This window comes from Leucopleurus acutus (genome assembly GCF_964270905.1).
Source record: "Leucopleurus acutus genome assembly, chromosome: 3".
Lineage (NCBI taxonomy): Eukaryota > Metazoa > Chordata > Mammalia > Artiodactyla > Delphinidae > Leucopleurus > Leucopleurus acutus.
Window position 1 is genome coordinate 142,261,216 of NC_139145.1, and position 123,750 is coordinate 142,384,965.

The following is a 123,750-nucleotide window of genomic DNA, read 5'->3' on the forward strand; positions in this document are numbered from 1 at the left end:
CAGGCATGGGGTCAACCAGATGTTCCAAGGAGCTCTGGGACTCCACCTGTAGAGTCATCCCTCACTCACAGCTAGACCTCGTTCCCAGAGAGAAGCCTGGTGAGCCACTGGCCAGCAAGGTAGTCTTTCTCCAAATTGCTTGAGATCAGACAGCTAGGATGGTGCTGACACTAATTTGAAGTGACTTTAATCATTTATATAAAGAGGCACCCCATTAAAAAAATGTCCCTGGGCCTCACACACCTCAGAGACGGCATTGATTATATTACAAGTTTTTTAAAAAATAGGATCATCTACTACATCTTATTTTATATATTGCTGTTTTTCACTAAATATATCATGAAACTATTTCCATGTCATAATATGTTATTCTGCCACACAATTTTCTTTTTTAAATTTAATTTTAATTATTTTTTTATACAGCAGGTTCTTATTAGCAATCCATTTCATACATATTAGTGTATATAAGTCATTCCCAATCTCCAAATTCATCACACCACCACCCCCAACACTGCTTTCCCCCCTTGGTGTCCATATGTTTGTTCTCCACATCTGTGTCTCAATTTCTGCCCTGCAAACCGGTTCATCTGTACCATTTTTCTAGGTTCCACATATATGCGTTAATATACGACATTTGTTTTTCTCTTTCTGGCTTACTTCACTCTGTATGACAGTCTCTAGATTCATCCACATCTCTACAAATGACACAATTTCGTTCCTTTTTATGGCTGAGTAATATTCCATTGTATATATGTACCACTTGTCTTTACTGATTCATCTGTCAATGGGCATTTAGGTTGCTTCCATGACCTGGCTCTTGTAAATAGTGCTGCAATGAACATTGGGGTGCATGTGTCTTTTTGAATTATGGTTTTCTCCGGGTATATGCCCAGTAATGTGATTGCTGGGTCATATGGTAATTGTTTTTAGTTTTTTAAGGAACCTCCATACTGTTCTCCATAGTGGCTGTATCAATTTACATTCCCACCAACAATGCAAGAGGGTTCCCTTTTCTCCACACCCTCTCCAGCATTTCTTGTTTGTAGATTTTCTGATGATGGAGTGAGGTGTGAGGTGACACCTCATTGTACTTTTGATTTGCATTTCTCTACTAATTAGTGATGCTGAGCAGCTTTTCATGTGCTTATTGGTCATCTGTATGTCTTCTTTGGAGAAATGTCTATTTAGATCTTCTGCCCATTTTTGGATTGGGTTATTTGTTGTTTGAATATTGAGCTGCATGAGCTCTTTATATATTTTAGAGATTAATCCTTTGTCCATTGATTCGATGGCAAATATTTTCTCCCATTCTGAGGGTTGTCTTTTCATCTTGTTTGTAGTTTGCTTTGCAAAAGCTTTTAAGTTTCATTACGTCCCATTTGCTTATTTTTGTTTTTATTTCCATTACTCTAGGAGGTGGATCAAAACAGATCGTGCTGTGATTTATGTCAAAGAGTGCTCTGCCTATGTTTTCCTCTAAGAGTTTTATACTGTCTGGTCTTACATATAGGTCTCTAATCCATTTAGTGTTTATTTTTGTGTATGGTGTTACAGAGTGTTCTAATTTCATTCTTTTACATGTAGCTCTCCAGTTTTCCCAGCACAATTTATTGAAGAGGTTGTCTTTTCTCCATTGTATATCCTTTCCTTTTTTTCATAGATTAGTTGACCATAGGTGAGTGGGTTTACCTCTGGGCTTTCTATCCTGTTCCATTGATCTATATTTCTGTTTTTGTGCCAGTAGCATATTAGCTTGGTTACTTTAGCTTTGTAGTATAGTCTGAAGTCAGGGAGTCTGATTCCTCCAGCTCCATTTGTTTCCCTCAAGACTGCTTTGGTTATTCGGGGTCTTTTTTGTCTCCATACAAATTTTAAGATTTTTTGTTCTAGTTCTGTAAAAAATGCCATTGGTAATTTGATAGGGATTGCACTGAATGTGTAGATTGCTTTGGGTAGTATAGTCATTTTCATAATATTGATTATTCCAATCCAAGAACATGGTATATCTCTCCATCTGTTTGTATCATCTTTAATTTCTTTCATCAGTGTCTTATAGTTTTCTGCATACAGGTGTTTTGTCTCCCTAGGTAGGTTTATTCCTAGGTATTTTATTCTTTTTGTTGCAATGGTAAATTGGAGTGTTTCCTTAATTTCTCTTTCAGATTTTTCATCATTAGTGTATAGGAATGCAGGAGATTTCTGTGCATTAATTTTGTATCCCGCTACTTTTCCAAATTCATTGATTAGCTCTAGTAGTTTTCTGGTAGCATCTTTATGATTCTCTATGTATAGTATCATGTCATCGGCAAACAGTGACAGTTTTATGTCTTTTTTCCAATTTGGATTCATTATATTTCTTTTTATTCTCTGATTGCCATGGATAGGACTTCCAAAACTATGTTGAATAATAGTGGCAACAGAGGACATCCTTGTCTTGTTCCTGATTTCAGATGAAATGCTTTCAGTTTTTCACCATTGAGAATAACGTTTGTTGTGGGTTTTTTGTATATAGCCTTTAATATGTTGAGGTAGGTTCCCTCTATGCCCACTTTCGGGAGAGTTTTATCATAAATGGGTGTTGAATTTTGTCAAAAGCATTTCCTGCATCTATTGAGATGATCATATGGTTTTTATTCTTCAATTTGTTAATATGGTGTATCACACTGATTGATTTGCATATATTGAAGAATCCTTACACCCCCGGGATAAATCCCACTTGATCATGGTGTATGATCCTTTTAATGTGTTGTTGTATTCTGTTTGCTAGTATTTTGTTGAGGATTTTTGCATCTATATTCATCAGTGATATTGGTCTGTAATTTTCTTTTTTTCTAGTATCCTTGTCTGGTTCTGGTATCAGGGTGATGGTGGCCTCATAGAATGAGTTTGGGAGTGTTCCTTCCTCTGCAACTTTTTGAAAGAGTTTGAGAAGGATGGGTGTTACCTCTTCTCTAAATGTTTGATAGAATTCACCTGTGAAGCCATCTGGGCCTGGACTTTTGTTTGTTGGAAGATTTTTAATCACAGTTTCAACTTCAGTGCTTGTGATTGGTCTGTTCATATTTTTTATTTCTTCCTGGTTACGTCTTTGAAAGTATACCTTTCTAAGAATTTGTCCATTTCTGCCAGGTTGTCCATTTTATTGGCATGGAGTTGCTTATAGTAGTCTCTTAGGATGCTTTGTATTTCTGTGGTGTCTGTTGTAACTCTCCTTTGTCATTTCTAATTTTACTGATTTGAGTCCTCTCCCTCTTTATCTTGATGAGTCTGGCTAATGGTTTATCAATTTTGTTTATCTTCTCAAAGAACCAGCTTTTAGTTTTATTGATCTTTGCTATTGTTTTCTTTGTTTCTATTTCATTTATTTCTGCTCTGGTCTATATGATTTCTTTCCTTCTGCTAACTTTGGGTTTTGTTTGTTCTTCCTTCCCCTGTTCCTTTAGGTGTAAGGTTAGATTTTTTATTTGAGATTTTTCTTGTTTCTTGAGGTAGGCTTGTATAGCTATAAACTTCCCTCTTAGAACTGCTTTTGCTGCATCCCATAGGTTTTGTATCATCGTGTTTTCATTGTCATTTGCCTCTACGTAGTTTTTGATTTCCTCTTTGATTTCTTCAGTGATCTCTTGTTTATTAGGTAACTTAGTGTTTAGCCTCCATGTGTTTGTCTTTTTTACATTTTTTCCCCTGAAATTAATTTCTAATCTCATAGCGTCGTGGTCAGAAAAGGTGCCTGATAAAACTCTTAAAGGAAAACATATGAAGAACACTCTTTGACATAAATCAAAGCAAGATCTTTTTTAATCCACCTCCTAGAGTGATGGAAATAGAAACAAAAATAAACAAATGGGACCTAATGAAACTTAAAAGCTTTTGCACAGCAAAGGAAACCATAAACAAGACAAAAGGACAACCCTCAGAATGGGAGAAAATATTTGCAAACGAATCAACGGACAAAGGATTAGTCTCCAAAATACATAAACAGCTCATGCAGCTCAATATTAAAAAAACAAACAACCCAATCAAAAAATGGGCAGAAGACCTAAATAGACAGTTCTCCAAAGAAGACATACAGATGGTCAAGAAGCACATGAAAAGCTGCTCAACATCACTAATTATTAGAGAAATGCAAATCAAAACTACAAAGAGGTATCACCTCACACCAGTTAGAATGGGCTTCATCAGAAAATCTACAAACAACAAATGCTGGAGAGGGTGTGGAGAAAAGGGAACCCTCTTGCACTGTTGGTGGGAATGTAAATTGATACATCCACTATGGAGAACAGTATGGAGGTTCCTTAAAAAACTAAAAATAGAATGACCATATGACCCTGCAATCTCACTACTGGGCATATACCCAGAGAAAACCATAATTCAAAAAGACACATGCACCCCAATGTTCATTGCAGCACTGTTTACAATAGCCCTGTCATGGAAACAACCTAAATGCCCATCGACAGATGAATGGATAAAGAAGATGTGGTACATATATACAATGGAATATTACACAGCCATAAAAAGGAAAGAAACTGGGTCATTTGTTGAGACATGGATGGATCTAGAGATTGTCATACAGAGTGAAGTAAGTCAGAACAAGAAAAACAAATATCGTATATTAACGCATATATGTGGAACCTAGAAAAATGGTACAGATGAACCAGTTTGCAGGGCAGAAATTGAGACTCAGATGTAGAGAACAAACGTATGGACACAAGGGCGGAAAGCAGCGGGGGGGTGGGGATGTGATGTGATGAGTTGGGTGATTGGGATTGACATGTATACACTGATGTGTATAAAATTGATGACTAATAAGAACCTACTATATAAAAAAAAAATAGGGCTTCCCTGGTGGCACAGTGGTTGAGAGTCAGCCTGCCGATGCAGGGGACACGGGTTCGTGCCCCGGTCCAGGAAGATCCCACATGCCGCGGAGCGGCTGGGCCCGTGAGCCATGGCCGCTGAGCCTGCGCGTCCGGAGCCTGTGCTCCGCAATGGGAGAGGCCCCAACAGTGAGAGGCCCACATACCACAAAAAAAAAAAAAAAAAAAAGATAAAACCTATTTATTAGGTTTATAGACATGTGTGCAATTAAAAAAAAAAAAACTACTGTTACCTTCAGAAAAAAAAATAAAAGAACATAAAAAGTTTGAATACTTACCAATACTGGTCAAGTTAGCAGAATGTCTTGGGGTAATCATACTAAAACATGAACATTTCTTAATGAGAGATTTAAGTCATTTAAAATATCCTTTGGGGCTTCCCTGGTGGCACATTGGTTGAGAGTCCGCCTGCCGATGCAGGGGACACGGGTTCGTGCCCCGGTCCGGGAAGATCCCACATTCCGTGGAGCAGCTAGGCCCGTGAGCCATGGCCGCTGAGCCTGCACGTCCGGAGCCTGTACTCTGCAACGGGAGAGGCCACAACAGTGAGAGGCCCGTGTACCGCAAAATAAATAAATGTATAAATAAATAAAATATCCTTTGATCCTACACACAGTTAGAAAACTGAAAGCTTTTTTCCCCCTAAAGATATGGTCTGCCTGTGCCAGCCTTCTTAGCTGGTGAGCAAAAGTCAGTGTCACAGAGATTTCTGTTCCTGTAGCACTACAGAACAGAGTCAATGTACAAACCACAGCATTTATAAAGAGAGGAAACTAAAAATGTATTCTATACCCAACCCACTCATGGCAAATTGGGATATTACTAATTTGGGGTTGAATTGAATGTCACCTTGATTAAATTATGTTCTTGATTACATTTTGTACTACTTTGTTACTCTTTTCCTTCTCTATCAAAAATGAAATGATAAAAAGTTTAAAATGGAACTCCAAAGTAACATGAAGTTCACTTTGCAAAACTTAGAACACAGAAGCCTCCCCAAGGAGCCTACTTTTATAGCTATGAAATGTTTTATCTAAATTTCAAAAATATCCAGGATCAACCAACAGGAGGGGAAAATGTATTCAGTAAACATCCATTTAGTATCCAATACGCCAAAGTCACTGTACATAGTAAGGTGAGAGGTGTGACGATAAAGGAGCTTTGTACCCTCGAATTGTTCAGTTTGGGGAGTTAATTTTCACAGCTTTTCAAATGATTACATGAATAACTTTAATATAAGACAGTATGTGACAAGAGCGGTAAGAGAGGTGAATACCTTCTGGCCAGGAAGGGTTTCATAAGGATGGAAACATGAATTAGTGGAGGTGACAGGAAGGGCCTTTTCATGCTAATAATCTGAAAATCATCTTGCTAAGAGTATTTAAGCTATAACCATACTACAAGAGTGGTGACCATGGCCTTTCCACAAGCCTGGGGAACTGACATCCTCTCTAGAGGTAGAACAGTCTCCTGTTCTTCACCAAACCCTATAGTTTCCAACAACAAACAAGACTCTCCCCAACTAGAATTTCTCTAGCTGGTTGGCAAAGGTGTAAAAGGGAAATTCACGCCTGTTCATGAACTATTTCCTACTGAGGACAGGAAGCTTATATGCTTAATGATCATCTCCCCATTCCCTTTCCCTATTTTCTCCCATCAGTTGAGACACGTGGGAAAGAACTGACACCTGCCCCAAAGAGACTAGAGCCTGATTCTCAGGCTGACTCAGATATTTTGGCAACATAAATTATCACAGATCCACCAAATACATTTATTTTTGAATACTTATACCTGCACCCTCAAATTCAGAATTGAAATCAACTGATGAAGCAGAATTAATTGAGCACCTTGTTAACAACTGAATGGGATAAACAGATGGAGAAACCACAGTTACTGCTCTCTAACAAAGCACTTATAACTGTCTTGGGAGAAAGACATATGAAAAGCTAACTAACAAGAAAGTATAAAAACATCAGAGGTAGTGCTGACAAATTTACACCATTAAAGTTTATTTAAAGGAAACATCAGTCGGGGTATGTGCCTATAAAATGCTTCATGAAAGAGGTGAGGCTTGTAGACATCAGACATGTGGAGAACTGGAAAGAGCACATCAGTCCGGCAAAGGAAGGGGCTAGTGTGGGCAAAGGACACAACCTGGAACACCTTCGGGGTCTTGCTTGGGAAAGAGAGAGGGAGTCACTCTACCTGGGACAGAGAAAGCAGAAAAGATAATGTTGTGAAGGAATGTTGAGACCATCTGTGGAGGACCTTGAACTTTGACTAAAACATGTGTATGTATAAATGAGCCTATATCCATTTACTTAAAACTGGTTTAATATGCTTGGCTTTGGTAAATTTACCCCTAAATGATCATTTTAAAACTCTTTCATGAACACAAGATTTATACGAATTATGAAGTGTTGGGGTGGTTTTGAAACCAGGCCTTATAAAAGTATCACCGAATTTAACTGCTTATTAAAAATCCAGATCCCTAGTCATAACCCAGGAATATTCTAGAAAGAAATTTAAAATGTGACACAGAGTTATGTTAAAGGAGTTCAGGCTTGCGAGTCATTCATGATTTAAAATATGCCTCTACCACTTACTAATTGTGGGACCATAGGCATATCACTTAACCTCTCTGAGCTGAGTTTCTTCATCTGTAGAATTAGTATAATGCCATATAGTTCATATGTTTATCGTGAGAATTAAATGAAATAAATCACACAAAGCACTTGGCCTAGTGTGTGGTTTCATGGTGCAGGCTCAATAAATGATACCTTATATAACTGTTCCCAGGTGGTGCCAATGAGAAAAGAACATGAAGGACAGACTGAAGACATTGTGTAAATGGATTGATTGGATGTGGGCAGTGAGTGAGAGGGAGGTGTCAGAGGTAGCCCAGCTCTCGCACCTTACTGACTTACCAGTGCCCTCTCCTCTCTTATACCCAGATCACTCCATTCAGCCACAGTTGGGTCATTGCCTTTGTTCCAGCATTCTCGCTCATTGCCACCAAAGTGCTCACTGCTCTGGGGACAAGTTAGGTAAAATCAAACCTTAAAGCACTGTGGTGAGTCACACTGTCTCTCTCATTGCAGCTGCCACCTCCAAGTGTGTCTGCCTATTGCCCTCCCAGTGCTTCAAGAGTGGAGACCGGCTCTTCTGCGTCAAAATGGGATCATCAATGAGCCAGAGAACAGTGAACATCTGTGAAGTAGGAGCTGTCAGGTGTGCCAACAGGAAAGTGGAAATACTGCATCCTGGGAGGTGTCATACCTAACACAGTTACTGATAAACAGATTTACTGCCCCAAAATAATCCCTACAAAAGGACACTCCTGAACCAACAGCAGACTGTCATACCCAGGAGTTACCAACATAAATCCTTTTGTGTTCATTTCACATTATTGTTCTCCCTGCCTCCCGTGTCTTCTCCCCTGTCCAGTTCCCATCCATGATGCTCTGTAGCATACCCCTAGGTAATAACGTCCACATCAATCTAATAAATTCTTCTGTTCATGTTGCACTAAAATGATGGGACTTCTGAGGACCTTATGAAGCCTGTGGTATTAAGCATCCTGACAAGTAGAAATCAGAACAAAAACTGTAATTTTCTTCAATGAATCAATAAGCATAGAAATCTACAACAACTTGTATAACACATTCTTGAAACCCAACCTTCATGCATTCACTCAACAAATAATTGTGAATGTCTACAATGTTCCCAGTACTGTTTAAGGTGCTGGGGAATCAGCAGTGACAAAAACATACAAAAGCCCTTGCCTTCATAAAGCTCACATTCGTGTGGAGGAAGACATACAGAACATAAAATAAGCAAATAAAATATATGGTATGTTTGATGGTGATAATTGCTATGGAGAAGATAATGCAAGGAAAGGTGAGTCCCATCCTTAATCCTCGTCTTACACGAGGAAATATTCTATAGTTAATAAGCATCACAGTAAGGATGATTGGACTCAAGTGGAAGTTGCCTTGCTTGAAGTAGTTAATAAACTTCTGGAGTTTTCTCCTTAGGAGACTCTCTTTGCCTCAGCTAAAGTGCATCAGAAAGCTTTTAAGCTAAAGTGTGTGATGGATGGAAAATCATAAGAGAACTTCAAAGGAATAATTTTTAAGGTAAGGCATATCTTTCGTATTAGGCCATACCAAGTAGACACCCACTTCTTAGAGTATCATTTTGAATTGGGGAAGAGAAACATCTTTGGAACAGCAGTTCTCAAACACGAGTGCACAGTGGAATCGCTTGGAGCATTTGCTAATATAGATGCCTGCGACCTAGCCCCAGTTTCTGGTTCAATAGTTCTGGGGTGGGGCCTGAGAATCTGTATTTCTAACAACTTTCCATGTGGGACTGCTCATGATGATCAGGGGTGTCGCATTGTGAGAACACTTAGCCTAGAAATGGAGTCATCAAACAGCTAATACAACTACTGAAATAATGATCTCAAAACTTCAGCCAGCCAATCTCCAAGCAGGTGAGTGGAAGCAGATTCCCTTCCTCTAAAACTCACTGGGATGCCCAGCTAATGGAAGGGGTCTATGAGTCACAGCCACCTGGCAGCACCCTCTTTAGACCTTATACATTAAATCTCACTCCTCCGTCTCATTAATCATAAGATCTTGGCAAAAATATAAAACATCTTGGAATATCAAAGGCTAAGTATGAGGAAGGGAAAAACCAAGAAAGAGAAAACACATTTTCCTGGTGTAACGGCAATTGAGTGGGAATTGATCTTTGCCCAGGAGTCAGTGACGCATCTTTTCCCCAGTCATGCCACCCTACACCCCTCTCACTACAAAAATGGTGCAGGCCACTCTTGTAAGCTTCGCGCCTTCAGCACTCCCAAGACGCCAAAGTGAGGGCAAAGTTTAGGCATGAAATATTCCCACATTCAAAGGAGAACCACCAACAACTGAGTCAAGACACTTTGCTCAGGACTGACGATTCTCACACCAGCTCCACACCTTTCCGGGCTGTACAGCAAGACTAGGGGTGGGAGGGGAGCCATAGGGAGCTGCAGGCGCAGGAAGGCAGTGCTCATAGTAAGAGTCCTGTTATCTCCCTCAAGTCCTTTTCTTCTCCTTGCCGAGGAGGAGGATGCTGTAAGTATCCACTGAAGCCAGGCAACCAAAGCCTTGAAAGAATCATTTGTTAGGGCACCGACATCCAGGATATACAGTGCTGCCCTCGACGGCTGGAGGCTGTGGAATCAGAGCTGCCACTGGTGAGCAGGTTGCTGGAGGAGTTTCTGGGAGGCATGGATTCACACCGGGAGAGTTCTCTCTTACAGGAGCACAAGACCACTTCCTGCCTAGGGCATGCTGAAGGCAGGATGATGACAGAGTGGTCTGCACTGTTTCCATAGTGACAAGGGAGTGCTGTGGCATGACTGGGAAAAAGATGGATGCAGCCCTTTCTCCGTCTCAGTCCCAGGGCGTAAGGAAAGAATGGAGAACTTTGGTGGTTCCCATGGCTCCCTAGGAAGGAGCAGAGAGAAGAGGAAAAGCAGGCGCTCTGAGGCCACCCTGCATCTTGGACATGAACCTACGGGAAGCATCAAATGGAGACTTAGCTGTCTCTCTCACAGGAAGTTCTGGGGGACAGTGTTGGTAGGAGAAAAGCAAACACCACCCCAGGGAAACACAGGGGCCACCAATAACACAGGACCAGATTCATTGAGAACAAGACCAAAGGGGACACCCCATCACTGACTCCTGCCGTCTCTCTGAGTCCACTTCCTTCCAACACCAGATCCAGCAGATGCAGGGGACAAGGTGTCCTAGAATGAGACATGCCTCTCCATCACTTCTATGAGGGGTAGGAAATTTGCGAGAACAATCCTCATCAAGACCCCAAGTCCTCTGACCCAGAAGCCCAGCTGACACTGGAGGTGGGGAAAGAGATGAGATGTAAATTGGATATAAGATTAGAGGCTTAAACTGGACTGACTTTTTAAAATAGTGACTGACCAGCAATCCATGTGATCTGTCTCAGACGTAATTGAGGCAAGAGAAGATAGGGATTTGGCAGAACCTAGAGAAAACCATGACTATTATTAGCTTGCTGGGGCTACCCTAACAAAGTACCACAACCTGTGTGGCTTAAAATAACAGAAACATATTGTCTCACAGTTCTGGAGGCCAGAAATCTGAAATCAATCTGTCCACCAGGCCGCGTTCCTTCTGAAGACTAGGAGAGGATTCTTCCCTGCCCCTTCTGGCTTTTGGTGTTTGCCGGAAATCCTTGCCATTCCTTGGTTTGTAGATGCATCACTCCAGTCTTTGCCTCCATTACCTCATGGCCACCTTCACTGCCTTCCTTCTGTGCATGTCTGTCTGCCCAAATGTGCATCATCTTATGAGGAGAGCAGCCTTGTTGGATTAGCGTCCACTCTAATGACCTCATCGTAATTAGATTACATCTGCAAAGACCCTATTTCTAAATAGGTTTACATTCGCAGGTTCCAGGGGTTTGGACTTCAACTTCTCTTTTACTGCAGACACAATTCAACTCACAGCACTGTGACTGGGAAAAAAATGTTTCCTGTTTATACCCCATAATATAATCGAAGGTTTATACCAGCTATTGCATTCACATTGTTTGATTAAAATCAGTCAAGCTTGCTTGTTTGCTTTAAAGTATTTTATTCTTTAACTTGTAGCAATCTTCCCTTTTAATGGTCATTGGTTGGTCTTTTTTACCACTTTAGTTACATTTGTTTCAAAGGATTTTTTTAGTGCAGGAAATCATTAAAGTTTGCATTAGGCTAATTTGCATACCATTTACCCGTTGAATTTTTCACACTTTGACATTAATATTTTTTAACGTTTTTATTGGAGTATAATTGCTTTACAACCTTGTGTTAGTTTTGTATAACAAAGTGAATCAGCTATATGACATTAATATTAATATAGCAATTTAGTACAGTAAGTGTTAAGAGCTAGTGATAAAATTGTCATCATGAAGCAGAGCGCAAAACTGAAACATATTAAATACCTGGAATTTGGACCTAGAATCTCCTGCACTGTCCTAGAATATTAAACAAATTCTAGATCAAAGGTAAAACCTTCATCCTCTTAGGCTATTAGAGATGAATGCTAAGCTTTGGTGCCTGTAGCTTAAATAACTGGAAACCAACTCAGGTCTTTTTTTTAACATGGATTTTAATTTTTGTTGATTCTGCAAGATACTGACAAAATAAATGAGACCCCAGTTTAAAGAACTTTATAAATAGATGCGCTATATATCTCAGATGTCCTAGAAGCACAGAGTTCTAAGACTGTGCTTTTTTCCAGTCTTCTGGTGGGGTGATATTCAAGTTTAAATGATGATTTCCTCTTTTTGGCGGTCTTCAGTAAAGCTCACTAAATTTTAGACTAAATTGTTACTCTTTCAACAAAAGCCTGCAACTCCCACAACCAACATTCCTTAGAGTTAAAGACTGAGATCTTCTGTTGTTTCCAGAAGAGCACCCACAAGCTAAACAGAACCCACATCCCTTCCTAAATTCTGAGTAACAAGAATCTGACATATCATGATGGCTCTGGTTGGTGTTGGGAACCAAATACCCTGAGGCTTGCTTAACTGGATTCTGAATGACTGGCTGTCTCCAAGGTCACCTTCATTCTTTTGGGATATATTTTGTGTGGAATCAATGAGGCATCCAGTTTTTAACCAAATAAATGGCCTGCAAAATTATACTTGTATCCATTTTATTTTATGAGCATGAGACAGGCCACTGCTACACTATTTGTCTTCTTAATAAGTTCTAGCTACACAGCTTCAGCCCCATGTGTCAAATATCAGTTAGCAGAGGTACGTGTCACCAGTCAAGGGACTCCAAAGGACGGACGGTACATTGAAAATCATGCTCACAAAGATTTATATAGAAGATGTTCATCACATTATTTATAATAGCAAAAAAATGACAGAGCCTAAACGTCCAATAATAAATTATGCCCCCTTTATATGATGGAACAGTATGAGACCACTGACAAGCATGTTTTAAAAAAGATTTTAAAGGACATAATAAAGTGAAAAGTCAGGCTGCAATACTATATATACTGAGAGTTGTGTAAACTGTGTGTATACACATGCCTTTAAAAACAATGATTGGGAGAATGAATCTCTGGAATTTGGAGTTATTTTTATTGTCTTATTTATGTTTTTCTGCATTTGCTAGATTTTCTACAGTCAGCATGCATTTTTTTAAAAATCTTTTTTGTTTTTATTCCAGTCATGAAGGTAACACAAGCTTATTGCAAAAACTTTAGAAAATACAGTACAAAATTTATTCTTTAATAAGTTATTTTCATTTTGATTTGTTCTCGCGCTCACACATTTGTTATTATTTGTTGTTGTTTGTTGTTAAATATATTATTCAGCATGCATTTTTTAATATAATCAGTCAAGAAAATCATTCTTAAATCTTCTCTTCTACTTAGGTAGAAAAAACACATAGCTAATTCTGCTTGTTTAGAAAATTGATAGCAAATAGGCCTTGGAGTTCAAGCCAGCTCAACTGGTCTGGATTGGCATGCGTAAAGCAGGTAGTAGCTTTCAGCCAGACATGTGAACCTCACACGGATGCATTCATTCATTCAAAGCATTGTCTGAATACCTGCTAAGTCACAGGGTTAGACCTATAATTGTGCAAAGATTTTGGACGTACTTACAGTACACTGGGAAGATTTTAAAGATATAATTAAATCAGTATTATACAAAATAGAAAGCTATTTAAAAATTACAGGTACAAATAACATCTTTAGGGAATTAAAAGAAAACTGGACAGTTAATAAAATAAAATCAAGCCTAAATTCTCAAAGTTTTGTTACAGTTGGAGACACTGAGTAGCTGTTTGAACTTGGACAAACATCTGAGACTGTTTCCTCATATGAAAACCAGACGATACCAGCCAACTCACTCTATTTGTGCTGAGGATTGGCTAGAGTGTACTATATATTTGTATATATATATACACACACACACACACACACACACACACACACACACACACATACATACACACAGCAACTACTAAAGAGCCTAGAATGAAATGTGCATTCAACTATTCAAATACTATTATTATTATTACTATTATTATTTAACACCAATGGAGAAGAGTGGCTGGACTTCTCCCTTTATTTCCTGTCACATGAGACACTTCCCCTATTGCCATTCTTGCCATTGAAGCTTGATTTATTAAAGAGTCCATGGACTGACTTAGATTGTTCAGGGGCGAGAAATGGCTGGAGTATTCAGACTAAATATTCAGACTAAGTTTTCAGACTAAGTTGATTAAATGTACTTGTTCACTGTGCTTGCACAGGCATGACCACAATTATCAAAATCAGCAATAAAGGTTTTAAGTTCTCTTTAGAATGAATCACCCTTTATACCAAATAAATGGAGATGGCCCAAAATTTACAATCAAAAACCTAACAATCTATGATATCAAGCAATGTGGACAGAAGACCCATGATTAGAAAGTGAAGAGGAAATTAGACTGGGCAGCTGGAAATACACTCCAAGGATTACTTGCTTGATACCACCCTTCCAGTATGCAGTGATACACAGATTTGAAAAAGGCTACATTTTTACCTAACATGAGGGAAAAGCCATACCGCAGTTCAAGTCATGAGATGAGATTTTCTGTCCTTGCTGAAGCTGTATTTGTAGTCATACCAGGGTATAGAGCACCACCCTAACTGAAGCACTTCCATTTTGGTTATAACAACTGAGGACTAATTGTTCCTTAGGGCATGTCTCCCCTCCCGTTGAAAGACAGTGATACACACTGGTACATTGTTGCAGTTGTCAAAAATACTGCTCACCAGTGTTGCTGGCTCTCCATCTCCCAGGGACTTGGCAGGAATGTACTTCTTGGCCCCCATGGGTTAGGGTGTCATGTAATTGGTTCTGACAAATAAAATGACTAGAAGTACATGTGTAGCTTCTGGACAAAACGTGTAATTGCTGGCGTGAAGTTTCCCCCAATCCCCCTTTTCCCTGTGGCACATTTGAAATGCTGGCTCCCCCATCAACCTGAGTCCCTGAGTCAGTAACATGAGCAGAGTCCTCTATACTCCATTCAACTTCTATGGGTATATGGCATGAACAAAATATAAACGTTTCTGAGATTGGGGTTGGGGGGGTATATTTGTTACACTGTTATCTAGCCTACTTGTCTGATATTAACTGTAACAGATGACATGATGACCTGGGAAGGTGATCTCTTTCACTAGTGCAAATTGCATCCCAGGACTCTCGGTTTTCCTATGGGCATTACTGAGTAAATAGGAATTGTACTGCTGTGAACATGGCCTATAATCACTAGTATGCTTGGGACAAAAATACAGAACAAATTAAAATTAGGAAAAGGGAGTGATTATACTTAGTTCTTAAATACATTCTTTTTTTTTTTTTTTTTTTTTTTGCGGTACGCGGGCCTCTCACTGTTGTGGCCTCTCCCGTTGCAGAGCACAGGCTCCAGACGCACAGGCTCAGCGGCCATGGCTCACGGGCCCAGCCGCTCTGCGGCATATGGGATCCTCCCGGACCGGGACACAAACCCGTGTACCCTAGCATCAACAGGCGGACTCTCAACCACTGCGCCACCAGGGAAGCCCCTTAAATACATTCTTAATTGCATCCATCATTTTATAGAGAAATTGATTAGTGGAAAATTAAAATTGAAAGAAAATAAATCCTTACATAGAGAGTTTACCTGCTAAGACTATAAAGAAACATAAATGCAAAAATGGTGAACACACTTTTAACAAACTACTTAGTATACTTGGGAAATTTTTTAGACTTAGAAACACTTATTATTTTAAAAAGCATTTCAAAGTTAATTATATCTACTTCATCTTTCTTGATTACCAAATCATTACTATTATGTTTTATGTCAATTGCTTATCAAAACTACATTCTAAAGAACTTCAGGCATTTGCTAATGATGCAGATATACAAAAATGGATTTTTCATTCTAATTTCTAATGCTTGGATATAACAAAATCTAACTAGTATACTGTAGCACAGGGGTCCCCAACTGGTCCGCAGCCTGTTAGGAACCGGGCCGCACAGCAGGAGGTGAGCGGCAGGCAAGGGAGCATAGGTAGCTTCATCTGCCGCTCCCCATGGCTCCCCATCGCTCACATTACCACCTGAACCATTCCCTGCCTGCCAACCCCGTGGAAAAACTGTCTTCCATGAAACCAGTTCCTGGTGTCAAAAAGGTTGGGGACCGCTGCTGTAGCAGGTAGTATTTATTGCCCCTCCTCCCACATTTTTTCAGCTCCCAGCCAATGGCCAGTATTTCAGGAGAGGCTGGTGCCAGTCCCAACACCAGACCCAAGAAGTTAACCACAATTGGTTTAAGTCAGTTAATGGGGGTTCCATTTCCCTTCCACAGGTGGTTTGGACATGGGCAAGTGATGCAAATCTGATGAATGAGCGGTGAGGAGAATCTTCTGGAGGGCTTCTTAGAAGGAGTTTCTCACTCTCCAAGAGTTCACAGGAAAAGATGGTCTCTTCTGAATGTTGCCATGTCTGAATGTGATGCTGGAAACTACTGCAGCCATCTCGCCACCATGAGAAGGTTTCCATTTGTGGTCTAGGCCAACCTATGGAAGGGGCTCCAATAGAGGTTTTTGTGGTCTCTTAGACCAAAACTTTTGTGGACCCTTGTGAGATCACTGAGCCACTGAATTACCCAACTCTGAAGCATCCATGCTGCTGGTCTTCCTCTTATAAAATAATACAATTTCTCTATAGCTTAAGCTATTTTTGAGTTGGCTGTTCTACTACTTGTAGCCAAAGGTATCCTGATTCAGAAATTAGGTTTGTTGTACCTTCATGATGCTGATAGATTGATCATACGTTTTTCTTTTAAATGACTATAACTTGTTTTTAATAAATGGAGAATTCTCTCTCTTGGTTGATGATACTTAACCTGCATCTAACCAAAAGAAGATGAACCTTCAGAAATGGGAACTCATAAGGCAACAATTTAAGTGTATAATAAATTTCTTCATTATTTCTTAGAAAACCAAAGTCGCCTCTAAAGCTTCCCAGCCAACCAGTAATTAACTGTAGGCCTGTTGAGCACTCAGTGACATGTTTAATTCTCTGAGGTGAAAGGGAGACCTAAAGCTTACTAAGCCACTACTGGGTGCCAGAATCATCACGTAAGTGTTTTATTAGGCCTCACAGCCACCCTAAGACATAGGTATTTAGAGATGACGAGACTAAAGATCAGAGGCCAGAGCTACTTACCAAAAGTCTATACCTCCTAAAAAGCAGAGACAGACTCCAAACTTGGCCAGTCTAACTCAAGAACCAGGGGCCAACGGTACTGTATCAGTGCTAAATGTATTGATTTTATAATTATACTGTGGTTATTGTAGTGGTTATAGAGATTGCTGCAAATCTTCGACACTCTTCCATTAAGATATGGGTTCTACAATTGTCCATCAGTAGATGAGTGGATGAACAAACTGTAGTATATACTACATACAACGGAATATTATTCAGCTTTTTTTTTTTTTTTTTTTTTTTTTTTGCGGTACGCGGGCCTCTCACTGTTGTGGCCTCTCCCATTGCGGAGCACAGGCTCCGGACGCGCAGGCTCAGCGGCCATGGCTCACGGGCCCAGCCGCTCCACGGCATGTGGGATCTTCCTGGACCGGGGCATGAACCCGTGTCCCCTGCATCGGCAGGCGGACTCTCAACCACTGCACCACCAGGGAAGCCCTTATTCAGCTTTTAAAAGGAAAGAAATTCTGACTATATGTTACAATTTGGATTAACCTTGAAGACATTATGCTAAGTGAAATAAAACAAACATTGTATGATTCTGCTTCTATGAGTTTCTTCAAATAGTCAAATTCATTGAGACAGAAAGTAAAATAGTGGTTGCCAAGGGCTGGGAAGAGGAAGGAATAAGGAGTTATTTGTTTTACAGGTACATAGTTTGAGATGGGAAGATGGAAAATTTCTGGAGATGGATGGTGGTGACAGTTGCACAAAAATGTGAATGTATTTAATGCCACTAAACCATACACTTAAAAATAGTTAAAATGGTAAACTGTATGTTTTGCATATCTTACTCCAAAAATTAATAAATAAGCATAAATTAAAAAGATGTGGGTTCTAATCTCCCTACGCTTGAATTTTGGCAGACTTCTGACGACTTTCATTAAGGAAGTAGAGCAAAAGTGACTTTATGTGACTCTGAGGCTGTCCAAAAAAGGCCTTGACGCTTTCACATTGTTCACAGAAACACTCATTCTTAGTGCCCCAAACTGCCATAGCAGACGCCCAACAGCACTGAGGCAACCCAAGTAAGGAAACCCAGTGAGGAAACCAAGACACAAAGAGGCCACATGTAGGGGTCCTGGTCAGCAGTCACAACTTAACCCAGATGTTGAGATAACCAGTCCAGACACCAGACATGTGAATGAAGAAAGTTCTAGGTAGTTCCAGATTCCAGTGTTTAAGACATCTCCAGAGGTTTGAGTCTTCCCCCTTGAGGCTCCAGACAGCATAAAGCAGAGGCAAGCCATCTCCACTGTTCTCACTCCAAATTCCTGACCCACGGAATCCATAAGCAATACAAAATAGCTGTTGTTTTACACCATTAAGTTGGAACTGGTTTGTCACATAGCAGTAGATAACTAGAATAATTATGCACGAGAATGTCTCTGTCTCAGGAAATATACATTGAAGTACATAAGAATAAAGGATATGATGTCCACGTCTTACTTTCAAATGGTTCAGGGATGCGAAATATATATATGAATATAGAATATATATATTCTCTCATATATATATTAAAGAATTATAAAAGTGGCAAAATGTTAACAATTGGTGAATCTGGTTGGTGAAATGTGTATCGAGTTCTTAGTGTTATTCCTGAGATGTTCTGTAAGTTTGAAACTGTTTAAAAATAAATGTAAAAAGAGAGAAGCCATGGGCTTCCCACCACTACACGTATGAGACATCATACCTTATAAAATCATAGTAAAAACCCAAAGCAATATCTAATTTTTTGTTGTCACATGATACAAACCACTTCATTCCATTTCTGCACATCAATCTCAGTCTGGAAGGGAGATATTCAGAAGTAAAACAGAGCTTCTTTTTCACCTCAGAGTAAGAGACAACCACGTAAGCAGAACACAGCATTGTGGTCTGATCTGGAACATAGGACGTATTTTAACATGTACCCATTTTCTATCCAAAATATGGCTTTGTAAAACTGTAACATGCAATTATGGTGTGCTCTCCAAAATGTTTGTCTGAATAAGTGTTTAAAAGATAATAGGCACCTAAGAAACTGAGTAGGGTCTCCCACTCTCCAAAGGAGACTTGGGTGCTCTTGTAAAGCCAAAAACCTAGGTGAGAGCAGATTAAAAAAGCAAACAAAAAGAGCTGGATTCTATTTAACTATAAACAAGAATCAGTTAGTACTCTTTGCCTGGCTGATGGCAGCTAATCATTCCACACTGAGCATTAGCGATCACAGCCCTGATTGCTCACAAGCCTCTCATTATGGGGCCTGAGTAGACAGAGGGAAAGAGCAGAGCTCTGGGGTTGAATTTCACTTTGTGGACGCTGTCTTCTTCACCCGATCAATATGCCCATTTTACTCAAGACCAGAGATCTCATTTTTCAGATTGTTGTGACTTTCTGCTCTTCCGTCTAAACAATGGCTGTAGTCTTTGGAGGACTTTACTGCTTGCCTCCCTTCCCAAAGAGAGTGGCTGGGCAGGAGCAAAGAAGGAGGATTGGGTCCAAGCCCAGTATCTTCTGTCTGTTAATGCAAGGGTACCAGAATCAATGACCATAAGACATGTTTTCGTGGAGCTATGGGCAACTGAACTGAGAGTAACTCAGGAGTGTGGCTTCTGGGTCACTGGAAGCCATCCCCTTAGCACCACAGGATTGGCCAATAACACTAAGAAAGTCTCAATTGTGCCTTTGTTTTCACCGGGTGCTGCCTCTATAACAAATTAGCATAAACTTGGTGGCTTAAAATAACATACATTTATTATTTTATGGTCTGGGAGTCAGAAGACCAAAATGGATCTCAGCTAAGAGCAAGTCTGCATTCCTTCTTGTGGCTCTAGGGGCAAATCCCTTTCCTTGTCATTTACAGCTTCTAGAGATCATCTGCCTTCCTTGGCATGTGGTTCCCTTCCACCATCTTTAAACCCAGAAATCTCATCACTCCAACCTCTGCTTCTGTCATCACATTCTCCTCCTTATCTCTCTTTTCTCTTCTCACTTTCTCTTATCAGAACCCTTGTAATTACATTAGTCCCACCCAGATAATCCAGGATCATCTCCCTATTTCAAGATACTTAACCTAATCACATCTGCAAAGTCCCTTTGTACATGTAAGGTAACACAGTCAGAGGTTCTGGAGATCGGGACAGACAGCTTTGGGGAGTCATAGTTCTGTCTGCCACATCTGGTATACCCCACATGTCATTAGCCATAACAGATCAGAATTCTCCATGAACTTGGAAGTTTTTTTTTTTTTTAATTAAAAAAATCATTTTACAAAGCAGAAGACCAACATCATTCCTGCAAATAGTAAGGATATCCTGCCCTCTTTGCTCCTGACCCCATAACAAGGGACCACAGTTGCTAGAACCTTCCAAAATACTTGGATTTGAATATTATCAAGACTGTCTCCCTATCTCATATTTAAGTTTCTATAAGCATTCTGCTTTATTCTCTATCTCCACAGATGAGCTCTATCCCATAGTAGAAAACATGATAGCCAGATTTTAAGGAAATAATGAGTAGATAAAACTTGGCTCTCTGAGCCAAGAAAGACTCCAAGAAAGACTCTCATTAATCCTGCTTCAGGGAACTTCCCTGGTAGCACAGTGGTTAAGACTCCACCCTCCCAATGCAGGGGGCCCAGGTTCGATTACTGGTCAGGGAACTAAATCCCACAACTAAGGTGCCTGCCTGCCGTAACTAAGACCTGGCAAACCAAATAATAAATAAATAAATAAATCCTGCTTCAGTAAGATGGCTACCTCTAGACCAATCAACTGTGATCAAAGAGCAAGGTCATGTAGAGCAAAGCAGCTCTGGCACTAGCACTCTGGAAGAGAGAGAGAGAGAGAGGTGGGGGGGTAGGGGCGCAATCCCCTTGAGATTGGATACCATAACTAATACAGCAGTGCAATGTCACAACAAGCTTCGAAAACGATACCTCCCTCAGAAAGTGGAGACACTGTTACCACAATAAGAAATCTCCTAGCAGTGGTTCCCCAACCTGGTAATCATCAAAATCATTTGGAGAGCTTTTTAAAAATATTGACTCCCAGGACTTCCCTGGTGGCGCAATGGTTAAGAATCTGCCCGCCAATGCAGGGGCCACCAGTTCGATCCCTGGTCCGGGAAGATCCCACATGCCATGGAGCAACTAAGCCCATGCACCACAACTACTGAGTCTGTGCTCTAGAGCCTGCAAGCCACAACTACTGAGCCCACGTGCCACAACTACTGAAGTCCACGTGCCTAGAGCCCGTGCTCTGCAACAAGAGAAGCCACCGCAATGAGAAGCCCGTGCACTGCAACAAAGAGTAGTCCCCGCTCACCACAACTAGAGAAAGCCCACACACAGCAATGAAGACCCAACCCAACCAACAATAAATAAATTAATTAAAAAATATATATATTGACTCCCAAGTCCCACCCCCATCTACTAAAATAGAATCTCCAGAACTTAAATAAAAGCACACATTCAATTAAAAGCCCAATCAGGAAAACTCTTTCAGATCTGGGCTGAGGCAGGCAATTTATAACAGGAATCATATTACCTACCTGTTCTGAGTCCTTGGACGCTGGTGCTAATCCAAACTCTATCCCTCACCCACTTTCTTACACCCACTTTAAAGCCTCCACATCTTTCCCAGGATTGTACCAGTGCAATAAGATCACTTGGCTACCTGAACCTTTCTCTGAAAGTTTGTTCCTTTACAGATTGTGCTCAAGTCCTACACCTTGGCTGGACGCACTGGCTGACTCTAGCTTTAAGCTCAGGAATCATAGAAATCCACACCCACTGGTTAAGGGAACTATTTCATTCCTACCCATTATCTCTAGAATGTTTACTGCTCTAAAATAGCAAGGAATGGAGGAAAAATGAGGTGAGAAAAATGGAGGAGAGTAAAATGAAAGTACTATGACAGACTGTGATGAAAGAGAAAAGAATGTGTCATGTAGGCAATTTAGGCACAAAAACAGAGATACAGACCAACGGAACAGGACAGAAAGCCCTGAGATAAACCCATGCATATATGGTCACCTTATCTTTGGTAGAGGCAAGAATATACAATGGAGAAAAGACAGCCTCTTCAATAAGTGGTGCTGGGAAAACTGGACAGCTACATGTAAAAGAATGAAGTTAGAACACTCCCTAACACCATACACAAAAATAAACTCAAAATGGATTAAAGACCTAAATGTAAGGCCAGACACTATAAAACTCTTAGAGAAAAACATAGGCAGAACACTCTATGACATAAATCACAGCAAGATCCTTTTTGACCCACCTCCTAGAGAAATGGAAATAAAAACAAAAATAAACAAATGGGACCTAATGAAACTTAAAAGCTTTTGCACAGCAAAGGAAACCATAAGTAAGATGAAAAGACGACCATCAGAATCGGAGAAAATATTTGCAAATGAAGAAACTGATGAAGGATTATCTCCAAAATATATAAGCAGCTCATGTAGCTCAATATCAAAAAAACAAACAGGGTTTCCCTGGTGGCGCAGTGGTTGAGAGTTCGCCTGCCGATGCAGGGGACACAGGTTTGTGCCCCGGTCCGGGAAGATCCCACATGCCACGGAGCGGCTAGGCCCGTGAGCCATGGCCGCTGAGCCTGCGTGTCCAGAGCCTGTGCTCCGCAACGGGAGAGGCCGCAACAGTGAGAGGCCCGCATACCGCAAAAAAAACCCCAAACAAACAAACAAGCCAATCCAAAAGTGGGCAGAAGGCCTAAACAGACATTTCTCCAAAGAAGATATACAGATTGTCAACAAACACATGAAAGAATGTTCAACAACACTAACCATTAGAGAAATGCAAATCAAAACTACAATGAGGTATCACCTCAAACCAGTCAGAATGGCCATAATCAAAAAATCTACAAACAATAAATGCTGGAGAGGGTGTGGAGAAAAGGGAACCCTCTTGCACTGTTGGTGGGAATGTAAATTGATACAGCCACTATGGAGAACAGTATGGAGGTTCCTTAAAAAACTAAAAATAGAGCTACCATATGATCCTGCAATCCCACTACTGGGCATATACACTCAGAAAACCATAATTCAAAGAGTCATGTACCACAATGTTCATTGCAGCTCTATTTACCAATAGCCAGGACATGGAAGCAACCTAATTGTCCATCGACAGATGAATGGATAAAGAAGATGTGGCACATATATACAATGGAAGAAACAAAATTGAGTTATTTGTAGTGAGGTGGATGGACCTAGAGTCTGTCAATGCAGAGTGAAGTAAGTCAGAAAGAGAAAAACAAATACCATATGCTAACACATATATATGGGATCTTAAAAAAAAAAAAAACTGGTTCTGAAGAAGCTAGGGGCAGGACAGGAATAAAGACACAGATGTAGAGAATGGACTTGAGGGCACGGGGAGGGGGAAGGGTAAGCTGGGATGAAGTGAGAGAGTGGCATAGACATATATACACTACCAAATGTAAAATAAATAATGGGAAGAAGCCACATAGCACAGGGAGATCATCCTGGTGTTTTGTGACCACCTAGAGGGGTGGGATAGGGAGGGTGGGAGGGAGATGCAAGGGGGAAGGGATATAGGGATACGTGTATAGTATAGCTGATTCACTTTGTTATAAAGCAGAAACTAACACACCATTGTAAAGCAATTATACTCCAATAAAGATGTTAAATAAGAAAAAAGAGCAGCCACAAAAAAGGCATTGCTAACTTCCACACTATCAATAATAATAAAGACTAGTAACCAAGTGTGAAGACAGTTGTTTGTCTTTTAAAAATATATTATGGCAAGAAAAATCATAAGTATAATGTAAGTTCTCAAATTAAATAAAATGTTGATTCACGCTGCTACTAAAAAAAAAAAATTAATGGTTTTACAGTTAATGGAGATTTAGAATCAAGGAAATACTTTGATCCCCCAGGCCATTCATTCCTCAGCAACAGGAGTTTTAGAAGGCTTAAGGCCTCTTCCTGGCCTCCCACTTGGATAGTAAAATTTAGTTTTCCTTAGATCCATTTTGGGAAGTCCTTGCGAAATCGCCAGTTTCTCTCTCTCCCTCCCCTGCTCTTTTGCTCTCTCCAGCCTGTAAAAACCTTTTTGAAAGTCAGGTGTGCTTGTCAGCGTCACTCTAGCTTCTGGCTTTGTAAAAAGATGAAATGTTCCTTTTTTTCACTATTCCCTGGAACTGTCTCAATGGTTTAGGAATATTTAAAACTTAAGATATGAAAAAAATGTACCTTTGAAAACTTTTTTTTTCAGTGTCTCCTATGCTTACTGAGCTATTTAAACATTTCACTTCTTTCTGCATCATCTTTTTACAACTATGTAGTCGTAGAATTATTTCCTTTTTATCTAAATTTTAAAAGTTATTAACATAGAAGTATGTAGAATATTTGTATAATTCTTTTCTGTTCCTCTGTATATATAATGCTCCTGTTGTATTCCTAATTTTGTTTGCTGAGTTTCACCTTTTTTTCTTAATTAGACCAGTTAATGGATTATCTATTCTTTCTCATTTTTTAGGAAAACACAATTTTTTTCTGCATTTTCATTTACTAATGTCTTTCTATACTTATGAATGAATTTCTTCTGCTTTCCTTTGGTTTATATTTCTTATTATTTGTTTCTTGAGTTGACTGCTGGATTCATTTATTTCATTTTTTCTTGTCTAGTAAATGGCTGGTAATCTGGAGGAAAAAAAAAAAAAGGTAGGCAATTTCTCCTCTAACTCAAAAGTTGGTGCCAAGATCACCTGTACTGAAATCATCTCAAGTAGTGCTACTTAAAATGCTTGTCTGTGAATTATTTATTGTGGTCTCCAAGAAGATAATGAGCTAGCACCAAAATGTAAATCAACAAACTGCTTCCTTTATCCACAAAGTCTTGCTTAAAAAAAATAAAATAAAAAAGTAGGCTAAACTAAGCAGTGTAATTAGTAATAAAGTTCACATGCATTCTGTCGTAGACTCCTTGTCCCATGAAAACCAGCAAAAATCGGTTCTCAGAAGGCACTTCAAGTATACTTGACTTAGGGTACTTGTTTAAATAATAACAGCAACAACAACAATAATAATATACTGAATGTTTACTATATGTTTCAGTGTTATATATATTGTAAGTTTTATGAGTTGTCTACTAAAATTGATTGCACTATATATGAGGAAAGGAGCTATACTAAAATTCTTCGTAGTAAACCTCAAAATAACTGGCACAGAGTTACTGATACAGCAAGTGATCAAAATATACTTAATTGAATAAAGTAAAAGCATAAGAGAAATAAAGAAAATGTTGGACTAGAAATATAAATTTAGAAGTTATCTACCAGTGACACAAAAAGACCATATAAGTAAATAATTTCCCGAAGAGAATAAAGCCCAATTTTCTTTTTTGAATTATTCATCAACTAATTCTTTTTAGTATTTATTCACTCAATTGAGAGCTTACTAGAGCATTATTAGGGACAAACATGACTCTTACGCATGGAGCATAAATTATTATGGAAAAAACAGAAAATAAATGATTAAGTACTAATAAGTAAGTTATTACAAACTGCGATGAGATCCAAAGAACTGGAAGAAGCCAGACAGCACGTGAAGTCTGAGGGCAAGTGGAGCAGACAATGAGAACAGCCCAGGTAAAGACCCTGAGACGAGAAAGGCATTGGGGCCTTTCCAAGAAGTGAGGCTAATTTAACTTTTGCTTTCAAGTAGGTTGGAGGCCAATATGCTGTTGAAAACAAAAGAAAAGCCAGACAAATTTTAAATTATATATTAAGGCGTAAGAAAGCTATAGAAGCAACAAGGACCAAATGGGATAACATTTCAGAGAAGGAACTTTCAAGAGGTGAGCTGAGGCTTTGCTTCTGTCCCTGGGGACACATGCTGATCCTGACATTGGCTACATGCCAAAACTCAGGGCGAGGACAGGCAGGGGGCCAATGCTGGGAGACAGAGAAACCAGTGGGATCTTTTGGTTGTGCAGGATGGAGTGATAAAACTGGAGAAGTGAACGGCCTCAGGCACGTGGCCACTTTCTCCCTCAAAACACTGACATTGCAAAGATACAGAACAGGAGGCTAAAACATTAAACTGAGACCTTAGAAAAGCAGAGGGATTTCTTGCAGTCTCCTAGTGCTTAGGAGCAAAAGACCTGGGAGGAAAAGAACAAGTAAGAGTCAGGAGCCCTTGAGGGAATGATGAGATGACCCTGGCAATATCTTACCACATTTTACATGAGGGCATGTACCAATACGGAAACATCAGCACTTCTAGAAACTGAAAATCCAGGCTGGCTCCTGGCAGTGTCACAGGTGGGGTATGGAAAAGCCAGCAGAACTTCCAGCAGTCCTGTAGGCTAGGAGAGTGACAAAAATGGACATTTACGGGCTTCAGCACAGAGTAAGTCTCTCCCTCAAGACATCTGTCAATTCCGAAGCTTCATGGGGTAGGAGGCTAAAGAGCTAAGCCCAAAACCTCTCAAAATAGCCTCAAATTAGATTGCAGTGATGGCTGCACAACTCTGTAAATATACTGAATTCCACTGTACACTTAATGTGGGTGAATTTTATAGCTCAAAAAAGCTATTAAATAAAAAACTCTCAAAATCAGAGTAGAAGTTCCACACCATATCTCTCCACTGAGAAGATGCAGTTCCAAAAGACACTCATTAAGAAGCCCCAGAAGACCAAGTCCTAAGAACAGGGGTGACCTGGGATAAACTGTAATCCAACCTCAACCAAGCTCAGTCAATGAGTAGACTAAGGTCATCAGTGCTGCCCTCTATTTCCCTAGCAAAGAAAAGAGGGAAAGTTCCTTGATGAGTTATAGCATTAACTGGAGCCTCTACATTTTTTAAAATATATATATACTGGGCTTCCCTGGTGGCGCAGTGGTTGGGAGTCCACCTGCCAATGCAAGGAACACGGGTTCGTGCCCCAGTCCGGGAGGATCCCACATGCCGTGGAGCGGCTGGGCCCGTGAGCCATGGCCACTGAGCCTGCGTGTCCGGAGCCTGTGCTCCACGAGAGGCCACAACAGTGAGAGGCCCGCGTACTGCCAAAATAAAATATATATATATATATATGTATGTATATATATATATATACTGTCTAATATTTAACTAAAAATTACTAGACAGGATCGTATAATGGTTATGAAACCAATAACCAAGAGAAAAAAGTAGACAATAAATACAGACTGTCATGTGACCCAGATATTGAAGTTAGGACATAGGACATTTAAATAAGTATGATCATTATGTTCAACAAAATACTTTTAAAATAGAGAAATAAGGCCAATGTGGCTGGACCATACAAGAGAATGAAATATAAGATTGAAGATACAAGCAGGGGCTGATCATTCAGGGTCTTTTAGGCCATGGTAGAAAGTCTTAATTTCATTCTAAGTCATAGTTTTAAGTAAGAAAGGAAAACAACCCAATTTGCATTTAAAAAAGAAGAATCAAGGTAATCATCTAAAAAGCTATAGCTCTAACCCAGCTAAGAGATGATGGTAGCTTCGACTGGGATTGCTGTAGAAGATCTGGAGAGAAGGAGCGAGATTCAAGATATATTTTGGAGGTAGAAGCTACAGGACTTGCTCATGGTTTGAATGTAATGGATCAAAGAAAGAAAGATAGCAAAGATCTCTCAGGTTTCTGACTTGAGCAAGATGGAGTAGAATGATAGTAGAATAGGTTAGGGAGCAGAGGGACGTTCCATAGAAGTTGGGAGGCTTTCCTAAGATTACCAACTAGTTAGTAGCAAAACAAGGACTAGAATCCAAGTCTCTTGATTCTTACTCCAGTACTTTCTACCATAGTGAACTTACTTTCCTCTAGGAATTCTTTTCAGTACTATGATGTCTGTCTGTTTTACATAGACAGTGAAGAGTGTGTTTAGAAGTCTAGTGTCCAAGAGTAGTCAAATATTAATTTTGAAGCTTTAAACATGGGTGGAAAATACCAGTGCTTTCAGAGCCAGGACATAAGATGGGTAAAGATTGGGTTTTGTGCTAATAGAGAATGGGGGAGGGCTCTTTTGATGAACCTGCAGCATATACACCACCTACAGCCATTCAAATTCAAATTTTAAAATATTTTTAATTACTCTCATGCCAATGAAAACATATTTATATGCAGTTTACCAACCCCCGCTAATTAGATGCAAATATTTTTGGTAACACCTTATTTTGCCTTTGAACATGAGCAAAAGATAGGACAGTTCCGTTCAAGGACTTTACTCTTGTCTAGCCACTTATTGGAAATGACAACGTGTTTCTAATTGCATGAATATTTATATGTAAAATAGAAGTCTAAGGTTTATTCCATAAACAAACAAAGAACTAAAAGAAGGCCATGCCTAAACCAGTGATGATAATGTATTGTGATCCAGCGACCATGATTAATCCAACCTTTTACAACCAAAATCCAAAAATCAGTTAACTGGATTATCTTGCCTGATGCACTTATTGTTCTCCTGAGATATGATACCGGGAACCCTCAACCTCATCACTTAGGAACAGACAACAGAAAGAGGAAGAAAAGCATGATTACAAAATGGAAGCTGCCAGTGATGTACTAACATACGGGTATTCAATAAGAAAGCAATGGGAAAAAATTGTGACATAAAAAACCCTAGTTTGCACCTATTTCATGAAATTGTTTAATGCCTCAAGAAAATGTTTAATTTTTGTATGTTTCAACTGGGAAGACATTCAGCTTAAATGTTTCTAGCCAGTTTTATAATTTCTAAACTCATTCATATAGAACCAAATTTGGCAGGATATCAGTGTAGTGTGTTTTTCACAAAATTCCTGAATGTCTTTTATATGTTTAATTTTTGAAAATGTATTTAATGAAAGGACAAAAATTCAATTCATTATATAATCCACAAAGCAAAATAATTAAATAAAAATGAAACATCTTGAAAGCATATGACCCACAGGATTGTCATTATCAAGTTAATATTTTAGAATTTTTATTATCACTTTTGCATCTGTTTTTTCATAACATTTTATCTTTTGGGGGGGAGCTCTCAATATATCTGTTGTGACTTGATGAATTTATTTCCTTCCACTCATTAATAAAAGTGAGCAATTTGATTGATCTATTTCTTCTGCTGTTTTGTTATAAACAGTAACTTTAGTGTGATTATATAAACATGACTGTTTCCCTTCATCTGCTTCCAAAAATATATGAATGAACATCAAAAGTATTGTTGTGCATGTAGAAAATCAAAAGCTGTCTTGCCGACAGTTTGTATGAAAATAATCTAAGAATTTTAGGTGATGACAATCTTAATGGGAGCCTACACAGCACTAATTACTAGTATTATTTCTGTTACTATTACTACCACTGATAATAACAGCAATACTTTACTCTAGTCAAGGTAGTATATAAGATTTTCCATTAAATAAACAACTTTAAAATAAACACATAACAATGATAAATAAAATATTTGCATATGTTTTAAAAGTTGTATTTGTGCTTAAAATGATATTAACCAGGTATTCATGAACCAGAAAGAGAATTACACTGGGTTAGGACCCCAGACCTACTAAACTTGAGGATGGAACCAAACCAAACATCTACATCAATTTCTGGCTGATTAGAAATTATAATGTCACATACATTTTAGACAACCAGGGTTAGTTTTGTGGCATGAATTCAAAGACCAGCAGAGGCTTCTTGTCTCAACAAAGTCTTTTTTTTTTTTTTTTTTTAAAGCCCATCCTATCTGGAGAGAGTAGTAGCATTTGAGACCCCAAACTTGGGTCAAGCTAGCCTGTTGGCTTACAAAATGGGTCTTTGATATTCTCCCAGCATAGTGGATCCATGTTACCAAAGTAAGGTCTGGTTCCACAATGAGGATCCAGCATACTGGGTAAAGCCAACTGGAAAATATTAATATAGAGATATGTGTGAGGCAAGGAAGAAAGAAAACACGTACAAGTGCACACACACATACACATACATCCTATACAAGTTAAACTTGCAAGTAAAAATGTCAAAGCACATAAGAATAATAAACCTCATAAAGCTCAACAAAACAAGAAATTACTCTAAAATAATAGCAAATATTAAAACATTCTTCTAAGGACTTTAAAATCTCCATAAAGAGGAGGGGAGTGGGGAGAGGAGAATAAATAATAAAGTCAACAACAATAGCAGCTAAAATGAATTGAGTACCTCTGCCACAATTCTCAAGTGGACTGATTCATTTACTATAACAAATCAATGAGGAAAATAAAGGAAAAAATACAATTTTTACCTGGACCCCATTCTTCCACTAAAAGTAATGCTTAACTTCTCAACTTCTTGACTTTGGAATCAGCAAACACCTCAAGGAAAACAAAAATGTTGCCAAATACTGAACACTCCTTTGTGAACTTTCTCCCCTGAATCTCACTCTCACCTCTATAAGACAAAATCAATCATCATGAAACAATGACCAGAAGACAGGAATCAAGATTTAGTAGAGCAAGAGGAAAACAAATCACAAAAATGAAAAATACAATCACTGAAATAAGAAAAGACAGAATAAGGATCTAACTGACGGGATAACTGGGGAATTGGAGGATAACAGTCAAGAATTTTCCTGGAATGAAATGTAGAGCATAAATAAAGATAAAAACTTAGAAGATGTGAGAGAAGGAGAATAGATGAGAAGCTCCAACATATACCTGACCATTTTTCCAAAATTAAAGACTAGAGAATATGGCTAATAATTTTCCTGAATTAAAGGAAGACAGAAATTATCAGAAAGAAAACTCTTGGTGCACAACAGAACAAATCATAACAGGCCTACGCCTATGAGTTTGATTATAATAAGAGTGACATTTCTATAGCACTGCACACTGCACTGTCTCACATAGGAGTTCTGCTTCTAGCAATGGCAATGAGGACAGCTGGGAAATCTGGATAATTTGTTAACAAGATTTATATGAAAGCATCAGAGAGCTACCAAGGGGATGAGGATCTGTGGTATCAAGATCCATGCAAAGAGCAGAGGCACAGAAGCCAGCGCCTCCCGTTAAGATAACTGCCAACTCTGAAAATGGCAGCTGAGGGGTTGAGAAGCTGAGCAAAACTTTAGAGCAATTTGTGATGTTACTGCAACTGAGTTCAGGGATCACAAAAAAAGAGAGCACTGCTAAATATGCCAGGCTTTTGATTGAGCCTGTGAAGAGCTACACCCTAAGAACAATGCTGAATTAGACCACATGTAGTTCCTCATGGTCCAACTGCTAAAAACTAAAGACAGAAAAAATCTTTAATGTCATTATGAAAGAAAAAAAGACCCTCAAAGTAGTAACAATTAACCTTACGGCTTAATTCTAAACAGAAATAATGGAAGTCAAAGACAAGAGAATTGTGAAAGGACAGTAAGAAAACATCTATTAATATAGAATTCTATATACAAAAAATACCTTTTGAAAATAAAATGATGTAATTATATTTTCTAAGAAACAAACTGAGAGAATTCATCATTAGCAGACTACACTAAAAGAAATAACAAAAGCTGTTCTTTAGATAGAAGGAAAATGATTGAGGTGGAAAAGCTAATATGTGGGTAAGTGAATATAGACTACATAACATGTGTGAGGATTGAATAAAACATGAAGAAAAATAAAGAGAAAATATATGAAAACAACACTACATAATTGGAGAAAAGGGTAAATAAGGTTAAAATGTTCTAAGGTCCTTGTACTGTCTAGAAAGTGGTAAAAGTATTAATTTATAATATAATTTAATAACTTGAAGATGCAGGTTGTAATCTCTAAACCCATATTTACTAAATAATAGTAAAAACATATATAACTAACAAGGTAATAAGTGGTATCATGATTAAAACTACAATTTTAAAAAAGTCAAAAGGAGCAAAAGGAATTAAGAATAGTTAAGACAAGGAGAAAGATAATAACACGATAAATTTAAAAGTATATCAGTAATTACATTAAATTTTAAACAACTATATTGTGTCAGTTTGAGTCTTCCTGGAAGCAGGCACCAAGATGGAATGAGAGGTACAAAGATTCATTGACAAAAATAAAAGAGGAGAGGAAACAGTATGCAGAGAGAATCTCAGATCACAATGCAGATCTGACACCTGTGAAAATAGTAGGGGGAAGGAAGGATTGCAGAGGAAGCTCCTCAGACTGCAGTGCAGCCCGGCGAGAGTCTCAGCCAGGCTGACGTGGAGCCCACAGCAAAGATTGTCCGTTATATGGACAGAAAGTCTTGGCTCCTTTACCCTTGCCATGCTTACTCATTGCTGGGAGCCGCCCAAGTAAGGATGACTTTGGGCTGAAGGCAGGGAATTGGATCTACCCAAAGTAGTTGGAGGCTGTCAGCTAATTACACTCCTTGTGGCAGCTTCTCTTTTAAAGACAGATCCGACAACATACCTCTCAGATGCCACAGTCCCCCATCCGTCCTGTGCAGATCCACTTCCACACTTATTCAAAGACCACCTTCTCGTGGGCCTTTCGTCCTGAGGTAAACACAGAAGAAGACGAACTACAGCCCCTGTCATTACTTTTGATCTGGGGGTGACAACTGGCACTCATTGTCTCTCTGCTCTGCTTTGCATTTTCAATTCCCCTCACCCTCAGCCATCACCTGCAGGTTTTAGTGCTATGTAGTACTATTACCCAAAGCCTCATTCTGGAAAGGTCTGAGACCCTGGTAATCATCACCTTTCCTGTTCAGGATTGCTGCTTTTGTCAATTCACAATTACAGTTGGGTAAGGGAGTAACAAAATGGACCCAGTTGGATCACTTGGATTCTATACATATTCTTTCCTGCCCCCACTGTGTATAAGCAGCCCTACCTACTGAATCCCAGTTGTATCATTTTGATCCCTACAGTCTCGATCCTGGATGTATCATTCCCATCTTATGATGGACTGCTTCTGGGTCTCTCTGGCTTTAGATTTGACAGAACCTAGATCATAACAGCAAATAAGGGATGGTCACCCGGTACCCATGGTCAAGTGTTCTACCAGGACTCATTAACACTCCAGGAGCTGTTTCTCAAAAAGTATAATTCTCCACCACACGTGACTTTGTCTTTCTCTAGAACACCAGAGTCCTGGATTGTAATTCTTCCAGTGGGGCTTGTCATAAACTCCATAATGAATCGTTTTTACCTTAGACTCTTCAATACCATAGTGTTGACTAGATCATATGGCCCAATGGACAAAGGTGTTTGTGTCAAGGCTGTCAGCCTTCCATGTTACTGTATGTGAGCTAGAGCACAATTCCTAGGTACTGAATGTGCGCCTCCAGAGCCTGAAAATGACCATCAGGTAGTGTCCAGCAACTTGTCTTTTACTTTGGATATTCTGACACATCTCTGACTACATCCTCTAAAAACTTCACTGAAGTGTCAAGTCCCTGAATCTCTATAAGATTTATCTCTCAACCTCTGAAGTACCAAGGCTTCAAGCATGCTAGTTACCTCTTGCTCATCTTGCTCAATCAGCGTGGCATCATCAGTGTGGTGTTCTGTGGGATATTCAGATGATACAGGTGGTCCAGATCTCTTTGCAGGATGTTGTGACAGAAGATGAGAGAATTACATAGCCCTGAGGCAAAACTTTAAATGAATTGTCTACATGGATGCAAATTGTTTCTATTCCATAGAAAATGGAAAAGAACACATTCACCCAATAAAAGGCCACATAGTATGTACCTGAGACTTTATTATTCTGGTCTACAAATGATGTCATGTCTGGCATGGCAGATGCAATTGGGACTACTACAAGGATAAGACTGCAGCAGTCTATACTCACCAGCATCCATCAGATTTCTTCAGGGGCTGGACTGGTTAATTAGAGGGATAGGTTAGGTACAACCACCCATGCATCTTTTAGATCTTTATGTCCAACATGAATATCCATCCCCGCTTCCAGGATTTTATATTTAACATCTTGTTCAAGGTTTAACACAATTCAGAGTCTTAAACTTGTCCTTCCCCATCGTAGTAGCTGTCAACCCACAGGCCAAAATCTCAATGTGAGGATTACTCTAACTGCCAAGTGTGTCGATTCCAATCAGTGACAAGGAATGGACCTGTTGTAAGGCAGGCTTTGGCCAGGACTCCATTTATGACTTAGCTCCCGCGTGTCTCCACTCTAACAAGAAAGATTCAATGATGCTTTGAGTCTCTGTATCAACTCAGACCCTGTGTCCTACGGTCCTCAAAATATTTGACATCCCTATTTTCACAGTGTATAGTGACCTGAATAAATGGCTGTAAGTCCTTTGGAGAAGGACTAGAGGTACTTTTATAGCATGCATTTGCCATGGCTTTGTAAGTTCCTTCCTTCTGACCTGACCACCCCTTGATTCATCGAGTTCCAGATCTGAAAATGGGCTCATCAAGGAAAAGTTGGCTGAGCAAGGGATCATGACATTTTATTGGGCAACTGTCCCCACCCTCTTGCTCCTCTATTGTTTTTTAGTTTTTTATGTGCATCTCAAACTTCTTTAAACATAGGATTACTTCATGAAAGAATAAAGCAAACTCAAAACCCACTGATAAAACCTGAAGTAAATAAAGAAGGGAGGATTTTTGTTTTCTCTTGAGACAACAGATTACAGGTCAAAAAAAGTTCATGCTCCAGAAGATTCAGAGAAAGAAGAGAGGTGAGGACACATATCAGCTTTTACTTGCTGCATGAGAAGCCATTCCAAAACTTAGTGACTTCAAACAATAATCACTTGTATTTTTCCCACAAAGATATAGTTTGGCTTGATGGTTTCTACATTGGTCTTGCCTGGGCTCACACATGTGGCTACATTCATCATGTGAGCATATTCCACATGGATCAAATTTCCCCTCCTTCGCTAGAAGTACTCCTCTGTTCTTGCCTTCTTCTGATAGTAGAATGAAGCAGCACCCTCACTGGCTGCCCCTCTTGGGCAGATGGTCTTAATGAGTGGAGTGTCCTCTGGGTCCACCTATGCAACGCAGTCTTCTGGTGGATCTGCTGACCTCACGTAATACATCTCCTCCAGCAGGCATAACTCCCTCAGCCTTTTTGCTTCCTCTACAGTCTGCCTCAGCAACTCAAGCATTTCAGTTTCACTCAGCGTGAGCTACTGCTTTCTCCAGGCTTTTAATAACCAATCCAGCAGTTAACTTGCCCCCATTTTCTGGGGTCCTTAGCAGGGTGTTAAATCCCATGTTTGAGAAAGTGCTCCTGAAACACTGAATTCTTGCTTATGTTGTCTTACATTCCAACACCTAGTTCAAAAACCCTAAGGGATAACACTTTAAAACCTTTAAAAATATATCAGCTACAAAATAAAGTACTTACAACTGAAATGGTTTGACACCTGTGAATTTTTTTAAAACACTCAATAGAAAAGTAAAGGAAATAAAATGCGTGTGTGGAAAGTGATAGATGAAATTAGAATACCAAAATGTTGATAAGTACTGAAGCTGGTTGATAGACTTATGAAGGCCTATGTGTGGTCCTTATTACATGTTTTCTTTTTTTTGTGAGTATGTTTGAAATTTTCCAAAATAAAAAGATAAACAGCAACAAGGAATTTGAGAGCTTCAGATTTTTTATTTTCCTATGGAGTTTCAAGGTGAAAACATTTTTGGATTTTTTTATAGAAGGCAGGAAGGAAGGTTTAAATATAATGGAAGTGGGCAACATGAGAGAGAAGGAGAAAGCCAAGGAAGAGAAGGGGAGAAGGAAGAGACAGAGAGGGAGGAAGGGAAATCTGACATATAATAGGGGATGGAGATCCAAAACTTAAATGTAACTTAAACACTGCCCATTGGACATTCCTTTTTCACAGAGCTGCGGTCTCTGGGAATTATATGCCTTGAGAAGATGCTGTGTGTAAGGGCTCTTCTCAGTCTCATAGGTGACCACACGGCCTTTGGAAGATGAGAAACTGGTGTTCTGAAATCTCCAAGAGCCTCAGGCATGCTACCTTGAGGTACTATGTCTATGTTTAACGTGTGAAATAACTCGCTTTGCATAAGGGATTCTAATTTGGAGTCAGTGTTGAGAACCACTGGATTAAAGGATAAAGGTGTAGGCACTGCCCTTCACTGGGAGGCTACGTTGAATTATGATTAGGAGCATTATTTTGGAGTCAGACAGGCTTGTGTTTGGATTTAATCCTGCTATTCTTAGCAAGTCAGGTAACTTCTCTGGGCCTCATTTTTCTTGGTTGTCAGGTATAAATAGCGATACCTACTTCATAAAGTTGTGAGCAGTGAATATAATATGATGTGCTATTGTTTGAAAAACATCTAACTCTACTTCCTAGTTAAGTGTTCAATGAAGGGTAGCATTGTTACTTTACAAAACGTTCGTGAAGCCAGAAAAGCCTTCAAATTTCCAGAGGAAAAAGTCTCTAATTATGAAATAGCATTACAGATGAGTAGGGGAGATTTGGGTTGTTTTTTTTTTTTTAAATAAATCTATTTATTTATTAATTTTTGGCTGAGTTGGGTCTTCATTGCTGCACGCGGGTTTTCTCTAGTTGTGGCGAGCGGGGGTTACTCCTCGATGCTGTGCAAGGGCTTCTCATTGCAGTGGCTTCTCTTGTTGTGGATCATGAGCTCTAGGTTCGTGGGCTTCAGTATTTGTGGCTCACAGGCTCTACAGCGCAGGCTCAGTAGCTGTGGCGCACCGGCTTAGTTGCTCCGTGGCATCTGGGATCTTCTCAGACCAGGGCTCAAATCCACTGGCAGGCAGATTCTTAACCACTGCGCCAGCAGGGAAGTCCTTTGAGGGGTTTTCATAGGAACCCTCAAATTACACAGGCGGCGGCATTAATCCCCATGGTTCTAAGTCTGACATCCTCCTCTTTCCACACATGCCTATATAAGGTTACAGAAAGGGGCATTTCAAAAATGTATGAGAGGGACTTCCCTGGTGGTGCAGTGGTTAAGAATCCGCCTGTCAATGCTGGGGACATGGGTTCAAGCCCTAGTCCGGGAAGATCCCACATGCCTTGGGGCAACTATGCCTTGGGGCAACTAAGCCCTGTGCACTCTAGAGCCCGCGAGCCAAAACTACTGAGCCCGCATGCCACAACTACTGAAGCCTGCGCGCCTAGAGCCCATGCTCCGCAACAAGAGAAGCCACCGTAATAAGAAGCCCGTGCACCGCAACGAAGAGTAGCCCCTGCTCGCCGCAACTAGAGAAAGCCTGCATGCAGCAACGAAGACCCAACGCAGCCAAAAATAAATATTTTTTTTAAAAAAATGTATGAGAAAATGCAAATCAAGAGCACAATGATAAACAAATGTACCTCATATTGTTAGGAAAAATTACTCTGACAATACTGAATGTGAAAGAATAGCTATATCATTGGGATTGTTTATCTACTGCTGATGCGGTATAATTGTGACACTTGGGAAAATACATTGGTATTATATTGGGTAGCTGAGCAGCCATATACCTTACTATCTAGCAATTCCACTCCTAGGGTTGTAACCAGGAGAAATTCCTGCACGTTTTACCTAAAGACATGAAAAAAGTTCATATCATTTCTAGGTTGTAATTAAAAACAACAACAACAAAAAACCTGGAAATAGCCAGGGTGCTAAAAAAAAAATTGTAAAAGATTTAGAAAATATGGGCAAAAATAAAGAAAAATCATAATTACATTGTCTTCAGTATTTTTCCTATGTATAAATACAATTTAATGGGATAATACTACATATAGTTTTAGGTCCTGTCCTTCTGAGTTCACATATGAGTTGATATTAAGCTGGAATGCACAGTACAAACATTTCAGTTACTAAAATATTGAAATATTTCCATAGTGGTTGGAAATAGTTGCTACCCCGAGGCTTCCATATGCCCCTCTTGAATTTGGTATGGCTCCACCCGAGAACTTACTCAGACTCCCTCACATTTCAGAAACTAGAGGAATGTGTCTGACACTGCCAGAGGGTTCCAGAACTCTACTGCAGCACAAATACATTAGTACTTGTGCTGTACCAGTAGCATTTGTGCCATACTATACTTCTACCATGCCATGTAGGATTTTAAAATTTAAAAAATGTTTATAATGTCCATGCTGTGGTCATGCCATAATTTATTCAATTTTTCCCTTATTTTTTAACAATTTTTAAATATTTTTATTTTGTAAATATTACCGTGATAAACATCTTTGTTTCATTGCTTCTTTGGGAGATTGTGACTAGGTCACACAAGGATGAACAATGCTGAAGCCCTTGGTATATGCTTTCTAACCTTGGTGATGCTATTTAAATATGGCACTGGGTTGACTTGAAAAGAAACTTATATAACAAAGGAACCTCAAAGGCTAAAAGATCCTGAAAATGTGAGACTCCCGAATGAGGGTTTTCCTGACATAGATACAGCACTTTAACCTTTAAAAAGAACTTTCTCATTATATATTGTTTCATCTCATACTCAAAACAATTCTGTAGAAGATATTACCATTGGTAATGTGTTCCAAACGTATCAGTTAATAATCTATATAGCTGAGATTAAAACAGGCCTTGTGAATGAATGCATGTGCACTCTCCTTATTCCACAGCTTTCAACTTGATATAATATTGTATATATATGTGGATCAATACTAACCCTTTTTAAATGAATGTTGCCGAAGTTTTACTCTCATACTTGTGCTTAAGTTTGATATTACCGAAAAAAAGCCACTAAGAACAAGTTCTGACTTTAACCAGATAAATGGCCTTACCATCCTTAAAGTCAGGTGACTTTTCTTCCATACACATAAATAATTTCCAAGTGCTGATGAGTTTAGACAAAATGTCATGGATAATTTTCACCTCTAATATAATAAAAGTGATTGTATTACTCCTGCTCAGCACTGGAATAAAAATTGTAGTGCTCCAGGAAAGGAAAGTATGATAACAGATCTAACAATTCTAGTAGAGAGGATGTATGTCCCCAGAGTTATTTTTTCACTTTGAGCAGAACTTTCATTTGGGCTCATCCTTCTATTCTGCCTCAACTGTACAAACTGGCATCCTTTCATAGCCAAAGCCCGTTTTCCTAGCACTGAAAATATTCCTGCTAGAAACTAATATATTTTTTTGTTTGTTTCTTTGATGGGAATTTGATACGGCCCGTGACAATTCTGCCATGACAACAAATTTGATTCCATCCTGTTCTGTTATGTCAGTTTGGTTGCAAGCATACCACCTCACGCACTCCCAGCATGCAGCATCTCTCTGTTATTTCAGTCTGCTGCAGGATCAGAGAACACTGTGGTGTGTCTGTAATTCATGTTTATTTTTAGAGTTACATGGCTTTCATTAGAAATCACAAATCTATCTTAACCCAGTTTAGACTTGTGTTCTGACAAAAAAATGTTCTTTGTCAGGAGAGTTTTCAGTGAGCAGGCTTTGAAAAATAATTGAAGGAATTATTCTTGGGGAGATACGATGATGGTAGAATATGTTCATCTGCATCCCTCTTATAAGATTATAAGAGTCCTTCTAGGTAGTTAATTCATGCCACCGAACAATATCAGGTGAGGGTTTCATTAAAGATAGAGATTATAAAATGAATCTGATAAATAAACCACAGTTCCATAAAGCAAGATGAAGAGATATTTGAAAGAAAGCATGTTTGAAGAGGGAGGAACTAGCACTTATTCAGTGCCTACCAGGTTCCAAGCACTTTCTACAGCATAAGTAGATATTGTTACCATCCCCATTTTAAAGTTAACAAAACTGAGCAAATAAAGAGCAGAGCCAATGTGTGAATCCAAGTCTGTTTAAATTCCAAAACCATTTATTTTTTCAGCCTTGAGAACTGTAGTGTACCTGTTGAATGAGAGTGTGATCTATCTCTTAGTGATAGATTGCCTTAATGCTCCCAAATTTTCACCGCTTCCTGTACAACCACCCTTTGCCATGTAGCTCCCAGTTTTTTACTACTTCCTGCATATACACCCTCTGCCAGGTAACTTTATCGGGGCCTCTCACTATAGATGGAGAGTAAACTCTACATTTCGTCTGGTCTCAGCCATGTGACTTGCTTTGGCCCATGGGATATTACTAGACATAATGCAAGCAGGCACTTTAAAGCATTTGCAAGATTGGGTGTGCCTTCTTGTACCTCTGCTAGAACCATGAGAAAGACTCACTGGTCCAGAGGGAGGATGAGAAAAACATGAAACAAATCCACCCAGCCTGGATCAGCTGAACCCAGCAAACTGCAGACACATGAGTAAATGTAGCCAAGACAAGCAGAACCATCCAGTCATACTCTGCCTAACTCAGCCACCCTCAGCCAACCTACAGACCTGTGAAATAAATCCCATTGTTTTAAACCACTGAGCTTTGGGGTGATTTGTTACACAGCAGTTTTGTGGCAATAGCTGACTAATCTACCCCCCAAACCTGTCCCAACATAGCACAGGAATTGGGTTGTATTTTTCTTTTTAATCCTGCAGGTTGCAAAACCTACAAAAGAGTGAATGTTGCTTCTATGCACAATGAAGGAAAATCCTTCAGTCAAACAATTATTCCTAGAAATATTCCCTAAGAGTTCTTAAAATATTAAAATGTTAGCCACACTACACAGTTAAGCAATTATGAAATAATAAGTATCAAGATCAGCAGTCGTTTGACTTCACAGAATATAATCAACATTCCAGGGATAAGGGTGATGTGTTTCTAAGAGACACTGGCCAGCTATGACTCTGAAAGCAGGGGTTATGTAAAAATTTCAACCTATGAGAATCACACTTTAAATACAATAACTGTAGGGAAAGTTTAACTAGTTTTTATCTTTTATTCCTACAGTTTCATAGAGTCTCTCTTCCTCCAAAGAACTTACTTAATGTAAGTAAGAGAAAAATGACTTTATGTAAGAGAAAAACGACTTTTGTAAGAGAAAAATGACTTTATGTAAGAGAACAATGACTATGTGAAGATAAACAGATTAGTTATATTTTCTCTTTTTGCTTATTATTGCCCCTTATACTAACACCCAGGGCATGCTTTTATTTTGCATATTCTTTAGTGTCTGAAGGCCACTTATTAGGATAAGACTTTTTACCCATGATTTGAGACTCAACTCCAATTTTTGCTCTTTAATAAAGAGTTCCATAGATTGTTCTCTTTCTAGCCTAATGACTTGCCAACTAGCCAAAAATAATCTCTGTCCCAGAGTTCTCCCCTGGAAATTTATTTGCACTTTTTTTAGTAGTTTTTTGATACTTTCCAGTTGGACTTTGAGGTATTTTTGTGCATTTTGACCCATCTGCAATACAACAGGTCATAAATTGAATTGCCTCCAAACACCAGAAGGGTAATGATGAGTAAAGAGAGTTGACAAATGGCAATTCTGGGTGGTGGAGTTCCTGGCTATCTGAAAGAGCACATCTCTTCTGAAGGGTGGAAGCTATACTCGGGTCCACTTAATTTTTGCCAATAGGGAAATATAGGCTCAGAAGAAAAATCTATCAAATTTAAGATTTGAGAATCCAGATTTTTCTATAAATTTGTCCACTTTTATGTGAAAATCACCGACTTTAAATGTTGTGGTAGAGATTTCATTATGGTTCTGAATTACACACCCACTGCCTTGTGGTGTAGTGTAATTCCTATCCCCACTGAGGAAGGGCTTGGCCATGTGGCTTGCTCCAATTAGTGATCATTGTATTCCATGTCTAACCAGAGCTGTAAACATGCCACTGTAGCCCCTGATCTTAAAATGAAAGACACATGGAAGAAACCCCTGACCTGCCACCTAAAGCAGAACCACCCCAGCTGACCTGCAGACTCAGGAGCAGGAAACATAGATGTTTGTGGTTGCACGTCCATGAGATTTCCAGGTTGTATTCTACCCAACATTATTGTACCTGAAATATCACTGAAACATTTGGCCATAAATTTAAAGAAGACAAAAAGCTTCTCCTTTAATACTCAAGCTCCAATCCTAGCTCTCTTTGTGTATCTTTTGTTTTGAGGGAAACACTAAGGGATTTCCGAAGAATATGCCACTCAGAAATGTAGCTTATTAGCTTCCTGGCATCACAGTTATGACTTTTAGGCCTGCTCTATTAATATACCAATTAATCTTTACACCAGGCTAGCTCTCTACCAAAAAAGCTGTGTAGTCCATATGAATAGAAAATAGCTCAGGGATGTGTCTGTCCCAAGCCATACTCTCTGCTTCTTTCATGGAAGTCTTGTTTAGCTGCCAAAATGATAATAGACCTCATCAAGAGCATCCCAACAGTCAGTGCTCAGCAGAAATCGAACAGGAGGATGCTGGGAAATTACCACTGCTGTGCCAAGATGCTGGGTGTAAATTAAAAGAAGCAGGTTTTTCCTGAAGGAGAGTAAGGTCCAAAATAAAGTAGCACTTCTGGATTATACATGAGCCAGGATATTTTAGTGAACTATGGTTTCTATTTTTAGGGTTTCCATTCTGAACCCTAATTTTTTTCTTACTTTCTTATTAATACTATTAATATCTTATGGCTATTGCTCTTACAAAACCTCACTCAGTCCCCTGCCTCCTGGGCTAATTGCTCCCTTTCTACACTGCTGCCTCCTCCATGACACCCATAAATATCAATTAAGTCCATCTTGTTTAATGTATCATTTAAAGCTTGTGTTTCCTTATTTATTTTCATTTTGGATGATCTGTCCATTGGTGAAAGTGGGATGTTAAAGTCCCCTACTATTATTGTGCTACTGTCAATTTCCCCTTTTATGGCTGTTAGCATTTGCCTTATATATTGAGGTGCTCCTCTGCTGGGTGCATTAATATTTACAATTGTTATATCTTCTTCTTGGATTGATCCCTTGATCATTATGTAGTGTCCTTCTTTGTCTTTTGCAATAGTCTTTATTTTAAAGTCTATTTTTTTCTGATATGAGAATTGCTACTCCACATTTTTTTCTTTTTTTTTTAAGCAGAGGTCTTCTTAGAAGCCCAAATGATTTAAATTTATTTATTTATTTATTTATGGCTGTGTTGGGTCTTCATTTCTGTGCGAGGGCTTTCTCTAGTTGTGGCAAGCGGGGCCCACTCTTCATCACGGTGTGCGGGCCTCTCACTATCGCGGCCTCTGTTGTTGCAGAGCACAGGCTCCAGACGTGCAGGCTCAGTAATTGTGGCTCACGGGCCCAGCTGCTCCACGGCATGTGGGATCTTCCCAGACCAGGGCTCGAACCCGTGTCCCCTCCATTAGCAGGTAGATTCTCAACAACTGCGCCACCAGTGAAGCCCTCCACCTTTCTTCTGATTTCCATTTGCATGGAATATCTTTTTCCATCCCCTCACTTTCAATCTGTATGTGTCTCTAGGTCTGACGTGGGTCTCTTGTAGACAGCAAATATATGGGTCTTGTTTTTGTGTCCATTCAGCCAGTCTATGTCTTTTGGTGGGAACATTTAATCCATTTACATTTAAGGTAATTATCAATATCTATGTTCCTATTACCATTTTCTCAATTGTTTTATGTTTGTTATTGTACGTCTTCCCTTCTCTTATGTTTCCTGCCTAGAGAAATTCCTTTAGCATTTGTTGTAGAGCTGGTTTGGTGATGCTGAATTCTCTTAACTCTTGTTTCTCTGTAAAGTTTTTAATTTCTCCATCGAATCTGAATGAGATCCTTTCTGGGTAATCTTCTTTGTAGGTTTTTTCCTTCCATCACTTTAAATATGTCCTGCCACTCCCTCCTGGCTTGCAAAGTTTCTGCTGAAAGGTCAGTTGTTAACCTTATGGGGATTCCCTTGTATGTTATCTGTTGCTTTTCCCTGGCTGCTTTTAATATTTTTTCTTTGTACTTACTTTTTGATAGTTTGATTAATGTGTGTCTTGGCATGTTTCTCCTTGAATTTATCCTGTATGGGACTCTCTGTGCTTCCTAGACTTGATTGACTATTTCCTTACCCATATTAGGGAAGTTTTCAACTATAATCTCTTCAAATATTTTCTCAGTCCCCTTTTTTTCTCTTCTTCTTCTGGGACCCCTATAATTCAGATGTTGGTGCGTTTAATGTTGTCCCAGAGGTCTCTCAGATTCTCCTCAGTTCTATTCATTCTTTTCTTTATTCTGCTCTGTGGTAGTTATTTCCACTATTTTATCTTCCAGGTCATTTATCTGTTCTTCTGTCTCAGTTATTCTGCTATTGATTTCTTCTAGAGAATTTTAATTTCACTTATTGTGTTGCTCATCATTGTTTGTTTTCTCTTTAGTTCTTCTAGGTCTTTGTTATATGTTTCTTGTATTTTCTCCATTCTATATCCAAAATTTTGGATCATCTCTACTATCATTACTCTGAATTCTTTTTCAGGTAGACTGCCTATTTCCTCTTCATTTGTTTGGTCTGGTGGGTTTTTACCTTGCTCCTTCAACTGCTGCATATTTCTCTGTCTTCTCATTTTGCTTAACTTACTGTGTTTGGGGTCTCCTCTTCACAGGCTGCAGGTTCATAGTTCCCGTTGTTTTTGGTGTCTGCTCCTAGTGGGTAAGATTGGTTCAGTGGATTGTGTAGGCTTCCTTTTGGAGGGGACTGGTTCCTGTTTTCCTGTAGATGAGGCTGGATCTTGTCTTTCTCGTGCACAGAACTATGTCTGGTGATGTGTTTTGGGGTGTCTGTGAACTTATTATGATTTTAGGCAGCCTCTCTGCTAATGGGTGGGATTGTGTTCCTGTCTTGCTAGTTGTTTGGCATGGGGGTCCAGCACCGTAGCTTGCTGGTCATTGAATGGAGTTGGGTCTTAGCATTAAGACGAGATCTCTGGGAGAGCTTTCACCATTTTATAGTACATGGGGCTGTGTGGTCTCTGGTGGACCAATGTCCCAAACTCCACTCTCCCACCTCAGAGGCTCAGGCCTGACACCTGGCTGGAGCACCAAGACCCTGTCAGCCATACAGCTCAGAAGAAAGGGGAGAAAGAAAGAAAGAAAGAAAGAAAGAAAGAAAGAAAGAAAGAGAGAGAGAGAGGGAGGGAGGGAGGGAGAGAGGGGGGGGGAGAGAGAGAGAGAGAGAGAGAGAGAGAGAGAAAGAAAGAAAAAAATAAAGTTATTAAAATGGAAAAAATTATAAAATTTTTAAAAAGTAATTAAAAAAAGAAAGAGAGAAAGAAAGAAGAGAGCAACCAAACCAAAAAACAAATCCACCAATGATAACAGGCACTAAAAACTATACTAAAAAAAAAAAAAGGACAGGAGCCTAGGACGAATGGCAAAAGCAAAGCTATACACACAAAATCACACAAAGAAGCATACACATACACACTCACAAAAAGAGAAAAAGGAAAAATATATATAAAAAGGAAGAGAGCAACCAAATCAATAAACAAATCTACCAATGATAATAAGCTCTAAATTCTAAACTCAGATAAACATAAAACCAGAAACAAATTAGATGCAGAAAGCAAACCCCAAGTCTACAGTTGCTCCCAAAGTCCGCCACCTCAGTTTTGGGATGATTCGTTGTCTAGTCATGTATTCCAGAGATGCAGGGTACATCAAGTCGATTGCAGAGATTTAATCCTCTGCTCCTGAGACTGCTGGGAGAAATTTCCCTTTCTCTTCTTTGTTTGCACAGCTCCTGGGGTTCAGCTTTAGATTTTGCCCCGCCTCTGTGTGTAGCTCGCCTGAGGGTGTCTGTTCTTCATTGAGATGGGACAGGGTTAAAGTAGCAGCTGATTGGGGGCTCTGGCTCACTCAGGCCGGGGGGAGGGAGAGGTATGGCATGCAGGGCAAGCCGGCGGCAGAGTCCAGCGTGACGTTGCAATAGCCTGAGGCACGTGATGTTTTCTCCTAGGGAAGTTGTCCCTGGATTATGGGACACGGGCAGTGGCAGGCTGCAAAGGTTCTCGGGAGGGGAGGTGTGGATAGTGACCTTTGCTTGCACACAGGCTTCTTGGTGGCTGCAGCAGCAGCCTTAGCATCTCATGCAGTCTCTGGGGTCTGCACTGATAGCCGCAGCTTGCATTCGTCTCTGGAGTTCGTTTAGGCAGTGCTCTGAATCCCCTCTCCTTGCACACCCCAAAACAATGGTCTCTTGCCTCTTAGGCATTTCCAGACTTTTTCCCAGACTCCCTCCCGGCTAGCTGTGGTGCACTAGCCCCCTTCAAGCTGTGTTCACGCAGCCAACCCCAGTCCTCTCCCTGGGATCTGACCTCCAAAGCTGGAGCCTCAGCTCCCAGCCCCCACCTGCACCAGCGGATGAGCATACAAGCCTCTCTCTGAGGGAATCTGTTTTGCCCTGTGCATCCCTGTTGCTGTGCTCTCTTCCGTGGCTCCGAAGCTTCCCCCCTCCACCACCTGCAGTTTCCGCCCACGAAGGGGATTCCTAGTGTGTGGAAACTCCTCCTCCTTCAAAGCTCCCTCCCAGAGGTGCAGGTCCCATCTATATTCTTTTGTCTCTGTTTTTCCTTTTTTCTTTTACCCTACCCAGGTACTTGGGAAGTTTCTTGCCTTTTGGGAAGTCTGAGATCTTCTGCCAGCATTCAATAGGTGTTCTGTAGGAGTTGTTCCACATGTAGATGTAGTTTTGATGTATTTGTTTGGAGGAAGGTGATCTCCACATCTTACTCCCCCGCCATCTTGAAGGCGCCCAGTCAACAAAATTTTTAAACACTCAATCAATCCATTTTCCAACTCACGTTGAGCACCTGCTGGTTTCACTAAAGAAATTAAGGAAGGGAATTTTTCCTGAAGTCAGGAGATGTGAGCAAGTTGCCATGTCAGTGGAAGCCTTGGCCTCCTCAACAGTAAAATGTAGTTAAAAATAGATGCCCTTCTTTACCTTGTGGGGCTTTGATGAGATGAGGTATGTGTAAGCATTGGAAAGATGACAACGTACACTATATAAGCCAAAGACATGAGAAGCAAGGTATCCCCTGAACACACTGGGCATGGGATGTTTTAAAGACTCTGAAAGTCTTGCTGTCTTCATGACTTTACTCCTGCCTCAAATCTCAGAATAATCCAGCTTATCATGATACCTGAAATTTGCACACTTGTCATTTTCAGGGGTCTCAAGAAGTCCCCCTGAAAATACACAGAGCTACCCTGTATCGGTAACATCTGAACCTCGAGGGCAGATGCAGAGAGAAATTTATTGGATTCTTCCATTCTGATCTTGCCAAGTGGAAGGCATACCTTAGAGAATGGGATATGACATAAGTAAATTTGGACTGAATTCAAGCTTGAACTACTTATGTGCTTGGGTAGGACACAAGGAGGATAGACATTAGAATCGGTCCCAAAAGGAAAATGTGAAGGCAGTACTATAGAGAAACTTCCTCTACTTAACCACTTGACTCAATTCTAGATCATAAAGACCAAGTTTGCCTTTGAAATTTAATTATCTTTCTTTCCAAGTCCCTTTCATTATATCCTCTGTCAGCCTTGGTTTCCTCATTCGTGAAATAAGAATAGTAATGCCCACTTTATAGTTCTGTTGCAGGATTAGACATTAAAATAATTAAATACACCAAGATATTGTATCTAGCATCTAGTATGTGCTCAATAAACCTACTTTCCTCCCCTTGTACGCTCTGTGAAATTTTACTGTCTGATGTTTTGATTAGGGGTGCAGAAAGAAGAATGAGCATAAAGGGGAAAAGAAAAAGTGAAAATGAGAACTAGGCTCATAGAGAATCACTTTGATAGATATGGACAGTCATAAATAAATGTACAATCTTTATAAAACAAAACAAAAGCATTAGGAGTGCCTTAAAGAGCATAGTTTTATTTCAACTGAGCAATTAACAAAAACTCTCACAACCATATAGTCAAGAGAGAAAACTATGTAATGGATACATACAGGGAGAAAAATTCATAGAATTATTGAGAATCAATCCTCAAATAGGTGGTTCATCAATGTCAATAAAGACAGAATAATCTAGGGTCCAGCCTCAAATTTCAATTCCTGCGTGATTTTCCTTGCTCCATCTGTCCCATTTCTAGAAAGTGACTCTCCAAATTATCCCTATAGGCAGTCCAGAACCAGACCCCTTTCCCAAGCCAATCTTGACAGCAGAACATACACCAGCTTCTTGTTGTAACCTCACGTGGCAGAAAGAGGACTAGAGACCTCTCTGGGGTCTCTTTTATAAGGGACCTTATACCATTTATGAGGGCTCCACCCTCATGACCTAATTACCTCCCAAAGGCTCCACTACCTAATACTACCACATTGGGGGTTAGAATTTCAACATATGAATTTTTTTAATTTATTTTACTGAAGTATAGTTGATTTACAATGTTGTGTTAATTTCTGCTGTACAGCAAAGTGATTCAGATATATATATATATTCTTTTTCATATTCTTTTCCATTATGGTTTACCACAAGATATTGAATATAGTTCCCTGTGCTATATAGTAAGACCTTGTTGTTTATCCATTCTATATATAATAGTTTGCATCTTAATCCTAAACTCCCAATCCATCTTCCTCCCATCCCCCTCCCGCTTGGCAACCACAAGTCTGTTTTCTATTTCTGCTTTGTAAATAAGTTCATTTGTGTCATATTCTAGATTCCACATATAAGTGATATCATACAGTATTTTTCTTTCCCTCCTGACTTATTTCACTTAGTAAGATAATCTCTAGGTCCATCCTCAACATATGAATTTTGAAGGAACACAAATATTCAGTCCATAACACTGACACTCTTATCCCTCAAGGTCTTCTTCCAATTAGAACCAGATCTCAAGAACTAGGAGTAAATTTTGGGCACCAGGGCAGCAGTCCTCAAAATGCAGTGCTAGACCCACTCCCTTCCCCATGCAGTGCATCTGTAAACCTATATGACCCTGTTTTCCATTAATTATTATTCTGCTCTCTTCCTTCTGGTAGCTGAGTTTTGTCCATTGGGTTGGGGTTGTTGAGGCCTTCAGGGTCCTGCTGTGCTCCTCTCTGGGACAGTCCCTGGTCCTCACAAACTCAATTCTCCTTCCTGCTGACAAGTATGTCTCTCCTCGTGTCATATGTAGCTATGATTTGTTCTATATTTGTACGTCACCTGAAATCCCAGGATCCAGAAGTCGGCTCACCTACCTGGGTAAGTGTAAGCTTATTTTCTTAGTTCTCTAAAAATATTTATCCTTCATCTCAACAAATATGTCTCTGGTCCCTTAATATTCTCTCCCTAGTGGCTGGCCAGTGTTATCAATTCCTAAATATTCCTGTGGGGGAGATACCCAATTTATAGGCTCTAAAATATTTTTAAATGTTTATTTTAATTTAGTCATTCAACAAATATTTATTGAGCACTTATTATACGCCTAGCACTATTTTAGAAACTAGAAACAGAGAAATGAATAAGCAAGTAGAATTCCTTGCCCTCATTTAAGGTAGATATATTTAATTTAATTTTTTTCCAAAAACTAGGAGGTATATTCAGTAAGTTAGGAGACAAAATGATCAAAGTAAATTATAATGATAAACCAAAATAAATAAGACTATATTTAACAAAGTAATAAATTTGGGGATTGGCTTTTAAAACTCCTTTGCACAAATGTAAGTTGGGGGAGATCTGGTATGCTGGCAGTTCAAGTGAAAAAGCTTCTGTGAGTTAATTACAGCATAGAAACCCAATGTAATGGAGCTGCTAACAACTACCAAAAAACAAAACAAAAAATCCTTAAATTTTATGCTGAAGTAAGAGAAATTCAATGTCCACATCAATATGAAATATTGTTATCAGTTACAGACAGTAAAGAGGGGCTTTTAAACACTAGAAAGTATTCAGAAGAAAATGAGAAGGATGGTAAGAAAGGTGGAAACCATGTTATTGGAAGAACTATTTAAGAGAACATTTAGAGAATTTCCTAGAAAACAGAAAATCTGTGAGGTGTAGAATGGTTCTGCAAACCTTTCCAAATATTTGATGTACTATCATATGGAAGCAAGAACAGAATTTTCCTACTACAAAGGACAGATCTGCAGCAAACATAGGCTTTCCAAAACCAAAGAAATGGACTCATCAGATGGGCTTTCTAATGATTTGGAGTTGTGTCAAAATGGTATAGTCTAGCTGTGTGGAAGCAGTAAAGTTCCTGTCCCTGGACGTTTCCCAGCAGAGGCCAAGTTGCCACCTGATAAGAACTGAAAGAGTGAGGAGAGTAGGAGTCCTGCAGTAGACGTAGGTGAGCCTGTACAACCACCTAACATCCCTTCCAATTATAAGGTTCTCTCATACATACATGCTATTCCACCATATGCCAAAGGAAGGAGAGATATTCCCAGACAATAGCAAAATACGCAGCGAAGCCTGATGATCCTCCTGCAGTGGAGAAAGCTAAATCTAACAACAATGCAGTCAGCACAAATTGAGGCAAAATGGCCCTTGTGAGAATTTCTAGTTCAGTGGCTTAAATAAAACTGTCTAAATTTAGATGTGCATATGGTACTCATTTAATAAATCTTATAAGTGACATTTCTTGACAAGCAAGGGAAATATTTAAGTTCCAACTTCAGAGCTACAAATATGTCTAAATACTGTAACTTGTGAATGAGATACTTTGCCAATTTTTAATGCAAATAAGGTATATACATACACACACAGACACAGACACAAACATGTAGACATACACACATGCTTTTAAAAGTATGCCTTCTTATGCTGTATAGTTTATCTTTATAAAGCAAATGTTTATAGTTTAAATTGTACAGTTTACAGTTGCTGTCTTTAAGCTTATTTTCTCTTCTTTTCCTTAGTATTGTCTTTTCTACTGCACTAATGTTTTGTAAATTGGGAAAAACAATTATCCTGATATAGCCCACATGTTGTTAAGTTACAGTAGGCAGTAGCAGATTTTGATTCATGTTGGCCTTAAAATCATATGCAATATTGTTATATATAAAAATATATTTTTTTATCATTCAGATAACCAAAACATATTTGTCATATATATCTGTTTTCCACCCAGGTTCCTGGCTCAGGGCTTCTAAAACCCTTGGAATTTCCTAAGTATTAAGAGTGATAAAGAAGTTTTTGTTATGTTAATAAGGTGACTTTTGGAAAGCATCCACGGATGGGACTAGTTGCCAATAGAGCCAGCTTAAGATCGGAACTTTCAGGCCATGACCTCTGCAGATGGGAGAGGGGTTGGAGATTGAATTCAATCACCATTGGTCAACAATTTAATCAACGAAGCGCAAGCAATAAAGCCTCCATAAAAACCCAAGAGGGCAGGGTTCAGTAAGTTTCCGGGTGGGTGAACACTGGGAGATGTGGGCAGAATGATGCACTTGGGGAGGGCATGGAAGTTCCGTGCCCTTTCCCCATACCTTGCCCTATGCATCTCTTTCATATGGCTGTTCCTGAGTTATAGCTTTTTGTAATAAACTGGTGATCCAGTAATAAAATGTTTCACTAAGTTTCCGTGAGCTGCTCTAGTAAATTAGCGGAACCCGAGGAGGGGTTCATGGGAACCTCCAATCTATAGCTCGTAGGTCAGAAGCACAGGTGATAACCTGGGCTTGTGACTGGCATGTAAAGTGCGGAGTGGGGTGTGGGGCAGTCTTTTGGGACTGAACCCTTTACCTGTGGAATCTGATGCTATCTTTGGGTAGCTATTGTTAGAGGTGGATTGAACTCTTGAACAGAGAATCCAGCCAAAGGGGAAAACTTCATAATTCATGGGACTCAGTACTTAGAAAGGCATCACCTCAGTAATGGGGCCAAATTAGACATACATTAAGGTTGCCTGGTCCCCACACCTTATAAAACTTAAAAGCAAGCTCAGAAAGGATCAAATTGTTTCCAAGTGACTTAGCTGTGTCACAGGACAAAGTTCAAAAATATTCAACACTTGACAAGAAAAAGTTAATAATGCCCATCATCTAATGGGAAAAAAAACACATTCAAAGAAACGGGAAAATATGACCGATAAGAGAAATAAAAATAATCAATAAAGAGAAACAGACTTAGAAATCACATAGTTTAGGTTGTAAAATGATCTGTGTATTTGCTTTTGTTGAATTAATATCCTATCAGGAAGCAGTGAGGATTTAAGGAATATTATTTGACAAAATATAATATAAATGAGAAATGCTTAAGAAGTAACTACTATTGAGTAACAATTAGATTGATTATATCATGAGTGTGATTATTTCATAAAGAGTCCTGGAAAAACACATTTTCTTAAAATCAGAAACCATACTCTTAAAACTTCAATAAGCATAATGCTGCTGGAATAATGTGGCCTGATTAGTCTATTTTCTGTTTACGTTATAAATTCAACAAGAACAAGAAAAACACAAACAAAATAACAATAACTTAATGAAAACTTGATGCCATGCCTTCCCTTGCATTACCCATTTAATCTTCTCACTTAACCATTTTATAGAAGATAAAAGTGAACCTTGGGTAGATCAAGTAACTTTATTGCTAAACATCTCCCATATTTATTAATGAATATATCTACTTTTCTATTTTAGTCAGCACAAAATGCTGTCATGGGCTCCAGTTTCCTCTACTTGAACTGTGTGTTCATCTCTGTGCACTACAGAAGCAGAGGAAGAATTACATACATCAACACAAGGACCAGCCATGAAAGTTAGGTTTGTTTCTCAATCCTGGATCCAGAGTATGGTCTTGTGATTTGCCTTCTTTCCAGCAAAAATTCCTACTCATATTTGAGTGTGACTTGTAACCAGAAATTTTATTATTTGAAATTTTACCTAACAGTTTACTATCACTTGATTAAAATGTTTTGAACAGTTTTATTTAATAAGTTGTTTTTAAAAAATTAATTGAACAACTGTAGAATTTTTTTTTTTTTTTTAGCGGTACGCGGGCCTCTCACTGTTGTGGCCTCTCCTGTTGCAGAGCACAGGCTCCGGACGCACAGGCTCAGCGGCCATGGCTCACGGGCCTAGTCACTCCGAGGCATGTGGGATCCTCCCGCACTGGGGCACGAACCCGCATCCCCTGCATCGGCAGGCGGACTCTCAACCACTGCGCCACCAGGGAAGCCCAACTGTAGAATTTTAAAAGTTTCTTAGTCTAATGTGAAGATATCCACATTTTTGAGAGAGTATCATTGACATATATACGCTACCAAATTAAAATGGATGGCTAGTGGGAAGCTGCTGCATAGCACAGGGATATCAGCTCGATGCTTTGTGATGACCTATAGGGGTGGGATAGGGAGGGTGGGAGGGAGGCTCAAGAGGGAGGGGATATGGGGATATATGTATACGTATAGCTGATTCACTTTGTTGTACAGCAGAAGCTAATACAACATTGTAAAGCAATTATACTCCAATAGAGATATAAAAAAAAAGATATCCACATTTTTACAGCATACCTAGAAGCCACTGAAACCATCAAAATCATGAATTAGAAATGTTTTTAATCTTATAAAAATAATAAAATTACTTATTACAAAAAACAACAGAAACGTGATTGTTTCTTCAAAAACAAAAGAGTTTTCTTTCTAAATATAAGATAATCACCCATAGGCAATGGAATTGTCTCTTTTTTATAGTATTTTTAATTTATTTTCTCTGAAGTAAAAAATAATCATTACAAAAATTAATAAAGCAAAACTTAGAAATATTTGTTGGAGATATAAGAGCACAATGAATGAAACAGCTGAAAAGAATATTGTATTTCTAGAACTATTTTTCTACTCCTTAAAAATATACTGATGATTGTTTCTTCTAAGATTTGTATACTTATGCAGTTACAGGACCCAAGTAATTCATTCTGAAATGCTGTGGCAATGAAAGAATCTTACTTTGAATTATCTAGAAACCATTAAAGGTGAACTTGTCAGCCAAAAAGATGATGTTTCATTTCTCACTAATGCAACCTGAGGGTCCAAGAGGTCACTGAGACAGTTAAGACCTAGTCCTTCTAAAATCTCTGACTAGGGTTGAATAAGCTTCAGAAAGCAGAAAACCAACTCTCATGATGCCAGGCCACCAGGCATGGTGTTCAGAGGTACAAAGGTCTCCTGTCTCTTCTCTCACTACTCCAAATTACAAAGTCAGGCTATGTTCTTCTCCTGACACCTGTTAGTAATGAAGCTAGAAATGCCTAATATGAGAGGCTTTGGGGAAACAATTTGCTAGAAAATTACTTACTCATCTGCAGAGGCTTGAATTATTTATCACTTGAGAGTGAAACCACTTTATAAATCCATCAGCAAGTTCCCTTGTCAAGACTAAATTCTTAAGCTTCTTCTGAATTCCTGAGGGATGACTTTAAAACCATAGCCTCAATTTTAAAATGCAGCATGCTTAATAATATACAGGAGAGTAACTGCTGTTTATACATGTTTCAGATTAGCAATTCATAGCTCATGTCTCTTGAGGATTATTAATCAAGGATCATTAACTGAGGCTCAAGTCATTTTATGAGGCTTTGTGAAAGTACATTCATGTGTCTTCCTTTGCTGTCCACAGTGCTGACTGCTTTGTATTCAATCCCTAGATGCTCCTCCAACTTCCTCTCCCTACATCACTGGCTGCTGCTATCAGTTCAAGGAAGAAGGAAGTCTCCATGCTGGGTTTATGTGGGGAAGAGTATCAGAAATTCCCTATCCACAAAAGGGCACAGTCCATACAATTCATTTATAAGTTTGTTGTTTAGGGATTAAAAACAACAGTATACCTGGTTTTGGTATCACTGAGAAAGTGAAAACAAAGTTGCTTCATGCAGGGAATGATTTTTATGTTAACCTGATCATTTCATCTTTGCAACTGAAAACTCAAACTCCGTCCAGAGAGACTGATTTTTCCCAGAGTAATACAACTAGTTTGTAGCAGAATTTAGACACAATCCAAGTTTCTGAACTCCAAATCTCATACTGTTTCTTCATTTTATTTGTTTCCTATATGAATTCTGCTCTGAAGAAAAAAAAGTATTTTGAATATATATTTTATCATAGTATCATGGCTGAACACTGTACATTTGCTTTGAATAGCAGTCTAAATTTTGGTAAATAAATAGAAAAAAATAGAAAAAAATCAAAATGTTATTATTTATGTTCACTATTCATATTGATGAAGAAATAGGTTAATTAGAGGTTAATAGGTTAATTAGAGGGTCTGCTGTCTTCTACTTAGAGAAAGAAGATTAGTTTCTCTGTATGTTGTCCAGAGGCCTCATCTCTACTTTCAAAGACCATCTCAAGCACTACCCTTGTGCTCTGTGGACAGAATTCACAATTCGTTATGCTCTTTGTTTATGCCTTAGCATAATTATCACTACTCTGGATCATTTCTCAGTTAGTTGTGTCAGTGGACTGGCTTCTCCCCATAGATTGCAAATTCCTTGAGGTTAGGACGTGACCTCTCATGATGGTACATCCATGCACCTCCATCACGGGGCTTCTTGCCCAACAAGTAGTCAGTAAATGTGTGTTGAATTGAACCACACTTAACTATACTGGACATCATTCTTTTGTTGTGATTGTTTACTACAAGAAGAAAAAGCAAAGAAAGAGGAAGAGAAACAGGAAGAGAGGAAGAGAGACCAGAGAGGAGGAGAGAAGCAAAGAGAAGACAGGAGAGAGAGGAGAGGGAGGAGGGAGGGAGGAAGGAAAGAGGAAGGGAAAATAAAAAGAGGAAAATGGGAGCCCACTTACAACAGAGACATATTTAATCTACTTCCGTATGAAACTGCCATCTCATATTTACTGCCTGTTTATGTACTAGAGTACGAGGAAGTAGGCTTATATCATGAAACAAACCCAAAAAATCAGAGCCTAATTTCATTCTTAATACCTTTTATAAAATCCAGCACTTCTTCTAAAGAATAAAAAGATTCATGCTAAGGTTTAAGTGAATTGTACTCTATGATGAAACCATTAAAACCGCTAAAATTTAAAATTTTATTTTCACAAAATTTAAATTTCTATATTTTGATAATATTTTCATATATCTATTCTCCCATAGTTTTATATTTTTCCTTTACTGCCTTATTAATATTCTTGTCCGATAACACTGCATTTGGGAACATAGTACTCCTAGGGTTGGGTAGTATCGTTTGACAAGTCACACTGAAAGCAAGTGGTTACACTATACCCAGGGAGACACCTCAGTTCTTTAGCAAGTTGAATATCAACTCCCCTGCAATCATATATCTAGAAACAATACTTCATTAGTTAGCACCTGCCATCCTATTAGCTTTGAGAATTAGGGTTTAGCACGCTTCTAGGGCTTCAGAGAAATCAAACCCATATTGTACTAGCTTAGCATAAAGAGTAGGAAATAATGGGAAAATGACTTTTAAAAAATCTATCTGCAATATTACCTTATGAAAAGAGAGGTTGATGGGTAAATTGCTTTATCTGAAAGAATATTTAGCAAAAAAGATGTTTTGATTGCCCTGATGAATAAATTACAAAGTCAGTATAAATCAATCATCTCCTAGCTTCCCAAATCTCTATGAAATTGAGAAAATCTTTATGTACAGACACTCGAAAAAATCATTTGTCACAATTCACGAAAAGAGTAAGAAATTGATTGTAACAATCACCTAAATGGCTGGCTTTCTTAGTATTGATTCTGTACATTGTTCTTTAGGATTCTAAGGGTACATCATTTCCAACATTTTTATTTCCCTATAAGACATTAAGAGATTCGGGTTGCCTCTCATCACCTCGTTACCTCTCTGACCCACTAATTCGTGGTCTATTCTCCAGTGGGTGACTGAGTCACGGTTCTGGAGATGAGCAGCTGCTGTTCTTGCCCAAACACAATGAACACCCTTCAAGTAAGTGTTAAATTCTCAATTATCCACTAGTGGGTGACTGCACAAGGATCCTGGCCAGTGCCTCTCAGACTTTAGTGAACCTAAGGTTCACTAGGGGTACTCATTAAAAATACAAATTCCAAACCCCGCTGTAATTTACCAGGTGTGAGGTATCCCTGGGAATGGATATTTTAAATACGGACACCAGATTAAATAAGGACAACTGTTACAAGACACTTGTGGGCCACACTCTGAGAAACAGTGATGCTGACTTGGGAAGCTGAAAATGTTTTTAACCACCAGCCTATTGAAGACCTCTGTAATAGATCCAGAGCAAAGTATCTATGAAAAGGAAGATGAGTCCAAAGGTTTAGTTGGAAGCAGTTAAACTTTGAATCGGAAATATCCTTAATGAAGGGAAGATGACAGCTGGAGAAGAAGCAGCAGCTGAGAACAGTCATGAGCCCCTCTCCTTGGCACCTTTCACACCCAGACCTATAGATTGCTGGTACCCAGTTCCTACTCTCTCTGACATCTGCCACCTTAACATACAATCTGGACATACATTGGAAATTGTATATAGATTTAGGATTGGGGTGGGGGGGAGTTGAGAACAGATTGAAGTACTAGTAAAGCTGAAAGCATTATAGCCAAGAGGTCTAGATAAAGAATGATTTGAAAACAAGAAGAGAGAATGGAGTCAGAGAAAAAAGCCTGAGCCTGGAGTGAGGGCAGCATCCAGATCAAATCAGTGATAGGGGACATAGCGAGGGAGGCTGAGAAAGCGAGGGAGGCTGAGAAGGCGGGGGAAGCTGAGAAGGTGGGGGAGGCTGAGAAGGCGAGGGGGGCTGAGAAGGCGGGGGAGGCTGAGAAGGCGAGGGAGGCTGAGAAGGCGAGGGAGGCTGAGAAGGCGAGGGAGGCTGAGAAGGTCTTGCTTTGCTGCTGTCAGTTGGAGGTTCCATTCAACTGCCCCTGACGGGCATTCCGGTCCACTGAGCATGCCCAGTTTGTGGACTGACTTTCACCAAGTAGAACAATCAACAAGATCACCATAAAGGCTTGACCAACACCAGCCCAGTAAAGTGACCACTGAAAGCCATTCCCAAATCTGTGATCAATGGACCCAGGCTTAGGGAGAAGAACTCCTTTGGTCTACCAAAATTGTTTGAGTTTCAGTCTCTAATTTCTCCCTTCTCAGATACTCTGGTCTCCACCAAAGGGACACTATTCAGTGAGATGAAGCCATTTTGTTGGTCAGCAGGAGCTCAGAAGCAAGAAAATGTCCTAGTGGTAGAATACAGCATCATCTTTCTCAGCAGCAGCCCATCACTGGAAGCTTCCAGATCATTGTGCCAATCAAGTGGTGGAGGGACTTTCATTTAAAGACCCTTATGTGAACCTTATGTGAGAAACTTGCCAACCTGCTTCTTTGATTTGTTAGCCTTATTATTTCTGATACTTAGGTGGTGTCTCTTAGAGAGCCTGAAACAGCCAAGACATGGCCAAGGACACAGAGGAATCTGCAGGTGAGCATCGTCGGATCCTGAGGAATTAGGTGTTTTGTGTCTGTGTGAAGATACGCATATGTGAGGTGAGGAATGGTGTACATCGTTGAGGGAGATCTGTACACCTTAAAAGGTTTTATGAAAAGCTATGCTAAAGCAAGACTGTTTCTCTCTACTCTCCCTTTATTCCAAAATAATAAAATCACATGGATTGTAAAGGACCAATGATGATTATGTCCTACCTTCTTTAAAAATGTATAGTCTACTCGAGGAGAAAGTGGGGCTACAACACAAAGAAAGGCAGTTTCTTATTTAATCTTCAATACTGGCAGAGTCCTTTGGAAATATTCTGCTTTGCCAAAAAAGACTGTTCTAAAGGGTTATGTTGTTTGATTTGGAGGCTTGTGGAAAATCACTACATCAAGAAATATCTCTTCTACCAAGTTGCCATGTGGTGTGAAATTGCTCAATTCCCTGGACTCAAATATGTGTGTTCAGTTTTCCAACAAGCTTTATTCAAATAATTCCTGGAAGGTACAAGTCAAAAATATTTAGATCATTATCAGAAAAGAACAAGGTTGCATGAGCATGGTACCAGAAGAGGGACCTGAGAGGGCCAGAAGGGAAGTCAGAGAGAAAGAGAATGTGAGTAAATAAGTTGGGGGGTGGGGGCAATGAGGAAGGAGGTGGAAAATAACAAGCTCTATTACACTCTTGCCCTCCCCTACTCAAGTCAGGTGTAAGGAATTCAGTTCATGGAATCTGAGAGCTGAGCCTGTCTCAAGAGGATATATAGGGTGATGCCTACATGACTGGAGAGATAAACAGGGATCTAGCATCTTTTATCTTCCCCTCCACATTTAATCCAGGTTTTGAAACATACTAAGCATCTTCTATTTTCAAGTATGTCAATTATAAGAAATATGAATAAGACACAGTTTCTGCCATCAAAGAGGTGGCAGTCAAGAGGAAGAGAAGAGTAGGAGAAAGGGAGAAGGGGAGAGAGGAAAGAAGGAGAGAGAAGGAAAGAAGAGAGGAGAGAGAGAGAAGGAGAAAGAGAGAAGGACAGAATGAGAAGGAGAGAGAGGTAACCATAGCATAGTAATTCACAGGAGGGCATTTTAGCATGTTCTTAATTCTTCTTTTCCTGCCCATTTTAGAGATTTTTGGAGAGATTAACCTCACTCTCGGCATGCTGAACAAGGAAGATAATATTAGCAAGGTAAGGAAAATAGAGAAAAGTCTCTTCCCCATTCACTTTTTCTAATCCAGTTAATGCAACATTTCATCTACATCGTTCTTTGTTTCAACTTCCCCTTTTCTCTCCCGCTTCTTAAGTGGCATTCAGTTTTTCAGAAAATGCAGTTTTAATGGAAGTCATTGTAATATTTAAACAATGATATTTGGCATTTGAGGATTCAGAGTATCCAACTGTAGAAGCTAGCAAAAGAATGCCCCCTTACGTAACCTTACACAGATAGATGTGGAAAAAGGGAAATGTCAGACTTACAACCATGTGGATTAGAGCCTCCTCCTGTAGAATTTGAGGGTTAGCAGACATTTGGTCCTGTCCAAAATATGTCAAGGACTTTTTGGTGTGGACCAAATGTCTTATGAACGTTTTGGACAGGACCAAATGTCCTGTAAGGAATTTGAGGGCTCCTATGAAAATCCCCAAATATCTCCCCCTACTCATCTATAATGCTGTTTCACAATTAGAGATTTATTTCTCTGAATTTGAAGGCTTTTCTGGCTTCAGCAACCTTTTGTAAAATAACAACAGTTACTGTTCATTGAACACTTACCTAAGGCTGGAGAGAGCTAGATGCTTCCTAAACAATAGTGCATTGTATTATGTTCACTCCTCACAACATTATGATGTAGGTATTGTTATTTCCATTTGACAACTAAGAAAAGTGAGGCCCAGAGAGGTTACAAGCCTAAGAACAGCAGGATTAAATCCAAACACAAGCCTGTCTGACTCCAAAATAATGCTCCTAATCATTATTCAACATAGCTTCCCAGTGAAGGGCAATGCCTACACCTTTATCCCTTAATCCAGTGGTTCTCAACCCTGACTCCATATTAGAATCCCTTATGCAAAGCGAGTTATTTCACATGTTAAACATAGGCATAGTACCTCAAGGTAGCATGCCTGAGGCTCTTGGAGATTTCAGGACACCAGTCTCTCATCTTCCAAAGGCCATGTGGCCACCTAAGAGACTGAGAAGAGCCCTCACACACCAGCACCTGCCAAGCCATATAATTGCCAGAGGCTGCAGCTCTGTGGAAAAGGATTTACAACTTCTTCTCCACAAAGGCATGAACAAAGGAAGGGCCTATAAGTCCCCTTTAGGAACAAGTTTCATAACTTAGCAGCCTCTTTGGGAATCGCATTGCATTCCTTAATGCCATAGTCACTCCCTGGTAGTAAGAGCAACAATTGGGTTTTCCATTGCCCTGAGTGCCCTACAACAGTGAATTTCAAGAGACGTTAGTATGTTGGGTAGCCCACCCCTACCTTCAGTTAGATTTTGCCATAGAAATGTAGTCAAATTAAAATAGGTTTTAGAATGAACTTTGCTTTACCTATAAGCCTTTGATTCCTAAAGATAAATATTATGTTAAGGAAGTCCCACTTAGGATATATAAAATCCATTGTGTAGTAGAGATATGTTGCTTAGTTTAACGGTGTTATTCATTTGGATTTTATCTGACTCCTTTAGTTTTGCAACTCAAATTTCTGTGTGTAACCTTGTATGTTCACAGGAAGACATTTATGGTCATCTCACTTCCGTTATTCAGAATACTGACATCTTGGACGATGCAACTGTCCAAAGGCTGATTTATTACGCTTCTAAGGACATGAGAGACGACAATGTAAGTTTGATCCTTGATGATGAGTCAGTGTCAGGACCAGCAACAGGTCTTTACCTAACCCAACTGCACCCATGCAGACACCCATAAACTTTTCTACGTCACTGCCAGGACCACAGGTCACTTTTACTAGTTCTTCATGGTAACCTGGATACAGTTACAGCACATCTTATTTACCCCAACACAGATGAGGAAACCAAGGTAGAGTTAAGAAAGTCTTTAGGAGTAATATTCCATCCACTTGTAGATGAAGAAGTTGGTGCTTAGAGAGATTGTTTGCAAAGTAATACAGCTATCTATTGACAGAACAAATAACTAGAACCAAAGTTTCTTGGCTCCCGTATGAATTCTTATCTCTTCTCATGCCTACTTGTCTATATCTACTAGACATTGTATCTGAAAAATTATTTGTAGAAATAATATGAGTCTTAAAATAATGTTATTTCCTTCCAGAAAGAATTTTTACTTGTTTACCTGCCAAGGGCACAATCTATGATTAACTTCAGGGCTTGAGATTTTTCCAGGCAACTTCTGTGACTCAACGTTGTACTACAATCTACGGAGAGCCTATTTAACCTTTCATATCAGTGCAGCCCTTTGAGGTCTTAGCCAAAAAGATAAGAGGTGAGATGACCAGGATCTCACCATTGGTTGGCTACAAAGCAGCCTCAAAAGCAGGGCTTATCTCTCTGGATTTCCAGTCTTGTCCAGCTCTCAATTGAGTAATTCATTCCACCTTATATTGTGATCTCTTTGATGTTTCTATGAGTATATTTTTTAATATCTTGCCCAGCACTTTTTATTTTCCTGAGCAGGAAAGTTGATCAAATTGACCTTGTTCACTATTACCAAAAGCAGAAGTCCCTCCAAATGTCTCCAACACCAAGGATAATTAGATCAGGACAATACTAAAACCCAAATCTCTAGCTAGCTTTGGGTTTTTCTAGCCCAAATCCTAGCCCATTTTTTGTTCTCCATTCCCTTCAGTAATTCATATCACTTCAACATAAAACGTAAATCTTATGTTCACGGTACCTGATTAATTAACAAGAAAACATGTATTAAACCAAGTTTACAAGAATCCTATTAAAACCTGGCTTTAAGGTGCTTTTGAATTACCTCTGCTTTCCCAGCTACTGACACCCACCCTAGAGTCTTACACGCTGGGTTTGTAACAGCCTGTTCTCCCTCTATTGAAAAGGCAAGGAACTTATAAATATTATGTAAACTATCAATATTTCCCCTCTGCTGACTCGTTCCGCTCTTCCTAGCTGTTACTGTTATTTTCCTTTTCTTCCTCAGATCCTCAGAGAAATAAGAATGCTAACTGGGGAGGTGTTGGTGTCTCTCGCTGCACATGATTTCAACTCTGTGATGTATGAGGTACAAAGTACCTTCAGGATCCTGGAGCTACCAAATGAATTCGTGGTGCTTGCCCTGGCTGAACTGGCAACGAGCTACGGTACGGAGGGAATAGTGTCCACATTTTCCCTGGGAAACAATCATTCTAATTGTGTAAACCCAAATGGGACGAACATAAATAAAATAATTATTCAAGTAAGTAATTGCTACTAAGCAACAGGTACAGATGGCCGTATAGCCAGTACCTTATCTTAAGGTACTCTAACTACAGATTGATTCTCTAACTACAGCCTGGCATTACAGTGGGGGAGGGATAGAGAACAACTTCCCGCTGCACCTCATCTGCCTCCCCTATGAAGCCTTGAAATGCTTATCGATTCCTCACTGCAGTGTCCCAAAGCATTCCCTTCATGATGATGACCCTGCTCACCATGCAAACCATGCTCAGGCTGGCCGAGGAGGAAAGGATGAAGGGAGCCTTCTGTATCGGTGGGTATCCCCGTGGTTTCCTCTTTGTTAAGACCGGACTATGAATAGAGCAAATGTCTTATTTTTCCCTTTACTTCAGTCTTGTCCTTTCTAGTAATAGTAGCTACCATTTACTGAGGGCCTACCACATGGAAGGCCTTCTTCAGGAGTTATCTCTGTCAATCCTCACAGCAGTTCTGCAAAGTACTATTAGCCCATTTTACAGATGAGAAACTGAGGGTCATGGAGGTTAAGCGATTTTCTCAGGGTGGTGACAGTCAGTGAGATGGAGAGATGGCATCCAGGTCTACATGACCACCCAGTCCATATTCTTCCCACTGTCTTACACCAGGTCCATTTATACTAGCCTCCTTCTTCAATTGGATCACACTTTTCAAAAACGATTATGAGAGCTTATGAGCTCTTAGCCATAGGCTAAATTCTGGCATCTCTTTGTAATGCAATATTGTGAAAGTCATAAGTAAACAATCTAAGCAAAATACAAGCAATTATACAATCAAGGAAAATGGGTAAACAAGCTATGGTCACAAATCCCTCTACCCCAAAACTGAAACACATCTACGTTAACCAACAATCTACAGAGAAAAACATGCCCTTGAGTTCCTGGAAAAAGCATTTTCAGCACAGTGAGAGACTTCTTGGATGAGTCTGAAGACCAGGACTCTTTTCTCCGATCAGTCACTGAGCCATCAGGTGATTCTGCCCTTCTCTCAACCTAAATTTCACCTCTAAAAACAACAAATGAAGTGATTGCTAAGACCCCTTCCACCTCTGACATCCCCAGCACTACTCTTTTATAATGTTTTAAAGCCTATACTGTTAGGAATATCTTCTTTATCTATCAACCAAGTCTTTTCTATTCTATTTTACCCATTTCCTCATGCCTGTCCTCAAGAAAGGTAATATTTGTATCTGATAAATATTGAGAATTTACCATGTGCCTGGGTACTGCCTTGGGTATTTTAAGATTATTATTTCATTTAACCCTCATAGCGACCCCATTAGGTGGCTAACATTTTCTGTTCATTTTACAGATGAGAAATTGAGGCTTAGAAAGGTTAAACAGCTTGCCTGCAATCACACAGCTGGTACGTGGCAGAGACACGTACAGTTAGACTCAAGGACTCAAACTACTATACTAGATTAGCCCACTTTTCAATATTTTTTATTTTCCCTACTTACTATCACAGCAAACATTGTGTCCCAGCAAAAAAATATTGGTGCCACTAAGTGCATTTCTACCTCCGATATTAATACCAAGAAGGTAAAAGAAAATAAAATCAGAAATCATCGTGGCAATGAATAAGGGAATTCTCATCTGTGTGTTATAAATTTATCTAAGTGCGCTTTAGTCTTAAAGCAACTTTGCCCGACTGCCAGTAAAGAAAAGGTATAAAATTTAATAGCCATCCATTTAGCTATGTGTTCAATCAATCAGCAAATAAACAGACATTGTGCTTGTTGTTGCAGATACCATCAACGAACCAGGCACCATCCCTTCTCATTATAGGGCAGTGCAAGACACACACACACACACACACACACACACACACACACGCAAAATGGATTTGACAAAATGTAACATGAGATTATCAGAGAGAGTTTGGAGGGGATAGGAATAAACCAAAACTGACCAGCTCTAAAGCTAAGATACTTGGGATCTTTTCCATAGAGTTATTTGTAGATGAGGTATTCTTGAGAGAGTAAACTACAGTTTTTTTTACTATCTAATGAAAGGGATAGCATGAGGGGCTGAAGGAAAAAATATTATTTAATGCATTTGATGCAAATATATGTGATATAGATGATATTTGTGCAGGCCCAAGATTTTTTAATTTTATTAAAGTAAAACATACATGGAGAAAAACATAAAAATCAAAAATATACAGGTTGATGAATTGTCACGAAGTAGCTCATCCATTTGACCAAAACTCAGGAAAAAATTTGGACATTACTAACTCCCTAGAAGTCCCCATCTTTTCTCCCAGTCATCACCTCTCCACCCTTTCCAAGGGTAACCACAATCCTGAATTCTAACACCGTAGATTAGCTTTGCCTATTTGTGAGATTCATACATGTTTTGTGTACCTGTAGTCCATTTTCATTTCTGTACACTATTACATGTCTATACTACAATTTTTCCATTCTACCTCTTGGTAGAATGGAAATTCTACCAAATATTTGGATCATTTTTTTTTTTGTTTGAGGCTATTACAAAAATAATTGAATAGGAACATTCTTGTACAAGATTTTTAGTGCCCATATGTATGCATATCAAGTGCCCATATATATACCTTGGAGTGGAATTTCTGGGTCATAGACAAAGCATATTCAACTTTGGTTGATAATGCCAAACAGTTTTCCAAAGTGTTTATAATCAATTCACACTCTCACCAGCAGAATGTAAAAATATCAGCTGCCCCTTAGTCCTGTCAACACTTGACATTGACTATCTGAAATTTTAGCAATTCCAGATGGTATGTTGTAGTATTTCATTATGGTTTTAATTTACAGTTCACTAAAGTGGCTTGAACACTTTTTATATATTTACTTGGTGCAGTCAAAAGATTTTATGGAAACTATTACACATTTGCTAATCATCAGTACATTTTTCTCAAATTACATTATGGTCCTACCTACCTTGATATTTTTCTCAGTCTGTGGTTGTTTTTTAAATGCAGCCCTTGAGAAGTTCAGCAGAGCCATTTACAAGTATGTCAACCACTGGAGAGACTTCCCCTACCCCAGATTGGATGCCAGTCGCCTCTCTGACAAAATCTTCATGCTGTTCCGGTATATCATGGACAAGTGGGCCACCACGACCTTGCCCACACAAGTGAGTGGGGTTCAGCATGCCTCCAGCTAGCTCTCCTGGCATACTGGTTGAACTTCCTCTTCTCTTTTTGACACGATAATTCATCTTAGTTCTCTTGGAAAGCTGTGGGTTGTATCTTATCATGTTTGTAAAATCTTTTGTTTTTCCCGTTTCAAATCACTATTTACTCATTATTTCAACTAATATTTATTGAGTCCCCATGACATGCCAGACATCATTCCCATACTGGGGATACAGCAGAGATTAAACAGACCCAAATCCCCACTCTCATGGAACGGACATGCCAAAGTGTGCAGAGAACAATAACTAACTAAAATGAGCAAAATATATGGAATTTTAGCTATATCATAACCCATATTTGGGCTGTCACTGATTAGGGAAAACACCAGTCCAGAGAAATTTCCTGTGTCTGTGAATATCACAATGCATTAAAATGATATCTAAAGAAGGAGCGTGTCTGCTTCAAAATACTGTAATGACTTATAAAGAATAGATTACAAAGTGCATTCACATATATAATCCCACCCTTATTTTGTTTGATTGCTATGATTTTTTTTTTTTTTTTTTGCGGTACACGGGCCTCTCACCGTTGTGGCCTCTCCCGTCGCGGAGCACAGGCTCTGGACGTGCAGGTCCAGCAGCCATGGCTCACGGGGGGCCCAGCCTCTCTGCGGCATGTGGGATCTTCCCAGACCAGGGCACGAACCCGTGTCCCCTGCATCGGCAGGCAGACTCTCAACCACGGCGCCACCAGGGAAGCTCCAGCTATGGTTTTTTAAAGTAGGTGAAATTATATTCTATTTCAATCTCTTTATTGCTATATTATAAAAGATTTAACACTTAGCTACCTTCTCTAGTTCAGTTTCTTTTCTATATTTTGAGCTTTTAAAGCATTCATTTTTTAACATGCTGGGATAGTTAAATCATTAGCAAACATGAAGTTTTTAAAATATTCTGAGGAAGTCTCTTCTTCAAGCCACTTGAAAAACAAAATTCAATGCAAATTTGCTGACTACTTTCCTAGCCTCCCACAGGAAGTCAGGCAAGTAACAAGAAGGTGCTCAAAGTAATAAGGGAGCACAGGGAGAGAAGCACTTAACCCCTGGCGAGCACTGGAAAGGCCATGGCATTGGAACTGAGCTTGCAACCCATGAAGTCATCACTACAGGAGACATGCAGTCCCTAAAGAGGGGATAAAACCCACTGGAGCATAGGTTAGGGATGGGATAACGTGATACTTGAGTGAGTCCAGTGGGAGAAGGGGAAGTGTGGAGAGGAAAGGGGATATAAAGAGGCAGAAATAAAAGAAACTCAGAAGGTGGTCTTGGCCACATAATAAAGAATGCTACACAGTACTTTTTATTTAAGAAATAAGAAACCTTGGGGGACTTCCCTGGTGGTCCAGTGATTAAGACTTCACTTTCCAATGCAGGGGTGCGAGTTCGATCCCTGGTCGGGGAGCTAAGATCCCACATGCCTTGCGGCCAAAAAACCAAAACATAAAACAGAAGTAATATTGTAACAAATTCCATAAAGACTTTAAAAATGATCCACATCAAAAAAATCTTTAAAAAACCAAAAGAAAAGAAACCTCAGAAAGGCTTAAGCAAGAAGAATGAGATCTTAGAAACTAAGAAAGGAGTGATTTTCAAGAAGCAGAGACAGATCTACAGAGGACATTGCTATGGTGCTCAAGAAAGAAAAATCTTGAAACGTGTCTACTGCATGGAAATGTGGTAGAAGAATTCTTCCAGCTGACACACAGTGTTGAATGAAATAAATGGTTATTGTTATTAGCCACTAAGTTTTGACATGGTTTGCTGTATAGCAAAATTTAGCTAATAGGAAAAAAAGCATTTATTAGGTAGAAAAAGCAGAATATAGAACTATAGATTAAATGGTATCAATTTTTAAGAAATTAAAATACATAAGAAAAAGATAGGAAAGAATAGGTCAAATAAAGAAATAACTTATTAAAAATACACCAGACAGTGCTTATCTATGAGTACTGTGGGTACTGTGTTTTCTGCTTCCTCCTAATTTTTGTGATTTCTACATTTTTTTAAATAAATTTATTTATTTTATTTATTTATTTATTTTCGGCTGCGTTGGGTCTTCACTGCCACGCGCGGGCTGGTTGCGACGAGTGGGGGCTTCTCCTGTTGCGGTGCGCGGGCTTCTCATTGCGGTGGCTTCTCTTGTTGCAGAGCACGGGCTCTAGGCACGTGGGCTCAGCAGTTGTGGCTCGCGGGCTCTAGAGCACAGGCTCAGTAGTTGTGGCGCACAGGCTTAGTTGCTCCGCAGCATGTGGGATCTTCCCGGTCCAGGGATCAAACCCGTGTCCCCTGCATTGACAGGCGGATTCTTAACCACTGTGCTACCAGGGAAGCCCATGATTTCTACATTTTATCATCAATATATTGCATTTATATTTTGTACTGGTTCATTTTTCATGTCGTGTGGAAGCCAGATGACAGTGGATTGAGAAATAAAGGGGAGGTGGGGAGTGGAGGTAAAAACGGTAGACCACTCCTTCCAAAAGCTTTGCTCTGCGAGAAAGGAAAGAGAAACAGAATTGGATGAGGATAACAGTGGGGCTAAAATGATATGGAATCAAAGAATTTTTTTAATATAAGGGAAATTTTAAATTCGTTAATATAGTAGAAGAAAGTGACCATTAGAGAGAGGTTAAAGAAACAGAAGAGCGGGACAAATATTGAAATGAGCATCAATATAGATAGAGATGTAGATACAAATATAACTCTCCTTCATACAATGATCTTAACCTAAACATTGTTGAAGAAACCTTGCTCGGTGGAAAGCAGTGAGGAAAGTTTTTTGGGGGGTATCTAAAGCTTCTGGTATACTGAGAAATGTACAAAAAGCATAGTGAAGCATGAGAAACGGTATTTGTTTGCTGCCTCTGCAGATTTGGGCCATCATTAAGGCTCATGGCCCCACAGTGAGCCTGCTGCTGCATCGGGAAGACCTCTGTGAATACGCCCTGGGCCAGGTCCCTTGGCTCCTGAAGCAGTATAAAGACAAAGAGATTGATTTCCACGTCACTCAGGTGACAGCCACACCCTAAAGAAACCGATTCTGATAGCTGACCAGCAATCATCCTGGAGGATGTTAATGTTCAAGGGGGGATCAAGGAACTCAAACACGTGTTTGGGCAGCCGAACTTAAATACCTCTTGGGAAATATGAGGTAGAGAAGCGGTCGGTGGCATAGCTGGATGGTGGAAACTCCAGAAAGAATTTCTGTTCAAGCTGCTGGGGAACTAAACAAGGTAGAGGAGCAGAATCACTAAAGACAACTGGTAACCACAGAAAGGTGATGGGTTTGTTCTCCTCACAAAAGGTAGTGAGTAATGATTTGCTTTCCACATCCTGTGCTGTTGCTCCGTAGGCAGCCTCCAGCTAACCTTAGAGAGCTTCCATTCCAGAGTCTAAGACAGATATTGACCGCGGCAGTCCTTTATGACGTTAGCCTTCCAAAGGCCTTGAGGAAGACCATCTTTATCAATTTACTCCACCAGGTAAGAAGACCATGTTGTCAGATCTGATTGTTTCATTTTCAACAGCTTTCTCTTTTTAACAGCTACCACCTGAGTTTTTTCTTCTCATTCAGGTGTGCAGAGTTCTAGATCCTCCAGTAAAGGAAAATGAAATCGAAGCTTCAGACTGTTTCCTCATTCTAGGTAGGACCCAGCATCCAGAGGGTTTTTAATTAAAATGTCTCCAAGTGATGATGACGACAAGGATGAAGTGCGTGCAAACTGTCACATCTGTTACTTTCACACCTACACACAAAATGTTTCTTCAACTCAAAGTATTCTGTGCCTTTCCCTATTTTCCCTGCTCCCAAGAAGAGTGCAGCTGGTAGGGTGACCAGTCATCCTGATCTGCCCGGGACTAAAGGACTTCCAGGAAAACAGAACTTTCAGTTCTAAAACCAGAAAAGTCTCAGACATATTTTGGATATTAACTCCTTATTGGATATAAGGTTGGCAAATATTTTTGCCCATTCCGTATGTTTTCTTTTCATTTTGTTGGTGGTTTCCTTGTCTGAGAAGAAACCTTTTGGTGTGATGTAATCCCACTTGTTTATTTTTGCTTTTGTTGCCTCTGCTTTGGGTATCAAATTCAAAAAAATTCATTGCCAAGACCAATGTCAAAGAGCTTCTTCCTATGTTTTGTTCTAGGAGTTTTACAGTTTCAGGTCTTATGTTCAAGTCTTAAATCCATTTTGCTTTAATTTGCATGTTTGGTGTAAGGTAGGAATTCGATTTCATTCTTTGGCAAGCGGCTGTCCAGTTTTCCCAGCACCATTTATTGAAGAGACTATTCTTTCCCCACTGTTTATTCTTGGCTCCTTTATTGAAAACTAATTGACTATATATGCATGGGTTTATTTCCAGGCAAACCTGTAAGAGTTGGCAACCCTAAGGCTAGGAATGCTTTTTTCTTGGCATTTGAGATTATTTGAAACTCTATCAAACCCCAGTCATCTTTTTTCCTCCTTGTCACTTCTTAGTATCTATCCCTTGTCTCTCTCTCCCTCCTTCACTCTCTCCCTTTTGTTCTTGCTTTCACGTCACAATCCCACCCATCACCTGGTTAGAATACCGGACACAGGTTGTCGAGGAAGCACCAAGTTCCCAGGGTCAGGATACCAAACTATACTCTAATATAGTCCCTCAGGGCAAGAGACAAGAGCAATCCTAGACCTCCCACACCTGCACCCTCCCAAAATATGTCATTTCCTCTACTTCACTGCATACCTTTCTAGTATGGTCTAGTTCTCTCCTAACTGATCACCTCTGTTTCTATAGTTTCCACTTCTCTATGCCCCAGCCTAATTAAGTTCTTCACTTTATCTCTAACATTTCCAACCCAAACCTCTCTACTCCATCCAGGTCTTTCTTCACTCTTCCCTGCTTCCTTCTTACCCTTGCAAGTCTCCAGCTGCACAGCTGGTGAAGCATCACTTTGATCTCTGCCTCCATGTTCACAAGGCTTCCCTCTGTGGCTCTGTCTGTATCTTCTATCCATTTATTATAAAGACACCAGTCATATTGATTTAAGACAACCTCACCTTAACTTGATTTCATCTACAAAGAACCTAATTTCCAAATAAGGTTACATTCAAAGGTATGAACAGAAGTGGGTCTAGCTCTCTTAGTGACCAAACTGTTTAATTAATTCTGTGATACTAAAGAAGTATGGACATCATAAAATCTGGTTACCAACCAAAGAGTGACTTTGACAATCCTCATGGAATGATCCTCTTCCCATTCACAAGTATTTTACCTAAGGTGAAAATGAGTTCTTATGACTCCAGTATTTCTTAAACCCACAGCCCATTCCAGCCCTGCAGACCTGATAGAATTTTTTGATGAACAAATGAGAAGTAATAATGAAGCCACTCGAATGGGAATCTTCACTTTGTTAAGATCGGCTATCAGTGCTGAAGGTAAGCAGTAAAGATGACAGCAGACTTGTTTATTTTGTACCAAAAAGCAAACTGAAACTTGTGCATTGTCTCTAATTCTATCCCATGTCTTTGGGAAATTTATAGAGCATCATATTCAGGTGAAGCTTGGTTTTCTTAGTTGTCTACAACCTACTACTTCTAAACAGGCATTTCTAGTTACCTCTCTTCTTTCATGATATTTACGGATGCACCCACTAAATGAGTAGAATATTTGAGAATTGAATCTAGAATTTAAAAGAGCTAGTAAACTGGTTAAGTAGCCTGATAAACAGGGAGGGGGTGGGAAGAATGTACAATATTCTAAAAATTAGTACATTTAGAAAAGAGGAGAATTTAATAAATTTTCATATTTCATTAATTCCAAAAGGCACATATTTTCACAGTATCAGAATGCATCTTATAATTGATAGCATCTTTAATTATCATCAGCCACTAGAGTTTTTCACTTGGCACAATATGAGATAATGATGCCTCATAAAATTATATCTTGGATTCAATAAAATATGACAATTCATTTTTCCACAGCATTGTAATAGTTTTTTTAACACCTTTATTACAGTATAATTGCTTTACAATGGTGTGTTAGTTTCCACTTTATAACAAAGTGAATCATTATAATAGTTTTTTAAAATTCAGTTTACCCTGGGATTTACTGAAGACTTGGCAGAAGAAACATGAAGTTGTCTACGAAATTTAAAGCCAATCCATTAGGCATGATGTATTGAATCCACTTAAGAATCTAACATTTTAAACAAGGTGAAACAAAATGTAACAGAGAACAAAAAAAAGCAATAAACATGTGTAAAGAGTTGGAAAAGGAGAATGTAGGAGGGAACTGAATAACATAAAATGTTAAGGACCAGAGACTTTGCAACTATGTACCATAACTCTAATGGGTTTTCATCAATTCTAGAACATACTGTGGTCCTTCTGAAGCAGGTCTCTCAATTTCTCCCTCTATCTTTCAGAGTCCAAGTTGAGGGATCACATCACTTGAATAGAAAAAAACAGTCAAAGTCGTCATGGGCGACCTCAGTATTAAAGTAAGAGAATTAATGGGGACTTTTATTTGGATAATGATAGTTTTAGGAGTAAATGAAATGGTTTTGACTGTTTAAGAATCTGCTTATGAGATTGCTTTATAAAGAATTCAGTTATCAATTCTACTTTTAAAAGAACTCCATCTTTCCCCAAAAGATAAACTCTATCGAAGTAAAGTTCTAAAGCACATTCAGTTCAAGGGCTTCTCAGTAGAAAAAAAAAGATTTTTGCCCAGAGCATCACTCTGCCATGCTCTTCAAAAAGTTTTAAATTTAATTAGTTGAAAACTTAATTGTTAATTATAAAGATAATACTGCTTCCTCCAAAAAATAATAACTCCTGAACCCTGTTCTGAGCAGAGACATCCTATTTTCCAATCAGGGAGCACCTAGAGCAAGTCTTGCACACAATAGATTTGTCATTATTTCCTGATTATTTGATTAAAGTACTCCACGTTGGAAAAGACATAGAACTTAAATGGGAACAATTTTTAAAATTAGCAGTTGTAGTATTATTTGTATGAAAACCATATTTTGTTTGGATCAAAGCCCTACACAGAAGCCAATGAAGAGGAAAAAATTCCCCTAAGAGGCTTTGGTCACCAATAACTATGGTTAAAATAACCAAAGCTATGCAATAAATAACAATGGAGTGATTATATATAAAAACCTGACCCAGTAACTGACCAAGCCAATCAAAGAATTGCTAGGATTTAGGGTAGAATAAAAGAGCACAGAAACTTTAAGGAAAGCCAGTTAATCAGGCAAAAATAAAGAGAAAATATACCTCTTTCGCCTTAATTAGGGAGATTACTGAGTCCCTGTATGCTAATTGTTAATCGCCACCTTGTGGCCCTTCCTCCCTGTGCAAAATTATTTTCTTCCCACCCTCCATTAAAAGACCCATTCACTAAGGAATTAGATCTGAGATTTCTATCCTCCAGGGAAGCAATCCAATAAATTAATTGAAGCCAAATTATTAAAAACCTGTGACACAGGTTCATAATTCTTTATTCGAATCCGTAGAGCCAGACTTATTTCAGAATTCACAACTTTCCAGATTTCAGAAAAACATTACTGTGACAGTAGCCCACAATCAAACCTATTAATATTTTTTCAAGAACATGTATGCATATCACACTACATAAAAGAGGTAGGGCTTCCCTGGTGGTGGCAGTGGTTGAGAGTCCGCCTGCCGATGCAGGGGACAGGGATCCGGGAAGATCCCACATGCCGCGGAGCGGCTGGGCCCGTGAGCCATGGCCGCTGAGCCTGCGCGTCTGGAGCCTGTGCTTCTCAACAGGAGAGGCCACAACAGTGAGAGGCCCGCGCACCGCAAAAAAAAAAGAAAGACTAGGCTTGGGACTTCCCTGGTGGCACAGTGGTTGAGAATCTGCCTGCCAATGCAGGGGACACGGGTTCGAGCCCTGGTCTGGGAAGATCCCACATGCCTCAGAGCAACTAAGCCCATGCGCCACAACTACTGAGCCTGCGCTCTAGAACCCATGCTCCGCAACAAGAGAAGCCATTGCAGTGAGAAGCCTGCGCACCACAACGAAGACCCAACACAGCCAAAAAATAAATAAGTAAAAAAATAAAATTGCTTTTTTAAAAAAAGAAAAGGATTAGGCTTAGGCTTGGTGATTAAATACAGATGCCAAGACAAAGGGAGGAGTCCAAGTGGACACCTAAGTTTCCATTAGGTGATCAGCAGATCAGCACCTGGGGACTTCCCTGGTGATCCAGTGGTTAGGACTTGGCGCTTTCACTGCGGGGGCCCTGTGTTCAATTCCTGGTAAAGGAACTAAGATTCCGCAAGCCATGTGGTATGGCCAAAAATAAATTAATTAATTAATTGAAAAAGAAGAAGGAGAAGATCAGCACCTGGAGCACAGCCAGCAGCAGCAGCGCAGTCGCCATCCACTCCCCGTCATTCTCACTCTGGACAGTTCCACTCAAGTCTTGGAGTTTGGAGAAATATTTGGGGGCATTTTTGGTTGTCATATTGACAAGGGGTTTAACGGCACTTGGTGAGTGGAGCCCAGCCCTCCCTGCAGTGACCCACAATGACGACTTGTCCTGTCCCAAATTCCAGCAGCAACCTCACGGAGAAACACTGACCAACACTCACTGCAAGTGGCACCTGAAAGTGAATGTGCTGTGCAGAGACTGTGTTTCATGATTTCATTTTGATTTGGCCTAAAGAGTAAAATAATCACACGTGAGAGAAAGTTTTCTAAATTAGAGGGAAACACACGGAGAGGGCCAAAGAGGAATAATGAAAAAGAATAAGCAATCCTTGCATCTTGCCTTATGTTTTCCACAGATGCTATGGCCAAGAATCCTGACTCTTGTGGTACCTGCAGAATATACGGGAATGCTGAAATACCTGTTTAATATCATCAGAATTCTGTTTATGGCAGAGGAGAGGAAGAAGAATAATGCCAAGGAGTCAACAGCACTTGTCATCTCTATAGGAGCTGGTGTGTACATTCAAAAACAAAGCAAAGCATTTCTCTTATGAGAGACTAGTTTCCGGAAAGGCTACAGGGCTTTGCTTGTAAACCCAAGCCCCATCTGATTTTTTCTAGGCCCCATAGCAGTAATGAAAATTGCTTTCTCTTTCTAGTGAAACTTCCTTCACCACAACAGCTACTGGCCAGACTTCTGGTGAGTGAGTTATGAAAAACCAACGTGGTATGAATTTAAACCAATATAGACAATTCAGCTCCAAATAAATGATAATAAAAATTACATAGATATTCCAAAACAAAAGAAACACTAAAATGGCATAATAAATGTTCTGCTATACTAATGACTCTGATGAAGATTTATTATTCGCAAGATTATCTTCTCACTCTGAAATGTTTGTTAAACTTCATTTATGATTTTTTAAATAAACATAGACTGGATCTGATCCATAAGAACCATTCAAACAAACTCCACATCTGTTGTTTAGATCTCTCTCTCTCTCTTTTTGGCCACATATGTGCTTGAGCACTACTTCCACATGCCCTTATTTAATTAATAGATATATCTAAGTGTTGGTATGTTTCATTTATTTTTGGTTGATGGTTTCCATATATTTTTACACCTTTATCCTCAGAAGAAAATTGGGCAGATGGATTGTCTAAGTATTAGCTTTGATCTAGAAGAAGTAAGAACAGACTGTGATGGTTTGTTGAAAGATTATCTAATGAAGGATTCAAGAGAATCCAGAACAGTGATAAAAAGGAAAAGGTAGGTGAGCCTTCTAAGTATCCCTGAGTTAAGTAACAATTTTTCTTCCTTCCTCCAGGTAATATCTATGCTCGCCAGTTTAGGGAAATTACATGGGGTCGGTGCAATAGGACTTTTGAAGATATTGCCTGAGATAATTTACCCAAATTTGGTAGAGCTATGGAAAACATGCATACCTGAGCTCCTGCAGCCTCTGGAAGGTACAAAGGAGTGGGATCAGGTCTTTATCCAAGGAGGCAAGAACACAAGGAAATGAGGCCCCACTTCTATGTCTTAAGCCATTAATGTTCACATTAGGCAATAAAAACAATGAACTTGACATGCAAGGTAGACAGCTCTATTTTGTCCTGGACTCCTTATGTTCTATTTCTCTACCAAATACTTATATTGATATTTTAAGAGGACCAGGTGTGTTACATATTTAGCAGGAACTTTTACTTTTGCTCTGGTCTTTTTTTTTGTATTTAGAGAAGTTCTCTTTTGGTATTGTTCTAAAAAGTTATTATTCATCCATGCTAGAATATTAAGATATGGTAATTCAGTAGTTACTGTTGAAATTGGCAAAAAGCCTGGATTTTTATCATGGATTGAAGACCCTCTGTCCAGCTGACTAGCAATTTAGGATTGCCAACATAGTAAATTTAATCTGAAATAACCATCCTGCATAGGGAGAAAGCTTGAAATGGAACAGTAGCAGTCAGTGCTGACCTGGATACTGGGCTGGGGTTTGTTTTTTTTGGCACTTATTGCATCAATTTCTATTTCTAGGAAAGAACACTAGTATCGTGCTGTGGGAGACCATGCTGCTTCAGGTAAAGCTGGCTCCTAGACTAACTGTTGATGATGGGGTGATGAAATCACCGAAAGTTACCCATCTTTACGAAAAAGAATTAGATTCCAAAGGACAGGAAACAACATATCCTTTCCTTGAGAAAATCACTAGACTGTTAGACATGATCACATAAGAATTTTATGCTCTTTAAATCACAATTTGAACAATAATCTTTAGTCTTCAATTTGATTCAGAATTTAAGACAGTTTTGAAGATATCACTTACTAATATTTTTCTTACTAATATTTTTTTCCATCTTTCTTAAATCTTCTCTAATTTTCAGTTTTTTTCCTCTCCTTGCAATTGCATTATTTCACCATTCATAAAAAGAAACAGAGATTAACATAATTTCCACTTCTTTGCTCCTGAATACAACTCCATTTCCTCCTCTATCTGCTTCTCACTATCTTTTTCCTGATGTCTAAACACCAAAAGGCCATGTTGTACCCCTTCTCCAGAAAAGAATCTTTCTCTCATCCATAACTTTTTGGACCTTGACAACCAAACAGTGCCACAGACAATGTCAAATCCCCAAAAGAGTAAATTGCAGACAGGAGTTGGCCATTGGCTTTACAGAGAGCATTTTGATTTCAGGAGCCCTCAGGAGATCAAGGAACCCATGGGCAGGGAGCTTTTAATCCAGCAGAGTTTTGGTTCATAAGCCACCTATATAGGAATTAACTATGGCTTATTTTTTTTAATTGAAGTATAGTTGAGTTACAATGTTATGTTAATTACTGCTGCACAGCAAAGTGATTCAGTTATACATATATATACATTCTTTTTCTTAACATTCTTTTCTGTTACAGTTTATCATAGGATATTGAATATAGTTCCCTGTGCTGTACAGTAGGGTCTCGTTGTTCATCCATTCTGTATATAAAAGCTTCCATCTGCTCACCCCGACCTCCCACTCCATCCCTCCCCCAAGCGCCACCTGCTTGGCAACAGCCAGTCTGTCCTCTATGTCTGTGATTCTGTTTCTGTTTCATAGATAGGTTCACTTGTGTCCTACTTTAGATTCCATACATAAGTGATATCATACGATATTTGTCTTTCTCTTTCTGACTTACTTCACTTAGTATGATCATCTCTAGTTGCATCCATGTTGCTGCAAATGGCATTATTTTGTTCCTTTTTATGGCTGAGTAATATTCCATTGTATATATGTACCGCGTCTTCTTTATCCATTCCTCTGTCGATGGACGTTTAGGTCGCTTCCATGACCTCCCTATTGTAAATGGTGCTGCTATGAACATAGGGGTGCATGTATTTTTTTGAATTATAGTTTTGTCTGGATATATGCCCAGGAGTGGGATTGCTGGATCATATAGTAACTCTATTTTTTGTTTTCTGAGGAACCTCCATACTGTTTTCCATAGGGGCTGCACCAACTTACATTCCCACCAACAGTGTAGGAAGGGTCCCTTTTCTCCACACACTCTCTGGCATTTGTTATTTGTAGACCTTTGAATGATGGCCATTCTGACCAGCGTGAGGTGGTACCTCATTGTAGTTTGTTTCTGTTTTTTTGTGGGGTTTTTCTGTATTTATTACTATTTATTATAGAATAGGTAACTCTTTTACTTAGAGAAAGCTCAGGGTATTTTTAATGGATTTTAAATTTATATTTAAAAAAATACCTGTCAAATGTTTTTGAAGAATTTGATTATAAAGTTTACTAGATTTTTAAAATATTTTAATTTTATTGGATTACAGCTGATTTACAATGTTGTGTTAGTTTCAGGTGTACAGCAAAGTGATTCAATTATATGTATACATATATTCATTCTTTTTTTAGATTCTTTTCTCATATAGGTTATCACAGAATATTGCTGCTATACAGTAGGTCCGTGTTGGTCATCTATCTTAAATATAGTAGTGTGCGTGCGTTCATCCCAAGCTCCTGATTTATCCCTCCCCCTCCCCCCCAAATCCTTTGGTAACCATAAGTTTGTTTTTGATATCTTTAAGTCTGCTTCTGTTTTGTAAATAAGTTCATTTGTACCTTTTTTTAAATTAGATTCCACATATGAGTGATATCGTATGATATTTGTCTTTCTCTGTCTGACTTACTTCACTTAGTTTGATCATCTTTAGGTCCATCCATGTTGCTGCCAATGGCATTATTTCATTCTTTTGTATGGCTGAGTAATATTCCGTTGTATATATGGATATGTACCACATCTTCTTTATCCATTTCTCTGTTGATGGGCATTTAGAGTTGATTTGTATTTCTCTAATAATTAGCAGTGTTGAGCACCTTTTTATGTGAACTATGGCTTCTTTAAAATGTCAGATTTCAGTGACCTCTCCACAGCACCCCACCCCCAACACCCCCCTTCCAGAATCAGAATCTCTAGGTGGGGTACCTGCAAGCTCACAGGTCTTAATGATACCCACAGTGAATCTTATCCCATATGAGGTTTGAAAGCAACGGCTCTATGCTTCCTGGTCCTTAACTCTGGGATCCACCTCTCCTCCTATATTCTGGCTTCTTTTATCTTCCCCTCCCTCTCTCAAAATTTTCTTCTTATTTTCCCCTGGTACCATTTTTTTTTCTTTTCTTTTCTTTTTTAATTTTTTTTATTTTTAGCTGCATTGGGTCTTTGTTGCTGTGCGCGGGCTTTCTCTCGTTGCGGCAGGCGGGGGCTACTCTTTGTTGTGGTGCGCAGGCTTCTCATTGCAGTGGCTTCTCTTGTTACAGAGTACCGGCTCTAGGCGCACGGGTTTCAGTAATTGTGGCACGTGGCCTCAGTAGTTGTGGCCCACAGGCTCTAGAGCACAGGCTCAGTAGTCATGGCGCACGAGCTTAGTTGCTCCGCAGCATGTGGGATCTTCCCTGACCAGGGCTTGAACCCGTGTCCCCTGCATTGGCAGGCAGATTCTTAACCACTGAGCCACCAGGGAAGCCCCCCTGCTACCATTTTAAAATAACTGTTCTTACTAGGAAGGAAGGTTCTTTCTTGAGAAGCCTTGAGAACAGTTCTTTTCCTTCCTCCAATCTTGAGTATACTTCTTGGCTTCTTTTTCCAAACTGTCTGCATTTGCTTTCTTCCCTTATACTGCCAAGGTTGTACAATTTTTTTCTCTTCAAAGGATCCACTCAATGAGTTTCTATTAAGAAAATGAATACAAATCTTTTCATTGGTTTTGACATTGTGTTCTTTCCAAGCTTAAGGTAGAGAAAACACAGGAGAAATTGTAGATTTTAGAAATTGCAAATGGATTTTGTCCTCCAAAAAGACAAAAACACCTTTTTATGTATTGTTCAATGAAGAGGGACATGGGTTCAGACAACTGATTGTGGCCCTGGCTCAAAATAATTGATGAAACGAGGAATATTTCACTACTCGAGTTGAAGTTGGCAACTTGTGCTTGTATATCTAATTGGTTCTTCAAGGCATTTAATTCACTATTCCAAAAATGTCCCTTTTTCTTAGTATGGTGTAAAGCAAACTAACTTTGACAAATGGAGTTTTTTTCCAAATCTACCCAAACCTTGAAAGATGTTAACTTCAATTTTAAGTTTCAGATTGGATGAGTTTCTATTTTACGTTTTTTGGCAATTTTTATTTAAAAGGAAAAAGGAAGGCACTTACACGGAGTTACTTGCCCTTCCTGTGCATCTAATTCTTAATGGGAATTCGGAACAGGTTGTTATGAGAAAAGGAATAATCCCATGTAATATATACTTTATGCTTTTAGAATACATTGTAACAAAAAAGCACCAAGGAAGCACATTAAACCGTCACATTAGTATCTGACTTTCACCTCCTACAACAGTTGCTCAAAGAGTCGTTATGGAAGATCAATGACGTAGCCTGGACCATTCAACTGAGTCGGGATTTCAACCAGCAAATGGACAGTGACGGCAACACCTCTGTTGAGAAGGTTGGTTTTTTAGCTCAGAGACCTTAGCTTCTACTTTATGACCAAAAGGAGGGAGAAATGGTTAGAAAAATGCTCCCTTCTCTTCACCTTACATTTGACCAACAGTTACAGGGCCACACCTATCTGCAAGGAAAACTGCCGAGTATAGTGCCTTCAAGATAAATACATGCCTAACTAAAATTCAGGGGTTCTGTTCTAGAGAAGGAAGAAAAATGGATACTGGAAGGCAAATAGCAGCCCCTACCATAGCACTAGTTAAATGCAGCTTATGCCTTGGTTTACATTGGGCCAGTCTTGTGAGGCTGGCTACGAGAAATAATCTACTACAATTTTTTAAAAACTTGAAAAGAAAGAATGCTCAAAGGCCACTTCTTTCATTCCTCTCTCTCCACATGACCTCTACCAAACCCTCCACATTGTAACCATCCATTCCAAATGGGGTTTGAATCCAGCTTCTGCTACTTACTGCTTATGTAGCTTTAGGTAAATTTTTTAACCTCTCTGGAGCCTCAGTATACTCACCAACAAAATGGAAATTTTATCTACCTCTGAGGATTGTAGTGTTACGAGGGTTCAATGAGATAAAGTATATAAAGTCCCAAGTGAAGTGCCTGGCACATGGCATGTGTTTAATAAAAAGTAGATGGTGGTTATCATTGTGGTTATAGTATTCCTAATTTGTTTTTCTGAAAAAACATTTCCTAAGTCATTAAGTGTTCCCAGTATTAAGTGTCTCTTCCCCCAAATTCTTTATTAGCAACCTCTAACTCTTCTATGTAATTTTCAAAATTCCTCTCACTGATTGACTCTCTAATTTGGTACAGAGTACTGATTCTCCAAATTGGTCTATCCAGCCTGCAGACACACCCATCAGAAAAATTTGGTGAGCAATGACCCATCTTCTTATACACGAACTAGGCTTGTGCATCTCAGGTAGTACCATTCATCCAACAGCTTCCAAACCCACAAGATTAGTCCAAGATAATGGTTGTATGAGTAGGCAGAGCAATTCAAGCAATGAGCTGCTTAGATGGCTCTAAACCTTTACACTTAACACCAGAAAAGTAAGTGTACCAACTAGCTTTAGAAGCATAACAAACTACCCCTGGTGGCTTAAAATAACAGGCACCTAGTTAGCTTACAATTTTGCAAGTTGACAGTTTGAGTTGGGCTCAACTGGGCAGTCTTCTGATCTCTACTAGCCTCACTGCAGTGCACTGGGGATTGGCTGGTCTGGGATGATCTTAACTAGGACAGCTTTTTTCTGCTGCTTGCAGTCCCTCATCCTCCAGCAGGCTAGCCCAGGCTTGCTCTCATGGTGGGGGCAATGAAGTATGCAATGTCTCCTGAGGTCTAAGCTCAGAAGGGGCATACTATTGCTTCTACCAATTCCATTGACAAAAGCAAGTCACAAGACCAGCCCAGATGCAAGGAATGGAGAAATAGAGTCGTCTTGATAGGAGCTGCAAATTCCCATAGCAGGGAGGCGTGGATAGAGGTGGGATAGAAAGGTTATGGCTATTTTTGCAATCAGTAACATTTTTTTCCCCAATTCTGGGTTTCTGATTTCTGGGATTCCTAGCCAAGTCCCCAAGTAAGAATGCACTATACATTGAACCTGACCAAATTCAGCAGAGAAGCAACAGATCAGCAGTACTGGGGGCCACTGAGGCTAGCTAGCCCTTCACACGTAAGTCATATTTCCCCCGATCAAATCAATTTTTTCTCAGCACAAGACTTTTCCAAACTCTTTCCTGTCCTTCTCCCAAGATGGAGTTAAATAGACTCTAGCAGCTTTGACTCCAATTAATATTTACTCCAGTTCTGTAAACAGTTTTCCTCATTATGATTCCATGATCATGGGGGTCTTTTGCCTGGACAACCGAGAGTGAAGTGGCTGCTACCTTGTCAGATTCTTACTCTGGTTTTACTCTTACTCTGGTAGTTCTTCCACCTGTTTTATCACCTTAGGTCCCCCCTCATCCCAAGTCAGACTAATGCGTACAATTTCTCCTGAATGTACTAATTTAACTTCATTTGTTACTACTAGATTTTCCTTTCCTCCTGTGCCATACATCCTTTCTGATCAATAATGACCACTCCATAGCTACAATCCTCGGAGCTCTGCAGGGTCCTTAGAGTGGACTTCCAACTGGCCACTTTACTCTACTGTGTGTAACAAGATGGACAGTCTAAATAAAGAGATGCCAATCTGGTATTACATAGCTATATATACACACATGTTCATATACCTATTTACATCCAGGAGTGTGCTATACTGTTCAAACACAAGCCACTGAGGGGCTGCCCCACACCTCCAGGCATAGCTCTACATCATACATGGCCTCTAACGAAAGATGACAGGAAGACACGACTTTCCTACTTGCCTTTTCTCCATCCCGACACTGCAGAAGTAACCAGGGTAGGGCTGGCATAATGAATCCAACATTCTCACCACCTGTAAGGGAGATGGAAGCCACAGAATGATTCCCCACATGCTCCGCCTCCAGTGTTCCTCATGGGGTGCTTTCCCTCCCCAGTTTAGAGTTCCGTACTAAAGACACAATGCGTGTGTAAAAGTTCCTATGTGAATTTTCTTTTTCACTCCTAATACCATTCTGGCAGCACTTCTGGACAACTCACTCTACTCCTGGGAGAGAGATAATAGTAGAGCATACAAAGTATTATTTTCAAAATTACTATACTCTAAATCTCCTAAACTATAAACTAAGTCAATATACTGTGGAGTTTGAGAATATCTGATGACATTATCTTCAAAATTACCCAATTTTATTGAGCATGTTAATGCAATGAGCACTTATTAGCTACCAGTGACTGTCCACTGGAATTAATCAATAAGACCCTCTGCAACCAAGAACTGAAATTCTGAGCATAGAGACAAATAAGAAAATTAAAAATGACAGTGGAGAGTGAAAGGTATTATGATGGTGGAGCACATGGCATAGAGGAGAGCAGAAGAACACAGGTAGAGGACAGAGCCTTGGCGGGCGGGGCGGGGCGGGGCGGGGGGGACACTTTGAAGAGACAGTATAGGAAAGTACATGGTTAGTAAGCAGTCATAAGTTACCTCAATGTCTTTTCTTCAAATGACTGTTTTAACTCTTTCCATTTTTCATCAGTCTTGCTTTCCAACCTTTAACTGTGTTGCTTGTCCTTTGTTTTCCAGAAATTTCTTTGGAAAGCCTTGGGAACCACCTTAGCATCCTGCCAAGACACAGACTTTGTAAGCTCACAGATTAAGGAAGCTCTGGCTGCTCCCAACCACCTGGGGGATCAACGCCAGGTGGGACCCCTTTCTTTCAATTTCCTCTCATGATAATGATAATGAATTCCTTCTGGAAAACCTCTGACAGTTCTTATATTAATGTCTTACTCATTCAGAATTATCCATGCATTCAAGAGAGTCCAACAGAATTTTTCAGAAAAATGAAACTTCCTTATTTAAATATCAGTGCTTCATTATCTAACCAGGTTTGTGAAGATATTGAAAAATGAATTTTAATCGCTCACTTAACAAGAGTATTTTAAATATATTTTGACCTTGGCTTTATAACTTAAGAGTATGATTGTAAGTATCAAAATCATTAAACTTGTAAGCTGAAAGTAAGCTTATATACGATTGGTTTTCCACCTAGAGAAAATATAAGTATAACCTGAAGAGCTTTTGCAAAGTGTTTTTGCCTCTTCCCCACCCTAGCCTAAGCTGGAGAGCATATGTGAATGTGGAAGAAAAAGGAGAATGTCTGTTAAAAAAAAAAAAAAAAAAACTCTGCAAGGCTAATAAAGACCAGCTAGTAAAAAATATATTTTCATAGTCTGTCTTGTTATATACTCTTCTCAGAAATTCTCAGATGTTTAGGGTCCTTTCCCCATCGTAAATGGCTAGAAACCACTAGACTTACTGAACTTTTGAAACTGTTCCTTCTCAGATATTCAGTCATCACATTTCTCATTGGCATTATTCCTAGCACCATTTTTCCCATCCTAATTGCCCTTTTAGTTCTGCTCTGGGCTAGGAAACAATGTCAGTTTATTTCAGATATAAGCATACAATATGGCCGTCATTCAACGTCTGAGGAGTTCACAAACTTTAAAAGATGAACTTTGTGACATCCATTTGAGCTTCTCAAATTCCTCTTTTACTTAACTGTACTTCAAGTTCTTGAGTGTGTCCCACACACTCAAGTCACTTAGTGAATGACCTCTGGATGGGTAAGGTGTTAACGCGTAACTTTCTTAGTCTCACTGAGCCTGCTGGCCTTCCATCTCCCGAGCATGACTCTCTCCCTCAGGTGACACCTCAGCTCTGATTCTGATGTCAGACTAGCTGGATTCAAATCTTGCCTCTACAACATGCTACCTACATCCCTCAGGTTCTTCCAAGTAAAATAAGGGAAAATAGAACCCTTCTCAAAGTTCTTATTCATGGAGAATGCTTAGTGAACAGTTTCAGGAGAAAAGAGCTGAGGCTGCAACTGTGAGGAACTGGAGAGAGAAAATGGACTCAGGGAAAGATGTAGGACATCTGTGCAGATTTGAGGGCCCCATTGGGGGTTGAAATCATCTTCTACTGGCACCTATTTTCTCCGTGGGGTCACTTTTTTTTCCAGTAGCCTCCTGCAGATGAGGTGTAGGGATAGGTGATCGGCAAATGGGGAGTCAGATTTATCCAGGGCTTTGCCAGACTTACATGATAGAAGGACAGTGGGACATAGGTGGAAAAGTAGGGGAAGGAGTTAAGACATTAGGAAGATGGGTTGGGAGAGGAGAAACACGGAGCACTGCGGCGTGACAGGACCCAGAGGCTGAAAGACACAGGTTTATATCTTAGGCCATGACCAAGGAACACAGAGACATCAGGCCACAAGCCTTTAAAGATCTCTTCCAAGCATCTTCTGACAATGGAGAGTATGTGGCCTGGTATCTGAGGACTAAGAACAGTGCTGGTTGAGACCTTGGTGACAGTGGTCGTGGTGGTTCTAGCCGGGTTATACAATCGGATGAAAAGTAACAGGACTCATAAACAAACTGCCATGAAGGTACAGTGGTGAAGTGAGCCTCGAGCAAGAGAGGTGGGAAGAATGTGGGCAAGGGGGGAATATGACCACAGAGCATGAAACAGGAGCTACCAGATTTCAACATTTTAGCCACTTGAGATATAGTAAGCGTTCAGCAGGAGAGGAATCCTATAGAAATGACAGTCAACTCTAGCTCAAAAAAACCTCCACTGGCTTCCCACTAGTCTAAGATTAGAAATCCAAATGACTGGCTGTGGCCTGAAAGGCCCTACTCAGACCAACCCCCACTTCCTCTCTCACCTCATCCTGCACTTCCCCTTGATTGTTCCTTCTGCCCTCCTCGATGGACCTCAGGGCCTTTGCACTTACTCCATCTGTTTAGAATTCTGCTTCCCAGGTAGTCCAATGGCTCAGTCTCTTGCTTATTTCAGGACTCTTCTCCATGTCACCCTTGTATTGAGGCCTTCTCTGGGCACCCTATTTATATTGCCAACTCCCCCCAGTGTGCAGCTTCTACTCTTTTTTTTTTTTTTGCTTTTCTTATCTCCATAGCACTTATCACCTTCTGACATACTATACATTTACATTTACATGCTTACCAAATTTATGTGTTCACTTTATGTCACTTCTCAGTCACTTCCCCATCACTTCCCCTGGCTGCACACTCAAAAGGTTGGGGAGTTTGATGTGTTTTGTTCAATCCTGTATCCCCTGCACCTAGAAGAGTTCCTGACACATAATGGGTGCTCAGTATATATTTGTTGAATAGATGAATAAACTCAAAATGTCCTATCTCTTCTGATTTTAGGGAATAACATCTATCTTAGCATACTGTGCCAAGAACCACTTTGAAATTGTTTTAAAAGTTCTTAAAACATTCCAAGATCGGGAAAAGTTTTTCATGAATCGATGCAAGGTAAAAAGAAGAATTTGCTCCTCCAAAGCCCTTGGTCATTGCAAAGGCATATGACACTGACTGCTTCAGTGAATATCCTTTCTCCGTATTATACTTGCTCCCATCCCCAGGTCTTTATTCCAGGTCAGAACCGTCCGAACCCAGGCCCTGAAGAATGACCAGCTAGGTAACAAGTCTCCTCCACTTTCTGTCACTAATGCTGACCTGGGAGGCCCTAAGGAGCTCCGTGTGTGCCTAGGTTTGTCCCAGCTGCTCAGGCCTCATGGAGAGTTTCCATTGTGTACACTCTGCTTCCCCTAAAGGAGAAGAATTTAATGAGTAAAAATTAATGCAAGCCTTCTCACAGGTACCTCTCTTAACGCCTGATAGATCCACAACACCGTCCTGTGTGTTTAAATTTATATAGGTAAGAGTGTCGGCTTTAGACTAATTGTAATAATCTCAGTCCCATTTCTTAACTCCCTAGTGGCCCACAGAATTAAGAAAAAATATGAGAGAAAAAGAAACTCCTTCAGTCATATTTTTTATGTCTCTCTTTCCTCCTCTTCAGGGTATTTTCTCTGGGAAAAAGAGCCTGACCAAGACTGACGTCATGGTAATCTATGGAGCCGTGGCCCTCCATGCTCCCAAGAGGCAGCTCCTCCCCAGGCTTGATCAAGACATTGTATCCCAAGTCGTTTCTTTATGGCCAGTGCTCTCAGGTAACAACCAACAAGGGCCACCTCGATTTCCAAGGCTGGGGTTCCCAAAACTTGGAGGGACTCAGCTCTTGGAAATCTTCATGCTCAAAGGACACAGACCAAAGGAAAGATAGGGTATGGTATAGTATGTTTGGAGGATGAGAACTTACGGAAAGAGAACATTTTATTATGAAACAGAGTTGAGTGATTTGTTTCTTTCTTAAGACCTTGGGCAGTTCACATCCCACCACTCCCGCATTGCCTTCCTAGACCAGTTGTACCCACCATGATCTCACCCTCATTTAAACTTAAAGCAATGACTCCTGTACTACTTTAGGGCAGCTGGCTTATTACTTCCCTGTAATAGTCTCTGATGAGCTGCTAATGGTAGCTGTTTAACCTTTTATAGGGTAATACTTATAAGCCATCTAAAAGAGTGTCTCACAAATAGAGCCATTTATGTATTTTTAAGTGAATAAAATGCATCACTTGTCAATCTACTCAATCCACCTCAAGTTGTACTAATTTCCCCCTCCACCATCATCCCAGCCACGCTGACCATCCTTGACACTCCTCAACATGCCAAGGATGCTTCTGCCTCGGAACCACAAAACCGAGTTGGAATTCATCCAATCATTTCCGTCCCCCATAGCACTTTTTGTATCTTTAATAAAATGCTTTCTACAGGTTGTCAGTTCAGCCACTTTGCTGATTAGTACCAAGTTAGCCACCTAAGACCCACCTAGCCATCAAGTTTAAAATATGGCTTCCCAGAGTCATTATCCAGGGAGGTTGCCTCAGTAAGTCTGGGGTGGGGTCTGCCATTTGTATTTTTTAAAGGTTTATGAATGATTCTTATTCACAGCCAGGTTTAGGGGTTTTCGTTGATTACCTGCACATCTGCTTCTCCCATTAGATTGACAGCACCTTGATGTTAGGGATTGTACACTATGTTCCTTTATCTCCTCTTCTGTGTCCTCCACAAACCACCTATTTGATAAAACTGTGCTCTTGACATTTATTCATGTGTGTAGGTGAGAAGAATGGACTCATAGGGAGCTCACAGTATTGCAGATATAGGTACATGCTAGTGGAAGGATGTAGGGCAGTGATCCTCACACCTCAGCTGCACGAGAATTACCTGGAAAGCCTGTTAAAAATGGAGATCCCTAATGAATCAGTCTTCAGGGATGGATCACTGAATCTGTAATTTTAACACCTTCCTCAAAAAGTGATTCTGACATACCCAAAATTTGATAAGCAATGATGAGAACTGAAAACAAAATTTTCAAAGACGTTTTATGTTACATTAATATTTAGTCCATCACTGAGGAAAATCATCACTGAGGAAAATCATGAGGAAAGTCATCACTGAGACAAAGATATTTCAGATAAAGATCACTGGACACTTTGAGGTCAGTTCTGCTATAAGGCAACATTTGCACAAGATAGTACCAGAAAAACCACAGGGATTATGGGGGAAATGGGGTGAGGGGAACAACATTCAAAAAAACCCCATCAATGACACATTAAAAAAAAACGGAATTAAATTTTCAAAAGTAATTTAAAAAACATTTAGGAAATATATAAATACTACCAAGAAATGACGGCACGTTTCCTTGAAAAACACCTGAAGTCAGCTGTGCAATTTATGAGCTACTATGAAGTGGTGGTGGGAAAGAGGGTTATCTGAAATCTGACAAACGGCTGTAATGCCAGACTTGAATGAGAGCAGCTCATCACACACAGTAAACGAAGGCAGCTGACGGATATTCGAGGTATGTGCACAAGTCTTCCTATGCGGCTCAGTTCAACTGTTGTACCTTTTTGCTCTCACAGACAAAACTGTTCATAAGCAAACTCAAAATTCAGAACATGCTAAAAGTATTCCCTCATGTATCAATTTCGTTGAAACAAATTTGCATTTTCAACACAGGCGTTGTCGCAGAACTAACTATATCTCAATTCCAAAGTCAGCTGCCCTATTAACTTTCATTTTATAACTTTTCACCGCTTTTTCTGCCAAGAGCTTTAATATCCTTTTTCTTACCAAAGTCTGATAGAGCCTCTTTAAAATGAGAAGGCTGAAGCCCAAAGGCTTGACATCTTTATGCTGCTTTCTGTAGTTTAGTCATGATTCACCCAGGGCAAAGAATCTACCAGTGTACAGGGTCTCCCTTTGAAACTGGGGGAGGGAGGCAACAGCTCCCACCAGTTGGAAGGACTCGGCATCCTGCTTCACTGTTGTCCTTCAGGTTGATGGGTCGGTCTTTTTGTTGGGATGAGGGAACTCTAACTGCTGCTCTAGTGTCTGCTTCTGCCTTTGATTTTTTTCAGGTTCTGGGCATGGCTGTGATGAACAAGGTATGCAGCATACGTGATATATTTGAATACCTGTGTTTGAGTATAAATATATTTGAATACAAATTATGCTCCCTGGAAGTACAGTAAGCATAAATGTTCTCTTGATTTGATTCCACAGGAAAAGATCCCAAAATATAACTAATTAATCCAGTTCTGAAGCCAGGAACCCTGAACCTAATTTAAGACAGAACAAGGAGCTGTATTTGGTTCTAGGTGGTTTGGAAGTTAGACTGTAAACTAGAACAGTGTTCTTAGAACTGTGGGTTGTAAACCACCAGTAGATCATGAAATCAATTTAATATAGCTAATAGATCAAAACCAGCAAAATGTTTGTAATGAAATAAAAGAGAAATAGAAGAGTACATTGCACATAGCAATAATAAATATCATAAAACTTTTATTTCAGTTATGTATTTTATATATATATATTCACTATATTGTGCATGTAAGTACTGGGTAGAATCGTAAACTGTTTCCTGTTTTGATTTCTGATCAAAAATGTTTGAAAGCCACTGCTCTAGAGAAACCTCAGTTTATGATGGGAGCTGGAGGGGCTGGAGATTGACCTTAGTTTCTCAACTTCCCTGCAACTTGGATCCGAGACTAAGGTGGAGATGGCAAAAGGAGCAGAGTGTCACTCCTGTCTGGGCACATATTTCAACCCTATTTGTAGAGCCGGGTGTGGTGCCTAAGACCCTGGCTTGCACTGTGAGTCATTTTGCTTTAGGACATGGATCTGCAGATGAGTTTTATAAGAAGTATCACGGAAACTGGCATTGCTGTCCAAGATGCTGAGGATGAGAAGTTCAAGTTTTCCTACAAGGAGGTGCTGCTGAGTTACATGCTGGTGAGTGTGCAGGGAGGACATGGGCAAAACCCTGAGAAGTTCATTACCAAGAGTGTAGGTAATGGGTAAAACTCGCCGGTCCCGAAGAACAGACCTTGGGCGTATTTCCGCCTGAGGGTGCCCAACGGTCCGATGAGGTTTCCACCTCTTTGTGTCTAGAAACTCCCCTGGTCCTTCCTGAGACAGTTTACCTCCTTGTCTGTGTTGCAGGACTTCATCAGGGATGAGCCCCTGGATTCCTTGGCTAGCCCTGTTCGGTGGAAAGTCTTAATCGCCATCAGATACCTCAGGTAGAGAATTTTTTGTTTGTTCTCATTGAAAAAATATTTCCTCCCCCATATCCTCATTCTGATCAACTGACTTATCGATCGGTGCAGACTCTAGTGCACCGATCAAACATGAACACAGTTCATCAATAGGTTATTTCAAATGGGGGCTTTTTCTCTTTCCAGAGTGACAGAATTGACTGAGAGCCTGATCATTTGTTGACTCACAGGGACTAGCAGAGCTGCTTACAAGAGTCAGACTTATTGATATATAAGGACTGAAACTTCTGTGCAAAAATAATTTATCTTGGCCTGTAGGCAAATTTTAACCGTCCCATTAGAAATATATGAAACCCTTAATCACACCCTAGTTTGGTTAGCAGCAATAAGCCTGAAGAAGATAATAATTTTAAGCACGTTTTTAAAATAATATTTTTCCCCTGCAGTAAAAGAAACAGAAGTTCACTGTTAAAACCTGGAAACTATAGAAAGTTTTTTAAAATGATAAAAATCATCCCAATCCTCCCCCCCTTATTATCAACATTTTGGTATATTTCCAGGTCTTTATTTCTAGTCTTCCATGTTGGTTACAGAGTTGAGATTCTACTCTGCTTATGATTTTTTATCCTGTTTTTTTTTTCTCACCTCATCTTACATATTCCAATGTTATTACCAACTCTTCACAGACATCAGTCATTTTTTATTAATTTTTTTAATTTTTGATTGTGGTAAAGTATACATGTTTATCATCTGAGCCATTTTTAAGTGTACAGTTCAGTGTGTTAAGTACTTTTACATTGTTGTGCAAAGCAATCTCCAGAACTCTTTTCATCTTGCAAAACTGAAGCTCTGTACCCGTTAAACAACTCTTCATTCCCTCCTTCCACCAGCCCTGGCAGCTACCATTCTACTGTCTGTCTCTGTGAATTTTATACTTTAGGTAACTCATGTAAGTGGCATCATACAGTATTTATCTTTTGACACCTGGCTGATTTCCCTTAGAACAATGTCTTCAAGGTCCATCCATGTTGTAGCATGAATCAGAGTATCATTCCTTTTTTAAGGCTGAACAATATTCCATTCTATGTGTATACCATATTTTGTTAATCCATTCATCTGTTGGACATTCATCTGATGGGTGTTTTTCACATTTTGGCTATTGTAAATAACGCTGCTATGAACATGGGTGCACAGATATTTCTTCCAGACCCTGCTTTTAATTATTTGGGGTATATACCCATAAGTAGGCCTGTTGGATCATATGTCAAGCCTATTTTTATCTTTAGAGTAACCACCATACTGTTTTCTCTGGCAGTGACACTATTTCACATTCCCACCATCAGTGCACAAGGGTTCTACTTTTTCTGTATCCTTGCCATCACTTTGTTATTTTCTGTTTGTTTGTTTTTACAGTAGCCATCCTAATGGGTGTGAGATGGTATCTCATTGTGGCTTTGAGTTGCCGTTCCCTAATGATTAATGACTTCGAGCCTCTTTTCATAGCCTTATTGCCTATTTGTATATCTTCTTTGGAAAAATGTCTGTTCAATCCTTTGTCCCTTTTTTTTGGTTCTTTCTTTTTGTTGTTGCTGAGTTGTAGGAGTTATTTATATATTTTATATTCTTTCTATTCTCTATAAGGTTATTAACCCCTTATTAGATATATGATTTGCAAATATCTTCTCTCATTCCATAGGTTGTCTTTTACTCTAAATTGTGTTCTTGATGCACAGAAGTTTTTAATTTTGATGTAGACCCATTTGTCTATTTGTACTTTCATCATCTGTGCTTTTTGTGTCATATCCAAGAAATCATTTCCAAATCCAATATCATTCCCCTCTGAATGGTCTTGGAACCTTTGTTGGAAATCATCTGACCATATATACTAGAGTTTATTTCTGGGATCTCTATTGTATTCCATTGGTCTGGATGTCTGTTTATTTATGCCAATACTATACTGGTTTGATTGCTGTGGTCGTGTAATAAGTTTTGAAACCAGGAAGTGTGAGATCTCCAACTTTGTTCTTTTTCAAGGTTGTTTTGGCTACTTGGGGTCACTTGAGATTCCACATGAGTTTTAGGATGGATTTTTCTATTTCTTCAAAAAGTGTCATTGGGATTCTGATAGGAACTCCATTAAATCTGTAGACTGCTTTGTATGGACATCTTAACAATAATAAATACTCAAATCCAAGGACATGGAATGTCTTTCTCTTTATTTGTGTCTTCTTTAATTTCCTTCAGCAACATTTTGTGGTTTTCAGTGTACAAGTCTTTCACCTTCTTGGTTATTCCTAAGTATTTTATTCTTTCTGATGCTATTGTAAATGGAACTGTTAATTTCTTTTTTTGATGATTCATTGTTTAAGTGTATAAAAATGCAACTGATTTTTGTGTGTTGATTTTGTATTCCACAACTTTTTTTTTTTGAGGCTGCGTTGGGTCTTTGTTGCTGTGCATGGGCTTTCTCTAGTTGCGTCAAGCGGCGGCTATTCTTTGTTGTGGTATACGGGTTTCTCACTGCGGTGGCTTCTCTTGTTGCGGAGAATGGGCTCTAGGCACGTAGGCTTCAATAGTTGCAGCACGTGGGCTCAGCAGTTGTGGCACTCAGGCCCTAAAGCACAGGCTCAGTAGTTGTGGCACACAGACTTAGTTGCTCCACGGCCTGTGGGATCTTCCCGGACCAGGGCTTGAACCCTTGTCCCCTGCATTGGCAGGAGGATTCTTAACCACTGAGCCACCAGGGAAGTCCCTGTATTCTGCAACTTTGATGAATTTGCTTATTAGTTTTAATATTTTTTGTAGATTCTTTAGGATTGTCTATGTATAAGATCATGTCATCTGCAGACAGAGATAATTTACTTCACCTTTCCAATCTGGATGCCTTTTATTTATTTTTCTTATCTAATTGCTCTGGCTGGAACTTCCAGTATTATGTTAGATAGACGTGGCATCTTTGTCTTGTTCCTGATCTTAGAGGGAAAGTTTTCAGTCTTTCACCATTGTGCATGATGTTAGCTGTAGGCTTTTCATATGTGGCATTTATTATGTTGAGGCAACAAACATCATTTTTAATGGCTGCCTAATATCTTGGTACACAGATATGCCTTATATTGTTACATTTAATTATTAATCAACCTCCTATTGCTACATTTAATTATTTCTTGTTTTTAAAAACTATAAGTAATACTTTGGTGAACACCCTTGTGCAAAAAGTGTTCTCTGAACTTCTAATTATAAAAGTTGACAATTCGTTTCAATAAATATTATTGAGTTGCATCCATGTATCAGACACTGAGCTAGGTTCTAAAAGGACAATGTTGAACAAAATACAGCCTTGCTCTGAAGGAGTTTTAGTCAACTAGGGGAAATAAATGCAAAACACATTCACATAATTTCTCTAAAACTCGATAAGAAGCAAAATAAGGGAAGGCACAAGTTGCCATGTTTACAAAGATGAGGGAGGTTTAAAGAAAGTGCAAATAAATCTTGAAGATTAATTAACAGTTAACCAGGCTCCAGACAGTATTGTCAAGTAGAAATAAAGTATAATACAAGTTACATATGTCAGTTAAAATTTTCTAGTAGCCACTTTTAAACGTGTAAAAAGAAACAAGTTAAATTAATTTTAATAATTAATTTTAATCTAATATATTCAGTATATTATTTCAAGTATTTAAAATAAAGAAGTAATAAGATAATTTACATGATTTTCATACTAAATCTTCAAAATCCAGTGTGTTTTACAATTACAGCCTATTTTAAATCAAACCAGCCACAACTCAAGTGTTCAATAGCCACATGTTGCTAATGGCTATCCTCACATGGACAGGACACCTGTAGAACTTGCAAACTAATCTCTAATGGCAGAAAGCAAATCAGTGGTTGCCTTGGGCCAGGGTAGAGGAAGAGACGAGCTGCAAAGAAGCATGAGGAAAAACTGGGGGATGATAGCAATGTTCTATATTGATTATAGTGGTGGTTCCATGAGTATGAAACTCATTTGATTGCACACTTTAATGGATGCAGCTGGTTGTGCATAAATTATAGCTCAATAAGTTGAGTTTTTTAAACAGCCAGCCAGACGGTAAGGATGAGAAGACTGTTCAGCATCTATTAACACATTTAACACTTTCAATAGAGTTGTCCCAGCTGTTACTGACTTTTACTCTCCAGTGAGAGAACCAATTTCACCTTTCTCTGACAGTGTCATCATTTTTAACTTCTTTGTTAATTTGGTTGCTGACAAGTGGTATTGTATTGTCTTAATTTACACTTATTTAATAACAAATGGAGTTTCTCATGTTTATTGAACATTTACATTTTTCCAAGTTATGTCCAGGTTTGTTTATATCCTCGTAATGTCTATAGTATATGTCAGAAAGAAAGAAAGAGAGAGAGGAAGGAAAGAAAGGAACAAAAGAAGGAAGATTCCATTATCATTTATTCACTTGTGCATTTATAAGAACCTATAGTATGTGTGACATTACATATAACATGAGAGGACATATGAAATTTATAAAACTCACTGCTCCAAACTTAGAATCAATCTCTCTCTCTCTCTCTCTCTCTCTCTCTATCACACACACACACACACGCACACACAGTCAAGTGCTGAAGAAAACAAGTAGATTAATGTTCGATCATATAGTAAAGGGTAAAGTAATGCAAAGCAAGTGATGGTTTATCACTCTAATAAATTAGACCTGAAGCGTGTGGACTATGCCCACCGCTACAGTCTGGTTCTATGTCCCCAATCTCTCTCCACTTCCATCACCACCTCCCTCAACATCCCAGCCCATCAGAAATGTACCTGACCCCTTCAGCCCCTTCAGACTGGCAGTTCTTGGGAATTCTACTGGGTTATGTTTTGTTTGTCAACATAATATCCACTCCTCCCCGTGGTTCTCGTTTCAGTAAACTGAAACCTCAGCTCTCACTGAATGACCATCTTAATATTCTTGAGGAGAACATCCGGAAGCTGCTGCCCCTTCCACCTCTGGAAAAACTCAAAAATGAGGGCAAGACAGACAAGGACACGGACCACATTCATGTATGAGGGGGCGAGGCCTGAGGGGAGTGCAGAGTGGAGTAGGATGAATGAACTTGCTCCCCGCGGCCTGACCCTCACGCTCACTTTGATTTCAGTTTCTCTACGAACGATCCATGGATGCTCTGGGGAAGCTGCTGAGGACCATGATGTGGGATAACGTGAAAGCAGAGGACTGTCAAGAAATGGTCAACGTGAGTAGGGCCACTGCTCAAACTGATTCCCATAGTCCCTAATCGGTGCTCCAAGGCACCCTCCAAACTCTGCCTCATCCTCGTCACAGGGACTCGTCCAGCCCGACCCACGTGGCCCACCACGTAGGGCCAGCCCACTTAAAAAGGGATTGTGGGGAGGCCAGCACCCTGTTCCAGAGGAGGCACAGCGAGAGCGAGAGAACGAGAGCGAATGAATACGAGGATGCTAAGGAAAGACTTTTACTTTTTGACCAACAGCTTCTCCGAATGAGGCTTGTTTCACAAAAAGAGTGGGAAAGGGAAAGAGCCTTCCAGATCACCGCGAAAGTGCTGACAAACAATAGTGAGGTAAGGAAGCCCCTAAAATGGATGGATGGCATTGCTTGCTAACAGCAGGGACCCCTGAGGCCGCTGGAATCCAAAACTCGTGCGTGACGGATCTCCAGTCCCGGGTGGGGTCTTTCCGGAGAACCACCAGCGAGGTGTGTCCTAACTCAGAGCGCCTTTGCTCGCTTGCTCGCTTACTTGACCACTGCCCTTGAAGTCCAAGAGTCCATTCTATTCTAAGGGCCTGCACGGAAGGAACAAGGGACTTAATATCCAGCGTTGGCACTATCCTGGGACATCGTCAAGCCACCCCGTCACCTTGGGGTCCCCCTTTGTCCCGCAGGCACCAGAGAACTTTAAAATCGGCTCACTCCTCAGCCTCCTGGTTCCTCACTCCTGTGACACCCTGCCCTCCATCCGCCAGGCGGCTGCTAGCTCGGCTATTAGTCTGTTCTGCATAAAAGGTGAGGGAAGGATGTGAAACCCACAGATGCAGAGAAGATACCTGTTTTCTTTTGTTCTCAGCTTTTCTCCTCGTCCATCTCTCTCTCTCCTTCCTCCTCTCTCTCTCTTTCTCCTCCCCCAGTTCAGCCATTTCTGAGTTCTGATACCTTAATTATGTCACACAATTTGTCTCTCTTTTAGATCCTTTTTCCTCAGTGGCTCTGCTTTCTGGTTTTTTAAAATAAAGATAACACCACCAGAGCATGATAAAGAGTCATTAAAGCAGGTAAAATGTTTTGAGAGAGTCTGATTTAAATCACACAGCAATTGGGCATATTAGCAAAGCTTTCTCTATCACACGGCTTTCTTCCAGAGGAAATTGCACTATTATTATGGTGCTAAAGTGCCTTTCAGAGTTTCCTAAGAGAGATAACTTTGTGGAGGTTTTTCCAGCTTGCATAGCAGGACCTCTGTCTGCTCTGCCAGGACACGTGAGTAACTGTCAGTGTCAGGAAATATAAGGAATTTTAAAACATCAGTCTCAGGCTGAAACCACACTCAGGGCTTCCTGATTAAATCCAGGTTAAATAAGCAGGTGTTTGGCCGAGCTGGGCCCTGCATCGTATGCACAGTTCTCTGCAGACCAGGTGCAACCAGGAACACTCAGCCAGGTTGACTGCAGCTCATGCCCACCCTCGGCTCTTCATTCTCTTAGGTACTCGGTAAACATTTCTTGAGTGACTTTTCATGTGTCAGGCACTGTTCTGATGCTGGAAGCACAGAGATATTATAATTCTAAGATTCGCATAAGGAAAGTCTGTTAGGTTTGCTGTGCAAAAGCTTTTGAGCCAAAAGGTGGAATTTGGTTGGGGGCAGAGGGTAGAGTCAGTCAAAAAGGCCAAACTATTCAACAGAGCCTGAATAGGTCTCTTGGGCTATGGGACAGTCAAGGGACAGTCCCTTGGGATATGGGAAGATAATTCATGAAGAATTTTTTTTACCAAAGCCAGGAAAAAAAAAATGAATTAAGGAAGTGAGAACTAAAGGACCATTTTAATAAGAGAAGAAATGTGCCAGAGAGGGACCTCACAGGAAGAAAGGAATTAGAATTCTATTATTGTTCTACCCATTCTCCCTTTGGTGTCCTTTATTTTCCTGAAACATGCAAATTTCAGGTCCTTAAATATTCTTTGTTAACAAGAAATCCCATACTTCATTATTCACGTTAACTCTTTTTCTTGGTTGACCAAATAAATATGGTAGAGAGAGAGAAAAATGATGATTTTTTTTTTTTTTACTAGATACAAGTAACTAGTGTGATACTAAATTAAATACCCATTTAATACTCATGGGTGTTGTTCAGTCAGTTGTTAAAGCAGATGAGGGATCTGAGGCTAAGAAATTTACCAGTTGCTTGGACAATTGAAAGCAGTGGAGCTGGACTTTGAGCCCAGGTCGTCTGCCCATTGGCTAGGCTGCCTTCCAGAGTGGTTCAGGTGTGCGTTTCCACAATTACTATACTCCATTCAAACAACAAACAGAATATCATTACTGTTTAGGTCTGCATTTACAAATTGATATCAACAGTCACTTAACACAGTTGCTGATGTTCCTGTTACAATGGTTGCCTTACCATTTCCTCCAAAGTGGCTCAGTGCAGAATGGAGCTCCAACAGAGACAGCAGTATAGCAGAGGAGTAAGAGCCTGGGCATTGGTGTCAGACCAGGGTTCAGGTTCCAGCTCTCCTATCTTTACTAACTGCGTGATCCAGACAAATGGCTTTACACCTCTCTGCCTCAGCTTTCTCAACTGCAAATAACCTCAGATCATCTTTAGGAGCAATGAGATCATTACATGCAGAGTATTTAGCATGCTGCTGGCATGCAGAAACTACTCAGTCAGTGTTTGATCTTATGCTCACCATCTAATCAGACAGGCTTTAGTGGGTTTGTTAAAGGCATCCAGCAGCGGAATTAGTGTCACGTCAAAATACAGACAGCTTCTTCAACCCCTATCAGCTCTTTGAACTCCTATGTCACCCTTTGTTGATTGTAGGCATTCGCCTGGAAGTGGAAAGACTACAGGATTTGCAGGAAGGGCTGCAATGTGATGATGTGCAGGTCCAGATCAAGATTTCCTCCAAAATAGCAAAGGTAAAAGATATGGACGACTGGCCAAGGGATGTAAGGATGATTCCGGGTTGATTTCCAAATGAGTCAGCTGTGTACACCCCGCTACCCAGGAGGGCAACAGCCTAGCCATTCTAGCTGAATGAAAAACCCTTTGTCCACTCATTTATTAACTCTGGGTCCATGTGCACAGGCAACACCTGCTACTGATCATTTCATACTCTAGGAAACCTGGGGAACCAAGTGGCCCTCTCCAGGGTGAGGGAGGCAGTGGGGTGGAATGGAAGGAACAGGACTTTGGGGTCGATCAGACGCACTCCGTGTGCACTGCTTGAAGTGTGTGCACTGGGTGATCAGTCTCATCTTAAAAAAAATGCATAACCTCCCTCTCAGAGCTGTTGTGAGGAGTGGCCTATCAAGTCATTCATTTATTCATTCGCCTAATATGCCCTGTGCACCTACCACATGCCACACTTTTTTCTAGGCTCTAAGGATAGGAACGCCTGCCCTCATTGAGCTTGCATCCTAGTAGATGGAGCAGCCAGATAAATATGATGTCAGGTAGTGACAACTGAGAAAAATAAAATCAAAGAAGGGAATAAAGAGTACGGGAGGGGTGATCCCCTAGGAGGACCTCTCTGAAAGGGAGAACCATGAAGACATCTAGAAAAGAACATTCCAGGCAGATGGAAACAGCATGTGCAAAGGCCCTGAGGTGGAGGAAGAAGTGGGTCATGAGATCCAAGAGACAGCCCAGAGCTGACTGAAGCGCCTTCCGGGACTTGCGAAGGATCGTGGCTTTGATTCCAATGGGAATCAACAGCCAGCAGAGGGTTTTGAACAGAAGAGTCAAGACCACTAGGTACACTGTGGCAGCTGTGAAATGTACAAGGGCACCCTTGTGTGAGGCAGCATCATTCCTAACGTGGACATTATAGGTTTATATGTGTATTATGGCAGTTATCCACAGAGGGCAGTAAAGGGTCCAACAAACTCAGTCACTGTGACAATAATAGAGAGCTCTCTTGAGAACAGGGCACTTTTCCTAATTTGCAAAAGCTCCTTATGGGCTAGTGGTGGTTCTGCGAGGAGGAATGTGATTGGACTTATATTTTCTGAAGGGTCATCGGGCTGCCATGTTGAGACTAAACTATAGGCTGGCAAGACTGAAACTAGTGAGGTTAGTTTGAAGGAAACTGTAAGAATCTACATATGAGATTAGGTGGCCTGGACTAAGGAGGCAGCAGCGGGGATGAGAAGGTGATGAGGACATAGGAGACAAGCCCGTGGGGGACAGGGAGGGAACATATGTCAAATGACTAAGAAAGTGTCTGATGCATGAGAGGTGCTCGAAAACATGAATTCCCTTTCTTCCTAAGCCAATATCCATCCCAATATGAAAAAAAAAACATAACTGTTGAGCTTGGACCCAGGCAGGCATTTCGTGTTATACAGAACAGAGGCACAAGTCTAGGCCTTGATCTTGGAGCCATGGTAACTCAGAAACTGGCTGGGATATGCAACTACTCGTGAAAAGGAACTCATTTCCTCTCAAAGATGGTTCTACCAAACATCATCGGGCCATTTAATACTGGAGGAAGTCGGTTGTGAATAGGAATGTTTTCATACCCACAAACTCATAATCATGACCATCTTGCTTGGCTAAAGCCCCAGATAACGCTCCTGGACTTTACTCAAACTTCTAACTTTTCACCTCCCCTGCCTGCCTTTTCATTCATACACACGGAGAGACATATACAACCAAACATTGTGTATAGTTCTTCTTTAGAGACCAAAATTGCAAAGTTTTTCTTTTCTTCACTTGTTATTGACTACTCTTGATCTTGAAACATGCAAAAGCAAAAGACAGCGTTCATAATAATTCACCCTCTGTGTGAAGTAAGTCAGAAAGAGACAAACAAATACCATATGCTGACACATATATATGGAATCTAAAAAAAAAAAAAAAGGTTCTGAAGAACCTAGGGGCAGGACAGGAATAAAGACACAGACGTAGAGAATGGACTTAAGGACACGGGGAGGGGGAAGGGTAAGCTGGGATGAAGTGAGAGAGTGGCATGGACATACACACACTACCAAATGTAACACAGCTAGTGGGAAGCAGCCGCACAGCACAGGTAGATCAGCTCGGTGCTTTGTGACCACCTAGAGGGGTGGGATAGGGAGGGTGGGAGGGAGGGAGACACAAGAGGGAGGAGATATGGGGATATATGTATATGTATAGCTGATTCACTTTGTTATACAGCAGAAACAAGGCATTGTAAAGCAATTATACGCCAATAAAGATGTTAAAAATAATAATTCACCCTCTGTATGGATGCTGTGAGGCACCGGGTATTTAGCACAGCACTTAGTACACAGTGATAGATTTCCTGAATTTTCAAGCCTAGCTATTCTTTGGTAGACACAAGACTTATTTCTATGATACATGAAATGTATGTGCAAGTACTTTACAACATATAAAATGGCATATAAACATTATGCATTATTTTTCCTTTATGGGGTATGATGTAACTTCAGGTTTGGAGAGGAAATTGCCTTGGCAGGCCTGAAATTTAATAAATAATGAAATGATCAAGAGATAACTTCAAGGAAAGTTTACTTAAAGTTGAAAGGTGGTGTCTATGTCCTATTTCAGTATTCTCTCTGGTTTCTACGGCCCCAGTCACATGCTAACTTTGTGGAAATCCCAGTGGTTTCTATTATCCTAAAACCAAGAATAGGTGTCCAGATATGAAGTGAGGTGGCTGATGACATGAGTCTTTCTGGTTCATTCTCAGATTGTCAGTAGACTCATTCCAAGTGAAGAAATGCTCATGTTCCTGGGGGAAACCCTGGACGGTCTGGAGAGCCTCAACCCCACGTGTACAAAGGCATGTGGCATCTGGATGATCGCTGCCCTGAAGGAGCAGGGAGCTGCTTTAGAAGATCAGGTGAACCAAGAGCCAAGCTGACAACTGAGCAGAATTCTAACGCTTCTGAAATGCCAATACCAGAAGTAGGTCGCCACTTCTCAGTTGGTCCTCTGATGGGCCACAGGCGGGAGTGCGCACGGCCTCAAGAGGCCTCAACAGAGACCCAAGTTGCGTGTGAACAGCCAGGCTCACGCTGAGTGCCTGTCTAGGCACTCAATTGCTTCTCTAGTCTGTGATGATAAGAACTTTACAGACTGCCACTCTCTGGTCAGAGGCATGTGGATCATGGAAAACTGGGTTGTGAGGTCTGCAAGGATGAGCGTGACCTTGTGAACGAATGCCTTTAAGATGGCCACTGAGGGCCAAGAGAATTTTCTAATCCCACTGCCACTCTGCGAGCTGCTCTTGAACACCCCATAGGTATTTTCTGGTAAAGAAGGCTGTCATTGGGGAATTGACTAAAAGAAAAGTCTCAGTCCCTCCTACCAACTGGAAAGCAGAGAGAACAGGATTTAAATTCAGGAAGCCTGGTTAAGAGCTCCAAACGGAGATACTCTATTCTCTCTCTTAAAGTCAGAAACAGAACACCAGCAATTCAGAGATTGAGAAGGAAAAGGATCTTTAACTCAATAAAGGCTTTCCAAGGGGAACAGGAGGAGGAAGTTATGGTCCCCATAGCCCAGAATCAACCACCCTAAATTTAAAATTTTTCCAAAGCATGGCTTTTAGAAATGACCTCTGTGCTAATTACTGTCCCATCAGCTTTTTTCAAAATAATTCATTGAGTACATACTATGTGGCAGGCCCTGGGCCAGTCATGAGAGAATCAAAGGTTAATCGATTTGGAATGTCCATGTATTTGTGTGTTTAGCATAAAAGGGGAAGTTGTTCACACACTAAGTAAAGGCTTACAAGAGGGACCTAAATCCTCTCCAAGAATCATTGAAATGGGACTGTGGTATTCATGTTTGCAGGATATTTATGATTAAGGAATTATAATTCTGAGAAAATATTATATTTACCTAAAAGTGTCTATCCAAAGTAAGCGGGAAAAATTTCCACTAGAAGCAAACGTTCTTTAGCATGGAGACATGCCCTTGCCCATGTCAAAAGCCAGATGTGTAATATCATTCCCCACTGCACACAGATTAACACCCAAACTCAGAAAGGTGGCCCTCAATGCCCTTTAGCACCTGGCTTCATCTTTCCTATCAAGTTATCTTCCTTTTATCACCTTCGTTCTTTCTTTGCTCCAAACTGGACCATTCTCCTATTCCATAAACCTTTTCCACATTTGCCTCTACCATGCTCTCATGACATTTTTCTATATAGATTTTATGTTTTTACAGCCATCACATTCACAGCAAAATGGAGCTGAAGGTACAGAGTTCCCGTATACCTCCTGTCTCCACACTACCCACATCCCACATCACAGTGGTATATTTGCTACAATCAATGAACGCACATTGACACATCATATAATCACCCAAAAGTCTCAGTTTACGTTAGGGTTTAGTCTTGCTGTTGACAAATGTATAATGTCACGTGTTCACCACTGTAGTATCATAAAGATTAGTTTCACTGCTCTCTAAACCCTCTGTGCTCTATTCTCAGGGTGTCTGATTTTACATCTTTACCTGTGCTCTTCCTTCTGATGAGGATGACCTTCCCCACCATCTCCACCTTGCCTTTTGGAATTGCTATATATCCTTTGAGACCCAGACCAGATGTCCCTCCACAGTAACCTCAGTTACTTCTGGATTCCCCTATCAGTCCTGTACCTCTTGTACACCATTTGCCCTACAGAGCCTTCTGCATAGCCCTTGGGTATATGGCTGATGTCCTTTATGAGACCACCCATTCCTTTTGAGAAAGAGCTACATCTTATTCATCCCTGGTAAATGCCCCACAGTGCCCAACACAGCACCTAGCATAATGCAGCCTTTCGCTAAATGTTTGCTAAATTGATTTAAGAATAAATGCCCAATTTATCGATACTCGTCCTGAGCAAGAGATAGGCCATGTGTAGAATCAATTGCTTTTTTAACATTATTTCTAATTCATCAACCACCGCCTACAATATGCTGACCGTACGTGACCTAAGCCATCCATGTAGAGGAAAACTGGCAACTCAGTGTTTGATTTGGCTTTTTCTTTTTAGCTGTTGGAGATCTTGGGCATAATTTACCATCACATGCCGGTCCTCAGACAAAAGGAGGAAAGTTTTCAGTTTATGCTGGAAGCCATCTCCCAAATACCCAGCTTTCACATGGATGCAGTTGTTGCCAGCCTTTTACAGAAGCCTCTGCCCTTTGACAGGTAGATTCTAACTGAGTTGGTCCCTTTTCCTAGGGAAGGCCACTCTGTAAGGTATCGGGGAAGAATCTGTGGTTTGAGAGAAAGATAGCAAACAAAAGTTGAAAACACCTCACCTGAATAATTTCAAAAATGGTGTTTGAATCACAGGTAATGGTTTTCCAAGTATTTTTCAAATATATGTCCTCACTGGATGATGAGAGTTTTAGGAGTGTGTGTGTGTGTGTGTGTGTGTGTGTGTGTGTGTGTGTGTGTGTGTATGTTTATTTAATAGGAATAAGTGAGTACTGGAAAGTGAATATTTCTTCCCTTTCTGGTTGCCTAAAATGAATCTATATGAGAGGTTTCTGTCTTGATGGACATTAACAACCCTCAGCAACCCAAGGCCAGAATGCTAGACTGTTAAATAAAACATCCTTATTATCCCAGGCATGTGGGCATGTCCATCCGTCCTTGCAACTGTGATTAGTCATAATGTGCTTTTAGAGTGGATCAGATGAAAAAGCTCACATCCCAAGGAGTAGAGCCTTATCAGCTTCCTGCCGTGCTTCCCTAGTGACACAAACACACTGTGGAAGGCTCTGGCTGAGAACCCAGCCTCCAGTGGCAAACTCTTGCGAGCCTTCATAGACAAACTGGAGAATGAGTTAGAAGATGACCTCCCGGGGACAGAGGCGATCTCCATGAGTTGGACAACCTGCCACCCGCCCGGGATGCTGCCCCACTCCATCCCACCTGGCACTGGGTGATGTAGCATTAATCGCACTTCTTCCCCTCTCATACCCCGGTTTTAAATCAATTCCAGTTTATATTGGACAAATATGGCAGTGATTTTGTCTGCAGCTGATCATGTTCAGAAGGAAATTTCTCATCAGCCCAAAGAAAATCTGTGGCTCTGTATTTCCAAATTAGTCTTCAAGATATCCACTTGTTATTGAAAGACCCCAATACTGGTGCCCCCTGGAGTTTGGAGTCGCCCCACATGGTAGCCCTGAGAGAGAAACACAGCAGGAGTTAAGAAGTTTCCAGACAAATAAACCCTCCCTTTTCTATGTGCTTTTACCGCAAGTGTGGTCAACCTGGAAAGCAATCCTTTGTAGAGAAAACAAACTGGAAGATCAGCCCTGCCTGACCACAGGGTCCTTTCTCCCCTCGGGTGGCCTGTGCAATTCGTGAAGTGGTGTCGACAGGCACCCCTGTCGCAGGCCTGTACCCAAAGCTGTTCGCCCTTTTCCTGAAGCTGGTCAGCTGCACACTGGGCCAGAAGATGCCCACGTCGACCCTAAACCGCTGCCGGCGGGTGATGCAGCAAGGGGAGCGGCAGCAGATCGCAGACCCCTGCAGGTAAACAGCCAGGCGGAGAGGGACTTCCAGAGCAGCCCTGACCCGACTCCAGAAGGGGCTGGCATGGCCTCAACTACCCGTGAAGAAACAAGGCCCCTCCATCCTTGAGCCTCGTAGCTCTTCTTCCCTGGGTACCCGGCATAGTTGCCCAGAACGGTCATACAACGAATCAGTTATGTCCTCTTCCCTAGAGGGCCCAATCCACTTTCTTTGTTTTCTTTCATTGAGACCTTTCAAGGAAAGTTGGAATTCTGTGATTTTCAAGGCCACCAAGGAAAGAATATAAAATAAAAATAAATACCACATTTCCTCAAATCTAAGACTTCTCCAGTTGAAGGAAGCAACATTATTTCGTGTAACATTGAGAAAGGAAAAAAAAAAAAGAGTCCCAATTAAGTCATGAATCAGTGCTTTCTTATACTATTAAATTTGCATTTTATATTGATCCAAAAAGCTCTTTGAGGATTAGTAGGTATAGTTATCCTTTATCACACTGCTCTGCTTTCCTGATTTTTTGCATGAACTTTTTGTTCCGATGTCAAATCAACCTTTTTTTTTTTTTTTTTTTGGCGGTACACGGGCCTCTCACTGTTGTGGCCTCTCCCATAGCGGAGCACAGGCTCCGGACGCGCAGGCTCAGCGGCCATGGCTCACAGGCCCAGCCGCTCCACGGCATGTGGGATCCTCCCGGACCGGGGCACGAACCCGTGTCCCCTGCATCGGCAGGCAGACTCTCAACCACTGCGCCACCAGGGAAGCCCCCAAATCAATCTTTTTAAAGACATTTTAAATAGCAGTTAGGCTCAGCACATGTAGTTCCAATAGTACATGTAACTTTACTAAAATGCCCACAGCTCAAAGAGCCATACCTAAATCCATGCATGTACACGCATTGTATACACAGGCAATAGCAACTGCGTCACAACTACTGTCTGGCCAACAATTGCAACGCACTATCCATTGCGAGATGCATCCTGATTTCCAAGGTGCTGTTTTGTTTTAGAACCAGTGAAGCAACCTCCATTCATCCAGGAGTGAGCGAGCATTGTAGGGAACATTTTTTTAAAAAAGAAACACAATGTGCTATATTTATTCTGTAGAATACAGTGTTTACAAGTGACCAGATCCACACATATCAATATAGAGCCCCAAGACATAATAAGTGAAAATACAGAATACAGACAGCTTGATGATATTTATTAAGGACTTGGGGATTCACAATTCCTTGCATGGTACTGACTTACTTTTGTGGTGCCAACTGTCTCCTTCAGGCTCTCGACTACAACTCTGAAGTGTGTGCAGGCCCAGGCCACGAAAGAAGGGCTGGCCAGAGAATCTGACGACGGGGACAACATGTGGACCCTCCTCAGCAGTCCCAGTAGGCACCACATAGGAGTCTGTGCACTGGCCAGGTAATGTGCAGATACTCCAGAACTGGATACGAAGGAAAACACTGAAGACAAAGTAAAAATGCAATGCAGGCAACTTCACTGACAGCAATTGATTCAGTAAGGACTTAGAGTCCAGGAGAAAAAAACAGGGAAGAAAGAGCAAAGGGGTTGGGAAGAGACAGCAGGATCAGCCCCAAACTCACCAACCCCGCAGAAAATAGTGATACAATGAACACTTTTAGGCAAACTACACTTCAGTCGGGCACTTGGATAGGCTATTATAAAGTTAAGCCTTGGTGCTCTTTCCTTTTTAACATTCCTTTTTGGATCATTTAGTTTCCTGATAGAGAAATAGACTAAAGTGTCTTCCACTGTTTAGAAAGAAAAAAGCCTCTGCTACAGTGGGAGCCTTGGTTTTCTAGGAGCATGGCAGCGTGGCAACACAGACTCATTCCGGACATCACGGAACAACTCTTCCCATCCCTGACCTCCTCCTCGGAGAACTACCGGATAACGGGCGCAGCTTCCTTCTCTGAGGCAAGGGAGCACAGCCATCCCAGCAGGCTCGTTGGGACCCAGTGGGGTATTTCTCTCAGGAGTTCAGTGGGAATTTGAGCCACGGAAGAGGGACCGTCTCTGGGATCTTTGGCAATGGAGAGATCCAGCTATTGCCAGACACACAGTACCTGAGCAGAGAGAGGGAGAAAGAGAGAGGAAAAAGAACCCAGCCTCATCCTCTTCCTGCCCTGTGGTCTGCAGACATCAACTCCCAAGACAGAGAAGGGTAGAGAATCAACCTGGAAGGGACAAAACAAAATGCAACCAACAAATATATTATGGTCCTTTCAAACTCCGGGATAAAGGCTGACCCAGCCAATGCAAAGAAGGAAATTATCAGTAACTCCTGTTTTCCCTGCTCCATGTTTCCATTTAGATTAGAAATACCTTCTTCACTAGGTATTTTGGTTCTCATCACCACATAACCTTGACCTGCGGGGTGCTCACTTCCAGAGCTTAGTTCCTGCCAGACATTTGAATTCACCCGAGGGCTCCCTCCTCTGCCCCACAAGCAGCTGGGGCCCTACTCTTTAATCATAGTTATAATGCCTTTGGAACTCTCCTGAAGGGCGGCCCTTCCCTGAACTAAAGGAGAGGAGTGTGTCACTTTCAGCTCATGAAGGAGCCAATCCTTTGGAAGCACGGGAATCTACGGGATGTGCTGATCTTGATGAATCAGAGTGCCTGGGGCTCCAACGCCATTCTGAGGCAAATGGCCATCCGAGGGCTCGGTAACAGCGCTTCTGGAGCCCCTCACAAGGTAAAAGGAGTTTGGGGGGGCTCGCAAAATAGTTCATCTAAGTAGAGTTTTAAAATAATTATTTACTAACCCACACCCTGTGGTTGCATAGAAATTAAGTGAAAATCCAAATAAGTCGCTGAAGTGGTGGCTCTTGGGTTGAAGGACACGTGACCCTAAAAGAATGTCAATCCCCTTATCTGGGGTCTCCTACCCTATTCCAGATACACAAAGAACAATTTTCGAGATTAAGAGACCTTATTTCAAAATAGTAAAGAAGCACAAGCAGATAAAGTTAGAATCTATCGTCAGAGGCCTCTATCACCTGGCCCGCACCGAGGTCGTCTGTGAAAGCTTGAAGGCTCTAAAAAAGATCCTGGAGCTGCTCACAGACCGAGATGTAAGCTTCTACTTCAAAGAAATAGTGCTGCAAACAAGAACCTTTTCTGAAGACGTAAGTGAGCCTGTTCAGGAATCTTCCCTCCCCAGAAGTGAGTGCAGGTAGTGCTTATAGCAGAAAAAGGTTCAGGTAGTGCTTGTAGCAGACCAGTTTGGTGTCCATTTGCATGCCTTGGCCTGCCCTAGAAATCACCTGCCCCAGAGGTCACCTGCCCCAGAGATCACCTGTCCCACAGATCACCTGCCCCAGAGGTCACCTGCCCCAGAGGTCACCTGCCCCAGAAGTCACCTGTTCAATTCCTGTGCAGCCTGTTGGCTTCCTGTGTGTCTGCCTGAGGGTATTCTCTGGCCCAGGAATCATGATTGGTTTGAGCAAGGTGGGCCGGATGTGTTGGGAAAGGACCCTCAAACAACAAGAAAAGAGAGTTTGTAGATAAACTGCCTGGCTTCCTCACCCCTCAGAAGGATGGTGCTCCACTTGCCCATAGGGGTACCACACTCACTAATGTTCCCTTTCGTAACTCTCCTCTCTTGCCTATCATACTTCCTGGGCCCACCTCTCAGATAAGTGACTTACACCTAAATCCCCATCTCAAAGTCTGCTGTTGGGATGAACCGGTTTGCAGGGTACAAATAGAGACACAGATGTAGAGAACAAACGTATGGACACCAAGGCGGGAAACAGGGGGTCGGGGGGATGAACTGGGAGATTGGGATGGACATATATACACTAATATGTATAAAATAGAGAACTAATAAGCTGCTGTATAAAAAATAAATAAAGTTCAAAAATTCAAAAAAAGGAAAAAGAAAGTCTGCTGTTGGGGGTACACAGCTTATGACAGTACTCCCTACAGGGCTAGATGTTATTGCCTCCAACACTACCTTTTCCACGTGCAAGATTTCAAAGACTCAAAATGCTCGCGCAGTTGATTTCATCCAGAAGTCAGTATACTGCCCCATGGCTCATCGGCCAAATTCGACCTGGAGCATCTTTTTGTAAATGAAGTGTTATTGGAACACAGCCATGCTCATTGGTTACATATTATCTATGGCAGCTTTCACACTTCGTCCCGCAGAGCTGATTAGTTGTTACAGAAACCGTGTGGCCCGCAGAGTCTAAATTATTCACTGTTTGGCCTTTTACGGAAAATATCTGTCAACCCCTGACATGGTTTATAGCCCTCATTTAAAAAAAGATCAGTCGGGCTTCCCTGGTGGCGCAGTGGTTGAGAGTCCGCCTGCCGATGCAGGGGACACGGGTTCGTGCCCCGGTCCGGGAAGATCCCACATGCCGTGGAGCGGCTGGGCCTGTGAGCCATGGCCGCTGAGCCTGCACGTCCGGAGCCTGTGCTCCACAACGAGAGAGGCCACAACAGTGAGAGGCCCACGTACCGCAAAAAAAGATCAGTCAACAACAATCCTAGGCAAAGGAAGGTCATTTTTCTTTATACCTTCTGGGAAACCAGATGATTTTATTATTTCGTTTTGGTTTATTCACTGACATCAATGTAAAAAATCTATTTCATATCTAACTTAAACCTATTTTTTGTGATCTAAACCTGCCTGCTCCTGTTATGTGGTCAGAGGAGATGGAAATTTCTGGCTGCCTCCTCCAATGCATCCTTCTTAAACATTAAGGCTTTATTAAATTACCTATTCACCTGATAGTCTCCAGACTGAAAAGTCCTTATTTCCTTCATTATTTACCATAAACCTAATTTTTCAGCTCCTTAAATATTTTACAAGCCAGTGACTGTGTTGTATCCCTAAATGAGACCTGAGATGTATTAAATACAATCTAAAGAAAAATTGCCTCTCAAATCCAATCTTTTCCTATTTATTCACTCCAAATTTTTTTAATCTTGCCCTTTCTTCCTGACTCTTTAGCAATTTATTAACTACACCAACCTCCAGACTGCAGTCTGCAACACTCGCCCTCAGTCAAACGTCCTCCAGCATTGTATTTTTCAGTTTCTCTTGTTTGTGTACTAGCCTAAACCTGGCCTTTGAGAGCAGCGTTCTGCTGGTTTCCAACTATTTTCTCCAGTGTACCAATATTTACTTTTAATTCTCATCTTGTCCCCAAAAATACTTACTGGGCTCTCACTCAATTTAGTATCTTCTGTAAAATAATGAAGATGTTCTTTTTTTCATTACACAAATAATTGATGACAATCTTTAACAACAAAGGGTTAAAGTCAGCCCTACAGAGCCCCATCTGTTTAGGTTTCCCTGGACTGTTGCTGATCCAATGATAGTAACTCTCTTGGATCTGAGCCTCCAATAATCACAAGTCAATCTACAAGTTTTGTGGTCAAGAGAATATTTCTCAGCCGTAATGCATAAGAAAAAAAAAAACAACTAAAGTCTATCTGGTTGTTAGGTTAGACCTTTCGCATTCCTAATAGGTATCAATTTCATCACATTTGCATAAACGTAAAGTTTGACAAAAATTGAGTCTTAGTCATGACATGCTATTTACAGTCCCATAACGCTCTCTTTCTGCAAATATATTCAACTATGATACTTTGCCCCTATATTTTTCTGTAGATTAAGCATACAATTCTGTAATCTCTAAGTTTTCCCTTTCTTCTCTTCAATATTTAAGTACTTTGTTGAAAATCTAAAAATATGGCTACACTTTGAAAAAGTGGTAGAACAGAAAATATTGGCTGCTGTCCCATGCTCTAGGACCTGCTCACTGCTATTTCCCACGCTGGCACCTGGGTAAAACTTTAATATCTCTCCCAGCACCCAAAACACTTTACCCCTTCTCTTTTCTGTTTTTTCATCATCCCAATTGGTTGATTCTCCCTTGACCTATCATTAGGTCTTTGATTTTAGAAAATTCAGAGGACTCTTTTTAAGTAAATACCTCTCTACCTTTTAGATACTTTGTTACTGGTTTGCTTTCTTTTTCTAAAAAGAGATCTTTGAAATATATACCTTGACCTTACTCCTAGTACATTTAAAGAACAGTTCTACTTACATTTCCCTTCCATGAGGTCACATCTCATGTTATTCAATTAACTTTTCTAGCCTTTTCCTAACAAGCCATCTTTATTCTTTTATGGAAGATCTTTGTTAACTTCCTTTTTCATGGCATTTTTGTGTATGTGCCCACTTCTCACACATTTTATTTTGCCATCGAAATAAACTCCTCTATCTTCTCCCCCTCATATTCATAGGAGTGCTTTTTTATTGGCCCTTGTTTGTTGCTAATCTGAATAATATTCTGGGGAATTCCCTGGTGGTCCAGTGGTTAGGGCTCTGCGCTTCCACTGCAGTGGGCATGGGTTCGATCCCTGGTCAGAGAACTAAGATCCTGCATGCCGCGAGGCGCAGCCAAAAAATTTTTTTTTAATTTTTTAAATAAATAAATAATATTCTGCTACTCAGAATGGCTTTTCCTCTCATCCCTCTGCCTTTCTACGGGTGTTTGAAACTAGTTTTCTAGATACCCCCCCCCAAAAAAAGAATACTTCCAGAAAATTCACCAGAACTCTGAACCATATCAACAAAGTGTCTGAGATAATAGAAGGCCATCTTTCTCCACCACCTTACCCTTTGGCTCTAAAAAGCATTGCCATACTCTGGTTCCTCTTCAGATCACATACATCCTTCATCTTTTACTAAAAAGCACTGCCCACCCTCCTGGACAACAAGCAAGGCAGTTCCGTAACTTCACATACAAGAGTAGGGCTAAGCACTTGTTTATCTGCTCTCTCTCTCTCAGACACAAGGCCCACATTTCTGAGCTTCCTGTAATCCCTTTGGAAAGTATTTGGGATCTTGGAGAAGAGTCCTAGGCCTTGGGCAATTTAGATCAGAGGCCCCATAACTCCAGGCTAATGACGCAATCAGGCTAATTTGTACAAAGCACAGAACAAACAAGCGCCCTCCCCGGCCTTGTGCTGCCAGCACTCCCTGTTTATTACTCCTGTGGTCACATTTCCCCACTAGCTCGTCAGAGTCAGAAACCAAGTCTCCAGCTGTAAATTCATGTCGTGTGGGTAGAGAGCTGCTGGGAAACGAAAGGCATTCTTGGGACACCCAGGGGCTATGCCAAAGGTGCACCAGGGCTCCAGCCTGCCTCTACGGAAGTGGGAAAGGGCGGGTAAGGTAGGGGTACCAGCTGGGAATGGCCTGTGTGGAGGACTCACCCACAACACGTATCTGTCAGCACAGGAGCAGGATGATGTGAGGCTGACTGCCGTCCTCTTATTTGAGAATCTGGCATCCCTAACAGGAAGAAGGTGGAAGATTTTTTTTTGCTGAAGAAATAAAAAAGAGCATGATTTCGTTCCTTCTCCACCTCTGGGATCCCAATCCCAGGATTAGAACTGTAAGCGGCCCTTGTACAGACACCTGCACCTCCTCCTCTCCCCATGGCCGAGAGGGTGCTGGGAAGCCCGGTCTAGCTGGACCGGAAGCCAGGTCCGAAGGCACCACTCGCAAATGAACCTGAAAACCAATTTTCCCATCCTGGGTGCTTTTTTTGCCATCACTTCCCGAGTTTGCGCTTCCATCTTTGAAACTGGGAAGGTGGCAGCACTGACTGTAAAGCCCTCACATCACTGACTTTTACTGCTCCTTTCCCAACACACAACCAGTCAGTGTGTCTTCCCATCTGGAAGGGGAGCCAACATTATGGACTGTGTTGCAGGAAACTGTTTTTCAGGCTTGCCATGATGTCCTGATCATCTGCATTCCTTTTCTGGGCCTCCAGGAACTCTATGGGGTATTAGATCATCTCCTTGATGGTCAGGATCTACCAAGGGCCAGGGATTTCTACAGGCAATTCTGTGTGAAGCTGGTGAGTGTGCAGTAGGTGCTGCTTCCAAAAAAATGCAGGCCAAGAGTCCAGGCAAATCCCAGAAGGCAAAGAGCATAGCAAGGAATCCCAGCCAGAGCCAGAACCATCTGAGAAGGACAGCAGTGATTCTGGGTATCCTGTCACATCACCTTCTGCTCTGTCCCCAAGTCCCAACTGGGATCTGTTCTCGATTCCTGAAACTCATCTGTTGATCAGCCCTATAAGCCCCAGTGCCACCCTGATTAAATTTAGAATGAACTAGCCATAACACACCTTCCAACAGAACAATTAATGGCTGTATGCGTGCTCACTCCTTTAGATGTGAGCACACATCTAAAGGGCCTATAGGATGCTGAATTTCGTAAAGTGTCGCTTCTCAGTTGCCCTCTTTTCTTTTTTAATTTTATTGAAGTATACAACTATACTTTACATTATTGTGTTAATTTCTGCTGTACAGCAAAGTGACTCAATTTTACATATATATATTCTCTTCATATTCTTTTCTATTATGGTTTATCACAGAATATTGAATACAGTTCCCTGTGCTATACAGTAGGACCTCGTTGTTTATCCATCCTATATATAAGAGTTTGCATCAGCTACCCCAAACTTCCAGTCCTTCCCTCCCCTCCCCCTCCCCCTTTCAGTGGCCCTCTTTGTAACACACATCTCTTCCAGGCAAAGAAAAACCAAGAAATCCTGTGGATCCTCCACACACACTCATTCACCTTCTTCAGCAGCAGCTGGGAGCTGATCAGGAGCGTGGCCACCAAACTCACAGGTGAGGGCACGTCCACACTCTCCACTCACACAGGTCTGCTCTCTGCCATCCAGTTTTGCTTTGCCTGGAAGCTACCCCAGCATGAATGCCGATATGACTGGGAAGACCAAAAAAAAAAAGAAAAACAGGAAAGCCAGAAAGAATTCATTTTACATCTTACAACATCTTCCCTCAAAAGAACCTGTTCTCTTTGCAGACTTACAGTAACAGCTTCTGAATTGCCAACACTCACTTTCTTTCCATCAGACCATTCTCCCTACTGGGTCCTTCGTGCTTCTTCTGGTTCCAAGTCATTGCTCCTTCTTTTCCCCAAGTCTTTGATCCAAGCCTGCTGCCCCTGCCTAAGTGTTTTCCTTTGCATCATCCCTTAATATAAACCATCAACCTTCTAAGCTCAGTTCGAGCTGAGAGCTTGAGCAGCAATGTGATACTAGTGGAAAGTATGTGGGCGTGGGGACCAGCGGACCTTGGCTCTGCTGTGTGATTCTGGACAAGTCACTTAATTTCTCTGTGCTGCCTCTCTGTCTGATCTATAAAATAAAAGAGGAAAGTAAGTGAATCTCTGAGGATCCTTCTATTAGGAAATTCTAAGTCTTACCATGAAACCCATTCCAACTAATCCAGCCCCCAGCAAATAGGCCCACTTGGTTGGCCACATTTAAGATTGAGTTAAAACCTAAGGACTCTTACTGGATCATGTAGAGGATCCCCCTAACTACACTGTAACTTTTTGGAAGACAGGGACCATAGCTTATTCACGTTTGAAACCCTGACAACTGGTGCCCCCTGGAGGACACGGTGTGAGTTTTCCCAAATACATGGTGGGTGAGTGACCACTTCCAGACGTGGCACTCAAGACCCCATAGACATCACCCTCACATCATCCTGGGGGTGCAAAGGGAGTCTGTACCTTGTGCATTCACTAGCTAGATCACTTAACTTCTTACCAGGTGCAGTGTGCCCCGACCTGCTTTCCGTGGCCTGTTCCTCTACAGTGAAATCAGTAACTTTCTCTCCTGTTGATTTTAGATGCCATTGTTCTCAATTTGACCTACCAATATGTGGAGTTAATAGACAGAGAACAGCTGACCACACGCGAGTACCAGCCCTAGCTTCTGCCCAGAGCACTGTTACATTCTTAGAGAAAGAGAAACTATGCTGCTCCAAGTCCCATGTCAGCCGTAAAATCGTAGTGTAAAATCGCAGTGCACCCCATTATCAATCGTCTCTGACGCTCCCTAGATACTGGAATTTCTCCAGAGTGTAAGGTGACCCCCAGCTCCATCCCACTGCAGGCATCATTCCCAACAGACTTCGATTTTCCAATTGTTTATAAACCTACTGCTCACAAGGTCAGGATCTTCTCTTCCCTTATCTCAGTGTTAAAATAAATGCTCAATTTGTGGATCCAAATCCTACCTCTTAGGGTAAAACGTGAGCATGGGGGCCTGAGCCCCACCCAGCACTGACCCTAAGCGGGAGCCTTCCTGTGCTGCACAGCTTGGGCCTTGGCTTTCTTCATTCACTGGACATTGCTATTCTCTCCATTTCAGGGCTCCACGCACTTCGAAAAGACCCCTGCATGAGTGTCCAGAGAGCAGCCGAAGCTGCCTTGCAGACCCTCTCGAGAAGGTGCAAAGAGATGAGCAACCATCCGTAAACCATCAGGAAATAAACCGCTAGGCCTTTTCTATAACTGACTCTTGTCTTCATCCTCATAACTCCCAAACTTCCAACACCTTGAGGAAAGAGACGGCACCTAGTGTGGGGATGTTGAAGAGGTGGTATCTTCCTTACCCTCCAGGCTCTCCCTGGTGGCTTCTGTTAGCAAAAACCACGCCCACCAATTCACTTGAGGAATAACTTGTGATTTGAGCGGTGACAGCCCCATGGCTTTGTATAGGACAGCCCTCTATCTTGGGAAGCTTACATCCCAGCAGATAATGACAGAACATGAAACAATTCTGCCGCCATTAAGAGGAGAACCACTGCCATTTCCCACACGGAGCCCTTTTGTCTCATATCTTTGCCAGCTTTGGCTTATTACTCACACTCTTTTCTCTCTAAAGAACAGTCTTACGACAAACTTTAACCTGTCTGTTCTTAAGTTGTAATTTACGTGTCGAGACTGTGCCAGGTACTTTTCTACAAAAGCCCCTTTCTGACATTCTATTAAATCTCATAGTTTCCTTTCCATTTTTATCCTAGAACATTGATCCCTTTGAACTGTGTGTATGCGGGTGCACATGTGTTAACCTTCGTAGCATCTGAATAATAACTCTTCACTCTTTTTTCACAATGCACACCTGAAAGGTTACATACAGGCAATCATGTACAGACAAAGAAGTTTCTAACACAGAGCCTGGGACTCATTTAACACCACCGCTTTCAGGATCATACATGAGCAACATTATTTTTTTGCTATTATTTTTATCTTATTGACATTTAAATTTCAAACACTGAACTCAAGTATATGCTGGCCCTTTGTTCAGATTTTTGAAAGAAAGATAAATGGACAGACAGCTTTAAGGGTGCAATGTATTTAACATTGCATGTTAAATAATTAGAGAAAATCTAAGGGGTGGCATAACTATATACCTTTATACATTTAGTAGCACAAGTATAGGGACAAGCCATGCAATTGGAGGAAAAGACCTGTTCAGGACCGAACAGAGAGGTCCTTGGCTGCTGACAGAATCCCCCCTTAACTTCAGACTTGAGAAAAACCAGGAGTCTGTCAGTATACAAAAACCACTGAATTCAGGACAAACAGTAACAGGATATTAAGGAATTGGCTCTAGCCAGTTGGGATTGTGGAGGCCAGTCTGAAGTAAGCAGGGTTGGCTGGAGGCTGGAAATGTTGCAGCTCAAGTCGAGGATCTGTAGATTAGAACAGCAGTCTAGAGACAGAATGGTTAGTGCATTCTTCAAAGATCCCCAGTTTTCCAAACAAGTTCTAGGATGCTTTACTCAAACAGAGGCAACTTATTAAACTGATGTTCCTCTTTATAAATCCCTATTACCTATATTCTAACCCCTTCATCCCCAAGCTCTTCGGAAAAGCATCTTTTCTTTCTACAAAACATTTTAAGAACCAAAGGAATCTTTTAGGTCAGAGATTTTAGGCCAGAGTCCCATTTATTCATTCACTTAACAAATATTTGTTGACTGCCTATAATCTACAAAGTACTGTTATAGCCACTGGGGCTACAATCGTTGAGGAGAAAAATTCTACCCTCATGGAGCTTATACTCTATGACATCTGTGTAGAAATTCCTCCTGATTGTTACGTAACCCCCTCCCACAGTGAACAGAAATGCCCTGTGCAATCAATACAACAGTTCGGAAGTAACAGTGTAACTTCCAAGCCAAGGTCATAAATCGTATTGCACTCTCTTGAATCACTCACTCTGGGGGAAGCCAGCTGCCAACATAAGGACACTCAAGTGGCCCAAAAAGAGGTCCATGTGGCCAAGAATTGATGCCTCCTGCAAACAAGCAGAGCTAACTTACTAGGCTCGTTAATGAGCCATCTTGGAAATGGATCCATGAGCCCCGGGTAAAGCCTTCAGATGACTGAAGCCTCAGTTGACACACTGACTGGACTATGGGATAAAAGACAGACTGCCCAATTAAATTTGAATTTCAGGTGAACGATGAGTAATTTTTTTAGTAAAAGTATGCCCTGATTATTGCATGGGGCACACTTCTACTAAAGAATTATTTATCATTTTTCTAAAATTCAATTTTAACTGAGCATTTTATATTTTTATTTGCTAAATCCAGCAACCCCAGTGCAGTTTAACGGGAGTCCTGGGCCGGAATCACTAAGCTAAACCACTCCTGAATTCCTGAACCACAAAACTGTATGAGATAATAAATCCATGTTGTCTTAAGGCACTAAGCTTTAAGGTAATTTGCTATGCACCAGTGGATAACTATTACACAGAAAGTCTGTGATTCCACTCAAAGTTGTATGCAAATTTCTGTGCAGAATTGCATAGGTGTATTTTCTGGGTAATGGCTTTGATTAAATTCTTAATGGAGTCAGAAGCTATTCCCAAGCATAACATACATGAAACAGAGCAAGAAAAAGAAGGCAAGAGACACAGGTTTAGTTGACCTCTTTGACGGGTTAAGTCAAATGACATTTCCAATAGAACTTTCTGCAATGACGGAAATGTTCTATATCTGCACTGGCCAATATGGTGGCCACTAGCCACGTGTGGCAACTGAACACTTGAAATGTGGCTAGTCCATCGGAGGAATTAAGCTTTTAATTTTAAGTTTAAGTAGCCATTATGTAGCTAGTAGCTACAGTATTGCACAAGACGATATCAGAACATGGGGCAAAGAGTCGTAACAGAATTTGGGCTGAGCCACGCAGAACTATAGGACGTTCTCAAAAAGTATAAATTCACTGACACAAGACCTTGTCTGACACTTCTTTATATATCCATCCCCACTATTACTCTCCACCCATCCTAGCAACCAGCAGAGCCTTCCTTATCATTGCTTTGTGGAAATTAGGTAGAATGGCCCCACGAAACACGCATCACAGCTAAATCTTTGTCTAAACCCTCATCTTGGAAGGATTCACCCTGACAAGAATTTCCGAGTCTCTTTTTATCATATTCCAGCTTCACCCCTTACTAGCTGTGTGACTTGGTAAAATCATTTTACCTCTCCGTACTTCAATTTCCACATCTGTAAATTGGGATCATAATTATCTACCTCAAGGTGCTATTGTGAAGATTAAATGTATTAATGTACATGTAAAGCACTTAGAAACCTCGCACAGAATCATTTTTAAGCAAATGTTAACTATACAATGTATATAGTAACTGTAAGGCGAGGCAGGGGAACGCAATCAGACTCACAGCTTGCATCAGACCAAAACTTCCCGGACCACCCAGTTCCAGAAACTGACCTGGGGACTTTCCGGACCACCCAGTTCCAGGAACTGACCTGGGGACTTTCCACCCGGCCCAGCCTTCCCGCCTTTCGAAGGGCGGGACTAATGGTCCCAAGACTGATGCAACCGGCATCAGATATTGCCACGATACCCGAAAAGACCACCAAATAAGGAATACCCTGCGCCCTCCTGGATTCGCCACACCCCTTTCCCTTCTTCCCCTATAAATTCTGCCCAAACCCTAGCCCAGGCGCGACTTCTCTGGCCCCTTTCTCTCGGACCAGTGAACCTCGCCCGGGAGCGTTCCCAAATAAAGCTTGTTTAAGCTCTCCTCCGTTTCTTGGTGCCGTTCCTTACAGTAACAAATGTATTCTTAGAATCACAAATTTTAACATAAACTCAGCGACTTGCATATAAAGCCAGCTGATTATCCTTACCCCACGTGGCCACGTTCCTGGCTCGGCGAACGTTGCTGCGCTTCTTGAGAGGATGTAGACAAGGCGGCCCTTCTAGTCAGGGGATCCCAGCTCAGCTGCTCTGGCGGCCTCTTACTGACTGCAATTCCCCATCGCAGCCTTCTTACTTGCTGTCTTATCATACAGAATAAGCCACAGTCAGGCTGTGTGACAGGGGAAATTTAGACCTATTTGCTCTCCCCAGCAATTATTTCTCGTAATGCCGCCCAACCACTACCTTCCGCTCTCAAAGAGTTGCCCCCCGCCCCCCCTTGATGCCTCTCTTTCCATCAGTCCTCCACTGGCCTCCATGGTTCATCTCTATGGTTCAAACACAGCCATGTTACTTGGGGCAGAGAGACCTACTGAGGGTTTTAAGGAAAAAGAGTTCCAGAGAAAAATTATGTTAAAGAACTCGTGAAGAAATTACAGATTTGTTTATCATTGTTACTCGTGCTGTTTGCCTCACTATTATTTGCACATGTAATTGGTTTTCAACTTGTGTTTACTTTAGGATAGAGATTCAACGATGTTCACAGACTGCTTAATGGGCCAGCGCTACTTTGAAGCGCTCTGAATCACATTATTTTGCAATTCAGCGCTCTGCCCTTTAACCCAACAATGAGAACCAGTGTTCTGCTGGTAAATCAGGGACGTTTAGCTTGGCTGACCTTGCTAAGAAGGCAGTTTTACCAGAAAAGAGGAAAATAAAAAATCACAGATGGGAAGAAAGAAATAGGCTTCCAAAGAAAGAAGCCAGGGGGATTGCTTCTTGGAATTGTCCCCTTGCCGCCATAGTTTTAAAAGTTAAAATCAAGACCAGACACTTCTTCTGGAAACCTCAAGAGACTCCAAGATTGCAGCAATTTATTTTCTAAAAGTGTTTTATTATCACTTGATTTAGTCCCCAACTCTGCCACTCTCCTTCAGATTACCTAAGTATAAAACTAGAGAATGCATGTCAGTCACACATGGTAGCATCCTGTGAGCTAATCAGGAGATTTGATCTACACCCCTGACAGAAAGCAGCTCTCTGACAAGAAATCTTCTATAGCTGCAGTCTGGGAATTATCATTTCTTGGAATTTCTCTTTCTTTCTAATTTACTGCAGGTATCCCTAAGAGTGGGACAGTAGAAAACATGGGTAGAGTCAGGAGCAACATGAGGGAAAGACAGTGGGGTTCATTACAAAAATGTATATGTGTTTGCGTACATATGAAAATCACCAAGTCATGACCTGAGAAATGGCGTTTACTTCTTAACTCTACTTTGTCAAACTTTATTTATCCAAAAAAAACAATCTTACTTATTTGTATTCCTTCTGGACACACCATCCTGGATTTTATTTATTGGATTGTGTGGTTATCCTGAAAGCAAGATAAATTTGGAGAGCACGATTTTCTACATATATGTGACTCATAGTTTCTTTTTCAATTTGGGAGCCACCGAAAAACACAAGATAAGAAATCCTTCTTTCTACCCTACCTACCACTTCCTCCAAATATTCTGAGGTGAATCTTGAGGATTAAATTGACCAATGCCCTAATACTTCAATTGAACATTGGTCAAAAAGAAGCTCAATCTTAAAAATGGGAAACCTAGAGAATTGCTTATTAGTCTGCAGGACAGTTTAACCAGGACTTTTAAAATTTTTCTGGGAAAGATGGGGGAGTTGAAATTTATCTTTACCTTGAGTCCAGTGGAATTATAAGAAAGTCATTAATTATCCCACATCCAGCCCTCAGTGACTCTGCTTAGGGCTGGGATGGTAAGAATGTGCCAGACCTGTGGATGGAGGTAGACAGGCCTGTGGGGCTATTATCCAGTCTGTAACTTCCATAGGATGGAATGGAGCCCCATGACAATAGCAGAAATGTGTTACTAAGAGATGAAGATGGCTAAATAGCAAAGGGCCAAATATTGAATGACAAATCAGGTTACACTATATCTGGAAGACACTGGGTAGCCAGAAGAAGTTCTTGAACAAGGTAATAAAATAATAACTTAGTATTTTAGCATGTAATTACCAGATTAGGTAAACTGGTAAGTCAGACAGTAGGTGATAGACTTTTGGACTCAGGAGCTATTATAAAAAGAAATGACAGGGTGGTAAATTACTAGTAAGGAGATTGAATCAGTAATCAGAAACCTCCCAACAAACAAAAGTCTAGGGCCAGATGTCTTCTCCAGTGAATGCTACCAAACATTTAAAGGAGAGTCAATACCAATCTTTCTCAAAAGCTTCCAAAAACTAGAACACTTCCAAACTCATTTTATGAGGCCTGCATTACCCCGATACCAAAAGCAGACAAGGATGCTACAAGACAGGAAAGTTACAGACCAATATCCCTGATGAATATAGATGCAAAAGTCCTCAGCAAAATATTAGCAAATCAAGTTCAACATTATATTAAAAGGATCATACACCATGATATGCTTGAGTGAGATTTATGGCATAACTTAGTTCATAGGAATCTAGATCAACTTTCTCTTCTATGAAATATTATGTCAACCAACTGCATTGATGACATGCGGATTGGACCTAGTGAACAAGAAATAGCAACTACTCTAGACTTATTGGTAAGATATTTGTATGTTAGAGGTTGGGAAATAAATCTGACTAAACTGAGAGTATCTCAGTGAAATTTCTAGGGGTCCAATGGTGTGGGGCCATGTGAAGACATCCCATCTACAGTGAAGGATAAGTTGTTGCATCCTGCCACTCCTACAACCAAGAAAAGCACAACGTCTAGTGGGCCTCTCACTTCACAGCAAAAAAAAAAAAAAAAACAATAGTGCTGCAACAGGCCTTAGTATTTTGGAGCCAAGCCCTGCCATCCTCTGCAAATAATTACTCTTCTTTCAAGAAACAACTCTTGGCTTGCTACTAGGCCTTAGTAGAGACTGAACACTTAATTGTGGGCCACCAAGTTACCATGTGAGCTGAGCTGCCCATCATGAACAGGGTGTTATCTGACCCACCATGCCAGAAATTTGGACATGCACAGTGGCACTCCATCATCGAATAGAAGTGATGTATATGTGATTGGCCTGAGCAGGCCAAAGCGCATAAGTAAGTTATGTGAAGAAGTGATGCAAATGCCTATAATCCTTACTCCTGCTACACTGCCTTCTCTCACCCATGTTCACCTATGGCCCCATGGTACACGATGAGCGCCATGATCAGCCGACAAAGGAAGAGAGAACTCATGCCTGGTTTACAGATGGGTCTGCACAATATGCAACCACCACCCACGAGCAGACAGCGGTGACACTACAGCCCCTTCTCTGAAAACAGCAGTGAAAGGAAATCCTCCCAGTGGACAGAACTTTGAGCAGGGCACCTCATTGTCCACTTTGCTTGGAAGGAGCAGTGGTCAGACGTGCAATTATATACAGATTCCTGGGCTGTGTCCCATGATTTGGCTGGATGGTCAGAGACTTGGAAAGACATGATTGGAAAATTGGTACCAAGAAAATATAGGGAAGAGGAACATGGATAGACCTCTCTGAATTTTCAAAAAATATGAAGGTATTTGTGTCCCATGTAAATATTCACCAAAATGTGACCCCAGCAGCAGAGAGCTTTCCTAGTCAAGTAGAGAGAATGACTTGTTCTGTGGAACCAGTCAGCCTCTTTCCCCAGCCATTCCCATCATAACCCCATGGGCTCATGAACAAAGTGGCCATCGTGGCAGGGATAGAGGTCATGCTTAGACTCAGCAACATGGAGTTCCACTCACTAAGGCTGACCTGGCCACAGCCACCACTGAGTGATCAGTCTGCCAGCAGCAGAGACTAACACTGAGTCCTCAGTACAGCACCATTCTCCAGGGTGATCAGCTAGCTACCTGATGGCACATTGATTACATTGAACAAAACATCTATTATGGAAGGGGTAGTGTTTTGTTCTCACTGAAATTGACACTAAGCGTGCATATGGATTTGCCTTCTCTGCATCCAATGCTTCTGCTAAGACTACCATCTGTGGACTTACAGAATGTCTTATCCACACATCATTGCTTCCAATCTAGGAACTCACTTCACAGCAAGTGCTGCAATGGGCACATGCTCATGGAATCCACTGGTGTTACCATGTTCCTCACCATCCTGAGACAGCTGGTTTGACAGCATAGTGGACTGGCCTTTTGAAGATTTAGTTACAGTGCCAGCTAGGTGGCAATACCTTGCAGGGCTGGGGCAAGAATCTGCAGAAGATTGTATGTGCTCTGAATCAGCATCCAATGTATAGTGCTCTTTCTCCCATCCACTGTTCAGAAATCCAAGAACCAAGGGATGGAAATGAGAGTGGCATCACTCACCCACTGGCGTCACTCACTGCTATTATTCCTAGTAATCCATTAGCAAAACTTTTGCTTTCTGCTCCCATGATCTT

General features: G+C 40.5%; 2 protein-coding genes across 4 annotated transcripts in view; both read left to right on the forward strand.

The window, feature by feature from the left end:
• Window positions 1-8,876, forward strand: part of C6 (complement C6) — an 85,090-nt gene extending 76,214 nt beyond the window's left edge. For 2 of the 3 annotated variants that reach the window (XM_082837237.1, XM_082837238.1), the window contains one exon: window positions 7,979-8,876. In XM_082837237.1, coding sequence (XP_082693363.1) covers window positions 7,979-8,160 — 182 coding nt within the window. In that variant the 3' untranslated portion in view covers window positions 8,161-8,876. The remainder of the gene's footprint in view (window positions 1-7,978) is intronic. The other variant, XM_082837236.1, reaches the window with a different exon arrangement.
• Window positions 8,877-58,129: 49,253 nt separating this feature from the next.
• On the forward strand, window positions 58,130-117,459 carry MROH2B (maestro heat like repeat family member 2B). Its single transcript, XM_082835061.1, is given in 44 exon segments — window positions 58,130-59,597; window positions 61,145-61,255; window positions 62,555-62,714; window positions 63,005-63,103; window positions 65,785-65,939; window positions 68,869-69,009; window positions 69,388-69,480; window positions 69,573-69,642; window positions 71,304-71,417; window positions 72,407-72,432; window positions 72,436-72,441; window positions 72,443-72,541; window positions 74,724-74,961; window positions 75,108-75,148; window positions 75,777-75,918; window positions 76,487-76,530; window positions 80,337-80,444; window positions 83,632-83,748; window positions 86,292-86,399; window positions 86,950-87,083; window positions 87,085-87,100; window positions 89,417-89,443; window positions 90,171-90,290; window positions 90,501-90,580; window positions 95,474-95,609; window positions 95,705-95,800; window positions 96,059-96,148; window positions 96,471-96,591; window positions 98,628-98,725; window positions 101,503-101,655; window positions 103,799-103,956; window positions 104,510-104,636; window positions 105,110-105,297; window positions 106,569-106,709; window positions 107,111-107,225; window positions 107,860-108,015; window positions 108,266-108,439; window positions 112,576-112,653; window positions 112,655-112,732; window positions 113,069-113,203; window positions 113,882-113,984; window positions 115,014-115,079; window positions 115,227-115,336; window positions 115,438-117,459. Coding segments are annotated over 44 exon segments (4,875 nt in total). The 5' UTR covers window positions 58,130-59,501; the 3' UTR covers window positions 115,645-117,459.
• Window positions 117,460-123,750: the final 6,291 nt, after the last annotated feature.